At 42.9% G+C, this 144,179-nt stretch overlaps 1 protein-coding gene across 1 annotated transcript; it reads right to left on the reverse strand.

Annotated features, from left to right (window-relative positions):
- Positions 1-54,790: 54,790 nt before the first annotated feature.
- LOC309975941 (AP-2 complex subunit beta-like) lies at positions 54,791-114,602 on the reverse strand. The gene is given in 15 exon segments (XM_082861308.1): positions 54,791-57,311; positions 74,019-74,278; positions 82,066-82,164; positions 83,711-83,876; positions 85,882-85,906; positions 85,909-85,987; positions 93,089-93,184; positions 93,317-93,437; positions 93,955-94,176; positions 96,422-96,612; positions 101,946-102,047; positions 102,051-102,081; positions 105,221-105,326; positions 109,469-109,528; positions 114,574-114,602. Coding segments are annotated over 14 exon segments (1,617 nt in total). The 5' UTR covers positions 109,506-109,528; positions 114,574-114,602; the 3' UTR covers positions 54,791-57,229.
- Positions 114,603-144,179: the final 29,577 nt, after the last annotated feature.

A 144,179-nucleotide genomic window follows, 5' to 3' on the forward strand; every position in this document is an offset into this window, starting at 1 on the left:
ACAGCCTAGTTGGAGAGACATGCCTGGAAACGACTGTCAGTCGGTGTGATAAAGACTGTAATGGAAATTTGTACAAGAGACAGCACTGCCATAAATGAAACCACACAGGGAATAGGTGGTGAAGGGACCTAGGGAGATGCTGACAGAGTAGAGTCACTTGAGCCAGGGTTATGAGGAGGAGGAGCGATTTTCCAGTAGGTGATGGAAGGGTGTCCCAGGCCAAGGGAACAGCAGAAGCAAAGGCACTGAGACATAAGCCATGTTGGGGTAAGTGTAAGAAATGCAGCCTAGAACTAGAGTTTGGGGTGCAAGGGTGTCAAAGGGAAAGGGAAGCTAGAGGGAAAGACAGGGTGAAAACATACCATGAGGTGTCTTTTGATCCAAGCTAAGGACTTCGGACTTGATTCTGAAGGCAACAAGGGGGCATAAAAGGATTCGACTGCTGGCAGCTACGATCCTTTAGTGAAGTTGCTGCTCACAAGTGAACATATGTCTGTGAGTTCTCCCCTTCTCTTCCTTCCTGACACTCACTTACCTTTGATACTCACTCAAGTTTTACTCTAAGCCCTCTGATTTTCCTAATTCAAGCCAAATTGTACAAAGCCAAAATTTGTTGAGAGAGGGATTTTCCTCCAGATAATTGAAAAGTAAACCCATCTTGACAAAATGAAGGTATCCAATCTTCCCAGCCTTTCTCTCCCTCTCTCTCTCTCTCTCTCTCTCTCTCTCTCTCATTTTAGTCTCTTTATTGATTGGATTGGGGAGCTCAGAACAAGGATAGCACAATGTCCCCAGGAAAATGTCTATAAAAATGTAATCAAAATGAAACATTTCCATTAACAAGTGCACATAACCTACTGAGACAACATTAATGCACTTTTAAGACTTTAGGGTGAGGCTTTGGTTCTCTTCCAGGAATGGCTCCAATTACAAAGGCTCCTAATCTTGGAGGGCATGGATGAAGGTAGAGGCAGGAACCAGAAACCACGTAAATGCACAGGACTATGACTTTATATGGGCAGCCCCAACCTTGAAGCAACAGGAGTAAATGAAGCAACCACTAAGTGCAGCTCTAGACCATACTGCTGTCTCTTTCCTGCTCTGGTCAGTTTCCACCTTGGATCTAGGATATCAAATCCTCATGCTATTTCATGCTTCACTGTTTCTTATATAATTGTTGGCTCCATCAGGGCAGGAGCTGTGTTCATCTTACATTCCCAGAGTTCAGCACAGCCTGGCACAGAGCTGGTACCCAATTCAATTTACATGCAAACTGCCTTCTCCCTTTCTCTTCTGGGGCCAGTTTATGACTTTATGATCTCAAAGGAGCACTATCCACAGGCTTGGAGCTCTGGGATGTGGGTCAGTAAAGATCTGGAATGTCAGCTGCACCCCTCCCCTTCTGGCTCTCCATAGCCATTTCTTTAATGGCTCTCATTAGGACTATCCACCAAGTATTTCCATCTCTCTGTCTTCCAGGCACATGGTAGGATTGTATTTCCTGGTCCTCTACTATTGGAAGTATCATGTGACCAGTTCTGGCCAATGGAGTATGAGCAAAAGTAACCATGTGACTAGTTCAGGCCAATGAGGTATGAGTGAAAGTGTCACTTTCAGGCTATTTAATTGCTGGTGTGAGACCTCCACCGTTCTCCTCTTTCTAAGTGACTGGTGATATCCAAGACAGTGGTTGCTCCATCATCCTAGGTGCTTGAGTGACTATAATAAGAAAAGTCTATATGAGAGCTGCCAGTCCATATAGACATGTGATGTGAATAAGAAATAAACCTTTGATTTTCAAGCCACTGAGATCTGGGGCTTGTTTGTGATCATAGCATAACTTAGTCTTATCCTAACTTATCATTTTCCCCTAATTCCTCTCTTTCCTTTCACTTGGCCCAGCAACCCAAGATCTCCTCTTCCCTTGGTTGGCTAACCAACTTTACCTTCTCTTCTTTGTTCAGTTATTCATTTGTTTAGCAAACATTCACCAAGCATCCGCTCTGAGGAGACAGATATGGACGGACAAAGATGAACCAGACATGCCCTCAGGGGCTCACAGTCTGGTTGGCCCTGCCCTGGCCTGGGCAGTCTCTCCACTCCTTAGAAGTTCTGTCTCAGTCACTCCAATGTTCTCACCGGCGCCATCTGGTTTGTCGTTGGAGATGCAGGTCAAGTTCGAGAAGCTGTCTCCTCCTCCCACCATGGCCCCTGTCACCACCAAGGCCTCTGATTACCCCTGAGCCTCCCTTGGAACCTTCCTTCACTGTGTGGTTGGATAGTCTGTGGGGCCTGAGTCCCTGCACGGGAAAACCCCAGAACCCCACTGTCATGCATGATGATAGAGCATGGAGTACCTACGAAGTATTGGATTCTTTTATTGGTAAAGAAACCAAAACTCAGAGAAGAGCAGCTACGTGCCCAGGGTCACACAGCATCATGGTCCCAGGGTCAGCACGAACGTTAAGACCCTGTGCCCTTGAAAGAAATAATTCTTGCCTTGGGCCTCATTTCACACCCCGGCACAATAAGAGAATGGCCGAGGATGCTGGAAAAAGCCCTTTTTATCCTTGGATAAAAGGCCTGAAGATACAAGGGTGGGGGAGAGTGAGTGGGTGGGGGAGAGTTTGAGGAAAGAGGATCCTCTCATTCGAGGGAGGTGATGGACAGCTTTGACATCATTATTGAGAGGCAATGCGAGGAAGATCTTGGCCCACCAAAGCCATTGCCCTGCCTCCAGGCAGGTGAGTCTACGCCTCGCTGGGCCATCACCCTCCACTGCGTGCTGTCTTCTGGAAAAGACCTCACCCCTGATCTGAAACAGCCTTGGCACATTCCCTGCAGGTCTTGGACAAACTGGGAGTCATCTCTTTTCAAGGACCTTCAACCCCTGAGATGAGTCCTCTGTGCATTTATACAGGAAAGGAAGAAGGAAGGGGGCGGTGAGGGCCAGATTTGGGTATTTAACCCTTAATACCTAGAAATGTGGTGGCCACATTCCTGGCCTGGGGCCCCCGCAGCCTCTGCTCCCTGCTCCTGGCTGCTCCACCCCACTCCCACTGGACAGGGGGAAATTATGTGGCAAGGTGATGCTGTCCCCTGTTCTGAGGTGGATGGGGGGGCTGGAGACTAAGCAATTAACACACAGTCGGGAGTAAGGGTCCTCAGGGAAATTTCCTGCCGAAGCTGAGCCCTGGCAGAAGGGAAGGCTCAGCGGGCACAGGGCAGGGAAGGGGAGAGGGGGGCGGGGCCGGGACAGCTACAGGCAGCCTCATCTGCACATGGATGCTTTTCTGGAAAGATGCCACTAGTGAGGAGTTGCGGAGAGTGGGGCCAGGGAGCAGGAAGTTTCCAGTGCTGGACAGAGAAGGATCACCACGTGGGCACTGGAGTCCAGGCCACCACCCCTCCCCAGGGAAAAGACATTCCCCTCTGTACCCTTTCCTGGGAAGGGGCAGTCACTTGAGTCCCTGAACTTTGCGGGGCGGTAGGTCTCTCGATGGCTGGGGGAGCAGGCTTCGGGGATTTCGAGAGGCCTCTGATGTCACAGCACACATGGTGCAGTGCACACAGCAGACACACAGGGGGCAGGAAGCACACAGCACAGTCACACATATAGTGGCATACAATGGTACACACACGCGCCCAAATTCCACCACTGCTGATGTTTCCCTATGGCCCCTCCCACAAGTCCCCAAGAGGACTGGGGCCCACTTCTCAGGGAGGTCTCCACTTGTCTACCTGCTCCCTCCCACCGACACGACTCACTCCCAGAAGCCAGTGCTGGTGCCTCAGAGCCTCACTCCGAAAACCCTGACCATGCACAAGACCAAGTGTCAGGAGACAGAGGACCATGTCCTGGCTCTGCAGCTGTCTGACTGGGAGACCCTGGGTAAGTCATGCCATCTCTGGGCCACAGTTTCCTCATCTGTCCAATGGAAGCACGAGGAAAAGGAAGAGGAAGAAAGCGCCTATTCATGGGATAAGCAACGAGGTCTAAAGAAAGCACTTTGTGAGTCATAGACCACCCTAAATGTGAGCCCAGACCTGGGTGCAGAGCCACACCCTCAGGCACACACAAGCTTCCAGAGCCCTCGGCTGGGCCCCCTTCAGCCAACCAGGTCTGATCCCGATTAACCTCAGTGCAAGATCCATGTCCACAAAGACCCTCTCATTCCAACTTTGACTTTGCTTCTTACACTCTATCATTCATCCATCCAGCTATGGAATCCTGGATGCAAGGTGCCGTATATGATGTCATGATTCTGCATCCAATGCCAAGCAACTCTCCCACACCAGATGGTGAGGCCTACAGTCCAGCTCACTTCTAACACTATCTACCTGGAGATAGAATCAGATCCCTCAGGTTAAGGGCTCAGTCCTACAAGACCCTCTCCCCACCCCAGCTCCCTGCTAGTTGTCACCTGTGCCTCTGACAGACCAGCTATAGATTAGAGCTTCCAAAGACCCCCCTCCTGGGGTTCGATTAATTTGCTAGAGTGACTCACAGAACTCAGAGAAACATTTTACTTACTAGATTACTGGTTTATTACAAATGGATATATAACTCAGGAATAGCCAGATGGAAGAGATGCATAGGGCAGGGTATGGGGAAAGGGCGAAGAGTTTCCATGCTCCCTGATCAAGCCATTCTTCATGAATATCCAAGTTCTCACAACCCAGAAGCTCTCTGAACCCCATCCTTTTCAGCTGAAGCTTCACTACATAAACACGATTGATTAAATCATCGACCACTGGCGACTGAACTCAATCTCCAGCCCCTTTTCCCTCCCCAGAGGTCTGGGATGGGACTGAAAGTTACAACCCTCTAATCAAGTGATTGCCTCCTCCAGTGACCAGTTCCCATCCTCAGGTGACCTAGGAGCTTTCCAAAAGTCACCTCACTAGCATAACAAAAGACGACTTTGTGCCCTCAATACCTAGGAAATTCCAAGGGTTTTAGGAGCTCTGTGCCAGAAACGGGACAAACACCAAATATACATTGATATATTTCTTATTATAAATCACAATATCACAGATAAAAAAAGTGGGCAGTACCCGGTCTTTGCTCTCAGGCAGCTCATGGCCAACTCAGTATTCTCAACACTGGTTACCTGATAGAATCCATGGCCTGGGAGCCTTTTAAAACACTGCCTTCTGGGCCTCATCCCTAAAGATTCATAATCAATTGATCTGAAATGGGGCCCAGGCAACCGTGTTTATTTTTTTTTTTCCAGGCACATGGGCCTCTCACTGTTGTGGCCTCTCCCATTGTGGAGCACAGGCTCCGGATACGCAGGCTCAGCGGCCATGGCTCACAGGCCCAGCCGCTCCGCGGCACGCGGGATCCTCCCGGACCGGGGCACAAACCCGTGTCCCCTGCATCGGCAGGTGGACTCCCAACCACTGTGCCACCAGGGAAGCCTGGCAACCCTCTTTTTAAAAAGTCCCCCAGCTGATTCTAATGTGCCTTCGGAGCAGAGACCCACCCATCTAGTGGAGAAATTAGACATATGTCAAAAGACAGAATGGGACATTTTCACAACAGATGCACACACAATAATTGCTAACATTTACTGAGCCACATCTTTTGTGTGAGGCCAGCATTATGCCAAGTCTCATGTCGGCATATTTAATCTTCCCCAAAACCCAGGAAGGCAGGCTTCATGCCACCCATTCTACAGCTAAGTAAATGAAGCTCAAGAGATGAAGTAAGTTACTCAAAGCAAGACTTCTCTGAAAAGGTGGCATTTGTGCCAAACCTTGAAAGAAAATAGAATTTTGCCGTGGAGAGATGGAAATGGAAGGCTGCCAGTGTTCTCCATCATGGCTGGTTGTTAGAATTCCTGACCTGAGCGGCTTGTTAAAATGTAGGGGGGTGCAGGTTAGGGGAGCAGAGCCTCTGTTGACTGGGACAGGGGCTTCTGAAAAGGAGGAGTGGGAATGCAGATCACAGAGGCTGGTGGGGGCCAAATTATGGGAAGAGGATATTTTAGGACACATCCAAGGTAGAGCTACTTTACCCCGCATGTAGAAATTATGTGCCCCTTGTCATTATCCCCAGAGGTGGCAGGGATGAAAATAGAATGTCAAGACAGAGTCAGAGAAGCTAGACCCAGAAGAGTCTGGGTGGAGGAAGTTGAGAATTTATCCTTAACTTTTTAAAAAGAGTGACATGGGACTTCCCTGGTGGAGCAGTGGTTAAGAATCCGCCTGCAAATGCAGGGGACACAGGTTCGAGCCCTGGTTCAGGAAGATCCCACATGCAGCGGAGCAACTAAGCCCGTGCACCACAACTACTGAGCCTGCTCTCTAGAGCCCACAACTACTGGAGCCCGTGCACCTGGAGCCCATGCTCTGCAACAAAAGAAGCCACCACAATGAGAAGCCTTGCACCGCAACGAAGAGTAGCCCCGGCTCACCGCAACTAGAGAAAGCCCACGCGCACAGCAATGAAGACCCAACGCAGCCAATAAATAAATTTTTTTATTTAAAAAAAGAGTGAAATGGATGTCAACAACTATGCCTTCTATTCAGAAGCAAGAAAGTGTGGAAGGGAGAGGGTTGAACCGGGGATCAGAGGCCAAGTTCCAGACACTTTCCCTCTTAGCCTGGGCTTGGTCATCTGTGAAATGATGGTGGGGTGGTTGCATCTCAAGGTTCTCAAACTGAGTGCTGGAGAGCCAGCACCTCAGAGGGAAGCTGGTGTGGGAAGTAGGGGACTCTAGGCTCCACCCCACTCCAACCAGGGCAGTTCTGCTTTCCTCTGCTTTACACATTGGCTGCCATGGAAAGTTTCATTTGAATGAGAGATTTTATAGCTCAAGCAACTTGCGGGTGAAGCTTTGACTACTAGTGAAAGATGGCATTATCACCTTTCTCTCCTAGAACCCCTTAACATGATAGCAACCCACAAGGAGCTCAGGCACCAGCCACATGGAGGTGAGTGATGTCTGGGCTGGGCTTCCACTCAGGGAGGAAGTGGAAGTCTAAACAGAAATCACTGGGAGCCCCAGGCTCCTTGCCCCACAAAGTCATAAAACTCCTCCCTGCCACCTTTATTGGGGAAAAAATGTGCAGAGTAGGGAAAAAAAATACAGCCTACAATGCCAGTATGCTCTCCAACTGTACGATCAGACTCTCCACTCCCCACTCTATGATGAAGTCCACAGTCCACAAGCTTCCTCACTAAACACAAAGCTTTTACTCAGCTCTTCTGTGCCACAAATTTAGTTGAGAAGAGATGTCAATGTGAGAAACTGATAACTAAGACTTCACACCTGTGCTAGGGATGCTGATGACTTTTTTAGAACTCCCAGCAATTCTATGTGGTAGGTAACTAGCTCTGTTCCCATTTTACAGAGAACAATTCTAAAGAAGAAAGCCCAAGTGCAGTCATCTGATTAGTAAATCATAGAACTGAGCTGTAGCCCTAGGCAGTCTGCCTCCAAGTCTACACCCAGACCCATGCTATGTGCTAGATCACCAAGATGGCGGAGACCAAGCACAGCAAAGGTGGATGGACAACCCTGGGGGAAAAGAACTAACGTAAAGAATTTTTTTAAAAACCTTACAGAAAAACTCTAATAAATATTCTAATAGAGATAGAAAATATATCGCATTCATAAAGTAGGAACTGGATATTATGAAAAGAAACAATTAGAGAACAAGAAAGAGATCTAGAAAATTTTAAATGTGAAAGAAAATCCACAACACATATTGTAAAACAGCGTTAACAAAACCTTCTAAGATATAGACTGATATAGCAAATGTGGAAAAATAAGAAAAAAAAAACATTTAAAGTAGATTGCATTGGTTGCCCTAATTCTTTACCCATTTCAATATCAAACCTTCTGCCATGTGATTTTGCACCTCTCCCCCTAAAGAGGTCTCTTGAGTTTGGGTTCTGCCATGTGTTTGCTTTGGGCCCCTGGATGTTAGTTGGGAGAATGTGACCAAAGGCTTAAAACCTCTTATGTGATTGGGCTCTTGCTTCTCTGCCATCTGCATGAGACGAACACACTTGTGCTAGCCCACTGATCCCACAATGAGGGTGAGAGTTATCTGGAGCCAAGCTAAACTCCTCCACCCAATCCTGTCCCAGATCAACCATCCCTTAGCCTACTCCCAGCTCTATGGGTAAGTCCAGTCAACATAAGCCACTCCACCTAGTTCAGCCTAAATCAGTGACTCTCAGGTACAGATCCATGAGAATAATTATGTTTTAAGGCACCAAGGTTTGGTTTGTTACATAGCATTATTGTAGCCATGGTCGATGCAAGTATCAACCCAGTAGCTGGTACCCAATTAAAAGAGAAAATAGATGGAAGAGAATTATCAAAGCAATAGTCCATGTAAATTTCCCAGCACTAAAAGACATGAACCTCCAGATCAAAGGGGCTACCAAGTGCCCAGAACAATAGATAGATTCACTGCCAAGATATATTATTGTAAATTTTCAGAACACGTGAAGGGATAAACCTAAAAGCTTCCAGCAAGAAAAAACTGGTTTCCTACAAAGGAACAGGAATAAGGATGGCTATAAGACTTCTCAGGAGCAGCACTGGATACCAGGTAACTAGTGAAGCAGTGCCTTTTACATTCCCGGGAGAAATTGTTTTCAAAATAGAATTCTATCCCTGGATATCCAATTAAGATATAAGCTGGGACTATACATTTTTTTATGTGTAAGGATTCAGGAAATGCACTTCAAATTCCCTTTTACTTAGTAAGCTATCAGAGGATATGCTCCAGCAAAAGCAGGAAGTAAACCAAGAAAATAGAATCTAGGAAATAGGAGTTTCAACACAGGAGACTGGTTTATTCCCAGAATAAATCTTTGCACCAGCCCTAGAGAGTAAGAATCCAGGGAAACACGAGGGATTACTAGATGAGCTGATGTAAGATAACACTTGTGAACAAAATACTAATAATAATGTTACAGTAGATGTGACACACCATTTGGAAAAGTTTAAGAAAACGATGCAATTCCCCAGTGTTCATAGCAGCACTAGTTACAATAGCCAAGACATGGAAACCACACAAGTGCTCATAAACAGATGAATGGATAAAGAAGATGTGGTATATATATATAATATATATACACAATGGAATATTACTCAGCCATAAAAAAGAATGAAATAATGCGATTTGTAGCAACATGGATGGACCTAGAGATTATCAAACTAAGTGAAGTAATTCACAAAGAGAAAAACAAATGTCATATGATATCACTTACATGTGGAATCTAAAAAATGATACAAATGAATGTATTTACAAAACAGAAACAGGCACACAGACATAGAAAATGAACTTATGGTTACCAAAGGGGAAAAGGGGGTGGGAGGGATAAATTAGGAGTTTGGGATTAGCAGGTACAAACTACTGTATATAAAATAGATAAGCAACAAGATCCTACTGTATAGGACAGGGAACTATATTCAATATCTTGTAATAAACTATTAATATAATGGAAAAGAATCTGGGGTATTCCCTGGCAGTCCAGTGGTTAGGACTCGGAGCTTTCACTGCTGTGGGCCCGGTTTCAATCCCTGGTTGAGGAACTAAGATCCTGCAACTAAGACTCATGTGGCACAGCCGAAGAAAAAAAGGGGGGGAGAGAGAGAGAGAATCACTTTGCTGTACACCAGAAACTAATACAACATTGTAAATCAACTATACTTCAATTTTAAAAAAAGAACAGAAAATGATGCAATTTAAAATGTTACGTGATTTTTATTACCTCTGAGTATATTTTTCCATATAGATGGCATGATAGACAATAAGAGTTTATTTCTCAGTCACATCATATTCCCTCACTGGCCAGGCAGTCCTTCCCTTTGTATTTGCGGACATGGAACACATGACCTGCAGTTTCCTCGCTAGGGAAGAGAGAGATGGAAGAGACACACAAGCTCTTATCTGCCTTAGCCCAAAGGGATAACACCAGTCACATGACTCCTCCCTAACTGGAAGGGACATTGAGAAATACAGAGGAACAGATGGGTAGCTGAAGAGCACTGTCTTGACCACACCAGAAAAAAAAAAATGTATGAGAAAGAAAATAAAATCATTATCCATATCTTGACTCTGAAATAAGCCACATTTCTATCACCATAATAATGTTCTAGATTTGACTAAAAAGTACAATATAACTATATAAGGTGGAGGGCACAGAACTAAGGTAAATAGCAGAGCAAAACCCTTGTCTATCATAATAGGAAGTCAATAGACGATGTCTAAAACTGGACATAAAGCAAGAAATGGCATCATACACATATTATTTAGAAATACGAAGCCAAACAGCAAACACAGCAGCTGAAAGAGTTAAAAATGTGCTGTCCCCAAATCTTAGAAAGGTATAACCTTCCAAGACTGAGCCAGGAAGAAATAGAAAATATGAACAGACCAATCACAAGTAATGAAATTGAAACTGTGATTAAAAATCTTCCAACAAACACAAGTCCAGGACCAGATGGCTTCACAGGCAAATTCTATCAAACATTTAGAGAAGAGCTAACACCCATCCTTCTCAAACTCTTCCAAAAAATTGCAGAGGAAGGAACACTCCCAAACTCATTCTATGAGGCCACCGTCACCCTGATACCAAAACCAGACAAAGATACTACAAAAAAAGAAAATTACAGACCAATATCACTGATGAATATAGATGCAAAAATCCTCAACAAAATACTAGCAAACAGAATCCAACAACACATTAAAAGGATCATACACCATGATCAAGTGGGATTTATCCCAGGGATGCAAGGATTCTTCAATATATGCAAATCAATCAATGTGATACACTATATTAACAAATTGAAGAATAAAAACCACATGATCATCTCAATAGATGCAGAAAAAGCTTTTGACAAAATTCAACACCCATTTATGATAAACTCGCCAGAAAGTGGGCATAGAGGGAACCTACCTCAACATAATAAAGGCCATATACGACAAACCCACAGCAAACATCATTCTCAATGGTGAAAAACTGAAAGCATTTCCTCTAAGATCAGGAAGAAGACAAGGATGTCCACTCTCACCACTATTACTCAACATAGTTTTGGAAGTTCTAGCCACAACAATCAGAGAAGAAAAAGAAATAAAAGGAATCCAAATTGGAAAAGAAGAAGTAAAACTGTCACTGTTTGCAGGTGACATGATACTATACATAGAGAATCCTAAATATGCCGCCAGAAAACTACTAGAGCTAATCAATGAATTTGGTAAAGTTGCAGGATACAAAATTAATGCACAGAAATCTCTTGTATTCCTATACACTAGTGATGAAATATCTGAAAGAGAAATTAAGGAAACACTCCCATTTCCCATTGCAACAAAAAGAATAAAATAAATAAATAAAATAAATAGGCAGGAATAAACCTACCTAGGGAAACAAAAGACCTGTATGCAGAAAACTATAAGACGCTGATGAAAGAAATTAAAGATGATACCAACAGGTGGAGAGATATACCATGTTCTTGGATTGGAAGAATCAATATTGTGAAAATGACTATACTACCCAAAGCAGTCTACAGATTCAATGCAATCCTTATCAAATTACCAATGGCATTTTTTTTACATCTTTATTGGAGTATAATTGCTTTACAATGGTGTGTTAGTTTCTGCTTTACAACAAAATGAATCAGTTATATATATACATATGTTCCCATATCTCTTCCTTCTTGCATCTCCCTCCCTCCCACCCTCCCTATCCCACCCCTCCAGGCGGTCACAAAGCACCGAGCTGATCTCCCTGTGCTATGCGGCTGCTTCCCACTAGCTATCTACCTTACGTTTGGTAGTGTATATATGTCCATACCTCTCTCTCGCTTTGTCACAGCTTACCCTTCCCCCTACCCATATCCTCAAGTCCATTCTCTAGTAGGTCTGTGACCACTGGCATTTTTTACAGAAGTAGAACAAAAAATCTTAAAATTTGTATGGAGACACAAAAGACCCCGAATAGCCAAAGCAGTCTTGAGCGAAAAAAAAAAACGGATCTGGAGGAATCAGGCTCCCTGACTTCAGACTATACTACAAAGCTACAGTAATCAAGACAATATGGTACTGGCACAAAAACAGAAACATAGATCAATGGAACAAGATAGAAAGCCCAGAAGTAAACCCACGCACCTATGGTCAACTAATCTATGACAAAGGAAGCAAGGATATACAATGGAGAAAAGACAGCCTCTTCAATAAGCGGTGCTGGGAAAACTGGACAGCTACATGTAAAAGAATGAAATTAGAACACTCCCTAACACCATACACAAAAATAAACTCAAAATGGATTAGAAACCTAAATGTAAGATTGGACACTATAAAAGTCTTAAAGGAAAACATAGGCAGAACACTCTATGACATAAATCACAGCAAGATCTTTTTTGATCCACCTCCTAGAGTAGTGGAAATAAAAACAAAAATAAACAAATGGGACCTAATGAAACCTAAAAGCTTTTGCACAGCAAAGGAAACCATAAACAAGACGAAAAGTCAACCCTCAGAATGGGAGAAAATATTTGCCAACGAATCAACCGACAAAAGATTAATCTCCAAAATATATAAACAGCTCATGCAGCTCAATATTAAAAAAACAAACAACCCAATCCAAAAATAGGCAGAAGACCTAAATAGACATTTCTCCAAAGAAGACATACAGATGGCCAAGAAGCACATGAAAAGCTGCTCAACATCACTAGTTATTAGAGAAATGCAAATCAAAACTACAATGAGGTATCACCTCACACCAGTTAGAATGGGCTTCATCAGAAAATCTACAAACAACAAATGCTGGAGAGGGTGTGGAGAAAAGGGAACCCTCTTGCACTGTTGGTGGGAATGTAAACTGATACAGCCACTATGGAGAACAGTATGGAGGTCCCTTAGAAAACTAAAAATAGAATTACCATATGATCTAGCAATCCCACTACTGGGCGTATACCCAGAGAAAACCACAATTGAAAAAGACACATGCACCCCAATGTCCATTGCAGCACTATTTACAATAGCCAGGTCATGGAAGCAATCTAAATGCCCATCAACAGATGAATGGATAAAGAAGAAGTGGTACATGTATACAATGGAATATTACTCAGCCATAAAAAGGAACGAAATTGGGTCATTTGTTGAGACGTGGATGGATATAGAGACTGTCATACAGAGCAAAGTAAGTCAGAAAGAGAAAAATAAATATCGTATATTAACACATATATGTGGAACCTAGAAAAATGGTACAGATGAACCGGTTTGTAGGGCAGAAATTGAGACACAGGTGTAGAGAACAAATGTATGGACACCAAGGGGGGAAAACGGGTGGGGTGGGGGGAGTGGGATGAACTGGGAGATTGGGATTGACATGTATACTCTGATGGGTATAAAATGGATGACTAATAAGAACCTGCTGTGTAAAAAAATAAATTAAATAAAATTTAAAAATTAAAAAAAAAAAAGTGTTGTCCCCAAAGAGCAAGAGTGGAGGTAGGAACGGTGGGGAAAGAGTGTGCTTCTGTATCATAAGCCTTTTGGTATTTTTATTTTTTTCAATTTGCATATATCTTATTTGGACAATTTTTAAGGCAAATCAAAAACTAACGTTAAAAAAGATAAAGAAACCCTGCATTTGCTGTTCAGTTCTGACCTTCTAAGTTTCTTAAATTCTAAGCATCCAAGGGAGAGAGTTTATGTCACAGTTGAGATTTTTCTGAACACAAACTGTTGGAGGCCCTGGACGGGGAAGTCAAAACAAAGAAAGGTCACCACATCATTCTCAGTGTGAGGAGTCCTTATGAGATCTTCCACTCCAGCTGTAGCCATGGGGATCCGGAATGGACAGGACCTGATCCTGGCACCACCAAAGCCTCCGGAGTCCCCAGGGACCCCTTCAGACCCGGCAGCAGCCTCCCCGGGGGCTCGGGGAGGGAACATGGCCAGTTATGCCACACGGCACCCTGGCAGGTACAATGGGCATCAGCTGTAATGAGAAGTGACAGGTACAATTGCTGGGAGAACATCCTGGCTTAGAGCTCGAGCTGCCCAGAGTGACTGGGGGGGCTTCTCGAGCTGTCAGGAGGATCCCTAAACACTTTGATGCCGCAGCCAAGCTGGTCTTCAGTATTAACATCTCATCAGCATGGGCTGAGACCAACCTGGGGCCTGGCCACCAGCCCAGCTTTGGGTGGAGACCCACCTGAGAACCCTGATGGACAGAGAGGGGAGGCCAGCAACCCCACCCTGACCCATAGCCTTGTCTCACAGTCAGAGGAGACCCAGTGGAGCCCCATCTCAGCTGGACACAGACACACAGATGATGCCTCTAAGATCCTCCCTGAGTGCTTTTCCTAGTATGGCAGGAAAATTAGCTGAAGCCCCAGAGGCAAAAGGTCTCACCTAAGCAGTTAAATCACTCCTGGCTTCGACTGAAGATGTCAGTAGTGGTCTTCCAGAGCCTGGCCCCTGCCTCTTGCCCCAGCCTCATGGCTCCCTCTCCAGTGTCCCAGAGTTTTAAGTCCAGAATATTCCTAGCCCACTGTCCTAGCTCTGCTCTCTCTTCCAGGTCAGTTGAATCTAAGTCACAACCACTTCTGGACAACAGGATGCCAGTATCACCTGCCAGACATGGAGGACATGACACCAAGAGAGGGTTTTGCATTCATTCAGGAGGGATTCCCAGCCACACCTGCCAATCCCCTTTCTTTTTTAGCTTTTTCCCAACTCTCCCCCACCAGCAGGAAATGCGGTTAGGGTGCTCTGGTCCCCAACCCTCATGGGAATAGGGGGCCTGAGTGTTCATCCTTCATCTCCATTTAAAATGCACCTGGACCACTCCCCACCAAGTGCCAGGGGATGGGGCATGACAGCTGGGTCAGCTGGTCCAGAGGACGGATATATCAGAGGGCTTAGCCAGGGACGGGAAGACCCAAGGTTCTAGAATGAACTGTGGCTGATACATAATATGAAGCTAGTCCCTCCCTGTCTCTAGCCTCAGTTTCCCTGAGGGGGAAGTTCTGATATTTTCTCAGGACCCTTCCTGGCGTGACAGGCTGAGGCTGGGCCTCCTCTGATACCCATTTCCACGGAAACCAAAATGAAGGTCCACGGGCTCTATCCTCTATTCCAAGGCAAAACACTCCTTGAGAGATTCCAGAAAGCCACACTGCACCCCACAGACTACAGTGTCTTAGCCCCGGAAACGGGTTTGGGAGACCTTCCACTTAAGTGCCTCTCCCGGGCCCCTCTCTCCTTGGGGAAATTCTCCCAGCAGCACATTCCCATAGACAGCAGGAGAGATGCTCTGTGCTGAGCACCAGACACTGGATGGATGAGATAATCATAAATCCACAAACTGCAACAAGATAAAATTATCATTATATGAAGTTAAATTATTAATTAGCACTTCCAAAAAAAGACCAGCACCACCTGGCCTTGAATCTTGGAAGCTGTCTTTCTGAAAACAACAAAAATATCAAAATAGTTTATTAGTGCTTCACGGTGTGCATGTGGTCCCTCCTTCATGTCTGTGGTTGCCAGAACCCTGACGGCAGGAGTCCAGCCTGGCAGGTCTAGTGCAGCCAGGACTAGCCGGTTTGGATGAGGTTACCAGGAGGAAGGGAAGTGAGTCACGTGACCCATTTTTATGGCTGGGGAAACTGAGGCAAGGGCCAAGGTAGAAGGGCCACAGAAGCTGGATCAGGGCAGATTGAGGAGTTGGTACCCTGGATTGAGAAGGGGTGATTCCTGAGTCCGCCTGATTGATTGTCTATGAACTAAGGACGCTCATTCATTCAGTGAACTTCTATTGTATGCTTACTGAATGGCAGGTACCAGGAATACAGAGAAGTCATAATTCCTTGCCTATTTGGAGCACATAGGGTGATAGGCTAGACCAGTGGATCTGCTGTTTCTTCTGTCTACCTCACCTCACCTCCCATCAGAGGATTTATCCCCTTCATCACCATCATAATCATCATCATCCACTACCACCACCAAATCCTACAGCCCATATGTATTCATTGAATCCTGGAAACACAGACACTTAATGAGAGGGGAGGAACTTTAAAGAGCATCTTTCTAGCCAGAGCATCAATCCTCGCCATGGAATGCCTGGTGAATTGTGATCCAGTGAGACACTCCCAGCAATAAGGAGCTTACTCACTGCTTCATAAATCAGCCCATTGCATCTCTGGAGAGCAATTTCTCACTCATTCATTTATTCATTCATTCAACAAGCATTTACCACACATCTACAAGGAGCCACCTCAGGACTAGTTCTTGGAGAAAAGGACTATTTTCTCTTGCTGAGAAAAACACAACCCAGTACCTTCTTACAAAAGGCTCTCAGGATGATAGGCAAACAAATAACCAAGCAGTGACAATACAGACTGGTGTGTAGGTAGAACACAGAATACATTCCGGTGTGTTAGGGGTATGACCTCTTTCACTCTGCACAGCAATCCTGTGAGGTTGGAACCATTGATATCCCCATTTTACAAATAAAAGAAACTGAGCTCAGAGAGATTGAAGTAACTTGCCCAAGGTTACTCAGCTGCAAAGAAGGACTGGGATTTATACCCAGGCCTGTCTGATTCCCAAGCCACATTCTTGGCCCCTCTCATAGGATGTGTCATCCCCTTGCTGATGCCCGTAGCCTGGTGATCAACCTGCAGCCCGAAGCACTGATGGTGAGCTGGGTACGGGTCTCTGAGCTTCAAGCTTGGGGAGCTCTCACTGTGACCCCCGGGAACCACAACTGGCAGATGACTCTGGATCCAACAGGATTTGGGTTTCTGCTCAAATGGAGGTAGGGATGGAGACACCTCGGTCCCCTCCATTCTCCATCCATGTGCCCCTAAATGGGACAGAACCTCATGGCCCAGAGTCTCCTCCAGCCCCAATATCCGCCCTGGCTCCAGTCAAACGAGGCCTGAATAATTCATGGTCAATGCACACAGCCCTGCCCTGGCCAAGGCAGCTGGACCTGGGAGCGGGCTGTGGTGAGGGTTTTGAGAGCCACTAACAGCCAGGAAGAGTAAACAGGTTCTGCTGAATTATTCAGCCAGGCAGCTGCTGATACAGCCTTGGGGGTGGCGATAGCATGACAGTGGACTCGATCTGACGTCAGCACTCACCAGGGGCAGCCTGAGTGTGGCCAGACCTGGCCAGAGCCATGAGGTCAAGGGGCACCTGGGATGGGGCACAGCACAGCCTCCACCCAGGAGAGTGCAGGGGCCAGAGCGAGCCAGAACCCGCATTCTGGGCCGGCCTGAACTTGCATATGGAAAGTAACAAGGTCCATGGAGAAGGGTGTGGATTCTGAAGGCCGGGAGCACTGGGCCCAAAGCAGAATCAAAGCAGTGCGGCCAGGGAAAACCATTTAACAGCACCAAGCCTCAGCTTTTTCATCCAGAAAGTGGAAACCATGCCCCACAATCTGAATACCACCCCCCGCGTCATGGCCTGGCCCTGAGCCCAATCCTGGGCACATGATCAAATGGCAGGGCCTCTTCCGTCCCTGGGGGCAGCAAGGCCAGCTCTCTGGGCCTGCAGAAGCCTCTTCCACCCCTCCCTGTCTTCCCACACCATTTCACGGGGTATCCTGGGAGAGGAAACTCTGCCTGTGACCCCTGATGCAAGTGTTCGCTCAGGGAGAAGTTGAGGTGTCTGCAGGTCCCCCACTGAGCCAGGCCCCACACCCCAATTGCCAGCAGCACGGGGCCAGGGGCATGGAACTGGACAGCAGAGACCACACTCCTCCACTGACTGCTGTGTGACCGTGGGCCAGCGCCTTTCCTTCTCTGAACCTCAGGGGCTAGACAAGAAGGTCCCTCCAGCTCCTCTGGCTCTGACCTCAATGATAATGAGACAGAGTGGAAGAGAGGGGCTGGCTGGCTGTCCTCTCTGGCTGGGCTTCCTGGGGATGGAGGTGTTAGGGGCTGAGGTTTTCTAGAATCTGTAAAGTGGGAGGCAGATCTTCCTTCAGAAAGTTCCAGCTCTCGAGTTTCTCTCTTCCCCAGAGAGTTCCATGCTCTAACTAACCATCAGGGTAAAACAGTAGCCACTGGCTAAAGGGCTCCCCAGACCCACGCCAGCATGACACAAGGCTCACAGCCTTGCAAGGCAGGATGGCCCCCTGTGTGAGGATTCTCAGTTACGATTCCCAGTGTGAGGATGGGGCAGCTCCGAGAAGTGGGTGCTTGGTCCGAGGCCATAGAGCCATCATCTGCATCTGGAATCCCAGAGCGGCCTTGCATCCTCCATCATCCATGAGCGAGGGTGGCTTCTAAAGCCTGCTTAGTCACTGACCTTGGCCGAACCAGATTCCTCCCGCTCGCTCCCAGGGCAGCTCCAAGCCGGCTGGGAGGCTGCATAAGAACTCAGCAGGTCATCCGATGAACTTGACTGGGGTCCAGTCCTGGCTTTGCCACTTACCAACTGTCTGCCGTTAAGTGAGTCTCTTACACTCTCTAAGAGGCCGTTTCCTTACCTGGGATGTTGGGGTAATAATGGCAATCCCAGCCCCACGTGGCGCTCTGTGGCTGCGATGGACCCGCCTTCTGTGTTTGACCCCCAGGCAGCCTGGGCCGTTCAGGACAGAACAGAAGCAGAGAGGAGGTGGCCTGGGTACGGAGACAGGACTGGTAGACGGGAAGAGGGAGGAGGGTGCTCTGGGCAGAAACCCAGAATAGCTGCCTAAGTGCTCAGTAATAAATAAGTGATATTGGCCACCACCTAATGTTTCCATGGTGCTGGCCAGCCAGGGCAGGAGGGAACCTTTATTGCAGACCCAGCCGCCTCTTGGTCTCACTCAGAGATTAAACATCATGCATCCTCAATGAGCTAAGGGCACAGGGCTTCCCCAGAGCTGGCGGGTGAAGCCTGTTGGGGTGGCTGTTCCCTTTGGTCCCCAGCAATGTTGACTCTGGGGGAGGCTGCTGGAAGCAAATAGCACAGGATCAGCAGGGGTTGGGCCCCCTATCCCTTTGCAGTCATGGTGAGGAAGGAGCCTGGATGCCTAGGTTCTCATCCACCCTCCCTGCAGTGCGCCTGTTCCTAAGGGCCCTCCTTTCCCACCTTTAAAACAAAGAGAATCATGGCACTTGGGGAGCCATAGTACAAACGAAGGAATGCTGGTTGTCTGCACCAGGGAGCACTTGTCAGCATGCCGCAGAGCCAGGCTTCCTTGGATGGGGGAGAGCAAAGCTGCCAGGGCCCAGAAAACCATCTATCTGCCCCCTTCCCAACTGTACAGGAGGGTAAACTGAGGCCCTCAAGGAGAGAATGACTAGTGGGCCCACACAGCTAGGTCTGGGGTCTCCGTGTTGCGCTCTTTCCTCAGCATCCAACAGCATCCTTGTCAGGCTGCGTGGGCTCTGGAGACCAAAAGGGGAGGCTCTGCCTTCTGAACTAAAGCTCAGAATGGGAAGAGCCCCCAGAGCCCTGTAGAGTGGAAGGCACTCGGTAGGGAGGCTGTCTGCCCGTCTGCCCAGCCGGCTGTGTGACTGCAGGGGCCCCTGCCTCTCTGGGCTCTGGTGTCCCCACCTACAGATCGGCATGCCTCAGCAGGGTGTTCCCACAGCCATCTTTAAAGGTACAAGAAGCACACACTGAGAACCCCGAACCCCGGGTTCTAGTCTTGACTGGGTCACCAACTCACGAGATGCAGAAGGAAGGGTCCATGGCTGGGCCCCCATTTCCCCTGTCCATAAGCAGGTCTGTGTGGTTTCTGAAGTTCCTCCCATGACCAGAAATAGTATGGAAGTTCCTTAAAAACTTAAATATGGAATTACCATCTGATCCAGACACTTCCAAGTATATATCTGAAAGACTGGCAAAGCAGAAACTCAAACAGGTATTTGTACACCCATGTTCGTAGCAGCATTATTCACAAGAGTCAAGAGAGAAGGAATCCAAGTATCCATCGATGGATGAATGGACAAACAAAATGTGGTATAATCACATAATTCTGACAAATGCTACAACATGTACAAACCTTGAAAACGTTTTGCTAAGTGAAATAAGCCAGTCACAAAAAGACAAACATTGCATAATTCCACTTATGTGAGGACCCGGAGGAGTCAAACTCATGGAGACAGAAAGTCGCATGCTGGCTGCCAGGGGCTGGGAGGAGGAGGGAATGGAGAGTTATTTTTTAATGGATGCAGAGTTTCAGTTTTACAAGATGAAAAAGTCCTGGCGATTAATTGCACAACAATGTGAATGTACTTAACACTAAATATACACTTAAAAATGGCAAAGACAGTAAATTTTATGTTATGTGTATTTGACCACAATTTTTAAAAAGTATTTTTTAAAGAAAGAAGGAAACTATGGCCGTAGCTCAATGCAGAGGTCTGCCACATCTCACATACCAAGGATATTTCCTTTACAAGAAGAAAGAAAGATGAAAGAATGAAAGGAAGAAAGAAAGAAAGAAGGAAGGAAGGGATAAAAGAAAGGAAGGAAGGAAGGTAGAAAGAAAGAAGAAAGAAAGAAAGAAAGAAAGAAAGAAAGAAAGAAAGAAAGAAGAAAGAAGAAAGGAAATAAACAAAGAAACAAAGAAAGAAACAAAGAAGAGAAAAAGACACCAAGGAGACTTGTTATTTAAAGGAAATTGTAGCACAACCTTTTGTGGCAGGGAGAATCCTGTCTGAGTAAGAGAAAGCCACCTCTTCCATCAGGTCTGTGTCAGCTCTAGGCTATCAAGTTTTGCAAAACCAGGCACATTTTCTCCTCCTAATGCACTAGGCATTGAGCCAGCATCTAACTACCATGAGGCTGGTGCATCAGATGCCCTTTACCTGCTGCCGGGGGAATAACAGCCTGGGTCCTAGGTTCGGCAGTCAAGGCCCTCCATGATCTGGTACCAGGAAACTGCAGACTTCACGCCCTCTAAACTCCAGTATCACTCCCCACCGGCTTTGGGTGTCTCCTCACCCCATCCCGTGACTGCACATCACCCCTCAGAAACTGCCCTGGGCCATCGGAGCCAGACTCTTCCCTTTGCCCGTCCACGCCCCACTCCCTTGGCTTCTTGGTTAATCCTCATGGTTCCACACCGCCCACCAACCGGACGTGGTGGATGAGCTCCTTGAGGGAGGGGCTGTGTGCTGTTCACGTTGTCTCAACCCGGTTACAGCACCACAGTAGGTGCTCAAAAACATTTATGAAAACAAAGTGAGAATAATCCTGTATTGCATCTCTGTATTATCCACCCAGATGGAAAAATTAAGTCCCACAGAATCCGAAACACCCAAGCTGGACAACTTTGGGCAGGGGAAATCTCATCTATGAAAAAATTAAAACTAAATAAACTCTTAATCATAATTATAAGCATGGGGAGTACTCTCTGTGACCCTCACACTTTCCAGGCTGATCTTTTAAAATCCTTCCAAGAGCCTTGTAAAGCAGGCACTCTTACTGTGCCTGTGATACTGACAAAGAAGTTGAGGCTCAGAGAGGTTAAGGAACTTGCCCAGGGTCTCCCAGCTAGCAAATGGCAGCTGGGATTTGAAGCCAGGTGAGCCAGTGTCCCCAGCAGCACCAGATGCTGTGTGAGCAAGATGGCCTTCTGCACTGATCCCTGTAGTGCCCGATAGGCTGGGCCACAGCCGCTTACCACCCCCGGGAGCTGGCGGCTGAGCCAGGCACAGGGCGAGGGCAGTGGTGGCAGCTTCACTCAGCGGTGCCACCCTCTGCTTTGCCTGGCGATGAGTGGATGGCGCTGCCAGTCCTGGTTAGCGCCCTCATGGCTGACTGATCGGCTGTGCCCAGGGCACAGCTGCTGCTGCCACCTCGGCGATTCTCTGAATTAACTCCGCAGCTCACTGACCTGTTGGAAAGGTAAATTCAAACTGCAGAAGAGGGGAAAACCCTCTGTCCCTCACCTGCCACTCCTCCCACTACTTCAGCAAAGGGCCTGTGCCCCACCCCCAGGTGTCCCCAGCAGAGCCCCCAGGCTGAACGGGGAGGGACACAGGGTATCTCTGGGAACCCCAAGGGCTGGATTCCTGGAAAGTCAGAGCAGCAAGGGTCTTGGGAGGCCTTCCTCCTGCCTCCCTCCAGGCAGGCATCCCCCCTGCTGTGGACCCTGGGTGAGGATGGCGCACTGCGGGCATCCCCAGAGATGCTGACTGGGCCTTTGTGGGAAGTGCTGACCAGGAGCCCTGAGCAGCAGGCTGGGGCCAGACCAAGAGGCCAGCTGATCGCCTCAGCTCCCAGTGTGGCCGCAGTTGGGGTCCTTGGGGAAGCTGAGGCAGGGCTGCCTGCCCAAGCAGGTCACCTGAATCTTGTGTATGGAGCTCAGGGCTTAAGGCAGAGCCTCTGGAGGGACTTGATCCCTCCCCTAGAGGGGGATGAGGCCAGGCACAAATGGCCCAGGTCCAAGGCAGAAGGAGAACAATCAATACCTCGTGTTGATCCAGAACTTGGAAATTTACTAAAATACTTGCACAGTCTCCATTAATCCCCAAGCAATCCTCAGATATTGTAGCAACCAATGCTTACTGTGCTCTTACTAAGTGCCAGGCACTAAGTGTCCCCTGTGTATTATCTCATTTAATCCTCACAACAGCACTGTGGGGTTGGTATCATTACAGCCTCTCCATGTCACAGATGGAAAAACTGAGGCACCGAAAAGTTAACTAACTTTGCCAAATTCACATGGATACTGAGTGGCTGAGCTGGGATTTGAGCCCAAGCACTTTGGCTCCGGAATCCGGGTGCTGTTTGTCATGGTGCTGAGCACGTGGTATTTCCACTCATAATAACAGAGAGAAACAGAGACTCACTTAAACCACCCAAGGCCACACAGCCAAGTCAAAGGTGAGGGCAGGATTTGGACCAGGTGACTTACCTATGGTCACTCCCTGCAGTTAAGTAGCAGAACTAGGATTTGAGTCCAAATCCTTGCATTTAAAACCAAGAAAGTCACAAGTTCAGAGCAGGGAGAGAAATTCCGTTCTGTTAGCAAATCAGGAAAGGCTTTCTGAAGGGAGCAGCAGTAGAAACAGACCTGAAAGTGTGGAGCCAGGAGCAGGGGACCGCATGAGCAAAGGCAGGGCTGCTGGGAAATGGCAGCAGCAAACAATGTCATTTGGATGAAGGACAGGTTATGCATGGAAGGATGGCCCAGGTAGAAGGAGAGACTGGTGCATGTGAAGCCTTGGCCGCTTGACCTTTGCTACCTGTCCTTAGACAAGTAACTTCACCACTCCATGCCTCAGGTTCCTCTTCTGGAAAATGGGAATAATAATAGTACACACCTCACAGGGGCTTGGGGAGGATGATATAAAACACGGAGAAAGTACTTAAGCACCTACTGTGTGCCACCCCCAGGTTAGAGGCTTAGGGAATATTATTTATATCACATTAATTCTCAAAGGCGGGTATCATTAACCACATTTTACAGATGAGGAAACTGAGGCTCTATAAAGTTAAGCGTCTTAGCCAAGGTCTCAGAACTACTAAATAGTGGAGGTGGCCGAAATCAAGGAGAGGTTTGATTGACACATTGGGGAATGTGGACCTTCTTGGCTGGTGCAGGTAGGTAGTGGGGCGTCCTTGAAGGTTTCAGGGCTGTGGGGTGTACCTGTCAGTAGTCAAGGCTCTCCCTGGCTCAAACAGCAAGACTTTGCAAGCACGGGCCCCACCTCTTCACCTGCCACTCCTCATTTTGCACTGGAGATACTTCGTGCACTGGTGCTAAGTAAACAAAAACAACGATGCGACTTAATTAAGACCGTGGAAAGCAGGTGCTATTTCCTGCCAGCAGGGAGAAGATGGGAGTTATCAGATAAAAACGGAGGCAGATGTTCAGAACTGAGCACAGATGCTCCCCGAACCCAGGCTCCTGGCTGCCATCCCTCACCTATCTGCGTGAGAGGGTAGGTGAGGGGTGATGGGTGGTCCAGCCAGGGAGGAGGCCCAGCCTTGTGAGGAAAACCTCGGGCCCGGGGCAGCCAGCACCGTTTGGGGGCTGTATTTCACGCCCCCTTGGTGCCTCGGAGGACAGGCTGTGAAGCTCAACTAACTGGATTTGAATCCTTGTCACTTTCGGCTGTGGAACCTCAGGCAAGTAACTTCCCCTTGCCTCAGTTTTCTCATCTGGAAAATGGGGATGCTGATAGTATATATGTCATAGGGATTGAGGGAGGATAAAACAGAACAAGTACTGAATGCTTAGAACAGCCTCTGAGTTAGAATGAATGCTGTGTGTTAGCTATTATTATCATCTTTTTTAATAGATAGATCGTTTATAAAAAATGGATACAGTCCAAAGTCCTCCCTAATCTGGCCCAGATCCTTCTTTCTGGCTCATTGATTGCTCAGCTTTCCATGCTCCCCCCTGCTGGACACAACCTACCCTCCCACCACCTAGAACCCCTTTCTCTAAACATGCCTCCCATCCTTAAGCCTCCCTGCTTTGCTGATGCTAATCATCGTGCCCAGGAGGCCCTTATGCTCTCCTGTCAGTAGGGAGTTTTCTTGTGCAATCCTTCAAGATCCAGTTATGTTGCCCCTTCCGTGAAGATTCCCAGTGGCCTCCCCAGGCCTCCCTCAATACCTCTCACTTTCTCCGTGGCCTCCCATCTGCAGTTTACCTCCCACCTCCCACGTATGCTGTGTCTGCGTGCACACAAAGCCTTTTCCAGAATAAGTGCCTCTGCAGAGAGAACTGTGTCCATCTCCATACACAACCCACACTCCCAGGGCCTAACTCAGTGCATTCCACAGCAGGTGCTCACAGACACCAGAGGATGGGAAGGGAGGAAGCAGGGAGGGAGGGCAAAGGGTAAAGCTTCAACTCTGCAGAGAAGGGTCTTGGGGTCCAGGAGGAGGAAGGGGTCCGCGGGCAGTGGGGAACCCGGGCATCCCTACCATGGACATAGCCTGAGGCCCCTGAGGAGCTCAGAGGCAGATGAATAGAGCTGAGAGTCCATCGGGAGTCATCAAGCCCTACTCACCCATTTCTTAGATGAGGAAACTGAGGCCCAGAGAGTGACTCCTCCTGAATCATCCAGGTAATTCATGTCAGAGCTGGGACCAGAACCTAGTCTCTGTTGGGAGCTTTTTCCACCATGCAGTATGGCTACTCGTGATCTCCAGGCCCTGTGCCCTACTGTCCCCACCCAAACATTTGACCACTTTTTTGGGCTATGCTTGATGAATGTCAGTCAGTAACAGAGTTTGCAGGAAATATTGAATTAGAAGGCTTGGGGACTTTGGGGGTGGTAAGACCTGGGGTGAAATAGGAAGAAATGACATTGAAGGAGTCAGGCCACAGGTCATCAGGCTGTAGGACCCAAGAGTGCTACTGCTGGGACCTTAGAGGTCTTCCGGTCCTGCCTGTCCATCTCTCAGAACAGGGAAGCAGAGGCAATCCTCCCAGCCGCCCAGGTCCCGGGCCTCAGAGGTGCAGCAAGGCGGGCCAGCCCTGCCCACTGCCTCTTCTCCTTTACCAACCCCTGCCCCAGGACCTTTTCCCAGTCTGGACTTGACTGGTATTCTAGGCTCATCTATACTGGTTTCTCCTTGGCCATCCTCCTTCCTCTTCCTAGGGACTCAGAGACAGACAGTCCTTCTGCCCCTGCCCCAGGAGATGGGGTTGGCAGAGATCAAACCAAATGACGGTGGAATTTAAAGTGGTTGAAATACACTGATGGTTGGAAAGACAGTGAGACAGAGCAGAACCAGAGTCCTGACTGTTTCTTCCAGGAGAACAGAACAGGGACTGGTGACTGATGCTTCCACCCTCTGCCAGGGCTGGCTCCATCCTGCTCCCCCATGAAGATGAGGGTGAGAAGGAAGGAGAGGAAGAGGGAAGGAGGATGAAGAAACACCAGCTGAGCCCCAGGCCCTGGATCGGGCACTTTCCGTGATTATATGCATTTAATCCTCGCGACAACCCATAAGGAGGGTATTATTCTACGGATGAGGAAATTGAGGCTTACAGAGGTTAGTAACTTGCCTGACGTCAAAGAGCCAGAAAGTGGTGGAGCCAGGACTCACAAATCCCACGTGATTAACTATGCCTGGCAGTGAGGAGAGGGAAAAAAACACAGAACAGGACCAAGATGCAAGGAAAGACCTAAGAAGGCACTGAGTCCTTCCCCGAATCCCCATCACATTCCAGAATCTGAAACCAGCTGGGGGGTGGGGGGGTGGGGAGTGGGGTGTGGCTTGCCTAAGTTCACACAGCAAGTCAGCAGGACAAGACAGCAGCCAGGACTTGAGGTGGGTGGACCCAGAGCCCTGGAATCCTCACCACGCTGCGTCTCCAAGGTCCCCTCCTGCTTCTCAATGCCAGTCACTCTAACCCCTCAGGGGATGGATGTGACGTCAAAAGCAACACCGCAGCACAAGCACAGAAGTGGAAGATTGGAACGAGGGGTGCTAAAGATGGAGATAGAGAATGGACCCCAGAGGGCTCCCCCGCAGAACTGGGAAAATGATGGGACTCGTGCTTCTGCAGGCAGAGGGGGCTTTTCTGGGGGCATCGTGTGTTGTTTCCCCCATGTGGAGGCTTAAATGTCCTGCTTTGACAAAAGCCCAGACTACCTGAGATAACATACGTGAGAATGGCTAGCAGTGTGCCTGACATATAGTAGATGGTCAATAAACGTTCATTTGTTTCCTTTTATGCAAGGGGAATGATAAATCCTCTGGATGGAGCCCATTTATTCTTGATCCAAGTATTTATTGAGCACCTATTATATGCAAAGAGCTTTCAAGCAGCCCCTCTGGCCCATGCCAAGCGCCCAGCTGCACTGAGCTGGTCTCCAGCTTCCCACAGGACTGCACTGCCCCATTCCTCTCAAGAGCTCCAGCTGGCTTCAGAACTTCCATTGGCCGCCTCCAAGGCCATGTCCAGCCTCATCTCACCTCACCTATTCAACAAAGGGCTTATCACTTGGTCTTCCCAGAGTTGGATTTCTTGAGCCCAACACAGGTGGTCAACCCATCCAAGGTTAGATACAGTCACACAGTTTGTATAGTGTGACCATAGGAAAAGGAAAAAGTGACTTTGAAAGTTCGAAAGGTATGACACACACTCCTGATTTCCTGGGTATGGCTCAGGTAGCCCCTCAACCTGGATTCCAATGGTCTCTCAGGCTCTGTAGTTTCAGGCTCCCTTGGGAAACCCCTCTCTAGGTGAGAAGGCTTCCTGCCTGTTTGCCTTACCCATCCAAGGTGGAATCAGGTATGCGGCACCATGCTACAGGGGTTACAGCACATTGCTACCCTCTGGGAACCCTCCCACAGCACCAGGAAAGAACTTCAGAGTCAGACAGTCCTCGTTCAGATCCCAGCTCTGCCACTCTCTAGCTGTGTGACTATAAGCAAGTTACTTCACCTCTCTGAGCCTCAGTCGCTGCTGCAGAAGAAGAGCATAACAATCCCTACCCTATCTCCTGAGGTCGAGGATTAAATGAGACAATGCAACTAGAACAACTTGCATTTTGCCTGACTTACAGGAGGCGCTCAGTAAATGGAAGCTGTGATTATTATGCTCAAGTCTCCGCCTCCAAATCAATTGCTCTGTTTCTCTGCTCTGCCTGCATGATGTCAGCTCTGTGCTCCGTGGGAAACATAACCGAGCAAAAAGTCCTTTCCCCTGGCTGGTCTCCACCCTCAGTCTCAGAGAGTCAGGACAGCCACACATGGCTGGGGACAACTGCCAGTTCCATTAGCAGCCAGGGAAAGGAACAGAGACACACACTCCCCTAAGAGCCGGGTTATTTTCCACTTCACCCACCAGCAGAGTGAGCAAGGGGCAGATGGGGAGGGAGGCAGGGAAGAGGTGATGCTAATAGGACCAGGAATGCTGGCTACCCTCCCCCGCCAAACACCTTTGCCCGTGGCCCCAAAACAAGCAGCTCAGAGACTCTAGCCCGACTCCAGACCCTGAGACACTCTGCCAGTTTCCCCCTCCCGCTCCCAGGGAGGGATCAAGCTATCAGCCAGCATGTGACCACTCACCAGGGTGAACATCCACTCGGCGTCAGCACATAGGAAGGAAAGGATTTCTTGAGCTCCTAAGCATCAGTCCACTTCTTGCTGCTGGTTCACCCTGGGACTTGGAAGTGCAGACGTGCATGAAGAGTCCTGGGGATTTGGCTTTGCCCCCCTGGCTCTGGGTCAGAGACTTGCTGGCCAGCCCATAGACGGCTGCAATCAGAAAGCAAGCAGCATCACAGCCTCAATGGGAGGAGGCCCAAGCAGACCAGCGGGCGCAGGCCAGACGAGGAGTTCTGCGCCGGTGAGAACAGGGCAATATGGCGTCAAGAAGTAGGGAGACAGCTATGGGAACAGGACTCCCTTCCTAGAAGAACCTTTATCCCAGAGGAAGTGGCTTCTCAAATGAAGATACCAGGCAGGCCCTTGATCACAAAGTCGGCAAGAACCAGGGTCAAAGTTCAAAGCCTGACCAGCAGCTCAGCTGAGTTCCCTCCCATTCCCTCCTCCCTGGGGACACGGTTCATCCTGCTTTGGATATGGCTGAGGCCACAGAAAGTATAGCAACTCCAGACAATCGGGGGACAGCCAGGCCACCCAGCCAGGGGCACACTCCTGGCAGCACTGGGTGGTGAGGATGGGTCGTGCACACACTTTCTTTGCAGCTGGGGAAAGGGCCTGGGCTCTGTCTATGAGTCAGGGACAGGACAGAGAATAAGTACTGCCCACAGGGCTCAGGAGTGGGTCTCCCTGCTGCTGGGAAAGGAAGCAACATTATCCAGAGGGCTAATGGGATCCTCATAGGGCAAGGCAGAGCCAAGGTGGGGAACCAGGAGTGGCCAACCTGGAATAGAGCTAGACTATAAGCTCCTTTCCTCCAAGGACTCAGTCTAGTCAACTTCCTGTGCTCGGCATAGAGAAGGTGCTCATTAAATATTCATCGAATGAATGAATGAACAAAGGAACAAATGAAAGAACAGACAAACCATGAAAGACTGAAGACTACCAATGCTGGGAGTGTGCCTTCTTTATCTGAATCCTTAGAGTACTTCCTGTTGGATTCAAGTACCAGTCTATGCCTGGCCCACCTTTGTCCCACGTGCACTTTTCTTGGGTCCAGGTCTCAACTCTCTGGCAACCTGCTATTCTGGAGAGAGTGCCATGCTGGGAGTCATCCACGCTGAGTTTGCCTCCTAACTCTGTTTCAGATGGATGTGAGGCCCTGGGCAAGTCACCCCTGGGGCCTCGGGGACTTAATTGGTAGACAGTGGAATCAGGCAAGATGATTCTCCAAGGGGCCTTAGAGGGTAAGCATCCTCAGCATCGGGAAGACACAGGGAAGGTGTTGATGCATACAGTAAGGCCCCTGGTACTCGCGCTTGTGATTTCACTTCCTTCGCATGGCAGCCCTGTGAGGTAAGCTCCCGAGACAGCACCGGTGCCTGAGACACACACTGTAGGTACATGGCAGCATTTATCAGACCCATAGACCTTAGGGCTGGAAAGGACCTCAAATGATCTGGTCCAGCCCAGTGCCATCAGTAGATAATTCAGTTCAGAACAACAAACACTTATTAAGTGCTTGCTGTGTGCCAAGCAACATGCCCAGTAGAGTGGGACAAAGACAAATGGGGCACATGAAAGGCTCTGCAGAGAGAGTGCTGGATGCCCTTCTCTCCCCTTCCTCCTGCTGTGCTGAGCTAACCCCCCACCCTAGCGGGCAAGGCCCCCTCAGGCCAGAGAAGAATGCCCAGTAACAGGATGGGTGCTGAGCCCGCCAACGCAGAAGGGAGCTGTGTGTTCTCTCTGCAGGAGGAGGCGGCTGACACCAGCCATGTCGCGCTTCACTGGGCAGACAGGCTCGGAGGGGAAGACAACAGCTTCCTAACAACAAGTATTAGGAGATAAGCTATTAGAGGCGCCCTATTGGGCTCTCTTTCCCTGGGCATCACCAAGGCACCCGCCAGCCATCGGCTTTCCTCCTCATCCAATTATGTGACTTCATACATTCTGTTCCCCCAGCCTGAACTGGCTCGTGACTGCCAGCACCACTGGGGCTCGGGCAGTTACGTGGGGACCCAATGACAACAGAGCAGGGGATGGCAAAAACACCCTTGCAGGGGGAGCAAACGGGCAGGGGAGAGATGTCCCTCTCCCTCCTTCAAGAAAGCACTTTGCCAAATCTTCTCTCAGAATAACAGGGAAAGGGACGATGGACAGGGGAGAGGTGTGAGGGCTTGGAGATGAAATCGGCCTTCGTCTCATCTCCAGACTCCACTAAGCATTCTGGAAGAGATGGGAAGTGATTATGGAGAGAGGGAGCACTTGTGGGAGGGAGAGAGGAAGGGAAAAAGAAAGGAGGAGAGCGGAGTGAGCCCAGGCACACGTGCGCATGTGCACATACACACACACACACACACACACACACACACACACACGTATACAGACGCACTCAAACACATACACAGATCCCCTTATCTGATTAAGGATCCAAGGGAAGTCGAAAAACTTCTGGAAAATTAAAATGACCTGCGGGGTTAACCAGGCAAGATCCGCAGGCAGGTAACGAAAACCAAGTCTCATGGGGATTTCCTTTGCTCTGGGTGAGTTCTCCAGGCTCTGTTCCTTAGGCCAGAAGGACAGCAAGTCAGCCAGAGAGGGGGAGCTTAGGGCAGTATCTGCCTCTACCAGGTCTCCAATTCTTATTCCCCGGTGGGCCCTGTTGCTGGAGGCTGGGACCTAAACCCTTTGCTCTGGAAGGCAGGGTACAAGGAGGAGAATGGGAACAAGGACAGGGCATTTAATTCTGCCCAGAGGCATGAGAGATGGATGCTGTCTCCTCCTTCATTCCCTGATTGCTGCTCTGGCCTCTGCCAAAAAAATGCAATGGTTCTGGAGACAGATGCAGCCTCTTCCCTAAACTCTCACCAGCAAGCAAAATGGCCAGGAATGCTGCTGGTGGCCTGGATCTAGTCCTACTTCTGCTGTCACCTTGCACCAGTGACTTCAGGCAAGGACCTTTCCTATCTGGGCCTCCATTTTCCCTGCTGTAAAATGGGCACTGGGACTCAAAGCTCTAGAAAGGCCCCTTTAGCCCTGGCACTCCAGGGTTTTAGGACAGCCGGAGGGTGGGGCTGCAACCCTCTATAGGAAGCTGAGCTGAGTTGGTAGATCCACTGAACTTTTTCTGTCCCAAAGGGATGGAAAAGATTATGGTGAGGTGAGTTGCTCTGGGGGCCACCAACCCAGGTCTGGGTTAACTGGGGCAGGAGAGAGTTTAAAAGCTACAGATGACATTGGCTTGAAATAAGAGCAGCCTCTCCACCGCGCCTGTGGAGCTGTTTGCCAAGCTCTGTAACATATTTGCAAACATCGCAGAATACACATATTAGGAAGCTAACAAGTTGCCTGGCATTGAAAATATATCATACACAGTCAGATATACTTAATATGCATTTACAACGATCCTTTTTTTCTCCCCCTACTTGCAACAGCATATTTTGCTTCCGTTTTTGAAGAGTTTATTTCCCACGGTGTTACAATCAGCCAGTGGTATTAACTCGGCAACTTGGCCAGGCCTAGAGCAGTGTCGTGCACACCATCAGCACTCAGTGGATGTTTCTGGGGGCAAATTACACCCTCAGCAGGGCTGACCTTGAGCTCTCTGGTCACCAGGAGCCGCTGAGGACTATAGCTGCACTCTTAATTTCTCTCCCTTAGAGAAGGCGGTAAGAACCTTGGCTTTATTAGCTCTGGAAACATTACTTCATCCACTCAGAGAACTTCTTGTTTCTTGGCAAGTCACTCCTGGAACTGTCCTAGCCCAGCCTGAAGCCCTAAGTGTTGGATTTCTCAAATCCAGAGAAACAGGAAAGCTGCAGCTCTGGCTTTTCCCCTTATTAGCTGCAGGACTTTCTTTCATGCTTCTAAGCCTCAGATTCCTGAGCTGTGAAAGGAAGGTGTTAACCATTTTCGGAGTTGCTGTGAGGACTCCATGAGCTTGTAGACAGGGAAGGCATTTGCATTCTCTTATTTAGATGTGCACACATTCCCACAGCACAAACTAAGTGGAAGCCCCTTACATGCCAAGCCCCGTGCTTGAGTGTAGACGGCGGAGACTACAGATAAGGTGGCCGTGGGGATCCACGTAAGTGGCATCAGGGTGGGGGTGGGGGCAGGGTGGTGTGGGAGGAACTAGCCCAGGAGATGATAGGTCTCAGAAAGAGGGGAAGTAGGGCGATGCATAAGATAAAGACCAGGAGTGCAGCATGCATGCCTGGGAACACCCAGGACCACACAGAGCCTGGGAATACAGGGAAAGGAGCAGACTGGGGGTGGAGGAAGAGAGTATTCAGTTAAGGATAAGTTGTGATCAAAAGGGGCTTGAGGTAAGGCGTCCATGTGGAAGAGTCAAGAAGGCAGCTGGATAAATACATCTGCAGCACAAAAGCAGTGCTTGGACTGGGAATAGGGATTCAGGAATCCTGTGAGTTCAGGCAGTTGAGCCAGGGAGTAGATGAGTTCTTTCTGGAGTGGGTGAAGGACATCAGGGCCAAGGACAGAACTGATGGGCTGATCAGCTTCCGCAAGTGAGAAAGAGAGGGGAGGGAATGCTGTCACGTAAGACCAAGAAGACTTTGTCAGGGAGACACACAATTGAGACAGAGAGAGAGAGAGAGAGAGAGAGAGAGAGAGAAATGGAAGAGCTGCTGTACTTTTTAAAATCATCTGTCACCCCAAACCACTGGAATGTAAGCTCCATGATGGCAGGGTTTTATTTTTTTTCTGTTTTGTTCATTGCTTTATCTCCAGTACCTAGAATCATGCCTGACACATAGCATAGTAGGGACTCAACAATATTTATTGAATGAATGAATGAATGAAGCTGAAACTAGATAGTTCCTATTGAAATCGGCAACCAGGAGGTCACTGGTGGTCTTCATTGGACAGGGCTTGATGGGGATGGAAGGCTGGTGGTGGTAGATGAGGAGGTGAAGTAGGGCAAGAAAGAGTGGTGATGGGTAGAGGAAGCCCATGTGCAGCAATGAAGACCCAACACAGCCAAAAATAAAAATAAATAAATTTATAGAAAAAAAAAAGGACGAAGGAGACTTACGCACATTCTTATGTACAGGAGAAGAAGCCAAGGAAGAGAGTAAGGCTGAAGATGCAGGAGCGAGGGCAAGGATAATTGATGGACCAAAGTCCCAGAAGATGCAGGGAGAAATATAAATTGCTGAGCAAATAAAACAGATTATTGTCTCCCTCTGTTGGTCCTCGTATTATAGGAAGAGAGAAGGCTGACAGGCAGACTGATTGGGTTTGAGCTGTCCCTCACCTACCCCACCCCTTACTGGCTGGACGCTGTGTGAGCTGTTTAACCTTTCTATGCCTCAGTTTCCTTACCTGGAATACAGTGATAAGAATTCCCACCTCATACATTTCTGGGAGATTAGATGAAAGACTTCATTTAAGTGCGTGGCACATGGAGATCTCTTGACAAATACCAGCTCCCCTTCCCTTTAGTACTATCTGTCCAGTCAAGAAGGAAATTTGACAGTACTTTTTTTTTATCTCATCAGCCAACACCAGGGTATCCTTTTTATTTTTTTGAATGCTGCTCTTGAATGGAATTGATGGTTTAGCCTCTCTGAGACTTTCCCTGCAGTGGCTGGAAGAAGGATGTTAACTGCTTCCCTTCTGCAGGATCTCAAGCCAGCACCTGAGCAATGAATGCAAGGTACCAATGCCAGACTGGCCAGTAGGGTCCTGTGAGGCTGGAGAGGGGCATCGAGTCCATTAACGTGAGCCTCCATTGTCACTTATCCCAAAATGCTCACAGCCACCACCCTAGGGCCCCAGATCCTAGGAGGTTGGGGTTTGGATTAAATATTTCTGGTTTCACCTCCCACCTCCGCCCCTTAACCAGCTGTGCAAACTTGGGTAAGTCCCTTATCCTCTCTGAGCCTCACAACAACCCTGCAGAGCAGAATTTATACTCTCATTTTACCCAGGGAGGAATTGAGACTCAAAGAGGTAAAGTAACTTACTCAGGATCACACAGTATATTTAGTCCGGGTCTCAGCAGGAACCTGATGGCAAACTGAAACTGAAATAACTTGAGGAAAGTTTAATGAAAGGGTTATTTGAAAAGACATGGGCAGGGCATAGGGAAACCATAAGGGATATAGAAGTACCTTGGGGCAGGTAACTACTAGTGCCTTTACCTGAAAGGGAGATTCCCACAACCCAAGGATGGAAAGGGTTGTGTGGAGAGGGCCACCTAGCAAGACCCATGACCTTTAGTTAAGGGACCACATAGGGAGGAAAATGGAAAGTTAAATACTCCAACCTTGCTCTCCTCCCTCCCTCTCTTCTCCTGCTGGAGCTCTCCATGAGATGAGCACACACAGAAGCCAGGAGGCAAGGGAGCTCCTGAAGCAGTCCATGTAGGTCTATGCAGTGAATCTGGAGGGCAAATGGAAGATATCCAGCACACACAGCTAACTCTGAAATGGCAGAACAAGAATTTGAATCAGGGCTATCAGACCCTTTCCACTACAATGCCATTTCCTGTAGATCCTCAGTAATAAATGGTCATTAAATGATTGAAAAGGGATGAATAGATGGATGAATACATGGATGGATGGATGGATGGATGGATGGATGGATGGATGGATGGATGGATGGATGGATGGACGAACAGACTGATGGGTGGTTGAGTGGGTAGGTGGGTGGGTGGGTGAGTGGATGGATGGATGGATGACTGGATTGGGTGGATGGATGGGTGAACAGATAGATGACTCCTACAGCTTCATTCATATGGCTTTGACTAATCTTGTCATCTGATTAGAAATAAAAGGCTTGCCAGAAGGTTTATTTCTCAGCCATAAATGGGTTCTAAGAACGAAGCCCTCTTACCAGGTTCTAAGTCTCTGTAGGAGTTGCTTGTCTCTCTCTCTTGCCTCTGGCTCATTTTTCCTGCTGCTGCTGCCATTACTGAAGCTGCTGCTCTTGCTGGATCTGCTCCTCTCTCTGAGATCTGAGCCGCGAGTCAGGCCAAGCCGCTGCAAACAAAGTGAAAAGAAGGCAGAGGGCAGAGGGGCTACTGCCCTTGCTCTTCTGGGGCTGGAGCACAAAGCTGAGTGATCCAGCCCCTCTGTTAGTCCAAGGGAGCTGCGGAGATGGAAGAAGGAGGGAAGTGGGAAGGCAGGATGTTTGCTATAATTATTTTCATTGATCTGTCTACTTAGATCCCAAGTGCTGCAAAGCCATTGTGGCATTTAAGAAAAATAATTCAAGGTAAAAACACCTCTTCCTTCCTGGTCCCTCCTCCTTCATCAATACCACCTCAGCTTCCATCTTCCCTTTCACTCAGGCCACTGCCTCCCACCTCTTAGGTGGTCTGGGTCGCCTACAAGAGGCAGGTGAAGGCAGGAACCTACCAATGGCAAAAAGCCTGGGCCCTGGAGTCTGCAGCCCTGGATTTGAGACTCCACTGCTCCCAGCTGGCTGGCTGGTGACCCCAGGCAGGTTGCCATCCCTCTCTGAGTTTTGGTTGCCCTATCTAGAAAATTAGGAGATAAACTGAACATGTAATGTCCTAATTTGGAACAAGTAGTCCAAGACTGGACCCCTTCTGAGGCAAAGGGACATGCCTACCACACCGTTTCCTGAAATTCTGGTTCTTGAGTGAATTTCTGATCTCCAGCGTTTGACCACAGAAGGACCCCCATACAACAATTTCTTGTTGTTTTCCAAGCCATGGTAGGTTCATCCTTCCTCTTCTCTGTCCTTGACTCATTGTGGGGCACCATTCAACCCATTATACAGAGAGGAAAAACTGAGGTGCTAAAGTGGTAATTATTGCTTCCTTGCTTTGCCCACCAACTACCTGCCTGACACTTGAAATCCATAGATTTGTACCCTGACAATGATTCTTCCCTAGAGGATTCTTGAGGAAATTGTAGCTCAGAGAGGTTAAAGCTGCCGCCTAAAGACACACAAGTAGAAAGTGGCAAAGCTGGCTGTTGACTCGGGTCACTCTGACTCTGGAGCCCACGGCTCTCTCCACTGACTCTCCCTGCCTCTCCACACCGTGTCTAAGGCTGAGCCTAAACCCAGGCCTCCTGCCTTCCAGGGAGAAAAGCTCTAAGACACACCCTGACCCAGCAGAGCAAAAGGAGCAGGGAGGGAACTCGGTTGGGAAAACCCCCTCATTCAGGAAGTCTTCTGAGTGCCGCCAAGCCATCCCAGGCCATCAGGGGAAGATGTAATCAGGGTGACCGCACATGTTTCACGGACTCATTAAAGACCATGTTCTGGGGTAAATGATTGCTTTCCCCCAATCCTGCTGAAAAGAAAATCAATCGCCTCTTTGTAGATTTAGGATGGGACAGCTGGCAATTAGAAAACACTTCCCCAGGCAGGCTCTGGGGAAAGGGGTCTCTTTCCATCTCCCATTCATTCTATCAGTGACACCCGGCTGAGCCTCCAGGCTTGCAGGAGGCTGGGGATGTCCTGGGCCGTGTCCAGGGACGTGGCTGAGGTCTCATTGGGTGCCCCGGGCTCTTGGTCCCATCTCAGCTGCTGAGGCTTCATCTGGGGGCCTCCACCCTCTCTCCCCATACCTCCACCCCCCATCCCTACCTCATCAGCTAATGGATTTTTCTCTGTACAGAGAGATTTACTAAACAACGGAACTAGGACGCATTAAGTCTGCGGGTTTGGAGGTTTGTTTTAGAGCAATTCTTGCCCGGAGAACTGGCCGCTGAAATTGAGATGCATTCTTCTCAGAAAATACTGATTTCAACTAGAAGCAAATCCAAGAACTCACTGCTCACTGGATTTAACTGCTGGCAGCTGGAGTTTGGACTGTGGGAGAGGTCACGAGGGGCTCCGCACCTGAGGCCTCGGAGATGAGGGCAATGAAGAATATTCAGTTAAGCAAGACCTGAAAACTCACCCCCAAATATACCAAACAGATGCTCACTTTGAGCTTGACAGTTACTCGTGTATATGACCAAAAGAGGAAAATGGACATCGTCCCGTATATACTGTAAGCACACCCAGTACACACAATCCCACACGAGTCTGAACTCATACACACAGGCACAGTGACAGACACATGGGCTTTATGCTTTCACCCCAAACTGGACCCCAGAGTTTTTTTCCTCCAGGAAGCTTTGCCCAACTACATCTATCTTTCCTCTCCTTTTCCATCAGAATTTTCAGCAACCCAGAAATGCCTGTGCATATATGTCTTCTCTTCTTAGCATTGTTCTGCATTGCTTCTGTTTCTCCCAAAAAGTTCCCAGGGACTGGAACCACATCTATATCTTCAGCATTTCGCACAGCACCTAAGGTCCACAGTGGAAAGAGCTTGGGACATTTAGAAATGAAATTAGTCAAGCTAAGATCTTGATCCAGTTCAGGAACCTTCTAGTTGTGGGGTCTGGGCAAAAGCTTTTCCTCTCTGGGCCTCGGTTTTCTTATTTCTAAAAAGTAGAGAAATAGGATTAGACTAGATAGATTTGGAGAATTTTCTCAGCTACTTAAAATAGAACAGAGCCATTGTGGTTCTTAGTTCTAGAAAATGACCCCCCGCCACCAAGCTTCTCAATACTTGGCAGAGGTTCTTGGATGGAGTAACCTGAAAGCAACCCTCTCCTTTCAGTCCCTGAGACGAGGGAGCAAAGTTCTGGGGATGCATGGCAATTTAATACAAAGAAGAGAGGCAACAATTTTGATAAGAGATTTGAGCTCTTCAGTAAAGAAAATATAGAGATGGCAATGTCCAGGAGGAAAAAAAAATTCCCCTCCACCCTTCTTGGTTCTTCTGGTTGGTCTAAGAATTAAAATGCCATAAGACAGATTAATAGGAGAAAGTCAAATTTAATTATGTACATACAGGGAATCCACACATGAGAGATTCCAAAGACAGTCAGGTCAGATGAGGTATATATGTCACCCTAGACTAAGGAAAAGGGTGTAGGGGTCTGGGACTTCAAAAGGAAGGAAGGCAATTCATAGGAAGATGAAAAAAAGTAAACGTTGGTAAACAAATGTTTGCCGCACTATAGAGACGATGGGACACGGAGAGGACTTTGATCAAACATGCCTTGCTAAGTTTCCCCCAGGCTACCACACCTATAGCTCATATTCTTTGTAGATATCTCTGGCGGTAGCTCACTTCCTAGACCAGGCCATTTACGCAATTAAGGGGGAGGTAAAAGGAAAGACTTCCTGAGTTTTCTGTTTCTTAAAAACAATCAGCCTGAAATAATCCCCATGCCAAAGAGACACATTTGGGTCCTACACCACAATATACCTGCTAGCGTGGCTACACAATCTTTTTAAACTGACAGTATGAAATGCTGGCGAGCATTGGAACTTTCATATACTGCTGATAGGAAAACAAAACGTATAGCCACTGTGGAAAGCAATTCGGCAGTTGCTTATAAAGTTAAACAGGCTTACCACATGACCCGGTAATCCTAGTCCTAGGTATTTACCCAAGAAAAAATGAAAACTTACGTTCACACAAAAACCTGCACTTAATGTTTTAGAGCACCTTTCTTAGTAATTGCCAAAACTGGGAACAATTTGAATATCCTTCAGTGGGTGAATGGATAAACAAAATGTGGTATATCCATATAATGGAACTCAACAATAAAAAAGAATAAACAATTGACACGTGACAATATCATAGATGCACTTGCATTTTGCTAAGTGAAAGAAACCTGACTCAAAAGGCTATATACTGTATGCTTCCATTTATATGACTTTCTAGAAAAGGGAAACTACAAGGATGGATAACACACCAATGATTGCCAAGGGTGGTGGGGAGGAGAGGAAAGCAAACAAGAGAATTTGGGCTGTGACAGAACTATTCTGTGTCAAGATCGTGGTGATGAATACATGACACTCTGAACTTGTCAAAACCCATAGAACTGTATGCTACAAAGAGAAAACTCTTCTGTGTGTAAACTTAAAAATAACTTTTTAAAATGAAAACAAAAAGCTAAAGGAAATTGCTAACATGACCACTTTGACATAGCTCTGTTAAAATGGTGACATCAAATTGGCCCCGTCAGACAGATGAATAGATAAAGATGTGGTACATATATACAATGGAATACTACTCAGCCATAAAAAAGAACAAAATAATGCCCTTTGCAGCAACATGGATGCAACTAGAGGTTATCATAGTAAGTGAAGTAAGCCAGAAAGAGAAAGACAAATACCATATGATATCATTTATATGTGGAATCTAAAATATGACACAAATGAACCTATCTGTGAAACAGAAACAGAATCATGACATAGAGAACAGACTGGTGGTTGCCAAGGGGTAGGGAGGTGGGAGAGGGATGGAGTGGAAGGTGGGGATTAGCAGATGTAAGCTTTTATATATAAAATGGATAAACGACAAGATCCTACTCTAAAGCCCAGAGAACTATATTCAATATCCTTTGATAAACCATAATGGAAAAGAATATTTTTAAAAAAGAATGTGTATTTATGTATGACTGAATCACTTTGCTGTACAGCAGAAATTAACACAATATGGTAAATCAACTATACTTCAATTAAAAAAATTTTTTTTTAATTGGCCCCGTCAAACCATTAAGCTTCAGCCCCCCTCTTCCCTCCATCCCTGTGCATCTGGGATAGAGATGGGAAATTTTTCAGGGGAGCAAAGAAATGATCAAAGTTTCCTACTCTCCCCTTCAACTTCTTTCATGTCCCCTGTAAGCAGTCCTTGGCAGTCAGGCAGAAGCAGGTGCATCTTTGGGGATGGAGAATCCTTCTGTTGTGGCAGCCCAAGCATGCTTGGGGCAGCCACAGAGGCAGCAGAAGTGGAGCTGGCTGAGCAGGCCTGGAGGGCAAGGGGACCTCTGGGTTTCCTTCTACTTTGCCCAGCCTGAAATCCAGGGCAGACAGGCAGACAATGGGCCACGGCAGAAGCCCAGGTGGAAGGAGAGGAAAAAGGAATCCCCTATAAGCTCCTGTGGTGGAGGAGAAAGAGGAAAAGAAAGAGGTGAGGGAGATGCACGGTGTTGGTGTCCATGCACCAACCTGATCAGCCAGTTCCATCTTTCCACTCACTTGTAGGACCTTAAGCAAATAGCTGGTTGCCAGTTAAAGTGGGTTATGTTTTCCCTTAGCTTCTTCATCTGTAAAGATGGAAAAATAATCGTACCTACCCTAGAAGCTTATTGAGACTATTGAGTTAATATTCACTCATTCACTCAACAGATATTTATTCCTCATCTATTATGTACATGTCACTGTCTTATGTGCTTAGGATAGAGATTAAAAATTCTTATTTTCATGGGCTTGGCATTGTAGGGAGCAGAGACAGATAGTCACAAAGGGTGACTATGTAATATGGTATGTGGTGGAAATGCTATGAAGAAAAGAGGCTAGAAATTGACAGGAAGAGCGGTCTCTCCTATGCAGAATGATCAGGGAAGGGAAGACCTTCTGAGGAGGTGGCATTTGAGCAGAGACCTGGAGGAAGTGAGAGAGTGGCATGGGGAGGGGAACATCCCATGCAGAGGGAAGAGCATGGGCAGAGGCTCTGAGGCAGCAGTGTGCTTGTCAAAAGCCAGGGTGGCTAGAGCGAAGGGAAAAGGGTAATGAGATCTGAGAAGCAGTGAGGGACCAGGTGATGAGGGGCTTGATGACCACTGTGCGTGCTTTATCTTTTATTCAGAGTGAGATGAAAAGACATTGACAGCCTTTGAGGAGTGACATGATCTGACTCGTGTTTTAAAAGGATCTCTCTGGACAGCTTGTAAAAAAAATAGACGGTAGAGCAGCAGGCATGAAGGTCAGTTGGGAAGTTATTGAGTAACCTAGAGGAGAGATGATGGTAGTTTGAACAAATAGAAACACATATATGGTACTCGAGCCAAGCCCGGCACAAGGAAAGTGCTCAGTCAGTGTTACCTATAATTATTATTGCTAGTATCATCAAGTTCACCATCACTGTCAAGAGTATAGAGTCAGGGAGACCCCAACACAGCCCTTGTCCCTGGACAGAACGAACACAAGACCCTGCTGGACCCCATGTGGAGCTGTGTGAACCTGCGGGACCCAGAGCCTTCGGGCAAAGGTTCCCCATTGTCCCTGTGTCTCTCTCTCAATCTGTCCCCTGAGAGAAGTGACAGGGCTTTTTGACACTACATTTGTTTGGGGAAAGAACTAAATGGAGAAAGGCTGGAGGCATAGAGCTCTTGAGGATGGGAAAGCAAATGAGAAGAGCTCAGGCCTAGCAGCACAGGTTGGTCCTGTCTCTATCTGATGATCTCATTTCGTCCTCAAAATGTGTCCAGAAGTAGATAGTTTATCTCCAGTCCTCAGATGAGAAAAGCGAGCCCTAGAAAAGCCAATTATCCAGGATTAGTGATAGAAGTGGTGTCTGACGGCAGGGTGGGGTTGTTGGTCTCTCAGACACCCCTGCTCCCCGGGGCGCAGCTCAGCCTCCCCAGGTTGGGTGTGTACATTCTCTGATGTAGGTCCAAAAGCCCCCTTCAGGACTCAAACCGCAGGTCATGCTGAGAGCTTCTCCATCTTTGGATCTCCAATCCATGGAATCAACCAGCTCTGAAATCACTCTTTCTTCTGCTCCATTGTTTACAAAGGTAAGATTTTTTTTCTTTGTCATAGAAAACCGTAGATCACCAAGAAGTTTCATCTGTCTTGACTGTTGCTTTTTGCAAATGTATGACTGACTTGTTCTTACCTGGTAGAATTTTCCAAATGTATCTCAGGGAAAGCCATCTATCTGTGCCAAGCAATTTGACCTCCTAGAACATTGCTGGACTTTCTGTTCTCACCAAAAAAAAAAAAAGAAAGAAAGAAAGAAAAGAAAACTCATCAAAGCCTTGGTCTCTGTGAAACATCATGTATAACTATGTCAAAAGAAATCCAGTATCCTTGGAGGAAAGGCTAATTCTCAGAGCAGGACAGGAAAAAGTACAAGATAAGCCAGACATCTTTATACCAGAAACAAGGAAGCTATCAAAGATTATGGGATTTGTGTCAAAATGACTCAGGAGCCAACTTGAATAGGCTCCCACTGGTCAAAGCTAGTGTAATTTAAGCATCAATAAGGACAGTTCACTATATTAAAACACATAAAAATGTTTAAATTCGTGAGTTTATAATGATACTCAAGAAATAAAATAAACTGTCAGCTCCGGAGGATGCTAAGGAACAAACTCATTCTTTTGAAAACTGGCAAATAAAGGGAAAGAAGCAAACATTTATCCTGCCTTTTCTATACAAATGGTGCCACTTGTAACAAAATACTTAATGAGGAGAAATGTATCTTAATAGAATTGTTGTGGCTGGCAAATGAAGAGTGAATAACTGCAGTATCATTTTGTAAAAACTGATGGATTAGTCGATGTAGGCAAGGGTCATGGGAAGCCACGTGACCAAAAGGCAACTAGATATTGACACCTCTTGTTAGAAGAACATAAAGACCAAAATAAATCAAGCCTTAACCTGATCAAGCCTCCAGACCTACCTAACTGCCAGTTGACAGGTAATTTAAGGACAGAGGAACACACCAAATGGCACCATAGTATTCAGCAAAATCAGATTGTGGAAAAATCTACAGGACAAAGGACACAGTTTCTTTGAAACATAAATTTCAGGAGGGGGGAAAAAAAGATTGGATGCAGAAACTATAGATTAAAGGATACTTAAGAGACTTATCCATTGACCAAAATACACAGACTTTACTGGAACCTGACAAAAATAAGCAAAGTGCAAAAAAAAAAAAGTTTATGAGAAATCAAGGAAATTTCAATACTGATTAGGTTTTTAATGAAATTAAGGAATTAACATTTGCTTTGGGGGTATGCACCAATTAGCTATTGCTGAGTAACAAACCACCCCGAAATTTAGTGGCTTAAGTCAACAACTGTTTTGTGTGTTCATGATTTTGTGAGTCACCAGTTTGGGCAGGTATCAGCTGGGACGGCTCAGATCTGTCCCACCCAATGTGGTCGGATCACTCCTATGTATGGACTCAACGGAACCAGCTCTGCCTCTCCCTTTCTCTCACTCCAGGTGGCCTCTCATTTTCAGGGGGCTGGGCTGTGGGCCTTTTCATATGGTGGCAGAAGCATTGGCAGCAACAGCAAGAAAGGGAAGGCCCCCATGAGCAAGTGCTTTCTGGGCTTCTGCCTTGCACCATGTTTGTCATTGTCCCATTGGCCAAAGAAAGTCCCATTGTCAAGCCCAGAGTCAGTGTAGGGGGAGAATTCACAAAGGCATAAACACTGAGAGCTGTGGTTCATTGGCGCTCATGCTGTAACCAGTGTGAGAGTGGTCATATAGGTATGGTTTTAAAAGAGCATTTATCATCTAGAAATAAATATTAAATATATTTATATGTGTATAAATATATCTTTAATATGGCATATTACAATATCTCCATATAAAATGATATGCTTCAGGACTTCCCTGGTGGCAAAGTGGTTAAGAATCCGCCTGCCATTGCAGGGGACACGGGTTCGAGCCCTGGTCCGGGAAGATCCCACATGCCGCGGAGCAACTAAGCCCATGCGCCACAACTACTGAACCTGTGCTGGAGCCTGTGAGCCACAACTACTGAGCCCACGCACCACAACTACTGAAGCCTGCATGCCTAGAGCCCATGCTCCGCAGCAAGAGAAGCCACCACAACGAGAAGCCCACACACTGCAACAAAGAGTAGCCCCCACTCACCGCAACTAGAGAAAGCCCGCACACAGCAATGAAGACCCAACGCAGGCAAAAATAAAATATAAATAAATAAATAAATTTATTAAGCAAATGATACACTTCAAAGTAATCGGGGATGGGGCAGAGGGAGTGGGTCGGTGTAGAGATGAAATAAGCTTGGCCATGAGTTTATTGGTTTATTGAAGCTGATTGATGAGTATATGATGGGCTATTGTATTATTATTGTCTCTTGTATATGGCTGAAATTTTTAATGATATCAAATTCTCTTTTAAATGACTGTTTAACTTCCAATGCTAGGAGGACCCAAGGGAGACAAAGGCACTCTCATTTTTGTAGCTTCTTCCAAATATCGTGTCTTGCTTCCCAAGGTAATGAGGAGTGAGGCAGCACCAGGGGAGCTTTTCTACACCCTCTGCTTCCTTCCCCTCTCTGGAGAGTCACGTGAGACTGCACACCTTGCAAAAGCAACATGGTGAGTGAACAACTCGGTCAGCCCAGGCGTACACTATACCTATGATTTTAGTTATTAGCATTCACTTTTTTTCCCAGGTTATTTTGGTACTTAGGACATGGACCTATTGTGGATGACAAATTGCAAACCACTGCAATTATTAACCAAAAGAAGAATGAGAGAATGAGGACTCAGGAGCCATAAGGAGAGTGGGGGTTAGAGGCAGGGGTCTCTACTAACAGGAAGTTAATAGGGGAGGGGAAGAGGAAAGGAGATGAGCCCCATCCAACTGGGATCAACCAACATTCACCACATACGTAATGGATACTCAACATTTGTCTAGATGGAAAAAGGAAAAAATGTTCAATTGGATGCTATTCATCCCCTTAAAGTGTTCACCATCATTTATTCACTCCAAACACTTATTGAGTGCCTACTGCATGCCAGCCTCTATTTGATGCTAGATGAGAATAAAAAGATGATTTAAGATACTTTTCCAATCGGTATTAATGAGGACAATTCCAGTTGTAATAATACTTTACAATTCAAGTCAGCTTCAGCAGAAAAGAGAACTTATTGGGTCATGTAACTAGAAAGTCTAGGGGTGGCTTCAGGCACATCCAAGTGCTCCAACGATGTTGCCAGGAACCTGTCTCTCTCCATCTCTTGGATCCGCTTCCTTCTGCGTGGACATCATTTCCAGACAAACTTTCCCACCAGCAGCAACAAGTTTACATCCTACCATGTTGGCAGCAAAAGTCCCGGGATTGGGTCTCCCTGGAACAGATTGGCCCAGCGCCCATTCCTGGTCAGGGAGAAGGAATGTTCAGATGGGCCAGGCCTAGACTGTGGGTCTCGCTCTGTGACTGGGGAAGAGGCCGGACCTACTTAGCAACACAGCCAGAGAGAGGAGAAAGTTCCCCAAAGGATATTCACAGTGTGGCCAACTGGAGGAAGAAGAGAGGGTGGAGGTTGGCCTAGCAAAGCAATCAATATTCTCCAGGGCCTTAGAGTCATTCATCCACTCACTCCTTCACTCGATAAATCTTCACTGAGTGCATGTTGTGTTCCAGACTCTATTCTAGGTGCTGGAGATACAACTTTGACCAAGACAAAGTCACTGCGATTGTGTTCTAGAAGTGAAGACAGAAAACAAAGATGTCAACAATACATTTTTATTTCAATTCAGATCCTGATTTCCCACGAAGCAAATAACAATGGAGACGCTTCATGAGGGACCAGCGGGGAAGGCTCACTGTGAAGGTTTGTTAAAGCTGAGGCGTGGAGGCTGAAAGGAGCCTTGAGCATCCCATGTGCATATCGGGCGAGTAGACAGACTCCCTACCCTGCAGTACAGCAAATGCTCTGTAAAATACAGACATAATCCCTCCCTTGGGACATCAGGAAGGAAGCAACTAAGTCCTCTGGAGGGGCTTGGGGGAGGGCAAGCACAGGGAGGGGTTAGAACGCTTTGCACAGACATTTAAACCAAGTCTTGTATGAGTAGATACAAGGTAGGACACGAAAGAGAGAAAGAGAATTAGAGGCAAGGGGATCAGGGACGTTTGAGGAAGAGTGAAGCTCCGTCTAGTGGACACCCTGGAGTGACAAGAGGAGAGAGGCTGGGCTCACCTGTTGCGATGGTTAACAAGGCCTTGATTGCCCCCATCCACAGGTAATGAGTCTGAGGGATACAGAGGTCAGATCCAAGCTTGAGTTCCTTGTGTAGCCAGACAAGACTCTGCACCTTGAGAGAAATCTGAAGGGCTTCACGGAGGAGGGGACTTTTCAGCTGTGTTATGAATGAATGAATCTCCCTCCTCTTTATCCCCCAACAACTACCACATCTTTATGAAGCAAGATAGAGGGCGAGCGGAAGCACCAAGCAGAATAAGGCATGACCTCTGACCTCAGCTTGCTGGCTGTGGAGTTGGCCAACAGACCACGGGTGAGACTCACCTTGACTCTGCACTGGAAGGAGGCTTGAATATGATCTAGCGCACCCCATAATTTTCTAACTGGGGCACTGAGGTTCTGAGACAACAGGTGCCTTGAACAAGGTCACACAGAACTGAGACCAGACTCACAGCCGCTCCCCCTGCTTCTGCGCAAATGAGGGTTTTACTCCTGGGACCCTCCACCTTGAGGTCCTGTTTCTACCCCCAGGACCCCCTTTGCAAGTCCAGGTTGTTTCTAACATGTGAAGAAGGTGTGGAAACTCCCCAGCCTTTCCTTCCCCAAGTCCAGTTCCTCCAACTTGACCCTGATGTCTCAGGGTCAGACTCTTCCCTTCCACCTCCAGTGTGTCAGTCAGCCTCACAGTGCGGTGCCATGGTCGGGACTCCAGTTGCCCACAGAGAGGACAGGATCATCACCGCCTTTACCCTGAGCAGTCCAGCATCTCAACCGAGGGCCCCGTTCGGAGAAGCAGCAGCTGACCACAGCTCTCCCAGAGTCATTTGTGGCAGCCAGAGATTCCTCCAGGAAGCCCTCTAGGGAGGCTACTGGTGGACTGCATGGGGCTGGCAGTGGGCAAGGGACTTAGGAGTGGGCTGGGGGAGGGAAGCTGCGATGGCCAGAGACGTGAACCTGGGCCCTTCCCTCCCTCAGCCCTGGCCACCGTGCCCACCTCTGCCCTTTCTCAAGTGGTTGCTTCGAGAAATGCATGGAATCAGCGGAGCACTCTGCAAGGAGCCAGGAGGCCGCAACCCAGGCTGCTCTGATGCAGCTCACCACAGAACTTGGGCCACTTGGTCTGCTTCTCTGGGCCTCCCTTCCCTCATCTTGAAACGGGATGCCTACATGTTTACACATGTGCATTTCTCTTAGGCAGTGCTGACAACGATGCTGGTTGCTGAAGGCCACCCCGAAACTTCCCAAAGGCCGTCAGTTATCATGATGAAAATCGCATGTTTACAATATTTGAAGACTTTTAAAAATCATTACCAAATTCCTTATCAGTAATGTGTTAAGGGCAAGGACCATGTCTTATGTATAGTTTTAACTCTCGTTATAGTCTCTGGGAAATAGTAAGTATTCAGATGTCATTTAAGTAATCTGAATGCCTATTTTCTCTATATAATTCATTCGTGACCCACCTCTGGCCCCAGAATCTGTGATACTCCTGGAGTGTACCAGTTTACACACACACACACACACACACACACACACACACACACACACACACACACACACACATATATATAAAACCAACAGGAATTCATGAACTGTCCTGACTAAAGACAGAGTACCCATTAGTCAGTCGGTGGCTAGTAAACATGAGAATATACTCAACCACATTACAGGAAAAAAGCAAAAAAGAAAAGAAGAAAATGACACTATTTAATAGTACAAGATACTATTTTTCATCTATCAGAGGGTCAAAAATTCAAAAAGTCAGTAATACTCAGTGAAGGAGAATATAAGGAATCTGGCACTATTACATTCTGCTTTGGAGAACATAATTTGATGTCGCCTTTTTGGAGGGTAAGTTGGTAATGTCTTTTTTTTTTTTTTTTTAAACATCTTTATTGAGGTATAATTGCTTTACAATGGTGTGTTAGTTTCTGCTTTATAACAAAGTGAATCAGTCATACATAAACATATGTTCCCATATGTCTTCCCTCTTGCGTCTCCCTCCCTCCCACCCTCCCTATCCCACCCCTCCAGGCTGTCACAAAGCACCAAGCCAATATCCCTGTGCCATGAGGCTGCTTCCCGATAGCTATCTACCTTACTACGTTTGTTAGTGTGTATATGTCCATGACTCTCTCTCGCCCTGTCACAGCTCACCCTTCCCCCTCCCCATAACCTCAAGTCCGTTCTCTAGGAGGTCTGCGTCTTTATTCCTGCCTTACCCCTAGGTTCTTCATGACATTTTTTTTTCTTAAATTCCATATATATGTGTTAGCATACGGTATTTGTCTTTTTCTTTCTGACTTACTTCACTCTGTATGACAGACTCTAGGTCTATCCACCTCATTACAAATAGCTCAATTTCGTTTCTTTTTATGGCTGAGTAATATTCCATTCTATATATGTGCCACATCTTCTTTATCCATTCATCCGATCATGGGCACTTAGGTTGTTTCCATCTCTGGGCTATTGTAAATAGAGCTGCAATGAACATTTTGGTACATGACTCTTTTTGAATTATGGTTTTCTCAGGGTATATGCCCAGTAGTGGGATTGCTGGGTCATATGGTAGTTCTATTTGTAGTTTTTTAAGGAACCTTCATACTGTTCTCCACAGTGGCTGTATCAATTCACATTCCCACCAGCAGTGCAAGAGTGTTCCCTTTTCTCCACACCCTCTCCAGCATTTATTGTTTCTAGATTTTTTGATGATGGCCATTCTGACTGGTGTGAGATGATATCTCATTGTAGTTTTGATTTGCATTTCTCTAACGATTAATGATGTTGGGCATTCTTTCATGTGTTTGTTGGCAATCTGTGTATCTTCTTGGAGAAATGTCTATTTAGGCCTTCTGCCCATTTTTGGATTGGGTTGTTTGTTTTATTGATATTGAGAGGCATGAGCTACTTGTATATTTTGGAGATTAATCGTTTGTCAGTTGCTTCATTTGCAAATATTTTCTCCCATTCTGAGGGTTGTCTTTTGGTCTTGTTTAGGGTTTCCTTTGCTGTGCAAAAGCTTTGAAGTTTCATTAGGTCCCATTTGTTTATTTTTGTTTTTATTTCCATTACTCTAGGAGGTGGGTCAGAAAGGATCTTGCTGTGATTTATGTCATAGAGTGTTCTGCCTATGTTTTCCTCTAAGAGTTTGATAGTTTCTGGCCTTACATTTAGGTCTTTAATCCATTTTGAGCTTATTTTTGTGTGTGGTGTTAGGGAGTGATCTAATCTCATACTTTTACATGTACCTGTCCAGTTTTCCCAGCACCACTTATTGAAGAGGCTGTCCTTTCTCCACTGTACATTCCTGCCACCTTTATCAAAGATAAGGTGTCCATATGTGCATGGGTTTATCTCTGGGCTTTCTATCCTGTTCCATTGATCTATCTTTTTGTTTTTGTGCCAGTACCATACCATCTTGATAAATGTAGCTTTGTAGTAGAGTCTGAAGTCAGGGAGCCTGATTCCTCCAGTTCCTTTTTTCGTTCTCAAGATTGCTTTGGCTATTCGGGGTCTTTTGTGTTTCCATACAAATTGCAAAAATTTTTGTTCTAGTTCTGTGAAAAATGCCAGTGGTAGTTTGATAGGGATTGCATTGAATCTATAGATTGCTTTGGGTAGTAGAGTCATTTTCACAATGTTGATTCTTCCAATCCAAGAACATGGTATATCTCTCCATTTATTTGTATCATCTTTAATTTCTTTCATCAGTGTCTTATAATTTTCTGCATACAGGTCTTTTGTCTCCTTAGGTAGGTTTATTCCTAGATATTTTATTCTTTTTGTTGCAATGGTAAATGGGAGTGTTTTCTTGATTTCACTTTCAGATTTTTCATCATTAGTATATAGGAATGCCAGAGATTTCTGTGCATTAATTTTGTATCCTGCAACTTTACCAAATTCATTGATTAGCTCTAGTAGTTTTCTGGTAGCATCTTTAGGATTCTCTATGTATAGGATCATGTCATCTGCAAACAGTGACAGCTTTACTTCTTCTTTTCCGATTTGGATTTCTTTTATTTCCTTTTCTTCTCTGATTGCTGTGGCTAAAACTTCCAAAACTATGTTGAATAAGAGTGGTGAGAGTGGGCAACCTTGTCTTGTTCCTGATCTTAGTGGAAATGCTTTCAGTTTTTCACCATTAAGGATGATGTTTGCTGTGGGCTTGTCATATATGGCCTTTATTATGTTGAGGAAAGTTCCCTCTATGCCTACTTTCTGCAGGGTTTTTATCATAAATGGGTGTTGAATTTTGTCAAAAGCTTTCTCTGCATCTATTGAGATGATCATATGGTTTTTCTCCTTCAATTTGTTAATATGGTTTATCACATTGATAGATTTGCGTATATTGAAGAATCCTTGCATTCCTGGAATAAACCCCACTTGATCATGGTGTATGATCCTTTTAATGTGCTGTTGGATTCTGTTTGCTAGTATTTTGTTGAGGATTTTTGCATCTATGTTCATCAGTGATATTGGCCTGTAGTTTTCTTTCTTTGTGACATCCTTGTCTGGTTTTGGTATCAAGGTGATGGTGGCCTCGTAGAAGGAGTTTGGGAGTGTTCCTCCCTCTGCTATATTTTGGAAGAGTTTGAGAAGGATAGGTGTTAGCTCTTCTCTAAATGTTTGATAGAATTTGCCTGTGAACCCATCTGGTCCTGGGCTTTTCTTTGTTGGAAGATTTTTAATCACAGTTTCAATTTCAGTGCTTGTGATTGGTCTGTTCATATTTTCTATTTCTTCCTGATTCAGTCTTGGCAGGTTGTGCATTTCCAAGAATTTGTCCATTTCTTGCAGATTGTCCATTTTATTGGCATAGAGTTGCTTGTAGTAATCTCTCATGATCTCTTTTATTTCTGCAGTGTCAGTTGTTACTTCTCCTTTTTCATTTCTAATTCTATTGCTTTGAGTCTTCTCCCTTTTTTTCTTGATGAGTCTGGCTAGTGGTTTATCTATTTTGTTTATCTTCTCAAAGAACCAGCTTTTAGTTTATTGATCTTTGCTATTGTTTCCTTCATTTCTTTTTCATTTATTTCTGATCTGATTTTTATGATTTCTTTCCTTCTGCTAGCTTTGGGGGTTTTTTGTTCTTCTTTCTCTAATTGCTTGAGGTGCAAGGTTAGGTTGTTTATTCGAGATGTTTCCTGCTTCTTAAGGTGGGCTTGTATTGCTATAAACTTCCCCCTTAGAACTGCTTTTGCTGCATCCCACAAGTTTTGGGTCGTTGTGTCTCCATTGTCATTTGTTTCTAGGTATTTTTTGATTTCCTCTTTGATTTCTTCAGTGATCACTTCATTATTAAGTAGTGTATTGTTTAGCCTCCATGTGTTTGTATTTTTTACAGATCTTTTCCTGTAATTGATATCTAGTCTCATGGCGTTGTGGTCAGAAAAGATACTTGATACAATTTCAATTTTCTTAAATTTACCAAGGCTTGATTTGTGACCCAAGATATGATCTGTCCTGGAGAATGTTCCATGAGTACTTGAGAAAAATGTGTATTCTGTTGTTTTTGGATGGAGTGTCCTATAAATATCAATTAAGTCCATCTTGTTTAACGTATCATTTAAAGCTTGTGTTTCCTTATTTATTTTCATTTTGGATGATCTGTCCATGGGTGAAAGTGGAGTGTTTAAGTCCCCTACTATGAATGTGTTACTGTCGATTTCCCCTTTTATGGCTGTTAGTATTTGCCTTATGTATTGAGGTGCTCCTATGTTGGGTGCATAAATATTTACAATTGTTATATCTTCTTCTTGGATCGATCCCTTGATCATTATGTAGTGTCCTTCTTTGTCTCTTTTAATAGTCCTTATTTTAAAGTCTATTTTGTCTGATATGAGAATTGCTACTCCAGCTTTCTTTTGGTTTCCATTTGCATGGAATATCTTTTTCCATCCCCTTACTTTCAGTCTGTATGTGTCTCTAGGTCTGAAGTGGGTCTCTTGTAGACAGCATATATAAGGGTCTTGTTTTTGTATCCATTCAGCTAATCTGTGTCTTTTGGTGGGAACATTTAGTCCATTTACATTTAAGGTAATTATCGATATGTATGTTCCTATTCCCATTTTCTAAATTGTTTTGGGTTCGTTATTATAGGTCTTTTCCTTCTCTTGTGTTTCTTGCCTAGAGAAGGTCCTTTAGCATTTGTTGTAAAGCTGGTTTGGTGGTGCTGAAATCTCTCAGCTTTTGCTTGTCTGTAAAGGTTTTAATTTCTCCATCAAATCTGAATGAGATCCTTGCTGGGTAGAGTAGTCTTGGCTGCAGGTTTTTCTCCTTCATCACTTTCAGTATGTCCTGCCACTGCCTTCTGGCTTGTAGGGTTTCTGCTGAGAGATCAGCTGTTAACCTTATGGGGATTCCCTTATGTGTTATTTGTTGTTTTTCCCTTGCTGCTTTTAATATGCTTTCTTTGTATTTAATTTTTGACAGTTTGATTAATATGTGTCTTGGCGTATTTCTCCTTGTATTTATCCTGTATGGGACTCTCTGTGCTTCCTGGACTTGACTAACTATTTCCTTTCCCATATTAGGGAAGTTTTCAACTATAATCTCTTCAAATATTTTCTCAGTTCCTTTCTTTTTCTCTTCTTCTTCTGGAACCCCTATAATTCGAATGTTGGTGTGTTTAATGTTGTCCCAGAGGTCTCTGAGACTGTCCTCAGTTCTTTTCATTCTTTTTTCTTTATTCTGCTCTGCAGTAGTTATTTCCACTATTTTATCTTCCAGGTCACTTATCCGTTCTTCTGCCTCAGTTATTCTGCTATTGATCCCATCTAGAGTACTTTTAATTTCATTTATTGTGTTGTTCATCGTTGCTTGTTTCCTCTTTAGTTCTTCTAGGTCCTTGTTAACTGATTCTTGCATTTTGTCCATTCTATCTCCAAGATTTCGGATCATCCTTACTATCATTATTCTGAATTCTTTTTCAGGTAGACTGCCTATTTCCTCTTCATTTGTTAGGTCTGGTGCGTTTTTATCTTGCTCCTTTATCTGCTGTGTGTTTTTCTGTCTTCTCATTTTGCTTATCTTACTGTGTTTGGGGTCTCCTTTTTGCAGGCTGCAGGTTCGTAGTTCTTGCTGTTTTTGATGTCTGTCTCCAGTGGCTAAGGTTGGTTCAGTGGGTTGTGTAGGCTTCCTGGTGGAGGGGACTAGTGCCTGTGTTCTGGTGGATGAGGCTGGATCTTGTCTCTCTAGTGGGCAGGTTCACGTCTGGTGGTGTGTTTTGGGGTGTCTGTGGCCTTATTATGATTTTAGGCAGCCTCTCTGCTAATGGGTGGGGTTGTGTTCCTGTTTTGCTAGTTGTTTGGCATAGGTTGTCTAGCACTGTGGCTTGCTGGTCATTGAGTGAAGCTGGGTGCTGGTGTTAAGATGGAGGTCTCTGGGAGATTTTCACCGTTTGATATTATGTGGAGCTGGGAGGTCTCTTGTTGATCAGTGTCCTGAAGTTGGCTCTCCTATCTCAGAGGCAGAGCCCTGACTCCTGGCTGGAGCACCAAGAGCTTTTCATCCACACGGCTCAGAATAAAAGGGAGAAAAAGTAGAGGGAATTAGTAGAAGTATGAGGAAAGAAAGAAGGAAAGGAGGGAAGGAAGGAAGGAAGAAAGAAAGAAAGAAGCAAAGAAGGAAAGAAGGCAAGAAGGAAAGAAAGGAGGGAGGGAGGGAGGGAGGAAGGAAGGAAGGAGGGAAAGAAGGAAAAAAGACAGAAAGAAAGAAGATACAGTAAAAATAAAGTAAAGTATAATAAAGTTATTGAATTAAAAAATTCTTATTTAGAAAAAAAAAGGGACAGATAGCACCTTAGGACAAATGTTGGAAGCAAAGCTATACAGACAAAATCTTACACAGAGGCATACACATACACCCTCACTAAAAGAGGTAAATGGGGAAAAATCATAAATCTTGCTGTCAGAGACCACCTCCTAAATTTGGGATGATTCGTTGTTTAAAGGAGGGAAGGAAGGAAGGAAAGAACGAAGGTAAAGTATAATAACGTTATTAAAATTAAAATTGATTATTAAGAAATAAATTTTAAAAAAAACCATGGACGAATAGAACCCTAAGACAAATGGTGGAAGCAAGACTATACAGACAAGATCTCACACAGAAGCATACACATACACATTCACAAAAAGAGGAAAAGGGAAAAAAAATCATAGATCTTGCTCCTAAAGTCCACTTCCTTAATTTGGGATGATTGGTTGTCTATTCAGGTATTCCACAGATGCAGGGTACATCAAGTTGATTGTGGAGCTTTAATCCGCTGCTTCTGAGGCTGCTGGGAGAGATTTCTCTTTCTCTTCTTTGTTCTCACAGCTCCCAGGGGCTCAGCTTTGGATTTGGCCCTGCCACTGCGTGTAGGTTGCTGGAGGGCGTCTGTTTTTTGCTCAGACAGGACAGGGTTAAAAGAACCGCTGATTCGGGGGCTCTGGCGCACTCAGGCCGGCGGGGAGGGAGGGGCACGAAGTGCGGGGCGGGCCTGCAGCGGCAAAGGCCCACGTGACTTTGCACCAGCCTGAGGCGCACGCTGTGCGTTCTCCCGGGGAAGTTGTCCATGGATCGCGGGAACCTGGCAGTGGCGGGCTGCACAGGCTCCGCGGAAGAAGGGTGTGGAGAGTGACCTGTGCTCGCACACAGGCCCCTCGGTGGCGGCAGCAGCAGCCTTAGCGTCTCCCGCCCGTCTCTGGGGTCCGCGCTTTTAGCCGCGGCTCGTGCCCGTCTCCGGAGTTCCCTCAAGCAGCGTTCTTAAATCCCTCTCCTCACGCACCAGGAAACAAAGAGGGAAGAAAAAGTCTCTTGCCTCTTCGGCAGGTGCAGACTTTGCCCCGGACTCCCTCCCGGCTAGCCGTGTTGCACTAACCCCTTCAGGCTATGTTCAAGCCGCCAACCCCAGTCCTCTCCCTGCGCTCTGTCGGAAACCGAAACCCGAGCCTCAGAGTCTCAGCTCGCAGCCCCGCCCGCCCGGCGGGTGAGCAGACAAGCTTCTCGGGCTGGTGAGTGCCGGTCGGCACCGATCCTCTGTGCGGGAATCTCCCCGCTTTTCCCTCCGCACCCGTTGCTGTGCACTCCTCCGCAGCTCCGAAGCTCCCCCCTCCGCCCCCCGCAGTCTCCGCCCGCGAAGGGGCTTCCTAGTGTGTGGAAACTTTTCCTCCTTCACAGCTCCCTCCCACTGGTGCAGGTGCCGTCCCTATTCTTTTGTCTCTGTTTTTTCTTTTTTTTCTTTTGCACTACCCAGGTACGTGGGGAGTTTCTTGCCTTTTGGGAGGTCTGAGGTCTTCTGCCAGCGTTCAGTAGGTGTTCTGTAGGAGTTGTTCCACGTGTAGATGTATTTCTGGTGTATCTGTGGGGAGGAAGGTGATCTCCGCGTCTTACTCTTCCGCCATCTTCAAGGTCCCCCGGTAATGTCTTTTTTTAAAAAAATAATTTATTGTTTTATTTTTGTCTGCGTTGGGTCTTAGTTGCAGCACACAGGATCTTTGTTGCGGCAAGCAGGATCTTTTTGTTGCTGCGCGGGCTCTTCGCTGTGGCACGTGGGCTTCTGTCTAGTTGTGGTGTGTTGATCTCTCTCTCGTTGTGGACCACAGGCTCCAGAGCGCATGGGCCCTGTAGTTTGTGGCACATGGGCTCTCTAGTTGAGATGCGCGGGCTCAGTAGTTGTTGCATGCAGGCTCAGTAGCTGTGGTGCGTGGGATTAGTTGCCCGGTGGCATATGGGATCTTAGTTCCCCAACCAAGGATCGAACCTACAACCCCTGCATTGGAAGGTGAATTCTTTACCACTGGACCACCGGGGAAGTCCCTATAATGTCTTTTTTTTTTTTTTTTTTTTTTTTTTGCAGTATGTGGGCCTCTCACTGCTGTGGCCTCTCCCGCTGCAGAGCACAGGCTCCGGACGCGCAGGCTCAGACACCATGGCTTACGGGCCTAGCGGCTCCACGGCATGTGGCATCCCCCCGGACTGGGGCACGAACCCGTGTCCCCTGCATCGGCAGGCGGACTCTCAACCACTGCTCCACCAGGGAAGCCCCTGTAATGTCTATTTTTAAATGCTTAAATGATCAAGCACATTCCAAGTTTATCCTATAGATATGCTTACAAAAATATACCATGATACACGTAAACAAGAATGTTCATTGTAACATCATAATGACAAAAAAGGGGGCGGGGATAGGACTAGATGAATAACCTAAATGTCCATCCCAAGAGAAAGATTAAATACGTTGTGGCACACATCAATAAAGTGGATACAGCCATTCAAAAGACTGTGGTAGAGAAAAAACAAGGTGCAAAACAGTATATCCCACTGACAGTATTTAAAGGATACAAACATACAGGTATATGCATGATCTTTTTTTCTTCTGAGAGGACACAGAAAAAGTTAATAGTGGCTACTTATGGGGAAGTGGGGACAGAGGGAAACTTAATTTTCCACCTGATCTTTCTACATTATTTAAATTTGTCATTTCTAGGTATTACTGTAATGTTAGTAAACAAGTACGTTACATAATCTCTTAATCAATTAAAAGTCTGTGGGGATAATATCCAATGCAGTAACCTTACAACAAAGCTACTAAGTTGTGCCAAAACACTATAGCTCAGTTTTGAATCATATTTCTGGTTAGTCTATGTAATGGGTGTGTACACAAAGACAGGACTCCTGTGAAGGACAACTGGTTTACTATCTGCAGCAGGGATCCCCCACACTGAGCTGGTTGAGCAGGCAGAGAATTCAGAAAGCAACCAGGCGTGCTGCCCCTCAGAAAGGCAAAATTAAAAGAAACCTAGCTTAGCCTGGAAGGCACTATTCCCAAGGGCCGAAATATGCTTCATTTACAGGGAGTTTCCCCTTCCCCTTTTGAATTTCAGTCTGAGCATGACATCAAGTGAGGCTGAGACTAGAGGGACACCAATGACACTAACCTAAATCAAAACTCTAAAAAGGTGTAGTAAAATGCATGAAAACCAAATCTGAGCAATGGCACTCTAGAATCCATATGCAGTACCAATGGAAAAAGGAGAGTGGAAAGAATGCAAAGTAAAATGTTACTTCTCTATTACATCTCTTTCCTCCTGCTGTTGCTCTGTATATCACATCTACACTAGACTGACTTCAGTGTTGACAAGCTAGGCAATATTTCTAAACTAGAGAACAAATACTAAATGCTTAGTATTTCCAATTTTAAGTCTAATTATACAAATGGTTAATAAGGATGCTATGGTGCTTCTTATTGCTAGGTTTAAGGCCGCCTTTCATCCTCCTCGTAAATTCTCTAGAAAAAGAGCCCCAACCTTGGATTTATTATCAGTGAGAGTAACACAAATGTCAGATGCTAAATAATTCAGGTCCTGTCCACTAAGAAAGTGTTGTTTTACTTACAGCCTTAGGAGCCACATATCCACCAGGTGCCATGCCTATCCCCGTGGAGAGTTCAAATAGGTCATTCAGACCACTGCTGACCACAGCAGGAGTAGATGAAGGAGCAAAGGTTGCAGGCACTGATGATGGGATGAAGGACTGTCCCACCTGCAGGGAATAAAAGGGAAGGGGAGCAGGGAGATCAGGAAGAACTCATTAATAGTCCTTAAAATGTTGCTATATATTTTAATAGTATTGATAAATCAATAAGAACACAACATAATTACAATATTCTTAGGCGTTTAATTCGTATATTCTTTGTCCTTCAAATCATCATGGTTATTTTTTCATCATTGAAAAGATACACACACTCTTTAGAAGTTCTATCAAGAGAGTCATCAGTAGGATCAGGAACACAGTGATCCAAAGTTTTTTCTGTTTGTTTCCAATTTTAGCTTCCATGATTCTGTGCAAGAGGCCTATAGGTACCCTAATGAAGGGGGAATCTGTTTCTATAGAAAGAAGGAAAAGCATCCAACTTAGACAGCAGTTCCATTTCCGCTTGGGCCCAGGCAAGTCTTATTTCCCCATTTAGGCATAAATATCTAGGAGGAAACTCTCCTGGGGGAGATGGATACTCACACCCCCCTAACTCACGTACGAGGAGAGTCTCACTCTGAGTCCAGCTGACGCTCAAGCTCTTTCTAGACGACAGAAAAGAGTATTCTCTCGTGAAGATGGGAGGTTCCATTTCCTTTAGCCCTTTAATGTCAGGAAGACAAAGAACTCTGTAGACACCAGAGCGCCAATCCCTAAAGAGACCCCTACACCACATGTGGTGTATGGTCCCAAAGAATCCAAGTAACCCTACGCTACTTTCTACTCTTCATACACTGCTACAGAGGTTCTGGTGTACAGGGCTAGATAGCAGCAGTGGCTGGTCTGAGAACGTGTGCATAGGAAAGGCATCAAACAGGGGGCAGTGCATCCCATGGTGAAAAAAACCGATGGCACTGACTGCCAGACTTCCTCCAATGCCCCCACCAAGGTCACTGCCAAGCTGAAAGAGAGAAAGGAGAGAGAGGAGAGAAAGGTAGAGTTCATTTAGCTAAGTACTAGATGCCCATACAGAATCTGTAAATTGCTCTACCAAGTTGCGGGGAATACATGCTATTCAACTTGACTCCCAAAGCCTAAAGAAATTCTAGATTGCAAAGAAATATAACCTAGGGGAACTGAGTAGGGGAAGTGATGGTGTGTGGGAGTTTTGAGAAAACGTGGAAAAAAGATGGAGATGGGACATCTCAGGGATGTTTCAGATCCAGTCTTTCTACTGGGGTACATAGGCACAAACCCAAACAGGATTTAAAGAGTTTACATATTCCAAGAAGCTATATCTCTAAGTCGTAATGTTCTGAATATGTTTTATTTTTTCTTTAAAAGGAAATTTAAGGGGGGGGGGAGAAAAAGAAAAACTAAAATATGTTTTCAACTACAAAACTTGCCGCCACACTGAGAAAGTGGGAACCAAACCAGTAATGAGCTGCAATTTCAAGCTTCAAAAATTATAGCTTGAACAAGAGCGATTTTTAGAGTTTAGAACTCTCCTAAGAAAGCAAACGGCTGGGTTAGGAAGATAGCCTATCTGGGCAGGAAATGTGAAGGCATGCAATTCTTCAAATCTCTCCCACAGTCGATACAGCTACGGAAAAATGCTGTGATTTATCTGGAGTAGATCATTTAAAAGGATGCTAACTATTGGAGAATTAGACTAATGCAATTAGCTAGGCGACAGGAAAATAATTCCACATGGTCTTACTTCTGCCTCTTTTTCCCGTCAGGGCTCTGATATAATTCACCCTGAATTCCAGGACAAAAGCATTAAAGAAGAACTGAAGCTGAAAATAGCTAGCATGAAAAAACATAAAACACACATACCCACAACTAATGGTGCTGTTCAGAAAGCAAACAATACGTTTTTGTGCTACGATTCTGTACTGCTACTTCCCTAGTTCTCACTGTGCATCTAATATTCCCCTCTGAATCACCAAATGCCTTGTCTGCTTTACAAAACACTGTTTCCTTTATTGTCTGTCATTTAGTGGTAGAAACTTGGAGAGCTCTAGGCTGTGGTTGTGTTAAAAAAAAAAAAAAAACAACTGTATTTGTCTTCAGGATTTGAGAGAGGGGATTTATTACCTTCTCAATGGAAAGATATATAAAACTGGGTTGCCAAAATCTCAAAAATAATATATATACTGAAAAATAATGGGGTTTATTTCCACCACGACAGAACAAAACCTCCAGGCGTTTCATAACTGGCATGAATAAGCATGTTCTGCACTAAGCTACAGAACACTCCAAACCTCAAAGAACCAACATTTGCAAAGTCTGGGTCCTGAAGACTATTTACTGGTTGGATGGGGTGAGAAATCACAGGCATACAGATAAAAAGGTCATCACAACCAAGAATTCGAGTAACTGGAAAAGAATGACAGCAAATAGAAAAGATATTACACACCTACCTTCTCCCTGTTTCCAAAATAACACACATCCATAGCATGACATCTGAAAAGCATGAGATTCCTTTTATTCAAACACACACTCACATTTGCTGGACATAAGGTACTATGGGGACTATAAAGATGCTAGGCAATGAGGGGAAAACAATAGATGAACAAGATCCAGGCTTTGCAAACTGGCAAAAAAACAAAACACGAATGCAAAAACCATACAGAATATACTAAAGCAAAAAAAGAAAGTTCTGAATAGAAGAGCCTCCTTTAGGCTGAAGGATAATGAAAAGAAGCTTCAAAGACATGGTAGTGTGAAATTATAGAATGCAAAAATGGGGGAGGTTATTTCTCAAATAGCCTGAACAAAGGTTAAGAAGTAGGAATAAAAGCATGATCAAGAAGGATGAGTAGGGACTTCCCTGGTGGTCCAGTGGCTAAGACTCCATGCTGCCAATGCAGGGGATCCAGGTTTGATCCCTGGTCAGGGACTAGATCCCGCATGCCGCAACTAAGAGTTTGCATGCCGCAACTAAAGATCTCGCACACCACAACTAAAAGCTTCCCTCATGCCGCAACGAAGATCCCACATGCCACAATGAAGATCCCGCATGCGGCAATGAAGATCCTGTGTAGCCAAATAAATAAATAAATAAATACTTTTTAAAAAAAAAATAAAAGGAAGAAGAAGGAGTAGTCTAATTAGACTGGAGCACAGGGTAGATATGTGTTTAAAAAAAAGTCAAAGAAAATAAGTTTGCAAAGGCAAACTGATTATGGTTAAGTCTTTAGTTTTCAATTCCTCCATCACAAAAAGCTGGAGGTTTCTTAGAGTAAGATTCAGTCTTTCTAAGATTACTAATAACTACTTCAATTGTGTTCTATTAACTATGGTTTTCAACCTTAGATACACAATGGAATAAACCACCTGCGTGTGTATAACTGTGGGGAGGAGGGGGATTTTTAGAAGTACTGATGCCTGAGTCTCAATCCCAGCCATAGTGATTTAATTGTTCTGAGTTGTAGCCTGGACATCAGAATTTTAAAAAGCTGCCCTAGTGATTCTAATGTACAGACAAGGTTGAAAACCATTGCCTTAGAGAATTAACTATGATCTGGAATCAGACAAGAATATATGTTCAGGAATTACTTTGACACTAACTCCTGAACTGAAAAGGAAGCTAGAACTTAAGAAGAAAGAAAACCCCATTTATTTATTTTTTATACATTAATTAATTAATTAATTTTTGGCTGCGTTGGGTCTTCGTTGTGGTGCGCGGGCTTCTCATTGTGGTGGCTTCTCTTGTTGTGGAGCACGGGCTCTAGGCACACGGGCTTCAGTAGTTGTGGCTCACTGGCTCTAGAGCACAGGCTCAGTAGTTGTGGCGCACGGGTTTAGTTGCTCTGCTGTATGTGGGATCTTCCCAGGCCAGGACTTGAACCTGTGTCCCCTGCATTGGCAGGAGGATTCTTAACCACTGTGCCACCAGGGAAGTCCAAGAAAAACTCTTTCTAAGGAAGGGAATGATGCAGAATGTCTCACTTGTCCTGATGCTGATTTTGATTTAGTTTTATGACTTTCTGATGGGCTTACACATCCTCTCCCCAGCAACTCTCCTCCCTTCTGGCCTATCTCACAACTGAAGCTTGAAAGAGATGGAATTCTTTATGGACCTTGTTGGCACTCGATGGCAAGAAAGAAAAAACACACTGGAAGAGAAATGGCAGTATTATCAAATATGCTACATTAAATAAAAGGCATTGAGAAAAGGTACTCACTAGTGGTGTTATTTCCAAAGGAAATAAAGTCCATTTGTAGCCCTTATTTTCTTAGATTTCATTCTTATTATACTTGAGTATTATATGAATATTATCTTAGCTGGACAGGATCTAAATGTACTCCCCCCCTCCTCCCCACCATGCTGCTTGTCAATTTTACTCAAAAACATGTAAGAGAAACTGAAAAGTAATTCTGATACTCCTTTATTTACATTCAGCTTATCAAATACAACTCAGCTGCAACCCACAATCAAGAACTCTTGATCTTACAGAGACAGAATCCAAAGGGTGTTAGAGACATGTAGCCAGAAATATAAAGGTTCACATAACTGTGCTATGTCCAGAGAGCAAAAGGAAAGGACAATTTCAATATGTTTTCTAACTAGCAAAACTATAGCTTACTCAGACTTTATTCAGCATCTTTCCTTTTGACTGAAAAGTTTCTAAGGGAGGTTATCATCTTCCTGTCTGAAAATATGACACAGGTGACAGCACAGTGTTGGGCAAGAGTAACTAACAGGGAGATGTCAGCAAGGATGGGAGCCAATTCCCCAGTGAGGGCCTCTCCTATCTACAGCAACAAGCAGGGTGATGCAGATATTAATCGAGGGTGGGGGAGGAAAGAAAGCTGAACAAAGCACAGCAATGTCGTTGTCATGTTGGCCTGAACTAGCCACTAACCATTTCAGTTCAGTTGCTGATATCATCTGGAGTCAGACAAGATTCATCTGTTTGGTAATACTTACTAATCAGGTAGGATACAAAATCAGTCAAACTGGACTTGTAAAATTTCAGTGATATCTATTATCCAGTAAGCTGGGAGAGGTGAGTGAAAAGTGCCAGAGGCATAAGGCATGGCTTTAATCTCAATCTTAGGTGTCAAAATACTGTGTACGTTTTAAGTGTCTTTTGGAGCTGTCCATTTCCCGTTAATCCCAGGACTGCCTTAATGAGGCCGCTATTTTCTCCATGAAGGAAATAATGTCAACTATAGACCAACTAAATCAGGATATAGGAAGATGAAGGAGAGGTGCCAATTTCAGGAAAAGAACACTTCAAATGCTGAAAACTGAGCAGAATTTTCCTACAGGTCCATAGCTGATACCCAAGTCTAAAATTTCTGCTAGTGGTAAAGCTTCCCCAGCCCCCAATCTAAATCACATTAAATGGCACTAAGAATAACATTAACATTTCGCTACTGCCACAGAGTAGGTGCTTTATCATGCCTGAAGTAGTGCTGAAATAGGTTCAGTTCATGTTGAACCAGGGAGATGTGTCGCTGCACTGTTCATTCAGTAATTGGATGGAAAATAGTAATTTCATGGTGACTTATTTTATGGGCTAAAGGGATTTCAGCACAGTTGCATGAGCTCTGCTGCAGAACAAGGCTGAGTCAAAAGTTTGAGAGCTGAGTCTGCATACCAAAAGGAAATACCTTCATCTAATGGCAACATGCTACAAAAGCAGAAGTACAGGGAAAGAACCCAAGACTGAGGTTCTGTAAGGGACCAAGTCTGCCTGACTCCAAGAAAAGGAAAAGTCTTGACATGGCCACCAAGCAGACCGAAAACAAAACAAGAACAACAACAAAAAAAAAACCCCACATGGGATTTCCCTGGTGGCCCAGTGGTTAAGAATCCGCCTGCCAATGCAGGGGACATGGGTTCAATCCCTGGTCCGGGAAGATCCCACATGCCACGGAGCAACTAAGTGCGTGTGCCACAACTACTGAGCCTGCACTCTACAGCCCGTGAGCTACAACTACTGAGCCCAAGTGCCACAACTACTGAAGCCCGCACGCCTGGAGCCCGTGCTCCACAACAAGAGAAGCCACCGCAGTGAGAAGCCCGTGTAGCACAACGAAGAGTAGCTCCCACTCACCACAACTAGAGAAAGTCCCTGCGCAGCAACAAAGACCCAATGCAGCCAAAAATAAATAAACAAGTAAAAATAAAATTAAATGCAAAACCCCAAACCCCCCACAGATGTTCACAATCACTGCTCTGGGTTAGCCCCTTTGAGGTCCATCTGACCAGTCTAAAATATACCTGTCTGCTTCTGAAACTGGAGCTGAGTATCTGAAGACATTCTCTTAATTAGAGGTGTAGATCTTAAGCTCACACATTTCTTTGCTCCTGTCTAGAATTATCACCTCCTTTATTTGACACTTTCCAGAACTGATTTAATTGAAAGGAGTCTAAGAAATGCTTCAGGTCATATAGCTCTGCTGGTTAGGAGTCAAAACAGAATGATGTAAAAATAGTACACAATGATTCTGATCACAAACAAAACTTATACCAAAATCCTACTGGTGTCAGAAACATCAGTCTGTGTTTTTCCTATTAGCTTTTAGATTTTAGAAGGCACACACTATCTTGTCTTCTAGGTAAAAGTATGGTTTTCCAGCTCTTGGGCTACAAATTTTAATTTAATCTTCAAAAAGCTATTTAGAAAAGCACATAAAATATAACTAATCAAATTGGTGAAAAGAATCTGTAACCATGCAAAAGCTATTAGACAAACTCATGGTGAGAATAGACTTGATGTGGAATAGCATAAATGAGTTGAGATCATACAAAATCATCAGAAGACCCCTTAACTTGAAGGAAAAAACGTCTTACATCAATGGAAAAATAGGGAGATATAATAGATTACTTCCTGAGATGGGACAGGGAATAGAATGTGACAGAAAGTCCTTAGAATGGCCACTGTTGGTCTCTTAGGTCAGATAACTCAATGTTCAATGCAGTAAAAATCCACAGGAGAAGCTCTGCATCCTGTCTCATTTTCCTTTGCAGTAATTACTACCTATGTACTTGTTTGTCATTCGTCTCCCCTCACTAGAATGTATGTTTGTAAGGACTCGCCACAACTATATTCCCAGTACATAGAATAGAGCCTGACAAGGAATAAGCACTCAAATATTTACTGAGTGAATGCACTTCCATATAAGCACCACTATGGCAGTATTATTTCTTGGGGAGACAATTTGGAAATGAATCATTTTATTGGTGAAAATTATCACAAAATGGACAGAAGGCTGACAAAACTGTTTCCCCAACTGACTTAAGAGCACCATATCTGCATCAACACTGCCAACACATATGAATACAACCAATTAGAGGAAAAAGTGACCCCACCCCCTCCGTTCCCACCCCAAGGCCAAAGATCTTTCTAGAAAGGAAATGTATTGTCTGAGTGGTTTTGATTGCCAGTTTTCAGCACAAGAATGCCCTGTGCATCATTTATTTGCCTTGAAAGTACTTGCTTTATATCACAATTCACCACCAAATAGATGGGAACACAGGATTTTGTGGCTCTACCTGAAAGCAATCTTATTCCTTTTGCTGCGAAAGAGATGTATAAACTTATCCAATCCCTCGCCTCATTAATGAATAAACTTCTAAAGTCTTTCTCAAACTTTCAAGTGCCTCCTAATGATAAGCTAGCCCAAACTCACACACAGGGCATCTGGGAGGTATAGCATGGAGAGGCCTAGGGCAAACAAGCCTTGTGTTTTATCTTAAACATTCATGCAATTTTACATTCTAAGCTGTAATACAGTGTGTTTACATTCCTTACCATCAAGTAAGACTGACACTGCAAGATGATGAACCAGGTTTATCCTGCAGCTTCAAATGCACCCTGTACTCTGCTGTGTACTCCAGAGACTGTGTACCCTAGTCTGAGAAGGACCAAAGTTAAGTGAGACTGAATTCTATTCTGGAAAATGACAATAACAAAAAAACTGGAGGAATCACAGGACAGTGGAAAAGTGCATATAAACTTTAAAGTTTTGAAGAAGTCTCGGTTCAAAATCCTGACTCTGAGTCTTACTTGCTATGCAATCTTCAGTTTTTTTGTAAAATGGGACCCAATACCAATTACCTTGCAGACTTATTTTTAGGATTAGGAATTATAAAAGTTCTAGCACAGAGACTGGCACAGAAATAGGCACTCAGTATTTGGTAATTATGCCCAACACTGCCTGAGGCCAGCCTTCACTAAATCTATGCATTGATAAAAAAGACAGTGGTTACAAGAGCCACTGAAGAATTTATCAGGCAAAATTAGGCTACAATTTACAAAACTGTCTTCACAAGACTACCAACTCTAAAACTTAAGCTCTTAAATCACAGCAACTCTTTTCCGGAGGAAGAGATATGAAGATGCAAAACTAGTATGTACAACGGATTTCCCATGGGCTAAAAAAACCCTCAAAATCATTACTACAATAGTTCATGAGCTGAAATATCTGGAAGGTAAAAACCTGTAAGAAACAGGGTAGGAGGTTCTGAAAAACATACACTGGAGTCAGGAAAAGGCAGTTTCTCCTCTCTTCTACTCCATCCTAGCTGGGCACACTGAAGCACATATCTCTGGCAGGAAACCCTTCGTCAGCACACAGAAAGGGCACTCTGGATAATGCTTCCTTTCTATTCTTGATGCACAATAGCACCATTTTTCTAAATAGAATAATGCACAGCACCTTGGATAAACAGAAGGCCGTAATTTAGCCAAGGCCTGACAGTCTGCTGACAGTCTGAAAGTAATGGCAACAAATAACTGAGATTCAATTATTACTCTAGCGATCCTCAGAGATGTCAAACTCATTAGCAGATGCTGTATCTTTATAACATGTATGCAAGATTTACATACTTGGGTGCCGGGTCACCTCTCACACTACACCAAACCAGAAGGATCTGCACCACCGTCAGAAATGTCACACTACCCAAGATGAGGAGTTTCTTAGATTTGGTAGCAGGGGCATAAAAAGACACCTATACTGCTTCTAAAACAAAGAAACAAAAACCCTAATAACGTTTAAATAGTATACTATCTTGCTCTATACACAGATACTATCTTACTCTATACACAGAGTTTCATTACCTGAATGCATTCCACATCAAGGTGACAGTTAAGTTTACACTAACAGAAGGAGGAAACTATCTACATTTAGGCAAAAGAGAATACACTAAAGGGCAAGCAAAAACTAAGGAGGAAAGTGAAGAGTATGTAGGAAATCCATTTTGATTTGAGAGTTGTGATGAAGAAGCATCATTTTTACAAATCTGAAGCTCTGCCTACATCAATGATTTTCAAAGGTACCTGTCTCCAAAAACAAACAAAAAACCAAACAACAACGAAAAACACCATCTAAGAGTCACCTGGGAATGGTGTGCACGTGTGTGTGTGTGTTTTTTACATCATAGCAATATACCTACTTCACTCTTTGGTTTAAGAATCACAGCTGTTATATATGAGTCACGATTATTGATGGAAGAAGGCTGGAGCCTTCAGGTAGCTTGTGACAAATAATAATAATGAATAAATAAATTGATAAGTATTTCCTGAATGACAGTTCTAGAAAAGTCACAACTCACTAAATCTCAAAACTTCACAAGTGCAATGATGAAAGAGGGCAAACAAGATCTAATGGGAGGGTCACCAGGATGTGAAAATGGAAGAGTAATATTATCCTCTAGTGAATATCAAGTTTTAAAACAGAGGAACAGAAAATGGGTAGATAATCCAAAATACAAGACAATTTTCAGTCTCCAATTATGGAACATGAACAAGGGTGAGAAGAACCCTGGGAATGAGCAACTAAATCTAAATCGGTCAAATTCAACCCTTGGCCAATTTCTGGTAGGCTGGATCACCTAACAGCAAATCACAACAGGAAAACGTCCTGGGGTCAGGGGGTGAGGGTGTGGAGGGGTAGGAGGCAGAAGAAAGGTAAAGTCAGAGAGGTCTGTTTTGTAGGAGGTGCCAGAGGCTCACCAAAATATAATTCTTCTGTGGAAATCACTGCCTTGGTTTAAAGATCAATTTTGTAACATCTCTACCTAACTTCATCTGGAGCTTCATTTGGCTCAATATTCTCAGTCTTGCCTGCAAAATTAAAATAACTTCGATTTTTTTAAAAAAATACCAATGTCTAAGGTCCTGTCTCCCAGAAATTCCGTTTAATTGCTCTAGGGTTGGGTCCAAACGCTGACAATATATATTTTTAAATACCAATTATGCAGCTAGAGTGAGAACCACAAAGTTTGAAATAAAATGTTAGTAGCTGCCACGCTTCATTAGCAGCACACCACTGACCTCTATGGGTAAGGTTCTGTTAGAAACCAGTGATAAAAGCAGCAAAAACGCTGCTGAGAGCTGTTCTGAGGTGAATACCCACGTAACCTGAGTGCTGCTTGCCAGACAATCACATAACTCTAATCCAGGCCATATTTTAAATGGGGACCTGGGTCAAATTCTACCACACCCAGCAACATTCTTCTTCCTAGAGAGTGAAAGACAGACCTTTAACAAAATAATTTCAAGAGTTTCTTGCCCTCTCTCAATCTGAGGCAGAGTAGGAGCCCCCTTTCCAGGAGTGTGTTTACTACTGAAGCCAAGAGAACAAGGCATCTGGGTTTACCAACAGCTATTCAAACACTAAAGTGAAGTGGTTCACAGTGACCACAGATACTCTATGTCTTTACTATGCAAAATGTGGTCCAGAGACCTGGGTGTTTGTTAGAAATGCAGACTCCTAGGTCTCACCCCAGAGCAATAAGAATCTGTCTTGTTCAAGATCTCCAGTTGATTTATGTACACATTAGCTTGAGAAGCACTACTGTAAGGCAACAATTCATTCAAGAAACAGCACTATCTGTATAGACTAAGTAAAAACTTTGAGAACGATTTTCCTCTTTAAATTAGATAATTTACGTAAGAACAATAAAAGCATTTTAAAACTGGCATAGACTACTGCTGCCACAGAAACTCGTCTTTCACACAGCCAGATTTAGGCCTCTTCCTTGTGATGTTCTCTTAAAAGGAATCTTGGTTCTTTGAGTGATATATATTTAACTACATACAGATCCAAAGCAAAAAGAAGGGCTTTTACTCCTCATTTTGATTTCTGGGACATATTTATATCACAGAATAAGCTGAAGAAACCTGCATGTAAACACTTTCTGGGGCTATAACACCAATTATACCATTTTAAATCCCAAAGTCAGAATAAGCTAAAATTTAGAGTTACACAGAAACATTACTGGGCCTACCTAGCAAAGGCTGTATAATATTTAGACATCCAATTATAAAAACAATTTATTCTCCACCCCAAAGAGAATATCCTTTGCAAAAAAAGAAAATAAAAAAAGGCCCATGTGTGACTTGGGCTACTACAATCTGAGAAAGTTCTAATTGTTTTTCTATCTGATGTAAACTTGCCAAAATTCTGACACATGACTGGATTAAGCTGTGTAAAATATAAGGAGAAAACTCACTAGTTTTAAGGGCCAGCAAGAGCTGATACAAAGCCAAATGGAAATAACATGTTTCTTTCCCTTCCATGCTAAAGTGGGTTAAGAAACAAGAAGACAGAATCCTGGGCCAGTCAACATCAAAATATAGAGCCTCTTTCTCCCCTCCATCCTTCAAACTTAATTTCTTTGTCTTCTTAGGTTCAGCAAGTCCACTATGTCGTAAACCACTAGGGAAATAAGCAGGGTTGGTAAGGCATAACCGTGGGGAGGATGTAACATTTAACTTGTAGCTCATGTGTCAACAGAATAGGATGAGCTATTTCAGTGTTTATAAGGGATTTCTGAGAGTCTCCATGAATATTTCAATATTCATTTGTCAGTCTCCTGAGTCTATTAAGGAGGTTATATAGCAACGCAGGATATCACACGAGGAAGCTATTCAGTCAACTCTATTCATTAGAGATATGAAAATGAAAAGCAAATGCTTTTATTCCCAAGGAAGACAAAAGCAGTGCTCATTTGTGTCACCATTAGCTAGAGTCCAGAGCTTGCTCAGTGTATAGACTCCGGAAGCAGTGACTTCCATTAGTAAAACGCATCACCCACAAAGATATGACGGTAACCCTATCTCCTTAGGCTCTCTGTCGGCCAAAAGTAAATGTACCTGTACCAGCTGGCATAAATCCCAGACATAATACTGCTTGTAAAGTAGAAGAGAAAATGCCAGTGTATGAAGCAGAAAGTAAGGTCGTTTTGTTTATGTAATCTCTGAGACATATGTATTTTTGTATCTATGGCATTGCCTTCCAATTTCTGATGCTGGGAAATAAATCAGTTTGTTGGGCATATTTATAGTCATCAGGTTGATGAACAACTTATTTTCAAGTGTTCAGCTAAAAAAGCCCCTCTAATTCCACCACAGTTAAGTATCTAATTTGCAGGGAGCCATGTGATGAGACCTGCTATTTTTCTGGCCTTCTATACACAGATGGAAGGTCATCCTTAATATTTCTCATTTATCTTTTACAGCAACAGTAACTAATTGGCTTCCACTGGTGGCACATATTCACAGATACTCTGGACATTGGAGCCTTTTAGTATTAGAATCCTGGAAGCTAATTAAATTGGAAGTATGACAGGGTGGAGTGGGGGGGTGTGGATGGAAAAGGGGAAAAAAGAACCAATCAAGAAGTACTACTCGGGCTTCCCTGGTGGTGCAGTGGTTGAGAGTCCGCCTGCCGATGCAGGGGACACGGGTTCGTGCCCCGGTCCGGGAAGGTCCCACATGCCGCGGAGCGGCTGGGCCCGTGAGCCATGGCCACTGAGCCTGCGCATCCGGAGCCTGTGCTCCGCAACGGGAGAGGCCACAACAGTGAGAGGCCTGCATACTGCAATGAAAAAAAAAAAAAAGAAGTACTTCTCAACTATAAGTAAGATACATTTTTTAAAATAACACAAATGGCTCCAATGAACCTTTTGGAATTAGACAAGGCATAAGCCAACAAAATACAAAAAAGGCAAAAGTTTGAAAGCCTCAAAATAGGATGATCACTATGAGGTCATCTGAATGATGTTCAGGTCAGAAGGGGAATTACAGGGGCTATCCAGAGTTAAGCAGCAGGAGCAACAATAAGCTCTGGAAAGGTGACTAGGTTGGTTAAACATCAAAAGTTCCATTCAGAGGCAGGACAACAAAATAATCATGTACACTTGCAGACATATCCCATACCAATGATGAACAGTATCAATTAAATCTCTAGAAAAAATAATCCTGTCCTTTATCAAAGGACATTGCTCTGCTCATCAAGGAAAGGTCTAGTTCTAAAAAGCGGAATAATTTAAAGTTCTTCAGCATATCAAGAATTAAAAATAACCCCAGAAATTTAAAAGTAAAAAGAATTTAAATAACCAAAAGAAAGAAGAAAGATGCTTACCAGACTATCTAGTCCTCCTCCCAAGAGATCCACTGCTCCCATCTGCATGGAGGATACCTGTGGCACATTGACTGGGACCAAGGTCAAGGTTTAAAAGATCCCCCAGAAGGTCACCTTGAGAGGGGATAACCTGAGGCTGTTCCAGGTTGGTGGCAGTGGTGGTGCCAACAGAGCTGTCACCCGCAACAGTGTTGCAAGTCACACACAGAAAGAGGGGAAAAGAGAAAAGTCAGTTTCACCTGGGACATAGTAACAAGGCAATGGGTGAAGATCAGATATACAAAAACAGGAGGGGGAAAAAACTCTTATACTATATAACTTCATCAGTCAATCAATTTTAATTGAGCACCTACTCTATAAGGGAGCACTGTAATGAGAACTCTGGGGAAATACATCTTTTTTTAAAAAAATAAAAAAGGAAATATATTTCCTGTCCTCAAATAACTTATACTCAAACAAACAAATAAAAAACCAGCATTCACAGAACAAGTGAAAAGCACACTCACTGTGTAAAAGCAGAAATGAGTATTGTGTGTCTGCACACTGACAGGATATAGATGAGAAGCAAAACAGAACCAGGTGGGGCTGATCCCAAAAGATTCTGAGAATGGTTTTATGGCTACATTTTCAAAAACAGCATAGTTATGAGGAACTACCAGGGAGAGACCTTCAGAAAAAGAAAGGATAGCTTGTGCAAAGGCACAGAAATGAACAATTTGACTTGAGGGGTGGTGAAAAAATTATAATGGCAGGAGCAGACACTGTAATTGGTAAGATTTGGGGGAAGTGAAGATGAGGGAAATACAACTCTGAAAAAAGGTCTGGAGAGTTAATTTTTATATGATAGGCAATGCACAATCACTTTTATTTGTTGAACAAAGAACTAAAATGAACATTTAGAGGAACATTACCCAAGCAGCTGTGTGTATAATGGACTGAAGTTGGGAGAATGGACATGAAGATGAGCTAAGAGTGACCTAAACCGTTACTGCCACAACACTGTAAAAATAAAAACGAAGTGGTGAGTTCCAAGAGATGTTAAATGGACTAGGCAGGGGGAAATGATCTTAATAGATGGTGCCGGGTCAACTGAATAGCTGCGTGAGACAAAAATGAGCCTTGACTCCTACACCTCACAACATAAACAAAAATTAGAGATAAATCAGACATAAATGTGAAGGGGAAAACCAAGAGGATTTCTATGATCTTGGACAAGACAAAAGTTTCTACAAAAAGCTTTAACCAGAGCTTCCCTGGTGGTGCAGTGGTTGAGAGTCTGCCTGCCGATGCAGGGGACACAGGTTCGTGTCCCGGTCTGGGAGGATCCCACATGCCACGGAGCTGCTAGGCCCGTGAGCCATGGCCGCTGAGCCTGCGCGTCCGGAGCCTGTGCTCCGCAACGGGAGAGGCCACAGCAGTGAGAGGCCCGCGTAGCGCAAAAAAAACCCCAAAAACCCAAAACAAGCACAAATGGACAAAAAGGTCATCCAAAAAGGAACCACATAAGGAATTGTGACGGTAACAAATTGAAGGCTAGTAATCTGATAAAGACCTTATGTAAGAGACTGTGCTTCTTTTTACATATTGGTTCTCTCTTTGTGTTCTAGGAAGAGTTGTTTTTGTTTGTTGATTTGTTTCACTTTCCCCATCCCATTTGAGGGTCAAAGTTATCAGGAGAAAGGTAATTTAAATGGCAAACAACAGAAAGTCCGTATCTATTTATCAAAACTTGAAGCACAGGCTGGGAGATGTACTTAGAAGTTAAATGGTTATATCTAGCGAATGTTAAATATGCTTGCCTACGAGGTCAAACACCCTGTAACGAGGCCTGATCCTCATGAAACCACAAGTTGCCTTTGGGTGAAAATCACAGCACTGCCCTAAAACCAAAGGTTCAACTCAAGGGCTAATGAAAGATTAATAATCATTTTCTTGGGTACTGCCCTTTTCTTTTTGTTTATCTGTGCCCATAGTCTGTCAAAACAGAGCTACAGTATTGTAAACGTTGACTACACTAATTTGTAAAGCAATAAATCCTATACTCTGGCTATTCATGAACCACTGAAACAGCAATATATATTAGACAATACGAGACACTCAGAAACGGTGCAAGTGCAGATACTCTAACCACTCAGAGATCAAATTCTACTTAGATTTGAGGTTTATTATAATTAATGAAGGGAGATTCTGAAAAGATTCCAAGATACCCATTATAAGAGTTTATTAGAGTACTGCCGCTCCCAAATTAAAGTTTTAAGGTTATCTATAAAGCAAGAGTTCCATGTTACCTGACAGTCTGTTCATAATAGCATTTCCTTACTGATATGGAGCAATTTATTTTGGTAAAAAAAGGTACAGGCAACTGAACAACTATGTCTACACAGAATCTAGGCTGCTCTTATAAAACAATCCTGCAAACATTATTTCACTAACAGCTAGCTTTACAGCATAAGAGAAGCAGTATCTGCTAACTTCATCCATAAGCTTGAACCAAAGTTACAGTAAAGGATAAAAATAGCTAAATGTATACATGGGCGGACCTCATTTTATTGCACTTTGCAGATATTGCAGTCTTTACAAATTCAAAGATTGTGGCAACCCTGAATTGTCAGATGATGATAAGCATTTTTTAGCAATACAGTATTTTTATTTTTATTTATTTATTTATTTTTGCAGTACGCGGGCCTCTCACTGCTGTGGCCTCTCCCATTGCAGAGTACAGGCTCCGGACACGCAGGCTCAGCGGCCATGGCTCACGGGCCTAGCAGCTCCGCGGCATATGGGATCGTCCCAGACCGGGGCACGAACCCGCGTCTCCTGCATTGGCAGGCGGACTCTCAACCACTGCACCACCAGGGAAGCCCCAGCAATACAGTATTTTTAAATTAAGGTATGTAGACTATTTTTTTAGACATAATACTATTGCACATTTAATAGACTACAGTATAGTATAGACATAACTTTTATATGCACTGAAAACACAACAACAAAAAAATTCATGACACTTCATCACAGTGGTCTGGAACTGAAGTGCACTATCTCTGTGGTACACCTGTACAGGCTTTTTACCAAGTTTTCAACTCTGGGAAAATTTCTAGCCTCATCTTTCTGGAAACTTAAGCAAATTTCAAACTTTATCCATTTAGAAAATCTTCACCACAATTTTCTAAAGGCACAACCTTACCTACCCTGAGGTTAGAACACAGAGGGGCCTTTTAACCCATTGTTTGTGTGTGGTCACTAGTATTCAGATGAAGCCTCCAGGGCAGTAGAGTAGGTTTGCCAAATGCATAGCAAATTTTTCTAGGCTATAAAAGCTTGAGGAAGACCAACTTCGTCTAAACAGAGAATCACTTCTCACTCAAACCTAGTTTACCTGCTTACCTCCCATGATGTACTGGCAAGTGTTTGCGATGGATTCCATGACTTCCTTCCACAAAAGCATTGGGCGGCTGATGATACACTGAGGCCAAATAACCAATGTGGCAGATGAGCTCATCCAACAGAGTTGGCTCAATAAGATCTGTCTCCTCAGAGATCAGTGGCTTCTCAGACAAGACTACTTCTTTGGCTGTGACAGGATCAGTTGAGAGAAGGCGCCAATAAATAGAGCCCCGGTCTTGAAGGTCAGGATTATCAGAATCCTAATGAAAAGGCAATGGCAAGAAGGTTTAAATGTAACCTTTCTCCATACAGAAAGCCAAACTGCTGGATTTATTATCAAGGCAATGCTGAAGTGATTTACGCAGAGTTGGCCGTTAAGAAGATATTTAGACTCAATATATTGTTAATAGAGCCATAATTCTGTAATCTCTAATGTTTCCAAGAATTTAAATATAAATTGAAGTAGGTTAGTTCTAAGACTCAAATTCAAAATGAAGTTGGGAAAAGGAAAATAAATTTTAAGCCAGTAAAAATCAACTGCTTACGATGACCTCAGGACATAAAAATAATGTTTTTAACTGCTTTAATATTAGCAGGATTATTCATGAAACACAGCTTACATATATTTCACCCATACCTTCTTTCTTCATTCAAATATTTATTAACTATCTCCTATGGAGACACTGGCTAGGCCCTGGAAATAAAGAGACAACAACACAGTGCCTGACCTCAGTGAGCTCAAAGAATATTAATTATTACAATATAGTATGAGAGGTACTATTACCTAAATAATAAAAAAAACTGTTCAAGAGAGAACATAACTAAGTGCTTCTAAAAGGGGTGACACTTGAATTTAGTGGTCTCTTTTTTTTGTGGCTGTTTAAAAATAATTTTATACATGGTCATGGCTAAGAAAAATTTATTATCAATGACACATCACGATTTAGAAATGTATAATATAAAAATAAGTCTCCCCCTATCATCCAACCCTATCCCACCTTAACTCCCCATCCCCAAAATAGCCATATTAACAGTGCACTATATATCTTACCAGAGAGCTCCCACACATATATATTTATTTTATACAAAACCAGTTTCATAGTATGTATACTGCTTCTCAAGCTGCTTTCCATATTGGCACATACAGCTGTCATTTTCCACTGTATATGCAGCACTGCATCATTATTTACTAGTGTCCTATTGATGAACATTTAGGCTGTTGCCTCTTTCTCCCTCCTTCCTACTATTTATTTTTGCAATCATTATAAAGTTGCAATAAATATCCTGGTATCCACCTCTCAGAATGTCTATATAGTGGCATTCATTTACGCATGAATTGTTTCAGTGGTATCATGTTATTAAAGGCAACAATCAGTCCCATTTCAATTTCTGTATTTAAAACACATACAAAAATATTTTCTTTAAACTAGGCCAGGGTTTTTCCCATGAGTTTCTACATAAGCAGATGAACTGGTTTATAATTTAGCCATTTAAGGCACGTATCATTCAGCTCAACACCAGAAGTGACCCTGATGGTTTTATATACATTTTCTTAATCATGTATTATTTAATTTGCACTCAAAATGGAGTGCTGGTTAAAAACAAAAAAGCATAAAGAACACTGAGATACAAGTTAATACAGTATAAAAAGGGTAAATTTTACCTCAAGGTAATCTTTATCACATACATAGGTTGCATTATTCTAATAGAAATGCACATATATACATGTATTATTCATATCAAAATGTTTGTAGTATTTGAAATGCCAGGGTTAAAAAAAGGAAACAGTGATACTATCCAATTTAAATGAGTTTGTTTTGTTGCTTGTTGGGAGGGGGGCTAATTTGCTCCTGAGGAAGTGTTTATAAATAGCAGCCTGAAACCTCCTCACTTAGATTTTCATTTGGAAACAAAGCGTGACTATTATGAAACATAAACAAGTTGATTTTTTAAAAGAGCAGAATACAACTTTCTCCAAGTATTGCATCAGGAAAGCAATCCCCTGCCCAGCTTTTATTGATATTTAAATTAAAAGTTAAATTTTAATCTGTATATTCAGTCCCCAAAGCATGTCATCTAAAATTTGTAGACTATGCTTTTTATTACACAATGAACACTACACATCACTTAACTGGGAAAACTTAATTTGCCTTTATATAGTAGTAAAGTTGTTAAACATATTAAAATAAACTACATAATACAGCTTAATAATATACTTATCAAAATAATTTTTTTTTTACTTCAAACTATTTCTCTCATATACCTGGTACATATTTAACCAAATGGCCAAAAAAAAAAAACAATTCCTGTGGGGATTCACAAAATATATACTTCTGTGAAAATAGCTTGAGTCCCCCCACAAATTCAAAACACTGCAACAGGACAAACTTCTGGAAACAGAATCACTGGATCAAAGGGTATACATACTGTAAATCTTAACAGAAAAATTTAGTCCTATGAGAAATGAGAAAATGAGTGCATATTTTCCAGGACTAGAAGTGAAGAGTGGGCAAGGATCTCCACTGTCCAAACTCAGTTATCCTGAGGGGTGATCTGTTAGGACTACTATCAGCTGGCCTTCACTGCTTCAATATTTCACATGGAGACCACGATAAATCAGGCCCAGTCAAAGCTAATGACAATAAAATAGAAACTTTTTATGATTTTAAGGTGCCATTATGTGTTTGGTGACTCAGAAAATTTGGTTTCGGATCTACTGTACTGCTAGTCTTATAGGCCCCTGTAGGGATCTCAAGAAAATAGTGTATTTCCCAAAATTTGAGAGCTTCCAAAACAATTCTTACCATGCAAGCTCTGAAACAGTAATTCTTAAACTATAATGTGCATCAACATTTTAACACACCAGGAAAGCCACTGAAAGTGCAGATTCCAGACTTTCTGATTCATTAGGTCAGAAGTGGGGCCCAGGAACTTTTATTTTTAACAAGCAGCACAGGTGATTTTGATGATGATGGTCTCTAGTTCACAGATGGAAAAACTAAGGTGAAGACTTCTTTTCCATGTACTAAAAAAAGTAATTACTAAAGTTTGGACACTTCTATGAGTATTCTTTCCTAATTCCTCTAAAACTATCAAAGCGAAAAGACCTGTTGTCATTTCTTTTTTATTTGTCGTATCTGTTCTCTGCTCCCCTTTTATTCTTTTTTCTTTATTGTTGTTGTTTTTATAAATTTATTTATTTTTTGGTGCATTGAGTCTTCGTTGTTTGGTCTTCACTGCTGTGCGTGGGCTTTCTCTAGTTGCCGCGAGCAGGGGCTACTCTTCGTTGAGGTGCGTGGGCTTCTCATTGTGGTGGCTTCTCCCGTTGCAGAGCTTGGGCTCTAGGCACATGGGCTTCAGTAGTTGTGGCACGTGGGCTCAGTAGTTGTGGCCCGCGGGCTCCATAGCACAGGCTCAGCAGTTGTGGTGCACGGGCTTAGTTGCTCCGCGGCATGTGGGATCCTCCCGGACCAGGGCTCGAACCCATGCGCCCTGCATTGGCAGGCGGACTCTCAACCACTGCACCACCAGGGAAGTCCCATAATATTTCTAATCATACCACTATTTTATTTAAAATTAGAAGCACAAAGATTTCACATATACTTCACTGAATTCTCAGCATAGATAAACAATAGGATTAAGTCTACTATAAAGACAGAACAATAGTATGACAGAGAAATTTGCCCAGTCACGTCCTGAACCAGTGGATGTAGCAGAAACAGAACCCCACCACCCAATTCAAATTAACGTAACTCAGCAGATCATGCTACCCTCAACTTAAAAATTTATGGCTGGTAACATAAATATTAAATTAGGTTCTTATTTCATGAACTTGAGAAAAAAATTCCAGAGGAAAATTCCAGTGGAAAAGACTTATATAAATGTGCTTATTCTATTATGCTAATGCCTCAGATTTCATTAACTGGACAGAAAAGGCAAGTCTAGAGAAACTGTTTATTAATTATTTATAGCCAAATATGAAATAATCATCCACAATAATCTTAAAACCTCTAAATTCACTTATTTATACTGGCTTATGCACAACAATGCTTCAGGCAGGGAAGACAGGAAATGCGTATTCTCAAAAGTCATTCTTAACTTTCAGACTTGAGAAGCAGCATTAACAGAGTAGAAAAGGGCAAAGACTCTGGAGCCAGGCTACTTGGGTTTGAGTCCTAGTTCCACCCCATACTAACTGGGCCGGCCTCTCTATGTCTCAGTTTCCTCACCTATAAAATGGGAAGAGTAACAGTATTAACCCTCACTGAAAGCCTGGCACATAGTAAGCACTATACAGATGACTGTTGTTACTAAGATTCTCTACTAGTCCTTGTACAGAAAATCTAGAATTAGGAACGTCTGATGGTTTATTTATACCCTGCCGTGTTCTAGAAAAGGATTTAGCAAAGCTTATAAAAATACATCTAAGGCTAAAGAACATAAATTAGAAGCAAAGGCAGAAAAATGCAAGCCACGATGACCCACACATTTTCTACGGGAGATCCTTAAATTTGATTCTAAGCTTTCAAACATCTGATATGAAAAACAAGTCTAGTCAGATAAGCCATTCAGAGGGGCAGTTAATTACATACTAATGCATAAGAGAATCCAAAACTGGTTAGGAATTTTTTTATGGGGTTTCATACAGGAAAAAAATATATAATGGAATAAATACTTTGATAACACATCTTAAGAGGATAGTTTCTCATGACAACCCTTACTACAGGATGATGATATTAGTGTAATTCAGTAAAAACTATTCTAATAAGGGTCAAATACAATGCAGTCTAGATCCCCAGCTCTCTACTAATCTGGCTTGATTCAGTGGTAAATTTCAACATCTATAAGAACATAGGGAATCCTCCCTAAACACTTTATCTCAGGCAAATACTGTAATAAGAGTGAGTTTGAACTCTGACAAGAACCTAAAACACAGCTCTCCTATGCTGCCTGTTAAATACAGGTACAGAAGCCTTAAGAGACAATGGAGGTGAAGGCAGGGTTCAGAACTTGTGAATACAATAGAATCGACCAAAGACACTCACTTGATTATGAGGCTAGCCTTATCTATTCAGAAGTGAGTAGACAGGATTTCCCTGGTGGCACAGTGGTTAAGAATCTGCCTGCCAATGCAGGGGACACAGGTTCGAGCCCTGGTCTGGGAAAATCCCACATGCCACGGAGCACAGAGCCCGTGTGCCACAACTACTGAAGCCCATGTGCCACAACTACTGGAGCCTGTGCTCCACAACAAGAGAAGCCACTGCAATGAGAAGCCTGCGCACCACAACGAAGAGTAGCCCCTACTCGCTGCAAGTAGAAAAAGCCTGTGTGCAGCCAAAAGTAAATAAATAATTAAATTTAAAAAGTGAGTAGACAAGGAGCAAAGCCAAAATTCTTTTTAGAAAATTGTTCTAACTCCATCTTAACAGAGATACAAATGGGTAATAAAGGGTCTAGACTAGGAAATCTAGAATGCTCAATATAGATAATATTAAATAACCATTGCCTTGATGGTTATGGAAATTGCCTTGCTTCAGGCAAAAGGAAGTTTTAGAAAAAACACTTCAAAGAGCTCTAACAAATAAATTTTAAAAGATGTAAAATTAATAATAGGAAAGGTATATCTATTTTCCAAGGTGGATGAATGTCAAGTGGCCTCTCAGCAGTTAAGATGATTTTGACTATTCCACACATACATAAACACAGAATCTTCAATTTGGCTGAGGCATGAATCTGTCACACAATGTAAGCCGAGACAGTCTCTTACCTGCCGAGTGATTCTAGGTCACCACCCAGCACTCCCATCTCTACATTTTCTCTTTCCTTATTTTCTACTTCTTGTGGTAAATTTCATGGAGAGCCAGATATTGCTGATGCTTTGAAATGTGGCCATCAGGGGAGAGTTAAAACTTGAAATACTTTAATAAACAGAAATCCCATGGTTCTTGAAGAAAATGAGACTTCTGAGAAAGCTAAGAGACTGTATAAATATGTATTTATCTGTGTTTAGGGAGTTTTCTGAAGTGTTAGTACATAGGCCTTATTAAAGTCAAGTTTACTATATTACCATCTAGAATAAACACAAGACTTCTTTGAATCTGGTTAATTTATACAGAGCTCTTTCTTTCGTACAAAGGAGAGAGGCTCCAGGGCCTGTAGCAAAAGACAGAAATGAACTTCAAGGCCCTAAGATGAAGTCAAATACATGGCTAATTTAATGGCAATCACCCTACAGAGTCTGTAATAAGCACTACATGATTAAGAAGGGGCAATTTCTATTCAAAATGGCCCCCTGTAGATGACCTATTAAACATTAACGTGAAAATTAACGTCTAACCTAAACTACTTTGATTCATAAGATGACCAATTTCTGCTCTTAGTGCCAAGACATGCCTCATCAGTGATGGACAACCTCCCAGTCCACTTTTCATGGACAGATGGTGAGCCATGGCCTGCCCTTGACTCCACATACTCATATGGATGCTTCTTCACACTAACCATAATGGGGTCAAGTGAAGGTTTAGAGACTTGGGGAAATAGCACACTAAAAGGTTCATTCATAATTTGTTGGAGAAATGGAGAAAACTGAGAGGTACAAGGGGTGGAGTGGGACACCTCTATTTTCTGTGAAGTGAATTTTCTGACATCCTTTAACTCAACTACTGTTGGTCAACTGCTCCTTAAAAGATAATCAAGCGATAATTCTCAGTAATGTTTACGTGCATCAGTAATCAGAAACGACAATTATCTTAATTTCTAGTTCAGGTCTTTTTCACATTTGAATTCATTGATTATAAAACATCTGTACTTGAATCAAGTGTCAGAAAGTAGCCTTTGACTCTAGCAGTTTTCTTGGCTGTATTTTTTTCAGAGTTGTATAGCATATTCTATAAACAACGTATTTAATAATGTTGTCTGCTTTATAGTATTCCATTAAGTATTCAAATGCCTTATCTGCCCGTTGAACTTCTTTTCCTTAAAATGGATTCCTGACATTTCTAAAATTAAATACTGTCAGAGGAAAGAAGAACTTTGCATTTATCATGTACCAAATGATGCGCTTTGACCACTTAACAGATGATGTATTGACAACTATTCAAGGTTCACATTTATGGTCTCAGTTTGGAACTGGGTTTCAAGAAGTGTACTAAGTGCACATCCCAACCGTATTAATTAATTTCAGGATTTACCACATTTAGTCCTCCAATTGTGTTCATTATTGATATGAAATAAAGCTCCCCAGAGCAAAAAAAAAAAAAAAAAAAAAGGTAAGCTGACAGCTCAGAACTAGGTTAAAGAACTATAAAAGAGATCAAATGCTGTTAATATACAACTATAAAGAGATGAAAGAGGAAAATGGTAAATTGAATATCTGAATCAGATTCCATGTGTAAACATCATAACTCTTGACAACCTGCTAAAGCCAGCCTGTTCTCAAATTCAATTAAGAACATTACTGGATCATGATGGACTGATCATTATACTAGTTACGTCAGAAAAAGTAATTACTTTGATTTCTGTGTATCCAGCTGGTTGCCACATTCCTGAAATCAGAACCCTCCCTAAAAGGACCAAAAATACTAAATAAATAAGGAAGCAGCATTAGCACTTTAAAATTACTTAAAGAGAAAGGCAACTTATCTAGAAGGTAGAACAGCACACGAGATATTTGTCAAAGCATTTACCATCTCTACAGGGTACTTTCATTTGAAAGCTGAAATTAAGTCCCCCAGAAGGAGATACTGTGAGACTCAATGTCATTTTCACAAAGTCATGTCCTTCATTAACACTAAAGAGTCTAAGTTCAATTTTCATGAATTATCGTTAAAACTGGAGTCAGTCGATTCATTTAGAAGCCATACAACCAGTTCTAATTCAGCAGAATATGTAAAAGAGGCACTGTTTTTATTTTTTTAACAGAATCTAAAGACTGCACTCCTTCCGTTTAAAATCTCTGCAAATGAACCTTCTTGGAAAAAGTTTCACAATTTCCTAGAATTTAAAACAAGACAAATCAACTCCATGCTTTTTTCAGACTTCTTACCTGTGTTGCCAAACTCAAGACCTGCTGTACCAGCTCCTGCGTTTCTGATGGTTTCTTGAGAAACAGCTTCACTATGGCAGTAAGCAGAGTGAGCTGTACCTAAGCAAATGTAATTTAATAGGTAAAGTGAAAGGCATTTGCATTATTCCACACCATGAATTCCAAAGTGATATTTTCCCAAATATGACTTACTATGAGGTCTTTCTGATTTTGATTAAGAAACAAAGGTTAAAACTCAGCCAATATCCACAATAGCAGTCAAATGTTTTCATCAACTGAAAACTCACTAGCCTCCTATCTCCAAATTGCATTTTTTGGCATCAAAAACTGCCGGTATGTTTCTGGCCCAGATAATCACCTGTATTTCTTAAAGTACATGCTAACATACTGATGGCAATAAAACTGGTTCCTGACCAAATCCTTTATTATTTACTTCCACCAAAAGCTACAACTTCCAGGGAATTAGGGAATCATTTATCATACTGAGGCAAGAGCCAAGACAGTAGAATTATGCCAGATCACAACCAATTAAGAGTGGCATGCTAGGGCTTCCCTGGTGGCGCAGTGGTTAAGAATCCGCCTGCCAATGCAGGGGACACGGGTTTGAGCCCTGGTCCAGGAAGATCCCACGTGCCACAGAGCAACTAAGCCCTGCACCACAACAACAGAAGCCTGCGCACCTAGAGTCTGTGCTCCGCAACAAGAGAAGCCACCACAATGAGAAGCCCTCGCACTGCAATGAAGAGTGGCCCCCGCTCGCGGCAACTAGAGAAAGCCTGCGCACAGCAATGGAAGACCCAATGCAGCCAAAAATAAATAAATAAATAAATGAAACAAATCTATTTAAAAAAAAAAGAATAAAATTTTAAAAATAATAATTAAAAAAAAAAAAAGAGTCGCCTGCCAAACCATGAAACTACGACTGGTATATGTTCCTTGTAGGGCCTATTAAAATTACTATGATAGATTACACACATGAACTTCAATTTGCAGTGAGTACAAATGCCGGGGAAAAAGCTTTAATAATTTATCTGCTTCTCTGGGCCTTTGACTCGAAGGTCTCTCAGTTTTGGTAGAAGACAGACAGAAGATGGGAAGGAGTCTAACCATCCACAAAGAATCTTTTCAAACTGCACATGCCAGCCTTCACCCTAGACAGAAACCCCAGCTGCAACTGAGCCACAACCATTACTAACAGCAATGGGTAATCATCTTTAGGTGACAGAAAATTAAAAAGTAATAACTACTGCTCTAAGTCAGTAGTTGTCAAAGTGTGGTTCTGGACCAGCAGCAGCAATAGCATCACCACCCTCAACCTTGTAAGAAATGAACATGCTTAGGCCCATCTCAGACCTACTGACTCAGAAACTCTAGGGGTGGGGCCCAGCAACCTGTCCTTTAACACAGGTTAAACACCAGTGCTTAGGTGCTTCTAGGCTCATTAAAGTTTGAGAACCACTGTCTAAATTAGGCAGGCTTGTTCCAACAGAAGTTAGCACAACTGAAAAAGGTCACCCCTTTTTGGGAGAAAAATGAACATACTATATGTGTATATAAATTCGCACACATGAAACTGCCTAACTTTTACCTTTCCTGAAGTCGTCCCCAAAACATCTAATACATTAAGATATAGATGGGAACTTACCTGGGTGCTTTCATCATGAAAACCTTCCAGGAACCTCTCTAGTAACTCATCTGCATTGTCAATTCTTTCAGCATATTCTCCCACAATCCAAATCATAGCTGCTGGAGCATCTGGCTCATCCAGTGAGTCTAAGTTCTCACACAAAGTGGCAATGATACTTTCATATCTGATATAACAAAATGGACTATGGTTACTGAAGGCAAAACTGAGAAGTGTATTTAACAATGAAGCCTAAAAAGCAAAAAACCATGGACAAGGTACCCTAAACCACCACCAAACTACAAAGACTTTTAGCCAAGAGAATGTACGGGCTTTAAAGCCAGAAAATTATAAATGTCTTCAATTTTCCTTCAATTATGTTTTAATAACTAGACCATAAATCTTTATAAAAGCTTATCAGATATTCTTTTCACAAGGAAAAACTAACCTATGGTTTAAGATAATACCACTACCTTACATTTCTCACAGTCTTTCTCATAACTAGATCAGAGAAATTTCCTATTACTTCATTTTACCTTCATCGTAGAGGAACAGAAATTCCACTTTACTATTAGGAAAATGGAGTCAGACAGTAATAGCATCCAGAAACAGTAATTTTGTCTCTTATCCACCTATCTCTGCTTTCTATAGAGATCTTTATGTTCTTTCCTCCCAAGGCACCCACACTAATGACCTGTTTTTCTAAAGAAATAAGCAATTCAAGTATTTATTTTTACAGGTCTATAGCTCTCATTCTTTACCATGTTAAATCCATCTCCTTGGCTAATGTGTTTTTTTTGGTGGTTTTTTTTTTTGCGGTATGCTGGCCTCTCCCGTTGCGGAGCACAGGTTCCGGATGCGCAGGCTCAGCTGCCATGGCTCACGGGCCCAGCCGCTCCGCGGCATGTGGGATCTTCCCAGACCAGGGCACAAACCCGTGTCCCCTGCAGCGGCAGGCGGACTCTCAACCACTGCCCCACCAGGGAAGCCCGGCTAATGTAGTTTTAAACATCAGAATGAAATTGTATAATAAATGAGATATGGACAACTGAATAATACACTTAATTGCCCTATTTCCACTGATTAAACCAGGTTCTCGATAATGCTTTCTTAAAATTAAACTATCATAATCCCTCAGTAATACAAACCAGAAATGGACACATTTCTTTACCAAGCATATTAAGGTATACACCTCCCCAATTAATCAAGAAGTTTAGAAACCCAACCCTCCTCTTTCCTGGGAGAGTGGTAAAAGTATATGATCCTTTTTCCAAAAATACCATTTCTAGAATTTTTATATATATATATATATATATATATATAAAATGCTTAATAAACCACTACCCTATTAAAATATTTCTTCTAATTCTGAGTCCACCACTAAGCTAACTAACTGTAAGTCACTTCGTTTCACATTATCTTTAACGATAATCAGAAGCCTTAGCACAGTTCATCTCTATGATTATAAGGTAAAATGAGATTTAGGATGCTTATAAGATCTGCTCTTATTTAACTCTTTCAGATTCCTTAATTGTTTGCCTTCAAAAGCAAATCTGAAAAAGTATTTTTGTTTCATAACTAAGAGGCCTCAATGTGAAAATTTTTGTGGAGTGAAAATGTAGATTTTGTATATCTTAATGGAAGCAGCTACAATACTTCAGAAAAGGCCTGAAACTCTGACAGTTCATTGTTGCATGTTCTATAATTTTCTACAAGTACTAGGTAACATACTAAGTGAATAGTGAAGCTGTCACCTCCCTGGCTTTTACAATAAGGTGACCATATAATTTATTATTCAAACTGAGACATTTCTGACAGTGAAAAGGGGCACAATTATTAATTATGCCTGGTAAGAGGCATAAAATGGATTATTCCCAGACAACGTGGAATATATGGGTATCCTTATTTAATAGTAACTTCATCACCAAAGAATCTGGCTAACTTTAATATATGCCAATTGACAATACATATTCAGACAGCACTTCAATTCTTCTAAGAGTGATAAAGCAGAGTGAAAAATCAGATTTTAATCCTTGTGCTAACCAACTTATATATTTCTGATTTTTAATAAAGTATTCAATTATGACCAGTTACTTTACAAAGATTAATTCTTACCTAGCCAACCTCAAAGTGCCTTACTTAAACATTTCCTAAATGATCTGAGGAAGAGGGTCAGAAGTTTCTGGACGTACTTGTTGGGATATTTGCGGAAGATATAACAATCGCCTCTTGGACCACATAATTTACTTTGGTTTGGATGAGATCAAGCAATGTGCTTACACAGCGCTCTGCAGATTGCTGCAAAGAGGAACATAATGAGAAGTCAGATGATCCATCCAATAACTGTAGTGGGATAACTGAGGACATGGAAAGGAGACGTGACCCATGAGCCCCCCCCCCAGCAAACTGGGGGCTGGCGAATAAGCCAGAACTGCAAACAGTCCTGATTGCTTTGAGCCCCCACCCCAGCAAACCGGGGGCCTGCAAAAGAAGCATTGAGCGCTTTGGGCACTGATCCATGAGATGTCCTCAGTATAATCAGAGTGGTGGGAACGCAAGGAAATGTCCTTGTGCTACTTCAGTATAATCAAAATAATGGTGGGAACTTTATGCTGTTCTTGCGCTCAAGGACGAAGCACGGTAGGTTCTCACGAAAGCCAATTATTGCTTGTATAATTAATAAAAACATAGGTTGCTGCTTTGGCACTTCTGAAATGTTAAGAAAACAAGTCTTAAAGTGTAAACCTAGATAATGTTTTAATAAAAGCTACCACAGCAGGGCAGACGGCGCTGTTTTGCCTGAGCGAGCAGCAGCCCTCTACTGCTGTGCTTTGGCACAATTCATCTCGTGTGATGAGCTTACTTTTGGCCCTGTCCTAAGAAACTACAACAATAACACAATCTCAACATAAAAAATATTTTTTTGGAACATTCAGGTGTATCAACTAAACTAGACTAAAAGATGAGGCATTTAATTTGACCACACTATACTAGAGGCTGGGTTATCTGATGGAGATATACAGAAGTTCTAGATATACTCCAAATTTTACTCACTACAAGAAACAGTTCAAGTGAAAAAAATCATCTTGGATAGCCAGGATGACAGAAGTGAGAAGAAAGCATAAGTCAAGGTAGAAGGAAAGAATAAGAATGAAAGAATAAGCCAAGCGAAGAGGTCTTTATCTGCAGTTCATGAATGAGCACAGACAGAAAGCATCTTTAAACCTCTTGAAATGAAACTGCCAAATTTCATTTGTGCACACAAGCATATTTTCCTGGGAGAAGGTTTACAGTTTTCATTATATTTTCAAAGTTATCTGTGACTCAAAAAACTCTTAAGAAAAATTTGCCATCTTCTGGGCTATATAACTGCAAGTCTACGGCCTTAGGTAAACTGCAACTTTCCACAGCCTATGGCTCATCTATAAAATAGAATTTAATCTATTAGTCTTTCATTAATGAAGGGAATATGGAAGAATACAAGTGACAAAACTAATGTATTGAAATAATAAGTCATAGTTTTTAAAAGAAGGGTTCCAGAAGAGAGATCCTAAAAACCAAGGACTGATTTATCATATATTACAATGTATTATGATGGGTCATTCCATTATATGCCTCCTGATAAGATGCAATAGGAAACTCACAGCAGCATCTAAGAGGTATTCTTGCCTAAAACACTGAATATGAATATTACCAAGCCTCTAGATTTAATTTTCTAAAGGGGATGAAGGAATGAGATAAACAACATCACTAAAATACTATCAGCCAAATCTAGACTCTGGAAAATTCTACAAACCTAATGATCTAGTCCTTTCAACAAATGGTACCCAAATAAATAAGTAAAGACTTAAGAGACATATTAACCAAATGCAATGTATAGCTAGCTCTCGTTTAGATTTTGATTTGAACAAGGCAACTCTAAGAAGACATTTAGACACAATTAGGGAAAACTGAACATGGACTAGGTACTTAATGAGATTAAGAGTCACTGTTTGTTGAGTATGGTAAACGATATCATGACAATTTTTTTTAGAGGACCTTATCTATTAGATATACACATTGGACTACTCTAATAAGATCATATCTGAGATCTGCATTAAAATATAACGGTAACCCACTCCCTTGAAGGGGGAGGGAGAGGGAGATCAAATGGGAACAGCAATGTGTTGCTATTTGTTCAAGATGGATGGTGGGTATATGAGAGCTCATTAATCAATTTTACCTTAGTGTATACCTAAAAATTTCTGTAATAAAATCTTTTAAAGGTATTATAATTTAAACCATTCCAAGCAATATAACGAAAACAAAATTGCATCTTGAGGTTATTTATATGAGGTCATATATATGATGATTCTGTTCTCTTTTATTATTGTAGTTTTCCCATTTTTGAATTCTATTTTATTCATTTTCAGCTAGTTATTTCCTGTGCTGTTATTACAACAGCAAAACAGTTGGGAAATTTTAAATATAAAAGTTATGATAAATTATAAAGCATGTAAGGGTTAAATTATCAAATTAGATAGTACAAATAAAGTACTCAGCATAAGGCTTGATAGAAAGCTAACATTTACTGAACCCTTAGTTTCATTATTATAATAAAGATAAACAAAAGGCCATCTCCCATGATGCATCAATATTCAAAAACAATTAAGTCTAGGATAGTAATTTTCAAGCAAATTGTCATCTCACCTATATTGCTTTTGATTAAATTTTAAAAACACCATTAAAGCAGTATGGCAGAGGAACAAAAGTAAATATCCAATCATTGTATATACAAAGTAAGTCCAGAAACATAAAAAGGCATACAGACATATAAAATTTAGTATATGATAAAGGCAACATTTCATAACAGTAAGGAAAGGATGAATTGTTCTGGTGTTTGATCCCCACACTCTTATGTTTAACCAAACCATTGCCATTAAAGTAGAAAATAAAAGTGAATTTTATATAACTTTGAAGTGAAGCACAATTTTCTAGGTGGTCCACTAAAGATATCATTGGGAGAGGGACTTCCCTGGTGGCTCAGTGGTTAAGAATCCGGCTGCCAATGCAGGGGACACGGGTTCGAGCCCTGGTCCAGGAAGATACCACACGCCACAGAGCAACTAAGCCCGTGACCACAACTACTGAGCCTGTGCTCTAGAGCCCGTGAGCCAAAACTACTGAGCCTGCATGCCACAACTACTGAAGCCCGAGCACCTAGAGACTATGCTCTGCAACAAGAGAAGCCACCGCAAGGAGAAGCCCGCGCACCGTGAAAAAGAGTAGCCCCCACGCTCCACAACTAAAGAAAGCCCACACACAGCAACGAAGATCCAATGCAGCCCAAAATAAATAAATAAATTTATTATTTTTTAAAAAAGATACCATTGAGAGAAAATGGATAGAACTCACTACATAAGGAAATGTGAACTCCTATGCATCAAGAAGTCAAATGAAATCAAAAGGAAAATAATTGGGAAAATAACTATTAATGAAATGAAGGGGTATTAAATGAATTAATACCTTTAATTAATTATAAAAAACTTTAAAAAATCAATGTGGAAAAGATAACACATTGAAAAAAAGATACACATGCCATGAAAAAGCAATTCCAAATGGCTAAGCGTAATGAAAAAAATGTCACCTCAACTGGAGATCAAAGATTTAGCTACAAGGATCCTCCTTATAACCATTATTTGGAAAAAGAGCAGAAACAACTTTAAGGTCCATACAGGAAGGCAAAGGCTAAATAATTATGAAGCAATCACACAGTATGTCTACAAACCACTAAAAATGATGTAAAATATTATCAGTAACATGGGAAAATGTCCATGTATAATAAGCAAAAAAAGCAGACTACAAAACATAAGTAAATAGCATTTGTAGAATGATCTCGTTTTTGTAAAAAACACACCTGTTTATGGAGGACTATGTAAACAAAGACTTAAAATCATGTCCACATCATCTCTGGAAGGGTAGAAAAAGCAGAGTGTTCTACTTTTAACTTGTCTATTTTTAATGATTTTATGTAGTAAATACATATGCTTTTTGTTTGCATAAGACATAAGTCAGTACCTTATCTTGAGCTACAAAAATGAGAAATGGTAAACACCAAAGAACAGAAGAGTGGGAAGTGAGGAATACCTTAACTTAGTGACTTAATCTCTCTCAAACAAAACCAAACATATAAATAAATCTCCCAACCAAATCATTTTATTTGTAAGAAAAGGAGGGCAGGGGTTTATTTCCTCCTTAAAGAAACAGGTATACACTGTAATATATACAGCTTTAAATCTGTCAATCATACCTCAATAAAGCTGGAGGTGGGGTGGAGAGTAAAATCTATTAAAAAAAACAACCAAACAAAAAAGAATAGGCAAAAGTTACTGAAAAAACAGTACTATGAAATTGCTTTTTCAGTGTTATTTATTGACTCAATGGCTTATGCTTAATCTTTAACCTAACCAACTTAATATGATAAAATTATACATTTTTTTCACCTCAGGATACTTAAAGCAACAAGGAAACACTTGTACTTACAGTCGTGATAAAAAACAACTCCAACTCTTAACACCCAAATTTTACAATAGGCCCTGTTATCTTAGCTAAGCACTAAACTAAAATTCTTTTTTTCTCATCTGTCATATCTTTGAAACCAACTACACATTAAAAAAGGGTCAGATGCCCTGAGAGAAAAGAAGCAGCTCAGTCTGGAAGCTACAGAGAAAGGCTATTACAATTCCCTCGCTGGTTCCTGCCCTTGTCCCATGGATAGGTTAGTTAAAAACAGGCAATCACTGCCTCTCCTGCCCCAATAACTGTGTCTGGACTAGGCAACTCTTTCCAACTAATAACTTTCATGATTTAACCAGTTCTAAGAAAAGTTCTTAGGCAAATCCAGGTAACTGGAGATAAGAGAACACTATCTAAAAGGCAGGATTCTTGAAGGCTGATCTTAAGCTTCCAAAGGAGGTTCATTCCTCACACACTCATATTCCCACCAGGGCACCCTGAATCAAAGGAAGAAGTGAGAGCCACCAGAAGTTCATCTCTTCCAGAAGATGATGGATAACTTTTCCATTTAGTCACAATAGGTGGTACTAACAGCCGCTAGGAATCTAGATGCTTTGAGAACACTTTCTAGTAATTCCAGGGATAGAAAAATCTCTTTAACTTTGGAATGAGACTCTTTGCAAGAGCACTGTCAGAGAGGTTAGTAAGACAATGACATTCTGGCAGTGAAAAGCACAAAATGACTCTTCTGCTACCAAAATAGCTCTGAAAATTGTCTGCATTAATACCATAAGCAGGTGGCTATTCCACAATGAGAAAAGAAAAAGGTTAAGTAGTGGTGGTAAGTTAAGAAGTGTGGTAGTAAAAAAAAGATGTAACACATCAAGATCCAATAAACAGATTTTCCCATTTCTCAAATGGAGCAACAGAAGTATATATGGAGCAACCGAAGTATGTGAAGCAACTGAGCTGGCAGAACCAGAAGTAGAAACCAGGATTAATTAACTTCTTGCTATAACAACTAGTCTACTAAATGATTTATCAGTGGTAACTATATGAAACAGCATTCAGTAAATAAAAACAAGGAAGGCCAATTAGGAATTTGGCTTTCAGAGACACTTCTCTCACACAGCATCTGTTTCCTTCTGTTCCTGTGAAGCACTGGTCATACTGTACAAATTATTTTAGTAACTATCGTTGTGAAATCATATGGCCCAATCTGACTCAAAGTAGAACTGTAGGGACTTCCCTGGTGGTGCAGTGGTTAAGAATCCGCCTGCCAATGCAGGGGACACGGGTTGGAGCCCTGGTCCATGAAGATCCCACATACGGCGAAGCAAATAAGCCTGTGCACCACAACTACTGAGCCTGTGCTCTAGAGCCCACAAGCCACAACTACTGAGGCCGCTTGTTGCAACTACTGAGGCCCGTGCACCTAGAGCCCGTGCTCTGCCACAAGAGAAGCCACCGAAATGAGAAGCCCCCATGCACCTCAACGAAGAGTAGCCCCCACTCACCGCGACTAGAGAAAGCCCACGTGCAGCAATGAAGACCCAACGCAGCCAATTAATAAATAAATAATTAAATAAAATGTCAAAAGAAAAAAAAGCAGAATTGCATAGTCAAGTAGTAAGAACAAATATGGAGCTCTGAATCCACAATATCGTTGTGCACAGAAGCCACCATTAATTGCAACAAACTTCTGAATGAGGAAAAACAACAGAGGCTTGGTGACTGATGAAGCAGTGCATTGTAAGTTGTAGCCCTTAATACCTACTGGAAGGCTGCAACCAAACTAGGACCAATCTGCCCTCTAAGACCACAGAGAAGCCCTTCAAGAGGACTTCGAAGTAAATATCAACTCCCTGCCCTAAAGCAGAAACCTGCTAGTCAACAGCCCTGCCTATGTGCACAGAAGTCCTGACAACTTTTCTGTCATCTCATTTTTAGTATAAATAGGCAGCAATTTACTGTAAGTATGGTATACACTTCAATTAAAAAGTCATATATAAACATGCAACCATCACCATAAAATACTCCAGATAATTAAATTCAAACTGCAGAAGCAAAACCAAAAACTGTAATTCACATCACAAGAGATTTAAGAAACTATTGCAACCACAAAAAGAGGAATGCTATGAAAAAGTACCCATAACAAGAAACAGCAATGAAGGGAGGCTGTATGGAAAGATGGCTGTGCAGAAGACAAGAAAGCAACCACCCAGACTGGAGTAAGGACTGGAAGGACAGAGGACTGGAAGAGAGAAGGGTCTAGAACAAAAGAAAAGTTTTATTAATTTGATATTATGCTTGAAAAGCTGGAAGAAGATAGGAGTGCAATGAAGGCACAATGAAATTTTAAAAAAAGACAAAGACCATTATAAACTACAGAAAAAACAAAAGCCTTCATAAGAAAGAAAACGCAATCATTTGATTGTGTAGGCTCTACATATTTACAGGCATAATACACACAGCAAGCTTTGCAAGACTCTAGTTGATAGAACAAGAAATAAAGGTATATTATCTCAATTTACAAAGATAATATAGGAACAAAAACCTCATGATATAACTATACAGGGGATCTATACAGAAGGGTAGAAGTAGGAGTGATGAAGTATATGAACCAAGTTGCTTCTCTCATAGCGGAAAGTTAATAGACAATGTCTACAATTGGTAGATCAATAATTAGTAGCATAAGGATATTAGAGATATGGAAGTAATCAAAATAACTAAAACTAGGAACAGAGTTAAACATGATTCCCTCGGGAAAGAGAGGGACCAGGGACAGCTGTTTTTCATTAAAAATTCTTTAATATTTTAACAATGTGCTTTATTATTTTGATAAACTTAAAAATGTAAGGAAAGAGTCCCACAACGTGATCACAACTACCATGGGACACTTGCCTCCACCTTGATGGCACACCGTCCAATGGCCCGCCCAGCTTTGCGCACAAAGTCGACATCCACCTCTATGGCATATTCCTTCAGTTCTGCCAGAACCTGTTAAAAATCCATGAAGTGAACAATCATTAAGGATTCTCCAACAGCAATTTCATGGCCTAGGTTTTTCTGAAGGCCAGATCTTAAGATCTAAGTTATTAGATCTTATCTTGAATCTACTTTAAGTCTGACCTGAGCAACGTTGGCTTGGGATGCCAAACGAATCATGATGTCCAATTTCTCTAGTTTCACATAGATGGGATCATTGTACTTCACAAAGAAAACTTTGATCTCCTGCTTCAAGATTTCAGGCCTGTGGTACACAGAAACACAAGATAAGGAAGGTGAGGCGTATATTGATATATCCTTCTGAGTCTGCATTAATACCTAACCTGTGCTTCTCTGCTCTCCATTCACACACTCCACTCCAGGAGAAAACAACTCACAAACTTCCTCTACACCCCTCTAACCAGATCCATCTGGCAGACTATTTTTATCCTTTTTAAGGAGTAAAGTATATATTGCCAAGAAGAACCACTGGAAGAACAACAACCTGATCTAAATTACCATATTAAGCAGACACTAGCTATCATACAACTAAGAGTTCCTTCAGAAAAGAAACTAAATTGTAGAGCAACACCAGACATTCATTGTAAGAACACTCTAAAATCAACTGTTAGCCTCCTGACCCTGGGCAAGTTGCTCTACCATACAGTATTTTCATTTCCATACATTAAACAGAGTTTTAACACAGTCCTCTTTAATAATGATGTTATTAAGTTTAATTCAAAATTACAAACACTTTAATCACCAATTCATTTTTTCCCAACCTTTTCTGGACGATTAGGTTGATGTTCCTCAGGGCGACATACTGCACCTCTGGCTCCCCAGACAGCAATGTGACAAGTGGAGGGGCCAACTTCTTCAGCAGCATATTGTAGTAGTCAGAGTCCTTGGGTAACAACTCTAGAAATTTCATTAGGACTTTTACTGCTGAAAGCACCACTGCTGAGTTGGCGTGAGATAGCCGAGGAGTTACCCGCTCACAGATACTGAGGACAGAAAATGAAAATTAGTACCTTAAATGACAATTTCTTTGCTGAATCCAATCTATAAGGTAATGTTGTCAGAGGTTCCCATGGCCCAGGTATAAAGAAATTAGAAAATCAGTTAGAAAAGTCAAAACTCCATACATAGGTAAATTTGGGATCCAACACTGTGGACGCCTCAATCCCAGCAAACTACAAACAGAGCAGGGATCTCAGAAGACTTTAGGAAACCAGCAATAAGGGATGTTCAAACTGGAAGGGAACTAGCCAATACCCCAAACACCTGAAGCTCACACCATTTAACTTCCTATTTTATAGTCCACTCTGTCTCCCCATATTATGTAAGGGCTCCCTGCCTCACAGCCCTCTCCTCAGCCTATAAGAAGTCAAATTAAGCATTCTGAGAGTTATTTCATAGTGAGAGATATCAACCAACTGTGGCTGAAGTTTCACTGTAAGATGCAGAATGAGATGGGGTGACAGGGAAAACCACCCAACCTCTTGCATTCAGCATAATAAGGGAATCTCGGGAAGGGTGTTTGTTTGTTTGTTTTTAACAACACAACACCACTGCAATACTCTCTCAACCTCATCTCCTTCTCCTAGTCCCTGCCACCTACACTTAAATGTCTCATAAAATATAGAATATTTAGTTATCCATTGAGGGTTCTTCAGAAATTAACCTAATTTTGATAGCTCTTAGGCAACGTGAGTGGCTAGCTGACTCAGTTAAGGACACAAGGTAAGTAAGCTGTGTATTTCTCCCTTCCTCCTGTATCTACTTGGCTGACTCCCTGACCTCCTTTAGGTGTTTATACAAATGCTACCTTCTCAGGGAGACCTTTCCTGACCACCCAGCATTTGTTAGATCTCCTCCTTACTTTATCTTTCTTGTTAACACTTATCATCATCTGACCTATTATATGCTGTATTACGTATACATATTATATATACTTCTGCCCTATCCCTCAGAATAAGTGTTCCATAAGAGCTATGATTTTTGTCTGTCCACTGCTATATCCTCAGAGCCTAGAACAATGTCTGGCATACAGCATGGGCTCAATAAATATTTGCTGAGTGAATGAGTAAGTGTGAGATGTCAATGACCTAGAGAAAATAAAATTGTATGTAAAGTTCTTTCCAGAAGATATTTGTACTTTCAGTGATGGAAAGAAACTATCAGGGTGAGCTTTGGTTAAATCCAGAGGGAACAATTTCCCAGACAAGTGAAGAGCACTTACATTATAGTAGCTCAAGCTTTAGCCGGGCAAGGAAGGTTCCTATCTACCATAATTAAAAAGAAGAGCCAGGACTTCCCTGGTGGCGCAGTGGTGGAGAGTCCGCCTACCGATGCAGGGGACACGGGTTCGTGCTCCGGTCTGGGAAGATCCCACATGCCGCGGAGCAGCTGGGTCCGTGAGCCATGGCCGCTGAGCCTGCGCGTCCGGAGCCTGTGCTCCGCAACGGGAGAGGCCACAGCGATGAGAGGCCCACGTACCGCAAAAAAAATAATAATAATAATAAATAAAATAAAATAAAATGAAGAGCCAACAATTCTTCAGAATTATTTTGCCTAGTACAGTGCCTATATACACAAAATGCTCAATAAAAACTGATGATACCTCCAATTCTGTAAACTAAAATGTATGTATGTGTATATGAAATTTAGTAGTCAGTATCTGATAGTCAAAGAAAATCTGCAACACTAAAGTGGTAGAGAGCTGAGCAGAACAATCCAGGTGTGCCTTCCAAAATCTTCTCCAAATTCAGACTGATGTGATTCCTATATCTAACGGAAGACATCATACATTTTGCTGGCTCCAACACAGTTTCTCTAGTACTAATTATAGGTATAAGGCAGCTCAATAATTAGTATGAAGCCACTTACTATGCATCTAAAAGAACGAAAATTTTGTTACTACAGTGAGAGACGCTCAAAAAACCTTTGCCAAATGGCTAGGAATTGCTGTATGAGAGATGTGAGACCATGCTGAGGGAGAGTTTTTCAGAGGGTTGTAACTATACTGTTCAAAGAAGAAATGAAAAATACACATCTCCTCTTAGGAAGAGCTATTTTTTGCATGGTTTACTCTACCACCTAAAATGTTCCTAAATACATTGAGAAAATACCACAGGATAGCAATATATATCCCATAAGCCACTGATTTTCTCAACGTAACAGACCCTTATTCTAATACAGACTGAACCGGTCAAGACTCCTAGATACTATCCAGAAAAACAGACTGACCTCTGAGCCTCCCGGTCATCTTTAGGGTTGTAATTAGACAGGCAGTCCAGGATGAAAATCTGGCCCCGCTCGGTACACTCATTCAGGGCTGTCAGTAGCTTATTAATGTTCTGTGGATTCAGATCGAGTAAGTTGCTGTTTGGGTGAGATTCACTGATTTCAGATAATGCTGCTACAGCATTAGCCACCACCTGGGAAAGAAGCAGATATGACCTTGATTTGTCAAGAACAGTACAACTATTTCTCTGGATCACTTCATAGATCTCAACCCATAACTGTTCCTGAACATTTTATGCAGTCAGCTAGAAAGAGATATACTGCTTTCAAAATGTATAAAAAACCACTAATGATGGCATATATAGCTTCCTCATGGTCAGGCAACACAGAATTAAAACAATTCACATATTAGCAGAGAGTTCCTCATGATTTACTATTAAAACAATAATAATTTTAATAGTAGTCAACACTATCAGTAGAATTAAGACACATGAACAGCTGTAAAAGAAGTGAAGGTTATGGACTTCCCTCACAGTCCAGTGGTTAAGACTCGTGCTTCCACTGCAGGGGGGCATGGGTTCGATCCCTGGTTGGAGAACTAAGATCCCACATGCCTCGCAGCCAAAACAAGACAAAAAACACAAAACAGTGAAGTTTAAATATGAAACACCTACATTAGGCAATGGAAAGAAAAATCTAGGCCAAACAATTTTATAGGTGTATGGGCGTGCATGTACTGGGGGGTGGGGAGGTGATACTTCAGGTGTCAATCACACCTTAAGTCTCAGAGTAAGAAAATGTGACCTTGAAACCATAGTTCACTGTAACATGATGTTAGGAAAGCACATAATCTCCATGAAATTCAATTTCCTCATCTGAAAGTGGGATAATTTAATGCACCTCACAGATTAGCTTTAGTTTGAGGATAAAATCAGATGACTTATGTATAAGTGCTTTCTACAAAGCCTTATACAAAGTTAAGGTGGCAATATTACCATAGTTCATCAAGACTAAGTTGCACAGTTTTTCATATTAACATCTCTGAAGTTGGGATATATTTAATAATCAACGGCATGTCAGTTTAATAGGAGGTATTTTTCTTTCTACATAATACAGGAAATAATAATGCATCTTAGAATCAATGAAATATGGTACCTCAAATGTATCCTTAACTCAGGCAGTATGATAAATGAAAAATTGCTACCAAATATAAGAAAGTACACTTGTATCCTGACTTAACAGACCCAGAAATCCATACTAGCTGCAAGAAAAAAAAGTGGACACTTTATCAAAATTACAGATTATGTCTAATTTAACTAAGAAACCTACAACCAATGAATGTTTAAAGTAATTTTAAGATTATAAAAACACCCAAAAATAAACAAAACAGACAAAAAACTATAGCTCTGTACAACTGAATTTAAAAACACATTTTGCAGTGAGGCTCTCAGCTGTTGCTAAATATTAGCACAGTAAGGCCATATATAAATATTCTGTAAGCATAAGTGAGATGCAATAGGTAGCAGCTTCATTAATTATGTATATTGAAAAGATTCTCAAAAATGTCAACTCATTTTTAGTTCTGACTGAAGTCCCTGTTAAAAGCTTGAGAAACTAAGAGTTGTATGATTATCCTTTTGCTAGCAAGAGAAGAAACATAATGGTTACAGTTTAGCTATTGATTTTAATATCCATGTCACTTGGGTACTCTGCAGATTATCCCAGTATATGATTTTACCTAGAAGATAAATTCTAGAGAATATGGTTTTTTAAATCAAATAATACATTGATGACAGTATCCATTAACTAAGATAATGATGCCACAAATGGAATCACCTTCAGTTATAACTTAGTGATCAGGAGAAAAAATTCCAAGATGAAAAAAAATCAAAGGTTCACTTGGTAAGTATGATTATGGATATAATATTTTATTGTTATTAACACAAATCGAGAAGGATTATCTAGTTCACCTATCACATGATAGCATGCATGAGGTTCTTTCCTGACTTAATTTTTGTTTGCCAAGCATGGTCTTTAGTAAAAATTAAAAAGCATGAAAATTGAAACAATAATCTCCATCATCTCAGTGCTTTACATGCAGGGAAAAGGTACTGTGTTTCCCCTGTATAATACACTTAATACACTGGATTACAGGATAAAGGATCAAAATGTCACACTGGAAGAACAAATGCCTGTTTTCCTCTCTTGCTGCCAACACATGCCCAGTCTTTGTTACCAGTTCGTCCAAAACAAATGTCCTGTCGCAACTTACCATTTCTGCCAGTCAAGCTTTTTTAATGTTAAAAAAAACTAAACATGAGGTCTGTTAACAGGAAATGTTGAACAGAATGAACAATTAGAACTCCTCTGCTAACATCACAGGTAACTGGAAATTAAACCACGTATATAATGCAGCTAATGAAGTATATGTTCTGGTGGTAAAACAGGCAATTTTCACTTATTATCACATTAAAACAAGAAAAGAAACAGGGAAAAGTAAATCTAATTAAAAGATCCAGAGAGATCAGATTATATGATTATGTTTAGAAAAGTTTGCATGGGGAAAAAAGATCACTGCCAAATGGTCACTGAGCCAATGACTGACCAGAGGAGATACACCCCCAATAACAAAACTCTACTGCTATTCCTCTAAAATTCCTTCTATTCTACCTTTCCACTTTCATCTCCTAATCTTCACATTCATACTGCTAAGTTTTCAGAAATATACTGAGGTGGGCCAATAAAGAGCTGCTTAGAGTTCTCCTGGTCAGTAAGCCATGCTTCTCTCACTCTAATGGAAATTTAAAATGAGCATCGAATCTCAAGCAGGCAAAGACTGACTTCAAGACAGCAGCTGGGTAGCTGGGGTATACAGGACAACTCACCTGTCTCTGTGTTTCTTTGGAATTTTGTATAGAATGTAGTACATATATTATCTGTTTGTAAAAATAAACTTTAAAAATAATGTATTGAAACATGATTTACTTCCTCTTCCCAGAGAGCCTTCCCCAAACAATAATTCATTATCAAAAGAAAAAATCTGACTCTTGCAGTAACTGCCCTGGTTTACTAGTGCATTAAAACAAAGGTTATGTCTCTTTCTCTTGTACCATCACTTTGAATGTGAACTAAGACTAACATGCGTAACATTTTCCCCCCTAGAAAACTGGCAGTTCTTTTAGGAAACACTGCCATGAAAAGAACAATGGCCTTTTAATTATAATCTCAGAAAAACTGGAGTTCCCAAGAAAGAAAGGGGTTTCTAAAGGAAGTTTTGCTTTAAAAATGGATTTATAAATAGGGTTTAAGTGAGTTTTCTCAGCACATTGGTTGATTTACAAAGAGCTGGCATCTAGGCTACAAAGGAACATATCCCATAGCATCAAAAGAAATTTTTTTTTAATTCATCTTGCCTCCCAATTATGGTAAATTCTGTTCTTTGGAAGACTGCAATGAAACATTCCTCCTCCCCATACCACCCATACCCCCTGTAGACCTAATATAATATGTATACTTAACAGATATTAAACACAAACATATACATACATACAGAAGTATGCGTGCACGTGCATGTGTGTGTGTAAAATCACACTCAATACTAGACAAATTTTTCTCTGCCTTAACTACAGACTTCCCTTCAATTTGACAGTTCATTGTGGACCCTTGGAGTCTGCTGAATTTTTTTTTTAATGTAAGCAATTTGTGTTTTGACTTACTTTATACTATACCTAATAGAATTGGACAAAGAGATAAAAGACAATAATAGCTAAAACTTACTGAACACTTACTATGCCATTTACCTTCCCAGCAACTCTAAGGTAGTTGCTATCAAAATCCACCTATTACAGATAAGGAAATAGGCTTTAAAAATGAATTTATAAATAGGATTAGAGAAATTCAGTGAATTGCTTAGCCAACAAAGCTGGAAAGGAAAAATGCTTGAATACAAACTCAAGACCTGGGGCTTCCCTGGTGGCACAGTGGCTGAGAGTCTGCCTGCCGATGCAGGGGACACAGGTTCATGCCCCGGTCCGGGAAGATCCCACATGCTGTGGAGCGGCTGGGCCCGTGAGCCATGGCCGCTGAGCCTGCACATCCGGAGCCTGTGCTCCACAATGGGAGAGGCCACAGAGATGAGAGGCCCGCGTACTGCAAAAACAACAACAGCAACAACAAAAAATCAGGAATTGGAAAGATATGTCCCACTCCACAAATATTAAGCAGGGAGAAAAGAGGGCTGGATATCTGGGGCCTACAGCCAAGAAAGCAAAGGAGAATCTAGAAGCTGGTTTGTGCCCAACATAAGTTCCTTGCACGAAGCAGCAGAGAGGGCCCTCTGAAATCCTGATTAACATACATTCTCCTTTCTTAGCAAGTGCCTCCAAATACAGTACAAATAGAACACTTACCAAGAAGGAACACCCCTTAAATTGCCCTATATTAAAATTTTTCTTTAAACATTATAAACCTATGCACATGCTAACTTCCAAAAAATGTAAACTAAATTCTTTCCAATGATATCATCCATCTATGAATCACCAGACAGAAAGAATGAAATGTTATAATGATCCTGTACATTGTAGGTAAACACAGAAAAAGAACAAAAATTCCATGAGGAGGAAGAAAGCATGTTTATTTTCCAAAACAATTTAATAGAAGCTAATTTTAGAAATGCTGTCTGATTTTTGCTTTTAATGTAGACTAAATTCCAGGCAGAGGAAAAAGAAGTAAACAAAACAAAATGAAACAAAAACCCTAATAAGAACAACCTTATTACTGTGTTCATCAAATCTAATGATAGGAGAATTCTGACTGGATATCCAATAATATTAAGGACTTTCTTTAATGATCAGCTGATTAAATGAGTTTTTCATTCTTAAGATGTTTGGGATTTGCTTTAAAATCATCCAGTAGGAGAGGAGGTGGGGGTCAGGAAAGCATGTATGGAGAGTTAAATTAAACAAAACTGGCCATAGGTTGGTAACTACTGAAACTACAAGGTAGATATTTAGGAATTTATTATACTATTCCCTCAACCTGAATATGTTTGAAAATTTCCACAATAACAAAAAAGTTAATCAACTACTGTAAGACCTATTCAATAAAACAAAATTAAAAGGCAGCTCCTGTAGTTTCCACTACATCTGAACCATAAGCATAATTTCTACAAAGATAAAATAGGTAAAACCCCAGGTTACTGACACTACAATGATATGCCCAACATTTGTCAGCCTTGGAAGATAAAACAGTGAGGTTTCACCTGGCTTTCTTCTCCCACCTGGCAAGGATGCACCAAGCCCAGCTGACAGAAGGCTCACCATATAGTCTGAACTGGAAGACAAACTCTGGCATACAGAATGCTTAAATCATGAATATTCCTACTCAATGGCCAATACTTCTCTAGAGGCCCTCTTTTGGAACAGAGGTTGCTTATTTGCAATGCAGACACTAACCATATCAAGAGACATTTCTGAAAAGGTTTTCTGAGGTAGAAGAGACTGTTCTTGAGTCCCTGGGAAAAAGTTACCTTCACAAAGCTGTTGACAGCCATGATGGCCATGTCTGGCTGACTCTTGGCATAGTTCATCAAGTAGAGATACACGAGCTTCTTTAGTCCCAGGTTGTCAGTCTACATACACTTCACTACATCTGGAAAGAGAGAGCTGAGAAAAGAGGAAGGGAAAGCGAACAGTGTTGGTGCCAGGCTGTTGGCCAGAACACAAAGAAACAGCCTTAATTTAAAAAGTGATTTGATGTGAGGACAAATGTCCACTAGTGATAATACTTACCACAGAAATGAATTACTAAAGAATTTATAATAATGGTCCCAAGAAGATGTCTAAAAATAGATTTTTAAAAAATATTTTACTATGAAAATTTTCAGATTAGAGACAGCAGTTTAATGAACCCATGTATCCATCACCCAGCTGCAAACAAATATTGATACATACCCGATCTTGTTTCATACACAACCTCAACCCACTCGCCTTCTCCCAGTCCCTACCCCATCTAGTTGCTCTAAACAATTTCTAAACAAATCCTTCACAAACATTTCATATATAATATTTTAGTGTATATCTTTACAAACTTTTTTAAAAAATCACTATGTCACACAAAAAAATTAACCATAATTTTTCATATCAATTATTTGCAGTTCAAAGCACTACAGTTGTTATGCTTTTTAATGCACATATTCTTCCATCCCTGACCAGTGGGAACTTATTTGATTAGTTTCCTTATTAAAACAGTTCTCAGATAATTAGGACCTTTGTTCAAAATTTTAACCATTTTCAGAAAATGAAACAGTTCTAAATGTGTGTGCCATGTACACATTTAGATTCTATTGTATATATACACCCATGAAGGAAGTGACCAGTAACAGGTATTGGGACTCAGACCCTAGGTTAGAATCCTGGCTACATTACCACTAGCTGTATGACTTTCGGATTATTCTTTAGCCTCACCAAGCATACACTGCTTGATCTCTAACATGGAATAACTTCTGATTCAGAATAATCTCTAGTTCAGAAGACATGAGGACTATAAAAAACATTGTAAGTAAAGGCATCTGTCCCTGTGCCTGACACAGAATGCACTTAAATTTAAACTTCCCTTTTCTTAATGACATTAGGAAGGTCATCATCAGCCTTAGGACCTTCTCAGATGTTTGAGTTACTACACCTTACATCCACCACTAGATGCTGCAATTTACTTGGCATTCTTGTACTCATCCATTTCTTATCAGCAGCATTTGACCCAACTAATAAAAGGAAAATCAATGCATTTCATATTAACATAAATATTTTAAAGTAAAAATCTACCTATTTTACTTATTTTTTTTAAATTAAGATGACATTGTTTTAATTTTTGCCAATCTCTTTAATGTCTACTTTAAACAAAAACAGCTGGATTCTCACACATGCTCCTGCATTCAACCTGTTGTAGAATGTTGTTTAGCTGAAGTGTAAGAAGAAAATCCATTTGCATACACGTATATAAATTGGAAAATGGAGGAGTATTTTAATAGCTTTTTCATATAACTGGATATTCTCCTTTGATACATTAAAGCTAGACAAATGGTTGTTTTTCTTTTTAGTCCACAAATGGTAGTTTCTTAAAAGTTAGGTACAATATGGAATCTGAAACCATATCAATAAACTTTCTGTACTTGGTTGCATTAAAATCCATTCATTTATCACTTATTTTGAATGGATATTTTACCCATGCATAATTTTGTGATGTATGCACTGGTCATTTGGAAAATATTGGTTCAATGAGTTATGCAGATCTTCTCTATGGTGGCATATTTCATTATACAGCAGCAAATAATCACAGTCATTAATTTCACCACCAATCTCATCAGAAAAATCTCTAAGTATTGGGAAGCTATCAAGCTCACGATGGGAGATACAAGTTTTCCAACACTCTAATTTTTACTTTAAAGTCGAAATTTATCTACTGTCAAATTTTTTCCCTTGAAGTGACAGGTTCACTTTGTTCATTTTTTATAAAGTGTCTCCCAAATACTGAAGTCTGATTAACTATAGTTCTGTCTGTCAATCTTTCTTTCACAAAGAAATGGTGTTCCCAAGTCAAACAATTGTGCAAGGGCTTTTTTTCAAGTCAACTGTCACACTTTGCTATGCAGTAGAAGTACTTTATGCCTAATTCCTATTTCATCACACAGAATACTAAAAAGACCTGAACTCAAGGTTCAAGGTTTACTGAAATAAATTTTTAGTGCTTCATGCAGGACAGTCCTAAGTGAAACTGCCCTTTTTTCCTGCAAGCACATGATGGTGAAGAATACAATGACTACTTTTACAGTTTGGCACCACTGCCTTAATTCACACTAAGGCACCAGCCATGCAAATGTCAACACAGTGAAAAGGGTAAATAACACCTAAGTATTATTACAAGAATAGCTTTGACTTCATGGATTTCATGGAAAGGATCTCGGGAATCCTCAGGGGCCTGCAGACAATCCTTATTTATTTCCAAATGGCCTTCCTAAATTACAGGAAAAAAGGGAGAAAAAAAAAAGACACTTTGGATTTTGTTACCACTGATTTTCCTCTTGAATTCAGCAATTAAAGGCAGTGTTGTAAAGTTGAGGGCACTGGCTTGAGCCAATTAAAGTACACATGGGCTTCTGTTTCTCAGTATGTTTTTATCATCTTCTAAAACTACCTCAGCAACAGATTTGTAACTGTGCCAGCTCTCAGGAGGTTTTATGCTAGATCTGTATGCAAGTGAAATCAAACTCGTTTCACTCAAAAAAAAAAAAAACTTAATCACAGAGTTAATATAAAAGCAACTACACTTCCTGATGTTTCCAGTGGGACAAACTCATTCTTATACGTTCTGACTGTAATAGCTTTAAATAAAAAGCAGTAGGGCTTCCCTGGTGGCGCAGTGGTTGAGAATCTGCCTGCCAAGGCAGGGGACACGGGTTCGAGCCCTGGTCTGGGAAGATCCCACATGTCGCGGAGCAACTGGGCCCATGCGTCACAACTACTGAGCCTGCGCGTCTGGAGCCCATGCTCCGCAACAAGAGAGGCCGCGATAGTGAGAGGCCCGCACACCACGGTAGGGAGCAAACACGGTGAAGAGTGACCCCCGCTTGCCACAACTAGAGAAAGCCCTCGCACACAAACGAAGACCCAACACAGCCATAAATAAATAAATAAATAAATTTAAATCATGTGGGCTTCTATGAAGACCTTTGCTTAAAAAAAAAAAAGCATTAAAAGCCATAGAGTAAGAGTCTAAAATGAGCAAAGCAGAAGAGATTACCCTTACCTAACATCTTTCCCCACAGTCATAGCAGCAATCACTTTCTTCACAGCCTCCTTCCTCTTTTCTTTCTTTTCATTGTTGAGTTCAGCCTTTAATTCAAAGATTTCTCCTAAAAGACAACAAACGGGTGAGGTCCCAGGATCAGAGAACTAGAGCAGAACACTGTACCATATAGCAAATAACACAACAGCTGACCAGTGGCAGGGCTGCAACTGAAATAGGACTATTTAAAAATTATAGGATAGGTACAGTTCAAATCCCTAGAATATTAACCAACGCATTGATAAGGATGCTATTTTGGGGTTATCGCCAGAGAGGAAGGTGTAAGCCAGATCTCAGGAAGCACAGAAGTGGGAAAAAGGAAAGATATCTCATGATATCTTACTACGATGGGGAGAGAACAGCATCTGAGGGATGATCTCCCATCAGAATTTCAAAGTCCTGGGAAAAAAATAAATGCAGGCAGCAAACAGGTTCACAAATCAATGTTTTCAAACCAGAAGAGACTCCTCATTCACCTACTCTCAACTCCACAAACAACTGAGGCTCAAAGGTCACTAAGTGAGCGAGTGACAGAGCTGGCCTTAGAACTGTTTCTCCCGACTCTCTAATCCAGTGTTTCTCAATGTTGGCTACACACTATTACCCGGGAAGTATCTAGAAATGCCAATGCTCAGGCTCTACTCTGGACCAAATAAATCAGAATGTCAAGGAGTAGAACTCCTACGTTCACATTTTTTAAAGTTTCCTCAAGTGATTCTAATGTATAATCAGGGTTGAGAATCACTGCTCTAATTAGTACTTTAAGATGATAATGGGCTTTAAGGCCCTATCCTGTTCAATCAATCTAAGAACAGAAATAATAATCCTGAAGCTTCAAGAATGGTACAAACCAGAGTCATTTCTAAAGGTATAATCTTAAATGACTGACTGCTCAGGCCCTGCACCGTGAAATGCCAGGACTGTCACCACTATTTTAAGGCCCAGGCTCACCTATCTTCAGAAAGCTGGAGCTGAAATAAGAAAAAAGGTTAACAGCCCTCAACTGGTTTTAAAAGAAAGAAGAAAATATACTATAAGACCACGAAAAATAAGTTGACTATTGTCACTTCAACTTTCAATCCACAGTATTGCCTCATTTTCTTCCACCTTTATGACTGTTCTTGATGTTCATTTTAACCTCGTTCACCAGTATAGAAATAGTGGGGGCATCAAACTAGGTGATCTGCTGAAGCCTCTAAATGGGAAGGATGAACTGGCAAGAAGCATAGAAGTTGAGCACTAAAAAAGCCTGTTACATCAAAATCCATCGCTAACAAAGCAAACAAACTGTTACAAAAATCACCCTTTTATTTGACAGCTGCAAAAATAGCACAGACAGAAAAGCTGGGCCCTTTGAAGAGTCACTCTCCTCTTCTCCAAGTCATCTGCTGCTAAACCCAGCTCTTAGGGTTCCCATCATTTACTTCTGAAAACAGTAAAGGACAAGCAGCACGGTTTCAGAAAATCTGAATTGTGAATAGCAGCAGGAGCTGAAGAATCAAAACAGGATATAACTGAAATTATTCCAATTCCAACAGCATAAATTTAAAGAATATGCACCAGTGGCAGTTCTGGTGGGTGTTACAGGAAGTAAAAGGAACACAGTCTATCCATTTTTTAAAATGTGGTATTTACCCAGCCATGATTCATCTCTAAGTCTCAAACCTTTATATAAATCCCTGAATTAAAAAAAGGTTACCAGGACCCATTATAAGTGAAGGTTTGAAAATTAGGTGAGTTTTTAAATTACATCTTTTTGTGTTATTATAGAAACATCTTGGTCATCAAAGTACACAAAATGTTAACAGAATAAATAAATACATTTCAGAATGATAAGAGAATAAGAAAAAAAGCTGAAAATGAATGACAAAGGGCTAAATGCTTTTGTACGCTATAAGCAGTAAAAACAGCAAGAAGTTGGGTGGAGCCAAGGAGGAGCATGGAGGCAAGGTATCTCATACATACTACAGCTTTATTAAATTCTTATCTTTCCCCCCTCCTTTTCCCCTGAATCAAATCTACCAAGCATTGCTAGCAGCTAGCAACAGTTCTCAATCTCGGCTACACATCAGAAAATTCTGGGGAGCTTTTAAAAAAACCCCACGTCTAGGCCATATCCCACACCAAAGAAATCAGTATATCTGCAGGGATAGGGCTGGACATCAACTATTGTCTTTTACTTCACTGGGCAATTCCAATGTGCAGGCAAGGCTGAAAGCCATGGACTAGTAGCTAATGTAATTAAGCAACTCTCTATGGTGTTTTCTGTATTATAATAGAAGTTTACCCAAACAACAGAAATATGCTTGTGCTTTCTAGAAAATTTTCTGGTGCTCCAGGCCACTATGTGTGCCCTCCCATTTTCTTTTTCTTTTGAAATCATTTTAATCTTAAAGAAAAGTTGCAAAATTCCCCATCTGCTAACATTATGCCACATTTGCTTTATCATACTTTTTATATATTTATACATTTTTTTCTGATTCATTGAATAAGTAAACTGTAGACATCATGTCTCTTTAGCTCTAAATATGTCATTGTATAACTTCTAAGAACAAGGAATTATGTTACATAACTATAATATAATGATGAAAATCAGGAAGTTTAACGGTGATATACTGTCATTATCTAATCTATAAACCTTATTCAAAGATCTTGATAAAGTCTTTTATAGTAATTTTACTCCCATCCTCCTTGGGCCATGATCCAATGCAGGATCATGCATTACATTTACTGTCATGTCTCTTTAGTCTCCTTTAATCTGAAACAGCTGGTCAGCCTTTGTCTTTCATGATAATGACATTTTTAAAAAGTACAGGCCAGTCACTTTATAGAACACCCTCAGCTGTCACGGGTGTTCCCTCATGATTACACTGAGATTATGCCTTTTGACAGCCATAATTCAGAAATGATGGTATGAAATCATCATGTGTGGAAGGATAAGAAAATATCAAATCTCCATGCATTGTTTTGCATAATCATTTTTTGTTAAAAATTTTAAAAATCATATGTATTAATACATGCATGGAAAAGACGGAGGATACATACCGAGTTCCCATCAGGAACAGGAATAGGGAGGGAGGGAACTTTCATTTTTACTTTTTATTGCTGTATTGCTTTAGTAGTACTCCTTGTAATAAAATGTTTATTTCCAAGTAAAAAATAAAAGAATTTGGTGCAACCACTGTGGAAAACAGTATGGAGGTTCCTTAAAAAACTAGAGTTACCATATGATCCAACAAACCCACTCTTAGGTATATATCCAGAGAAAATCCTAATTCAAAAAGATACATGCACCCCAACGTTCACGGCAGCACTATTTACAATAGTCAGGACATGGAAGCAACTTAAGTGTCCATCTACAGATGAATGGATAAAGAAGATATGGTTTATATATATTATGGAGTATTATTCAGCCATAAAAAGAATGAAATACTGCCATTTTCAGGAACATGGATGGACCCAGAGATTACCATACTAAGTAAAGTAAGTCAGACAAAGAAAGACAAATATATGGTATCACTTATATGTGGAATCTAAAAAATGATACAAATGGACTTATTTACAAAACAGACACACTCACAGACACAGAAAATAAACTTATGGTTACCAAACAGGAAGGGAGGAAGGGATAAATCAGGACCTTGGGATTAGCAGATACAAACTAATATATATTAAATAAAAGACAAGGTCCTACTGTATAGCACAGGGAACTATATTCAATATCTTGTAATAACCTATAATGGGAAAGAATCTGAAAAAGAATATATATATGTATACATACACACACACACACACACACACACATACACACATACATATATACATACACACACACAACTGAATCACTTTGCTGTGCACCAGAAACAAATACAACATTGTAAACCAATTACACTCAATTTTTTTAAAAAAGAGAAAATAAATGTGCTTCTTCCTTTTACCCTCCTCAGATCTATCAGTCTTCAATGGATCAATCTTGGATCTCTTCGTTTCACTAAAACCTTCAAGTCAAAATGATGTGCACCACAGCTGTATCTTTAAAAACCCATAATTTAATAATTTACTCAATACACTTTTCTGTAGGATATCCCCAATGAGATGGTCCAAGACATACATGTCTGAAGAGGTCAGGAGCATTCTACTTGGAACAATCTTACACCACAACTTTTGAAGAATCTTCAAAAAAGGCTGTGATCAGGTTCTCATACTTACCTTTTTTATTGGTTGTGAAGTACTTGGAGTCAGTCATGGTTGTGGATCTTTAATGTGCACCTACAGCAAGAGAAGAGAATTCCTTTAACCAAGTTATTTATGTCCAGCAAGGCATTCAACTAATTTTAAGATCATTTATATACAAGAATTTCTGCATTCAGAAAGTATCTTCATCCTTACCACCATCACTGGTGATCCAAAGGGATGCAAGGATAATTAAGAATGTAATCCTTGCCTCAAAAGCTAATTGGAGGGCTTCCCTGGTGGCGCAGTGGTTGAGAGTCCGCCTGCCGATGCAGGAGACGCGGGTTCGTGCCCCGGTCCGGGAGGATCCCGCGTGCCGCGGAGCGGCTGGGCCCGTGAGCCATGGCCGCTGAGCCTGCGCGTCCGGAGCCTGTGCTCCGCGGCGGGAGAGGCCACAGCAGTGAGAGGCCCGCGTACCGCAAAAAAAAAAAAAAAAAAAGCTAATTGGAACAAAATCCAAAGGCCTAATGGAATAGAGTGATAATCTGAACCTATCATAGTTTTATGATTTTATCCACAATTATCTCTTCAGAGTCTCCAAGACCTAAAGCTACATCTTTTTACAAATACATCTTCAGTTAGTCACTCCAATATTTAAAATAAGGAAAAGTTTGTTTCAAAAGATCTCCCCATTACTTCCCATTAAAGCAAATCTGATTTACTTCCCTGCCTCAAGATGGAGTCACTCTAAGACATATATTCTGAAACAGAGTAAAACTGAAAGAGAAAAAAAATTTATCAACCTATTCACCATTACATGCAACTATCAATAAAAGGAATTTCTTTCAGAAAAAAAAGAAAAGCCTAGATTAGTAGGACAATACTCTTTTATAACAAACACCTAGAGAGGCAAACATCTAGAGAGGTGTTACGCATGGATTTTTTTTAAATTATGCTTTTCATATTTCCAACAACCTACAATTCCCCCGAGTATTCCCCAAAATAAAAAATATCAGTTTACAGTTAAAAACAATGCAAAAAACTGAGATATTTGTTCAGTCACACTGAGTACTAAAGAGAATCAGAACTGGTGTTAAAACTTAAAAGAACATGGATCCCAGCTTCAACTTTAACTTTTCTGTTCCAATTTCCAGAATTAATCCAGTTGACATAAGGCTCCATTGGTAAAACGAAAACAGCATGGACTGATCACATTTTTCCCCAAATAATGAGACAATGTTTTCTGATTTGAGAAACCCTAAGATTTTGTCCAATGTACTTGACTTCTTTAAATACATTAAAACTTTCTTTTAATAATATTCCTGCTGCACTCAAAAATGAGTAGCTTCTGGGATTTCCCTGGTGGCACAGTGGTTAAGACTCTGTGCTCCCAAAGCAGGTGGCCCATGTTCGATCCCTGGTCCGGGAACTAGATCCCATATGCGTGCCACAACTAAGAGTTCGCATGACACAACTAAGGAGCCAACGAGCCTCAACTAAGGAGCCTGCCTGCCACAACTAAGACCCGACACAACCAAATAAATAAATTTTTAAAAAAATGATTATCTTATTACTGACCACCATCATTAATAATACTTATCACCAAATTTTGGACAGATGCCCTGGCACCTACTCATTATTTTCTGGTCAAAACAACATGAGTGATAATATATTTGGCAAACTTGAGCAATAATACCTCCACAAACAATGGTAATTATGGATCTGAGAAAAAAGACCTAAGCACTCAACAAATCAATGTAATTAAGGAAAAAAGCCAGAAAATCATAAAATAATGAAAAAAGGTTGCCTCAAATTTGTTCTCTAAAATGTACTACTTGGACTATTTAAGGGAAATTAGACTCATTTGTTATCTTTCCAAGGAGCTACTTAATGTTTATAGTACTGATCCTTATACAATAGTGCTTTTAGGTTGTACAAGAATTTCACTGAATTTACCTTGTTAAAAGAAGTAAGCTAGAACTCACACAAATCATTACAGAATACAGAAATTTCTGATTTGACACTATTTGTTATAACTTAAAGTGAGCCTGTAACAGAGGCTTGTCTTATGTAGTATTTTCATAATGTCTTTTCTAGCTAAAATTCAAAGAATTATAATCTTTTAATCCATTTAATCACTTAATCCATTCACAGTGTAAACTAAATGCGAAGTAGGCAAACTGAAGAAAGGAGTCCTTCACATAAAAGACCTGGAATAGGGACTTCCCTGGTGGTGCAGTGGTTAAGGATCCGCCTGCCAATGCAGGGGATGTGGGTTTGGTCCAGGAAGATTCCACATGTCACGGAGCAATTAAGCCCATGTGCCACAACTACTGAGCCTGTGAGCCACAACTACTGAGCCCACATGCTACAACCACTGAAGTCCACAAGCCTAGAGCCCGTGCTCCGCAACAAGAGAAGCCACTGCAATGAGAAGCTCACACACACCGCAACTAGAGAAAGCCCACACACAACAACGAAGACCCAACACAGCCATAAGTTAATTAATTAATTAATTTTAAAAAGACCTGGAATAAATGTGAAGTTATCATCTAAGAACTTATATATACAAAGAGGAAAACCAGTATACAGAAATGATTACAGTACTAGAGCCTGACAGGAGGGCCATAGCTCAAGGCCATTATGGTCTATCCAGGATGTTGTTACACCACTCTAATCCTTTGGGATCATCAAAAGTTAAAACTTGCTTAACATTTAAAGACAAAAGCTGCTTGGAATTTCTCACTGTTTCTTTGAAAAGGGCCCCCAAATCGTTCTGTTTTCTAAAGCTCTCATACACATTCACATATATTAAATTTTTAACAGAAAATTTCAGCACAATCTGTTAAACATTAAATTAACCTAGTCTTAAATCGTACCTTTATTAGTGACCCACACATTTCATTACTTCCCCTAACAAATTTCATCATCGAGGAATAGATTTCTGTCCTATTACATTGTGAGCACTAAGTTCTTAACTAGAGAATAATGTACCAGCCCACAAAATTTCAGGGAAGAGGAGAGAATCAAGTACATGATCTTAGACCGTAAATTAAGAACCCCTGCTTTTCAAGAGAAAGGAGAAACACACCACTCTCTTATCTTGCACTGTCCTACACAACAGTAATGAAATATCCTTTACACATATTGGCAGAGCAACATTTTATCATGTCAGTTCCTGACTTAAGCCAAAAGAAACTCCCCCAAAATAAAAATAAACTAGCCTAAACAAAAACAAATGAGAAGAGTCGGGCCAAATGCCACCAAACTGCTCACTGTAAAATGGTTAATTTTATGTTATGTGAATTTCACCTCAAAAAATTGCATATATATGCATTTTTTGGCTGCATTGAGTCTTCATTGCTGCACGTGGGCTTTCTCCAGTTGTGGTGAGCGGGGGCTACTCTGCATTGCTGTGCGTGGGCTTCATTAGTTGCAGGATGCAGGCTCAGCAGTTGCAGCACATGGGCCCCAGAGCACATGGGCTTCAACAGCTGCAAAGCATGGGGTCAGCAGTTGTGGCGCACGGGCTTAGTTGCTCCGTGGCATGTGGAATCTTCCCAGACCAGGGATCAAACCCCATGTCCCCTGCATTGGCAGGCAGATTCTTAACCACTGCACCACCACGGAAGTCCCTGTATATATTTTTAAATGAGACACAGTTTTATGGTTTTGTTTTTGTTTTTTTTAATGACACTCTTAATCACACACTAGAGATGAATATGGTCAGATTCTGTAAAACATAGGATGGTGAAAACTGTTTTCTGGGGCTTCCCTGGTGGCGCACTGGTTGAGAGTCTGCCTGCCGATGCAGGGGACACGGGTTCGTGCCCTGGTCCGCAAGGATCCCACATGCCGCGGAGCGGCTGGGCCCGTGAGCCATGGCCGCTGAGCCTGCGCATCCGGAGCCTGCGCATCCGGAGCCTGTGCTCCGCAACGGGAGAGGCCACAACAGTGAGAGGTCCGTGTACCGCAAAACAAAAACAAACAAACAAACAAAACCTGTTGTCTGCTTTAGAAGCCAAAGAAAAAGCAGCCAAGATAGAGTTCAAAGAATAAGTCAAGTATTTGCTGAAGAGCCTCAAAAATCAAGTTCCTTCTGGGAGCTGGGGGGGTATTTATTCCTCAGGAGAGTCCCAGGGTAAAGCCAAGCCATCATGGAGCTGGAATTCACACTACCTTTTTACCAGATCAAACTAGAGAAGTCACCGGCTGTTCTGAGGACCTGAGGTATGACCCCAGGACATTGTTAAAAAATAATAATAATAATGCTGCCACAGTCAAAAGCACAATCACTCTAACTTTCCTAGCCCAGAGTATGATGTCACTGCATTTCAGAAAAGGTCTCCCCAGGGCTTCCCTGGTGGCGCAGTGGTTGAGAGTCCGCCTGCCGATGCAGGGGACCCGGGTTCGTGCCCCGGTCTGGGAAGATCCCACATGCCGCGGAGCGGCTGGGCCCGTGAGCCATGGCTGCTGAGCCTGCGCGTCAGGAGCCTATGCTCCACGACGGGAGAGGCCACACAGTGAGAGGCCCGCGTACCGCAAAAAAACGAAAAGGTCTCCCTGTACAGGATTATACATCTAGATTTAACATAACTTAGTTTCTACTAAATATAGGTTGTAAAAGTCCCTTCTCAACTATTCCTCCCTCCTTCCGGTGCCCGTAAAGAGACTAAGGCCAGAAAAAAATTAACAGGGTCTTAATTTCAAATGGCTCTCTGGGAAATGGCTGCTAAATTACAGTTGATGAGGCCACTAAATCCCCTCTTCGCATAAAGTAGGACTTTACACAGTTGGTGCTAGTAGGGAAAAAGTGAACAGTTGACCAAAATATAAAGCAGAAAGGTCATTTCAAGCAATCTTCCATTACAAGGGTGAGAGGTGCTAATCAGATATTTCAATAATGCAAAGACAATGGCATCCTCAGGTATCATTTATTGCATAAGAAATGACAGCAGACAACTCATTACAACAGACACACCTGCAATTTCCATTTAAAAATGACCACAACATAATTTGTTAATATTATACGGTAAGAAAAAAGCTCAAAAGTTTTACATCCAATTCTTAACTGATATAAACTCTGGAAAACTTACGCCTGGAAGGAGAGAAAAGAAGGAAGAAAGGAAAATGCGTCCTACCTGATTCGTTCCGTGTTCCCCTCCGGCGCGCGCCGTGGTGGGAGGGGCCTGAGGAGGTGGGGCCTGCAGCGGGGCCCGGCGGGGGCGGAGCCGGCGGCCACCGCCGCGGGCGAGTAAAGGAGAAGGCGGAGCGGGAGGCAAAAAGCCTACAGCACCCGGTATTCCCAGGCGGTCTCCCATCCAAGTACTAACCAGGCCCGATCCTGCTTAGCTTCACGAGAATCATACGAGATCGGGCGCGTTCAGGGTGGTATGGCCGTAGACGGGGGCGGGGGCCGCGGGCTGCCTCTTGAGGCCCAGTTTCGCTGGCGCTTGCGCCTTACCGCCAGCCTGGCGGCCCGCCCGCCCCGGCAGGGCCCCCTCGCCCGCCCAGGCAGGGGGAACGGAGGTCTCAGGTATCGGGCGGTGGCGGAGGGGTTGGCGACGTCCCAGCCCAGGGCGGGCGTGACCCAGCAAACCCTTCGGCGCTTGGCGCCCCGCCCCAGATCCCGCACGTCGCTCACGGGGACGTGGCCCCGGAGGCTTCAGGGCCCGGGGCCCGCGGTCCCTTGGGCATCCCGCCTGCCCGCCCACGCGGCGCTAGGCTCAGTGCAGCCGCAGCCCGGCCGGCCCTCCTGCCCGACAGCAGCTGGCCCGAAGCCACTGGGATCCACCATTGAGTCGCCACGGCCCATTAGCGCCAGCTAGGCCACCCTTGCCCCCCCCCGCCACCTGCCGAGCTCAGGACCCCGCCCCTGGTGGCCGGCAGGCCAGGGGAAGCGGCCCCTGCCCTCGATCCCGCTCCCGCCCCCGGCCGCGGCGACACAGTGGAGTGGGGGCTTTTGTGGGAGGTAGCTGTGGAGGGACACACTGGCACACAGGTGGCGGCGCCGGGGCTAGGCGCCAGTGGTGGCGGCCAGGTGCAGGTCGAGGGGCTCACGGGCCTCACGGACAGCAACCGCGCCCACGGTGGAGTCTGGTTCTGGAGGGCTCTGAGCCTCATCCGCTCTCGTGCCTCGGTACTGCTGGCCCGAAGCCTTGCAGCGCAACACCCGAACGGCCCACAGACGGAGCCTCCCCAGCTGTGCTCACAGCGGGCCCAACCGCAGGCCACACCTCTCCACGGGACACTTGAACTACTCCCAGGATCCCCACGAGGTGCGGCACCGGGCGGCCGAATGGGCTGAGATGCTGCCCGTGCAGCGCCCTCTGGCCACCTCTGCCTCCCTCACGGTGCTGGCCGAGGCCTCGTACAAGCGGGCCCTGGCTCCCAGCTCAGCGCTGCTCCTCCACCCCTCCCAGCCCTTGCCTGACCTCCAGGCTACCGAGCGCCCTCCACCCCCGCCCACCTTCATGCCACTCAGCCGGAACCCCGGCGGCAATGCCAAATACCAGGTATATGACAGCCTGGAGCTGAAGCGGCAAGTGCAGGAGAGCCAAGCGCGGGCCAACTCGCTGCTACCTTCCACCTCGGCCTCGAGGCCCTCTCTGCACGTGAGCCAGCCTGGTTAAATGAACTTACCAGCAGCAAATGGGGGCAGGGGGCAGCAGGGCATGGAGAGATTAATAAAGAGCGCCAGAGTCCAGGAAACATTGGTGGTCTGTGGCTTGGAAGCACCACTTCTTCTGCCAGCCTGGGTTCCTGCCCTTGGCTTCCTGCAATAAGAAGCCAGTGTCCCCTTCTTGGCCTGAGGGTCCCCTTGGTTTAGTGGTCACAATCCTGCCAGCAGGCCCCTCCTGGTCCTATACCATGCACTCAGTACATCTGCAGCTGCAGACTCCAAGCCACTGGTCTCTGGGCACCTCCTCTGTGTCTCAGCTCTCCTGTCCCTAAAGAGCCTCATACAAGAAGCTGCTTCCAAACTGGGAGATTCCACATCTGGGCAGGTCCAGCTCCAGGCCCAGTGAAGGGCATGAAGAAGGCTGAGGCTCTGGACTCCAGCCAGGCCTTCCGCAGGACTCTGAGGCCAAGGTCTTCCTAGTCTCAGGAGGGGCCAAGAGATGGAATGTGTCATTTGAACAAGTGAGTCAGCGGGCGGTGAGCGAATGCCTGACTGCACGAGGGTAGGTGTGCCGGCCTCCGGGCCCTGTTTGACTGTCCAGGCTCAGCTTACCTGACCCTGGTTACCAGGGAATGCCACTCTGGGCCCCCCTTTTCTTTCATCCCCCTCCCTCACTGTGACCTCAACACCTGCCCCATTATGACCCAGTCTGGCTCCCAGTTAAAACTGGAGGGCAGGGGGCCCAGGCAGTCCTGGGACCAACGGCCATGGGTGAGCGACACTACTACCGAGCCGAGCCGTTCACTGGCCCCATCCCCAGGAAATGCCAGGAGCAAGGATACTCAATTCTTCTGATCCCGGTCAGCTTCATCTTGCTCAACGTGGGGATCAACGTGGTGACTATGGTCAGGGCAGGATCTGTGCAGCGCGGTTGGGGGAGCCCTGGGGTCTTGAAGGGGCTGAGGTGGGAGGGCTGCTGGGGTGTGACCGGACAAGGGTTGGATTTCAGGGCTCACCCTGCTCCCGGCCTCGCCCCTCCCCTTCTTCCCTCAACTCTGGAGGCATCTGAAGAGATTCTTGCGGGCACTTTTCAATCGTATTTTCCACAAAGGTGAGTGGGCGCCGGCGTGGGTTCAGGGGATGTGGGCCTGTCCCCTTTCTTCTATCCCTGCCTTGATTCTCAGCCCCTCAGGAACCCAGGCCCTGACCCATCTCGCCTTTCCCCACAGACAAGCAAGCCAGCTGTGTAGGCAGCCATCGCATGTGCATGCGCTGCTCCGTGGATCCCAAGAACCTGTGCTCAAGAGTTTCTTCCCGCTTCTGCCATCGCCCAAGCTTCCTGCTCGGGCAGGCAAACCACCTTGACTCCTGCCTGCAGCGGGGCTCGGCGGGGGCGGAGCCGGCGGCCCCCCCGCCGCGGGCGAGTAAAGGAGAAGGCGGGCGGAGCGGGAGGCAAAAAGCCTACAGCACCCGGTATTCCCAGGCGGTCTCCCATCCAAGTACTAACCAGGCCCGACCCTGCTTAGCTTCCGAGATCAGACGAGATCGGGCGCGTTCAGGGTGGTATGGCCGTAGACGGGGGCGGGGTCCGCTGGCTGCCTCTTGAGGCCCAGTTTCGCTGGCACTTGCGCCTTACCACCAGCCCAGTGACCCACCCTCTCCGGCAGGGCAAAAGGGCCCTGATAATACTCGTAACTCAGGCACAGACACTCTACCTAATTAAGGTATTGACATCCTCTTAACTGAGGCACTGACACTGTTCCAAAGCACTCACACTACTCCTAACTCAGGCCATAACACTACTAAGAACTGAGGCACTGACACTGTCCCTAACTAAGGCCCTGACACTACTATTACCTAAGGGAAAGAGACTGTCCCTAACTAAAACCAGGACGCTATTCACAACTCGGGAATGAACACTGTCCCTAATGAACCCCGTGAAACTAATCCTAAACCAGGCACTCACACTCTGCCTAAGACCTTGACAATACTCTTGAGGGACTGACACTGTTCGTAACTAAGACCTTTACACTACTCCTAACTCAGGCCTTAACACTACTCCTAACTCAAGCACTGACACTGTCCCTAACTAAGGCCCTGAGACTACTAACAACTGAGGCACAGACACTGTCCCTAAGACCAGTACGCTACTCACAATTTGGGAAGGACACTGTCCCTAACCAAACCCGTTACACTAATCCTAACACAAGCACTCACACTCTGCCTCACTACGGCCTTGAAAATACTCTTAACTGAGGCACTGACACTGTCAGTGACCCAGACACTATTACAAACTCAGCACTGAGACTGTCCCTAACTAACTCCGTGATACTACTACCAACTCAGGCACGGACACTCTCCTTAACTAAAGCCGTGACACTACACTTAACTCAGGCATTGACACTGTCTATAACTAAGGGCCTGAAACTTCTCGCAACTCTGACATTGACACTGTCCTTAACTAAGGACCTGATATTACTGCAATCTCAGGCATTCACACGCTTCCTAACTAAGGTCTTGACAGTACTTTTAACTCAGGCACTGAGACTGTACTTAAGACCCTCACACTACTCCTAACTCAGGCTATATAACTACTCCTAACCCAGGCACTGAATCTGTCCCTAACTAATGCCCTGACACTAAGGCACAGACACTATCCTTAGCTAAGACCTGGATGCTACTTACAATCTGGGAATGTACACTGTCCCTAACTAAATCCGTGACATTAATACTATCTCAGGCACTCACCCTCTGCCTCACTAAGGCCTTGACAGTACTCTTAACTGAGGCACTGACACTTGTCCCTAAGGCCCTCACACCACACCTAACTCAGGCTATGACAATGTCCTTAAATAAGGTGATGACCCTACTTCTAACTCAAGCCTGAACACTACTCCTAACTCAGGAACTTGTTTCTCCCTAATAAAGGCCCTGATACTAATAACTCAGGCACTGACATTCTACCTAACTGAGGACTTGACATACTTTTAACTGAGGAACTGACACTGTCCCTAATGCCCTCACACTACTCCTCACTCAGGCCATAACACTACTCCTAACTCAGGAAATGACACTTGCCCTAACTAAGGCCCTGACCCTACTACTTAATAAGGCACAGACACTGTCCCTAAGAAAGGCCCTCACACTACTCCTAACTCAGGTTTTAACACTACTCCTAACTCAGGCACTGACACTGTCCCTATTTAAGGCCATGGCACTACTCCAAATTCAGGGACTGACACTATACCTAAATAAGGCCCTGACGCTACTACTAACTCAGGCGGTGACACTACTCCAACTCAGGCCATAATATTATTCCTACCTCAGGTACTGACACTGTCCCTATCTAAGGCCCTTACACTAGTCCCAACTCCAGCCATGACACTACTCCTAACTCAGGCACTGACACTCTCCCTACATAAGACCAGGATGCTACTGCCGACTTGTGAACGGACACTGTAGCTAACTAAAGTCGTGACATTAATCCTAACTCACACACTGACACTCTGCCTAACTAAGGCCCGGACACTATTCCTAACTCAGCAATGATACTGTCCCTATCTAAGTTCGTGATATTTCTACCAAAGAAGGCACTGACACTCACCTTAACTATAGTAGTAGTAGCAGCAGCAGTAGTAGTGGTAGCAGCAGTAGCGGTAATAGCAGTAGTATTTGCCATGCACTGGACTACTAGTAGTAGCATTAGTAGTAGCAGTAAAAGCAAAATCAGTAGTATCAGTAAATTTGCCATGCACTAGGCTATTAGTATTGATAGTAGTAGTAGCAGTAGTAGCAGCAACAGCAGTAGAAGTAGCAGCAGCAATATTTGTACTAGTAGCAGTTGTAGTACCAATAGTAGCAGCAGGAGCAGCAGTAGTAGTAATAGTAGTAGTATTTGCCATACACTGGTCTAGTAGTAGTAGTAGCCGCAGCAGCAGTAGAAGAAGTAGCAGCAGTAGGAGGAGCAGCAGCAGTAGTAGGAGAAGAAGTAGTGGTAATAGTAGTAGTATTTGCCATGCCCTAGGCTAGTAGTAACAGTAGCAGCAAGAGCAGTAGTACTAGTAGATTTGCCAGGCACTGGGCTAGTACAATAGATAGTAGTTGTAGCAGTAGTAGCAGCTTCCGAAATAGTAGTAATAGTTGTAGTGTTTACAATTCACTTGACTACTAGTAGTAGCAGTACTAGCAGCAGCAGGTGTAGTAGTAATAGTAATAAAATTTACCATGCACTGGGCTAGTAGTAGTATTAGTAGTGGTAGCAGAAGCAGTAGTAGCAACAGCAGCAGTAGTAGTAATTGTGGTAGTATTTGCCATGCACTGGACTACTAGTGGTAGCAGTAGTAGCAGCAGCAGCAGCAGTAGTAGTAATAGTAGTAGTATTTGCCATGCACTAGACTACTAGTAGTAGCAGTAGCAGTAGCAGTATTAGCAGCAGCAGCAGCAATGGTAAATGTAGTAGTATTTGCTATGCACAGGACTACTAGTTGTAGTAGTAGAAGTAACAGTAATAGCAGCAGTAGCAGGAGTAGTAGTAATACTAGTAGTATTTGCCATGCACAGGACTCGTAGTATTAATAGTAGCATCAGCATTAGAAGTAGCAGCAGCAGAAGTAGAAGTAGCAGCAGCACTACTAGTAGTAATAGCAGTAGTAGTAGCACTACTAGCAGCAGCAGCAGCAGTAGTAGTAATTGTAGTAATATTTGCCATGCACAGGACTACTAGTTCTAGCAGTAGTAGTAGTAGCAGCAGCAGAAGCAGTAGTAGTAACAGTAGTAGTATTAGTCATGCCCTGGGCTAGAAGTAGTAGTAGTAACAGCAGCAATAGAATTAGCAGCAAAAGCAGTAGTAGTAGCAACAGTATTGGTAATAGTTGTACCAGTTTGCCATGCACTGGGTTAGTAGTTATAGTTGTAGTAGTGGTATCAGCAGCAGTAATAATGGCAGTAGCAGCAGAAGCAGTAGCAGCATTAGTAGTAATAGTAGTACTAATTGCCATGAACTGGACTACAAGAGGTAGCAGTAGTAGAAGCTTCAGCAGCAGGACTTGTTATAGTAGTAGTATTTGACATACACTGGGGTAGTAGTAATACTACTAGCAGCAGTACTAATATTAGCATCAGTAGTAGTAGTAGCAGCAGTACTAGTAAAAGTAGTAGTACTTGCCATGCACTGGGCTAGTAGTAGTTGTAGTAGTAGTGGTAGCAGCAGCAGTAGAAGTGGCAGCAGTGTCAGTAGAAGTAGCAGAAGATTTGACCTGCAGCAGCCCAGTAGTAGCATAAGCATTAGCAGTAATAGGTGTACTATTAGTAGATTTGCCATACACTGGGCTAGTTGTATTGATACTAGTAGTGGCAGTAGTAGCAGCAGCAGCAGTAGTAGTAATAATAGTAATATTTGCCATGCACTGGACTACTAGTTGTAGCAGCAGTAGTAGCAGAAGTAGCAGCAGCAGCAGTAGTGGTAATAGTAGTCGTATTTTCCATACACTGGGATAGTAGTAGTAGTAGTAGCACCAGCAGCAGTAGAAGAAGCAGCAGCAGTAGTAATAACAGCAGTAGTAGTTGTAGAAGCAATATTGGTAATAGTAGTAGTACTTGCCATGCACTAGGCTTGTAGTAGTAGTAGCAGTAGCAGCAAGAGCAGTAGTAGTAGTAGATTTACCAGGCACTGGGCTAGTAGAATTGATAGTAGTAGTAGCAGTAGTAGCAACAGCAGCAGCAGTAGTAGTAATAGTAGTAGAATTTGAAATACACTGGACTACTAGTAGTAGCAGTAGTAGCAGCAGCAGGTGTAGTAGTAATGGTAGTAATATTTGCCATTCGCTGGGCTAGTAGTAGCAGCAGAGGCAGTAGAAGTAGCAACAGCAGCAGTAGTAGTGGCAAAATATTATCCCAGCAGTGGGCCAGTAGTAGTAGTACCAATAGCAGTAATAGCAGTAGTATTAGTAAATTTGTCAAGAAGTGGGCTAGAAGTATTGATTGTAGTACTAGCAGTAGTAGCAGCAGCAGCAGTAGTAGTAATAGAAGTAGTATTTACCATGCACTGGACTACTACTAGTAGAAGTAGTTGTATCAGTAGTAGCAGCAACAGCAGAAGTATTAGTGATAGTAGTAGTATTTTCCATGCACTGGGCTAGTAGTAGTAGTAGTAGTAGCAGCAACAGTAGAAGTAACAACAGCAGCAGTAGTAGTAGCAGTAATAGTGGTAATAGTACTAGTATTTGCCATGCACTGGGCTAGTAGTAGTAGTAGTAGTAGTGGTAGCAGCAGCAGTAGTAGTAGCAGCAGATATGCCCAGCAGTGGGCCAGTAGTAGTAGTAGCAGTAGCAGCAATAGCAGTAGTAGTAGTATATTTCCCATGCACTGGGCTAGTAGTACTGATAGTAGTATTAGCATTAGTAGCAGCAGCATCAGTAGTAGTAATATTAGTATTTGCCATGAACTGGACTACCATTAGTAGCAGTAGTAGTAGCAGTAGTAGCAGCAGCAGCAGCAATAGTAATATTATTTGCCATGCACAGGACTACTACTAGTAGCAATAGTAGTAGCAGTAGTAGCAGCAGCAGCAGTAGTAGTAGTAGAAGAAGTAATGGTAATAGTATTGGCCATGCACTAGGCTAGTAGTAGTTGTAGCAATAGCAGCAAGAGTAGTAGTAATAGTAGATTTGCCAGGAACTGGGTTAGTAGAATTGATAACAGTAAAAGCAGGAGTAGCACCATCCGAAGTAGTATTAATAGTAGTAGTATTGCATTGCACTGGACTACTAGTAGTAGCAGTAGTAGCAGCAGCAGGTGTAGTAGTAATAGTAGTAGTTTTTGCCATACACTGGGCTAGTAGTAGTAGCAGTAGAAGTAGCAGCAGCAGTAGTAATAGTAGCTGCAGTAGTGATAATAGTAGTAGTATTTGCCATGCACTGGGTTAGTAGTAGTATTAGTAGTGGTAGCAGAAGCACCAGAAGTGGCAGCAGAATCAGTAGTAGTAGCAGCAGATTTGCCCTGCAGTGGGCCAGTCGTAGTAGTACCAATAGCAGCAATAGCAGGAGTAGAAGTATATTTGCCATGCAATGGGCTAGTAGTTTTGATAGTAGTAGAAGCAGTAGTAGTAGCAGCAGCAGTAGTAGTAAGTGTGGTAGTGTTTGCCATGCACTGGACTACTAGTAGTAGCAGCAGTAGTAGCAGTAGTAGCAGCAGTAGCAGTAGTAGGAATATTAGTAATATTTGCCATGCACTGGACTGTTAGTTGTAGCAGTAGAAGTAACAATAGTAGCAGCAGCAGCAGCAGTAGTAGTAATAGTAGTAATATTTGCCGTGCACTGGACTACTAGTAGTAGCAGTAGTAGTAGCAGCATTAGCAACATCAGCAGCAGTGGTAATAGTAGTACTATTTGCTATGCACTGGACTACTAGTCGTAGTAGTAGAAGTAACAGTAGTATTAGCAGTAGAAGATGCAGCAGCAGCAGTAGTAGTAGTATTTGCCATGCACAGGACTAGTAGTAGTAGTAGTACTAGCAGCAGCAGTAGAATTAGCAGCAGCAGCAGTAGCAGCAGCTGTAGTACTAGTAGTATCAGTAGTAGTAATGCTAGTTGTATTTGCCATGAACTGTACTACAAGTAGTAGCAGTAGTACCAGCAGCAGCAGTACTACTTACTGTAGTAGTATTTGCCATGCACTGAGCTAGTAGTGGTACAAGTAGCAGCAGTAGTAATAGTAGCAGCATTAGTAGTAGTAGCAGCAGTAGTGGTAATAGTAGTAGTATTTGCATGAAATAAACTTGTAGTAGTAGTAGTAGTGGTAGCAGCAGCAGTAGAATGGCAGCAGCAGCAGTAGTAGTAGCAGCAGATATGTCCTGCAGTGGGCGAGTAGTAGTAGTAGCAGCAGCTGTAGAAGTAGAAGCAGCAGCAGTATTAGTAACAGCAGCAGTAGTAATACTAGTAGTATCTGCCATGCACTGGGTAAGTAGTAGTAGTAGCAGTACAGCAATAGCAATAGTAATAGTAGATTTGCCATGCACTGGGCTAGTTGTATTGATATTAGTAGTAGCAGTAGTAGCAGCATCAGTACTAGTAGTAATAGTATTCATATTTGCATTGCACTGCACTACTATCAGTAGCAGGAGTAGTAGCAATAGTAGCAGAAGCCGCAGCAGTAGTACTAATAGTAGTAGTATGTGCCATGCACTGGACTACTAGTAGTAGCAGTAGTAGTGGTAGCAACAGCAAAAGTAGTGACAGCAGCAACAGAAATAGTAGCAGGAGATTTGCCCCGCAGTTGGTCAGTAGGAATAGCGGTAGCAGAAACAGCAGTAGTAGTAGTAGATTTGCCATGCACTGAGCTAGTAGTATTGATAGTAGTAGTAGCAGAAGTAGAAGCATCAGCAGTTGTAGAAATAATAGTAGTATTTGCCATGAACTGCACTACTAGTAGTAGCAGTAGTAGTAACAGTAGTAGCACCATAAGGTATAGTAGTAATTGTAGTAGTATTTACCAGGCACTGGGCTAGTTGTAGTTGTAGTAGCACCAGCAGCAGTAGAAGTAGCAGCAGCAGCAGTAGTAGTAGCATCAGTAGAGGTAATAGTAGTAGTATTTGCCATGCACTGGGCTAGTAGTTGTAGCAGCAGGATTAGAAGTGGCAGCAGCAGCATTAGTGGTAGCAGAAGATTTTTCCTGCACTGTGTCAGTAGTAGTAGTAAAATTAGAAGCAATAGCAGGAGGAGGAGTAGATTTACCATGCACTGGGTTGGTAGTATTGATACTAGTATTAGCAGCAGCAGCAGTGGTAGTAAGAGTGGAGGTATTTGCCATGCACTGTACTACTAGTAATAGCAAGAGTAGTAGCAGTAGTAGCAGCAGCAGTAGTAATTATAGTAGTATTTGCAATGCACAGGACCACTAGTAGTAGCAGTAGTAGCAGCAGCAGTAGTAGTAATTATAGTACTATTTGCAATGCAGTGGACTACTAGTAGTAGCAGTAGTAGTAGCACTAGTAGCAGCAGCAGCAATGGTAGTAATAGTATTTACCATGCATTGGGCTAGTAGTAGTAGCAGAAGTAGCAAGAGCTGTAGAAGTAGCAGCAGCAGTAGAAGTAGTAGCAGCAGTAGTAGTGATACTAGTAGTATTTGATATACACTGGACTACTAGTAGTAGTACTAGCAATAGTAGCAGCTGGAGCAGTAGTAGTAATAGTAGTAGTATTAGCCAAGCACTGGACTACTTGTATTAGCCAAGCACTAGGTGTAGCATGAGTAGAATTAGTAGTAACAGTACTAGTAGTAGTAGCAGTAGTAGTAGCAACAGCAGTAATAGTAATAGTATTTGCCATGCACTGCACTACTTGTAGTAACAGTAGTAGTAGCAGAAGTAGAAGCAGCAGTAGTAGTAGTAATATTAGTAGCATTTTCCATGCACTGAAATAATAGTAGTAGTAGTAATAGCAGTAGACTTAGCAGAAGCAGTATTGCAGCAGTAGTGTTAAGAGTAGTAGTATTTGCCATTCACTGGGCTAGTGGTAGAAGTTATAGTAGTAGTGATAGCAGCAGCAGTAGAAGTGGCAGCAGCAGCAGTAGGAGGAGGAGGAGGAGCAGTAGCAGCCATAGCAGTAATACTAGTAGATTTGCCATACACAGGGCTAGTAGTATTGATAGTGGTAGTAGCAGTAGTAGCAGCATCAGGTGTGGTAGTAGTATTACTAGTATTTGCAATGCACTGGACTACTATTAGTAGCAGTAGTAGTAGCATTAGTACAAGCAGCAGCAGTAGTAGTAAGAGTAGAAGTATTTGCCATGCACTGGGCGAGTAGTAGTAGTATTAGTAGGAGCAGCCATAGAAGTAGCAGCAGCAGCAGTAGTAATAGTAGTAGTATTTTCCATGCACTGAGCTAGTAGTACTCGTAGTAGTAGTAGTAGTGGTAGCAGCAGCAGTAGAAAAGGCAACAGCAGCAGTAGAAGTAGCAGAAGGTTTGACCTGCAGTGGGCCAGTAGTAGTATTAGCATTAGCAATAATTGGTGTAGTACTAATAGACTTGCCATACACTGTGCTAATATTATTAATACTATTAGTAGCAGTCGTAGCAGCAGCAGCAGTAGTAGTATTTGCCATGCACAGGACTACTAGTCGTAGTTGTAGCAGTAGTAGCAGCAGCAGCAGCAGTAGTAGTAATATAGTAGCATTTGCCATGGACTGCATTAGTAGTAGTAGCAGTAGTAGCAGCAGCAGTAGAAGTAGCAGCAGCAACAGTAGTAGTAGCAGCAGTATTAGTAATAGTAGTAGTATATGCCATGCACTGAGCTAGTAGTAGTCATAGTAGTAGTAGTAGTGGTAGCAGGAGTAGTAAAAGTGGCAGCAGCAGCAGTAGTAGTAGCAGCAGATTTGCCCTGCCATGGGCGAGTAGTAGTAGTAGAAGTAGCAGCCATAACAGAACTAGTAGTAGATTTGCCATGCATAGGGCTATTAGTATTGATAATAGTAGTAGCAGTAGTAGCAGCAGCAGCAGTAGTACTAATATTAGTAGTATTTTCCAGGCACAGGACTACTATTAGTAGCAGTAGTAGTAGGAGTAGTAGCAGCAGCAGCAGCAGTAGTGGTAATACTAGTAGTATCTGCCATGCACTGGGTAAGTAGTAGTAGTAGCAGCAATAGTAATAGTAGATTTGCCATGCACTGGGGTAGTTGTATTGATATTAGTAGTAGCAGTAGTAGCAGCATCAGCAGTAGTAGTAATAGTATTCATATTTGCAATGCACTGCACTACTATCAGTAGCAGGAGTAGTAGCAATAGTAGCAGAAGCCGCAGCAGTAGTACTAATAGTAGTAGTATGTGCCATGCACTGGACTACTAGTAGTAGCAATAGTAGTAGTGGTAGCAACAGAAATAGAAGTTGCAGCAGCAACAGAAGTAGAAGCAGGAGATTTGCCCTACAGTTGGCCAGTAGTAGTAGTAGTAGCGGTAGCAGAAATAGCAGTAGTAATAGTATATTTGCCATGCAGTGAGCTAGCAGTATCGATAGTAGTAGTAGCAGTAGTAGCAGCAGCAGCAGTTGTAGTAATAGTAGTAGTTTTTGCCATGCACTGCACTACTAGTAGTAGCAGTAGTGGATGCAGGAGTAGCAGCAGCCAGTGTAGTAGTAGTATTTATCCGACACTGGGCTAGTAGTAGCTGTTGTAGCACCAGCAGCAGTAGAAGTAACAGCAGCAGCAGTAGTAGTAGCATATAGTAGAGGTAATAGTAGTAGTATTTGCCTGCACTGGGATATTAGTAGTGGTAGCAGCAGGAGTAGAAGTGGCAGCAGCAGCAATAGTAGTAGCAGCATATTTGTCCTGCAGTGGGCCAGTAAGAGTAGTACCAGTAGAAGCAATAAGAGGAGTAGTAGTAGATTTACCATGCACTAGGCTAGTAGTATTGATACCAGTAGCAGCAGCAGCAGCAGTTTTAGTAATAGTTGTTGTATTTGCCATGCATTTTACTACTAGAAGTAGCAGTAGTAGTAGCAGTAGTAGCAGCAGCAGCAGCAGCAGAATTGTGGTTGTATTTCCCATGCACTGTACTACTAGTAGTAGCAGTAGTAGCAGCAGAAGTAATAATTATAGTAGTATTTGCAATGCAATGCACTACTAGTAGTAGCAGTAGTAGTAGCAGTAGTAGTAATTATAGTAGTGTTTGCAACGCACTGGGCTACTAGTAGTAGCAGTAGCAGTAGCACTAGTAGCTGCAGCAGCAGCAGTGGTAGTAATAGTAGTAGTATTTACCAAGCACTGGGCTAGTAGTAGCAGTAGTAATACCAGCAGCAGGAGAAGTAGCAGCCGCAGTAGAAGTAGTAGCAGCAGTAGTAGTGATACTAGTAGTATTTGATATACACTGGACTACTAATAGTAGCAGTAGTAGCAGCAGTAGTAGCAGCAGAAGCAGTAGTATTAATAGTAGTATTATTTGCCATGCACTGACTATTAGTAGTAGTAGCAGCAGCAGTAGATGTAGCAGCAGCAGCAGTAGAAATAGCAGCAACAGTACTAGTAGTAGTAGCATGAGTAGTAGCAGTAGTAGCAGCAGCAGCAGCAGTAGTATTAATAGTATTTGCCATGCACCACAGTACTTGTAGTAGCAGAAGTAGTAGCAGAAGTAACAGCAGCTGTGGTAGTAGTGACAGTACTAGTATTTGACATACACTGAACTAATAGTAGTAGTAGTTGTATCAGCAGCAATAAAAGTAGCATCAGCAGTAGTAGTAGTAGCATCAGTACTGGTGATAGTAGTAGTATTTGCCAAGCACTGGGCTACTAGTAGAACTTGTAGTTGTAGTGGTAGCAGCAGCAGTAGAAGTGGCACCAGCAGCAGTAGTAGTAGCACCAGATTTGCCCTGCAGTGGGCGAGTAGTAGTAGTAACAGTAGCAGCAATAGCAGTATTAGTAGTATATTTGACATGCACTGGGCCAGTAGTATTTATAGTATTAGTAGAAGCAGCAACAGTATTCGTATTAATACTATTTGCCATGCACTGGGCTAGTAGTACTATTCGTAGTAGTGGTAGCAGCAGCAGGAGAAGTGGCAGCAGCGTGAGTAGAAGTAGCAGTAAATTAGCCCTGCAGTGGGCCAGTTGTAGTATTACCATTAGCAGTAATAGATGTAGTACTAGTAGATTTGCCATACACTGTGCTAGTAGTATTGATACTAGCAGTAGCAGTAGTAATAATAGTAGTAATATTTGCCATGCACTGGACTACTATTCATAGCAGTAGTAGTAGCAGTAGCAGCAGCAGCAGTACTAGTAATAGTAGTCATATTTGCAATGCACTGTGCTAGTAGTAGTACTAGTAGCAGCAGAAGCAGTAATTGTAGCAGCAGCAGTAGTAGTAGCAGCATTAGTAGTGGAAGCAGCAGTAGTGGTAATAGCAGTAGTACTTGCCATGCACTGGGCTACTAGTAGTAATAGTAGCAGCAGTAGTAGACGTAGCAGCAGTAGTAGACGTAGCAGCAGTAGTAGTAGTAGCAGCAGTAGTGGTAATAACATTTGTATTTGGCATGCACTGGGCTAGTAGTAGTACTAGTACCAACAGCAGTAGTAGTAGCAGCAATAGTAGTACTAGCAGCAGTAGTAGTAATATTAGTAGTGTTTGCCATGCACTTGGGTAGTAGTAGTACTAGTTGTATTGCTGGCTGCAGCAGTAGAAGTGGCAGAAACATCAGTAGTAGTAGCAGGAGATTTGCCCTGCAATGTGCCAATAGTAGTATAACATTAGCATTAATAGGCATAGTACTATTAGATTTGCAATGCACTTGGTTAGTAGTATTGATACTAGTAGTAGCAGTAGTAGCAGCAGCAGTAGGAGTAATATTAGTAGTATTTGCCATGCATTGGATTACTATTACTAGCAGTAGTAGTAGCAGTAGTAGCCGCAGCAGCAGCAGTACTAGTAATACTAGTAGTATCTGCCATGTACTGGGTTAGTAGTAGTAGTAGCAGTAGCAGCAATAGCAATAGAATTAGTAGATTTGCCATGCACAGTGCTAGTAGTATTGATATTAGTAGTAGTACTAGTAGCAGCATCAGCAGTAGTAGTAATAGTATTAATATTTGCAATACACTGGACTAGTAGTAGTAGCAGTAGTAGTAGTGGTAGCAACAGCAATAGAAGTGGCAGCAGCAACAGAAGTAGTAGCAGAAGATTTGCCCGGCAGTGGGCCAGTAGTAGTAGAGGAAGTAGCAGCAATACCATTAGTAGTAGTATATTTAACATGCACTGGCTAGTAGTATTGATAGTACTATTAGCAGTAGTAGAAGTAACAGCAGTAGAAGTAATATTTGTTGTATTTGCCATGCACTGGACTACTAGTAGTAGCAGTATTAGTAGCAGTAGTAGCAGCAGCTGCAGCACTAGTAGTAATAGTATTTGTCATGCACTGGACTACTAGTAGTAGCAGTAGTAGCAGCAGCAGCAGTAGTAGTAATAGTCATATTATTTGCCTTGCACTGGACTAGTAGTGGTAGTAGTAGTAGCAGCAGCAGGAGAAGTAGCAGCAGTAGCAGTAGTATCAGTAGTTGTAATATTTGCAATTCACTGGACTACAAGTAGTAGCAGTAGTAGTAACAGTAGCAGCAATGGCAGCAATAGTAGTAACAGAAGAAGTATTTGCCATACACTGGAGTACTAGTAGTAGCAGTAGTTGTAGTGATAGTGGCAGCAATAAAAGTGTCAGCAACAGCAGTAGTAGTAACAGTAGTGGTACATGCCATGCGCTACACTACTATCAGTAGCAGTAGTAGCAGCAGCAGCAGTAGTAGTTATAGTAGAAGTATTTGCCATGCACGGAGATAGTAGTAGTAGCAGCAGCAACAGCAGAAGTAGCAGCAGCACTACTAGTTGCTACAGTAGTAATAGCAGCAGCAATGGTGGTAATAGTAGTAGTATTTGCCATTCACTGGGCTACTAGTAGTAGTAGCAGTAGCAGCATTAGCAATAGTAGTACTAGATTTGCCTTGCACTGATCTAGTAGTATTGATATTAGTAGTCGCAGTAGTAGCAGCATCAGCAGTAGTAGTAATAGCAGTAGTATTTTCCACGAAAAGGGCTAGTATGAGTAGTAGTAGCAGCAGCAGCAGTAGAAGTAGCAGGAGCAGTAGTAAAAGCAGCTGTACTAGTAGTAGAAGCAATAGTGGTAATAGTAGTAGTATCGGCCATGCACTGGTCTAGTAGTAGTAGTAGCAGTAGCAGCAATAGAAGTAGTGGTAGTAGATTTGCCATGCACTGGGCTAGTACTATAGATAATAGTAGTAGCAGTACTAGCATGAGTAGTAGTAATAGTAGTACTATTTGCAATGCACTGGACTGCTAGTAGTAGCAGTAGTAGTTGAAGTAGGAGCAGCAGTAGTAGTAGTAGTAGCAGCAGTTGTGGTAATAGTAGTAGTATTTGCCATGCACTGGACTACTAGTAGCAGTAGTAATAGTGGGAGCATCAGGAGTAGAAGTGGCCACAGCAGCAGTAGTAGTAGCACCAGGGTTGCCCTGCAGTGGGACAGTAGTAGTGGTAGCAGTAGCAGCAATAGAAGTACTAGTAGTAGATTTGCCATGCACTGGGGTAGTAGGATTGATAGTACTGGCAGTAGCAGCACTAGTATTTGCCATGCACTGGAATACAATTACTAGCAGAAGTAGTAGAAGTAGTAGCAGCAGCAGCAGCAGTAGTAATAGTAGTAGTATTTGCCATGCACTGGTCTACTAGTAGTATCAGTAGTAGTAGCAGTAATAAAAACAGCAGAGATAGGAGTAGTTATATATATGTAGTATTTTCCATGCACTGGGCTACTAAGAGAACAAGTAGCAGCAGTAGTAGTAGTGGCAGCAGTAGTAGGAGTAGCAGCAGTAGTGTTAATAGTAGTAGTATTTGCCATGCAATGGGCTAGTATTTGTAGTAGTACTAGTGGTCGCAGCAGCAGTAGAAGTGGTAGAAGATTTGCCTGGCAGTGGGCCAGTAGTAGGAGTGGAAGTAGCAGCAATAGCAGTCGTAGTAGTAGATTTGCCATGCAATGGCTAGTAGCATATGTAGTAGAATTAGCAGTAGTAGAATCAGCAGCAGTAGTAGTAATAGTAGTTGTATTTGCAATATAGAGGAGTACTAGTTGTAGCAGTAGTAGCAGCAGCATTAGCAGTAGTAGTAATAGGAGTAGTATTGTCGATGCACTGGTCTAGTAGTTGTAGTAGTAGTAGTGGTAGCAGCAGCAGTAGAAGTGGCAGGAACAGCAGTAGTAGTAGCAGCAGATTTGCCTTTCAGTGGGCCAATAGTAGTAGTAGAAGTAGCAGCAATAGCAGTAGAAGTAGTAAATTAGCCTTTCACTGGGCTAGTAGTATTGATAGTAGTAGTAGAAGTAGTAGCAGAAGCACTAGTAGAAGTAGCAGCAATAGTGGTAATAGAAGTAGTATTTGCCATGCACTGTGCTAGTAGTAATAGTACTGGTAGTAGCAGCAGTAGAAGTGGCCACAGCAGCTGTAGTAGTAGCACCAGATTTGCCCTGTAGTGGGCCAGTAGTAGTAGTAGAAATAGCATCAATAGAAGTACTATAAGTAGATTTGCCATGCACTGGGCTTGTAGTATTTATAATTGTAGCAGCAGCAGCAGTAGTAGTAATAGTAGTAGTATTTGCCATGCACGGGACTACTAGTAGTAGCAGTAGTAGAACAGTAGTAGAAACAGCAGACGTAGGAGTAATTATAGTAGTTGTATATTCCATGCACTGAGCTAGTAATAGTACAAGTAGCAGCAGTAGTAGTATTCGCTACAGTAGTAGGAGTAGCAACAGTAATGGTAATAGTAGTAGTATTTGCCATGCAACGGGCTAGTAGTAGTAGTGGTAACAGCAACAATAGAAGTGGCAGAAGATTACTCTGGCAGTGGGCCAGTAGTAGTAGTGGAAGTAGCAGCAATAGCAGTAGTAGTAGTAGATTGTCCATGCACTAGTCTACTAGTATTGATAGTAGTATTAGCAGTAGTAGAAGCAGCAGCAGTAGTAGTAATAGTATTTGTATTTGCCATGAACTGGACTATGAGTAGAAACAGTAATAGTTGGAGTGGTAGCAGCAGCAACAGTAGTAGTAATAGTATTTTCCATGCCCTGGACTACTTGTAGTATCAGTAGTAGTATCAGAAGTAGCAGCAGCAGCTGTAGTAGTAATAGTAGTAGTATTTGTCATGCACTGGACTACTATTAGTAGCAGTAGTAGTAGCAGTAGTAGAAAGAGCAGACATAGGAGTAGTTATAGTAGTACTATATTCCATGCACTGTGCTAGTAATAGTACAAGTAGCAGCAACAGTAGTAGTAGCAGCAGAAGGAGTAGCAGCAGTAGTGATAACAGAAAGAGTATTTCCCATGCAATGGGCTACTAGTAGTAGTAGTAGTAGAGGTAACAGCCACAGTAGAAGTGGCAGAAGATTTGCCCAGCAGTGGGCCAGTAGTAGTAGTAGTAGCAGTAGCAGCAATAGCAGTAGTAGTAGTAGTAGATTTGCCATGCACTGAACCAGTAGTATTGATAGTATTAGTGGCAGTAGTAGCAGCAGCAGGAGTTGTAATAATAGTAGTAGTATTGCTAAGCACTGCACTATTAGTAGTAGCAGTAGTAGCAGCAGCAGGAGTAGTAGTAATAGTAGAAGTATTTACCAGGCACTGGGCTACTAGTACAAGCAGTAGTAGTATCAGTAGTAGCAGAATCAACAGTAGTAGTAATTGTAGTAGTATTTGCCATGCACTGGGCTGGTTGCTGAAGAAGTAGTAGAGGTAGCAGCAGAAGTTGAACTGGCAGCAGAAGCAGGAGTAGTAGCAGCAGATTTGCCAGGCAGGGGGCCAGTAGTAATAGTAGCAGTAGGAGCAATAGGAGTAGTAGTGGTAGATTTACTATTCATTGGGTTAGTAGTATTGATAGTAGTAGCAGTAGTAGCAGCAGAAGCAGCAGTAGTAATAGTAGTAGTAATTGCCATGCACTTGACTACTAGATTTAGCAGTAGTAGTAGCAGTAGTAGCAACAGCAGCAGCAGTAATAGGAAGAGTTGTAGTATTTGCAATGCACTGTGATAGTAGTAATACTAGTAGCAGCAAGAGCAGCAAAAGTAGTAGCAGCAGTAGTAATAGCAGCAGTAGTAGTGGTAGAAGCAGTAGTGGTAATAACAGTAGTACTTGCCATGCACTGGGCTAGTAGTAGTCCTAATAGCAGCAGTAGTAGTAGTAGCACCAGTAGTAGTAATAGCAGCAGTAGCAGTAGTAGCAGCAGTAGTGATAATAGTAGTAGCACTTGGAATGGACTGGGCTAGTAGTAGTACTAGTAGCAGCAGCAGTATTAGTAGAAGCAGTAGTAGTAATAGCAGCAGTAGTGGTAATATTTGTAGTGTTTGAAATGCACTGGGGTAATAGTAGTAGTAGTTGCATTGGTAGCAGTTGCAGTAGAATTGACAGAAACATCAGTACTAGTAGCAGCAGATTTGCTCTGCAGTATGAAAGTAGTACTATTAGCCTTAGCACTAATAAGATTAGTACTAGTAGATATGCATGCACTGGGTTAGTAGTATTGATACTAGTAGTAGCAGTAGTATCAGCAGCAGCAGTAGTAATATTAGTAATATTTGCCATGCACTGGACTATTATTAGTAGCAGTAGGAGTAGGAGTAGTAGCAGCAGCAGCAGCAGTAGTAATAAGTAGTAGTATCGGCCATGCACTGGGTTAGTAGTAGTAGTAGCAGTAGCAGAAATAGAAATAGTGGTAGTAGATTTGCCATGCACTCAGCTAGTAGTATTGATATTAGTAGTAGCAGTAGGAGCAGCATCAGAAGTAGTAGTAATAATATTAATATTTGCAATGCACTGGACTACTAGTAGTAGCAGCAGTAGTAGAACTAGCAGCAGCAGCAGCAGTAGTAATAACAGTAGTGTTATTTGGCATGCCACGGGCAAGTAGTAGTAGTAATAGTACTAGCAGCAGCAGTAGAATTAGAAGCAGTAGCATTAGTAGTAGCAGCAGTAGTAGTAATAGCAGCAGTAATAGTAGTAGCAGCAGTAGTGGTAATAGTAGTAGTATTTGGCATGGACTGGGCTAGTAGTGGTACTAGTAGCAGCAGCAGTAGTAGTAACAGCATTAGTAGTATTAGCAGCAGTAGTAGTAGTAGCAGATGTACTGGTAATATATGTAGTGTTTGAAATGCACCTGGGTAGTAGTTCTAGTAGTTGTACTGGTAGCAGCAGCAGTAGAATTGGCAGCAACAGTGGTAGTAGTAGCAGCAGATTTGCCCTGCAGTGTGTAAGTAGTAGTATTAGCATTAGCACTAATAGGTGTAGAACTAGTAGATTTTCCATGCACTGGGTTAGAATTATTGATATTAGTAGTAGCAGTAGTAGCAGCAGCAGCAGTAGTACTAATATTAGTTGTATTTTCCATGCACGGGACTACTATTAGTAGCAGTAGTAGCAGCAGCAGCAGAGTAGTGGTAATAGTAGTAGTAGCAGCAGCAGCAGTAGAAGTAGCAGCAGTAGTGGTAATAGAAGTAGTATTTGCCATGCACTGGGCTAGTAGTAATAGTAGTGGTAGTAGCAGCACTAGAAGTGGCCGCAGCAGCAGGAATAGTAGCACCAGATTTTCCCTGCAGTGGGCCAGTAGTAGTAGAAGCAGTAACAGCAATAGAAGTAGTAGTAGCAGATTTGCCATGCACTGTACTACAAGTAGTAGCAGCAGTAGCAGCAGCAGCACTACTAGTTACACTACAAATATTTGCCATGCACTGGGCTAGTAGTGGTACTAGTAGCAGCAGTAGTAGCAGCATTAGTAGAAGTCGCAGCAGTAGTGGTAATAACAGTAGCATTTGCCATGAACTGGGATAGCAGTAGTAGTAGTAGTAGTGGTAGGAGCAGCAGTAGAATAGGCAGCAGCAGTACTAGTGGCAGGTTTGACCTGCAGTGGGCCAGTAATAGTAGTAGCAGTATCAGAATTAGCAGTAATCGTAGAAGATTTTTCCATGCACTGGGCTAGTAGTATTAATACTAGTAGTAGCAGTATTAGCAGGAGCAGCAGTAGTAGTAATAGAAGTAGTATTTGCCATGCACTGGACTACAAGTAGTCACAGTACTTGTAGAATTAGTAGCATCAGCAGCAGTAGTAATAATAGTATAGTATTTGCCATACCCTGGGCTAATAGTAGTAGTAGTAGTACTAGTAGCAGCAGCAGTAGAATTAGCAGTAGCAGTAGTAGCAGCATCAATAGTAATAGTAGTAGTATTTGCCACGAACAGGGCTAGTATGAGTAGTAGTAGCAACAGCAGCCATAGAAGTAGCAGCAGCAGTATTATAAAAGCAGTACTAGTAGTAGCAGCAGTAGTGGTAACACTAGTAGTATCTACCAAGCACTGGGCTAGTAGTAGTAGTAGCAGTAATAGCAGCAGCAGTAGAAGTAACAGCAGCAGTAGTCATAGTAGCAGCAGTTGTGGCAATAGTAGAAGTATTTGCCATGTATTTGTCCACTAGTAGTAGCAGTAGTAATAATGGTAGCAACAACATTAGAGGTGGCCACAGCAGCAGCTGTAGTAGCACCAGATTTGTCCTGCAGTGGGATAGTAGTAGTAGTAGCAGTAGCAGCAATAGAAGTATTAGTAGTAGATTTGCCATGCACTGAGTTGGTAGTATTGATAGTAGAAGCAGTATCAGCCGTAGTAGTAATAGTCGTAGTATTTGCGTTGCACTGGTCTACTACTAGTAGTCGTAATAGTAGCAGTAGTAGAAACAGCAGATGTAGGAGTAGTTATAATAGTAGTATTTTCCATGCACTGAGTTAGTACTAGAACAAGTAACAACACTAATAGTACTAGCAGCAGTAGTAGGAGTAGCAGCAGTAGTGATAATAGTAGTAGTATTTGCCATGAAATGGACTAGTCATTGTAGTAGTAGTATTGTCGCAGCAGCAGTAGAAATGGTAAAAGTTTTGCCTGGCCGTGGGCCAGTAGTAGTAGTAGAATTAGCAGCAATAGCAGTAGTGGTAGTAGATTTGCCATGCACTGGCTAGTAGTATTCATAGTAGTAGAAGCAGCAGCAGTAGTAGTAATAGTAGTAGTATTTGCCATACACTGGACTACTAGTAGTAGCAGTAGTAGTAGTGGTAGCCACAGCAATAGAAGTGGCAGCAGCAACAGAATTGGAAGCAGCAGATTTGCCCTATAATTGGCCAGTAGTAGTAGTAGTAGCAGTAGCTGAAATAGCAGTAGTAGATTTGCCATGCACTGAGCTAGTAGTATTGATAGTAGTAGTAGCAGTTGTAGCAGCAGCTGCAGTAGTAGTAATAGTTGTAGTATTTGCCATGCACTGTAATGCTAGTAGTAGCAGTAGTAGCAGTAGCAGCAGTTGTAGTAGTAATTATAGTAGTATTTGCAATGCACTGGACTACAAGTTTTAGCAATACTAGTAGAAGTAGAAGCAGCAGCAGCAGTAGTAGTAATAGTCATATTATATGCCATGCCCTAGGCTAGTAGTAGTAGTAGTAGCAGCAGCAGCAGTAGAATTAGAAGCAGTAGCAGTAGTAGTAGCAGCAGTATTGGTAATGTCTGTAGTGTTTGAAATGCACTGGGGTAGTAGTAGTATTCGTCGCTGTATTGGTAGCAGCAGCAGTAGAATTGACAGCAACATCAGTAGTAGTATTAGCAGATTTGCCCTGCATTATACAAGTAGTAGTATTACCATTAACACTAATAGGTGTAGTACTAGTAGATATGCCATGCACTGGGTTAGTAGTATTGATACTAGTAGTAGCAGTAGTAGCAGAAGCAGCAGTAGTAGTAGCATTACTACAATGTGCCATGCACTGGACTACTATTACTAGCAGTAGTAGTAGCAGTAGTAGCAGCAGCAGCAGCAGTAGAGGTAATAGTAGTAGTATATGCTATGCATTGGGTTAGTAGTAGTAGTAGCAGTAGCAGCAATAGCAATAGTAGTAGTAGACTTGCTGTGCACTGGGCTAGTAGTACTGATATTAGTAGTAGCAGCATCAGCAGTAGTAGTAATAGTATTAATATTTGCAATGCACTGGACTACTAGTAGTAGTAGTAGCAATAGTAGCAGCAGCAGCAGCAGTAGTGCTAATAGTAGTAGTATTCCATGCACTGGACTACTAGTAGTAGCAGTAGTAGTAGTGGTAGCAACAGCAATAGAAGTGGCAACAGCAACAGAATTAGTAGCAGCAGATTTGCCCTGAAGCTGGCCAGTATTATTAGTAGTAGCAGTAGCAAAATTAGCAGCAGTAGTAGTAGATTTGCCATGCACTGAGCTAGTAGTATTGATAGTAGTAGTAGCAGTAGTAGCAGCATCAGGAGTATTAGTACTATTAGTAGTATTTGCAATGCACTGGACTACTAGTAGTAGCAGTAGTAGTAGCAGTAGTAGCATCAGCAGGAGTAGTAGTAATCGTAGTAGTATTTATCAGGCACTGGGCTAGAAGTACTTTTTTAGCACCAGCATCACTAGAAGTAACAGCAGCTACAGTAGTAGTAGCAGCACTAGAGGTAATAGTAATAGTATTTACAATGCGCTGGGCTAATAGTAGTGGTAGAAGCAGCAGTACAAATGACAAGAGCAGCAGTAATAGTAGCAGCAGATATTTCCTGCAGTGAGCCAGTAGTAGGAGTAGCAGTAGAAGCAATAGGAGTAGTAGTACAGATTTACCTTGCACTGGGCTAGTAGTATTGATACTAGAATTAGCAGTAGTAACAGCAGCAGCAGTAGTAGTAACATTAGTAGTATTTGCCAGGCACTGGACTACTATTTGTAGCAGTAGTAGTAGCATTAGTAACAGCAACAGCAGCAGTAGTGGTAACAAGTAGTAGTATCAGCCATGCACTGGGTTAGTAGTAGTAGCAGCAGTAGCAGCAATAGAAGTAGTAGTAGTAGATTTGCCATGCACTGGGCTAGTAGTATTGATAATACTAGTTGCAGTAGTAGCAGCATCAGCAGTAGTAGTAATATTTGTAATATTTGCAATGCACTGGACTACTAGTAGTAGCAGTAGTAATAGCAGTAACAGCAACAGCAGCAGTAGTAGTAAAGAAGTAGTATTTTCCATACAACAGACTACTAATAGTAGCAGTAGTAGTAGTGGTAGCAGCAGCAATAGAAGTGGTGGCAGCAGCAGTAGTAGCAGCAGGTTGGCCAAACAGTGGGCCAATAGTAGTAGTAGCAGTAGCAGCCATAGCACTAATAGTAGTAGATGTGCCATGCACTGGGCTAGTAGTATGGATACTACTAGTAGCAGTAGTAGTAGCATCAGAGTAGTAGTAGTATTAGCAATGCACTGGACTACTACTAGTAGCAGTATTAGTAGCATTAGTACAAGCAGCAGCAGCAGTAGTAACAGTAGCATTATTTGCCATGCAGTGGGCTAGTAGTAGTAGTAGTAGCAGCAGCAGCAGTAGAAGTAGCAGCAGCAGTAATAGTAGTAGCATCACTAGTAGTAATAGTAGTAGTATTTGCCAAGCATTGAGGGAGTAGTAGTAGTAGTAGTATTACTGGTAGCAGTAGCAGTAGAAGTGGAGCAGCAGCAGTAGTAGTAGCAGCAGATTTGCCCTGCAATGGGCGAGTAGTAGGAGTAGAAGTAGCAGCAATAGCAGTAGTAGTAGTAGATTTGCCATGCACAGGGTTGTTAGTATTGATAGTAGTAGTAGAAGTAGTAGCAGCAGCAGCAGTAGTAGTAATATAGTAGAATTTGCCATGCACTGGATTACTACTAGTAGCAGTTAGCAGCACTAGTAGCAACAGCAGCAGTAGTAGTAATAGTAGTAGTATTCGCCATGAACTGGACTACTAGGAGTAGCAGTAGTAGGAGCAGTTGTAGTTGCAGCAGCAGTAGTGGTAATAGTAGTAATATTTGCCATGGACTGGACTAGTAGTAGTAGTAGTAGAATTAGCAGCAGTGGTAGAAGTAGCAACAGCAGCAGTAGTAGTAGCAGCAGCAATAGTAGTAGTAGTAGCAGTAGTGGAAATAGTAGTAGTATTTGCCATGCACTGTACTACAAGCAGTAGTAGCAGCAGCAGTAGCACTACTAGTTATAGTAGTAGTATTTGCCATGCACTGGGCTAGTAGTGGTATTAGTAGCAGCAGTAGTAGTAGTAGAATCATTAGTAGTAGTAGTAGCAGTAGTGGTAATAATAGTAGTATTTGCCATGAACTGGGCTAGTAGTAGTAGTAGTAGTGGTATCAGCAGCAGGAGAAGTGGGAGCAGCAGCAGTAGTAGTGGCAGAAGATTTGCCCTGCAGTGGGCCAGTAGTAGTATTAGCAGTAGCAGAAATAGAAGTAGGTTTCCATGCACTGGGCTAGTAGTATTGTTAGTAGTAGTTGCAGTAGTAGCAGCAGCAGCAGTAGTAGTAATAGTAGATGTATTTGCAATACACTGGACAACTGATTATAGCAGTAGTAGTAGCAGTAGTAGCAGTAGCAGCAGCAGTAGTAGTAAGAGAAGCAGTATTTGCCATACACTGGGCTCGTAGTAGTAGTAGCAGCAGCAGTAGTAGCAGCAGCAATAGTAGTAGTATCACCAGTAGAGGTAATACTAGTAGTATTTGCCATGCAATGTGCTAGTAGTAGCAGTAGTAGTAATGGTAGCAGCAGTTGTAGAAGTGGCAGCAGCAGCACTTATAGTAGCAGCAGATTTGCCTGGCAGTGGGCAAGTATTAGTAGTAGAAGTATCAGCAATAGCAGTAGTAATAGTAGATTTGCCATGCACAGGGCTAGTAGTATTGATAGTACTAATAGCAGTAGCAGCAGCAGCAGCAATAGTAGTAATAGTAGTAGTATTTGCCATGCACAGGACTACTAGTATTAGTAGTAATAATAGCAGTAGTAGCAGCAGCAGCAGCAGTAGTAGTAGTAGTAGCAGTGGTAGCAGCAGCAGCAATAGTAGTAATAGTAGTAGGATTTGCCATGCACTGTGCTAGTAGTACTAGTAGTAGTAGTAGCAGCAGTAGTGGTAATAGTAGTAGTATTTGCCATGCACTGGACTACTAGTAGTAGTATTAGTAGTAGCTGTAGTAGCAGCAAGAGCAGTAGTAATAACAGTAGTAGTGTTTGCCATGCACTTGGCTAGTACTAGTAGTAGTAGTAGCAGCAGCAGTAGAAGTTGCAGCAGTAGTGGTAATAGTAGTAGTATTTGCCATGCACTGGGCTAGTAGTAGTAGTTGTAGTAGTGGTAGCAGCGACAGTACAAGTGGGAACAGCAGCAGCAGTAGTAGCATCAGTAGTAGTATTTTCCTTTCACTGGGCTACATTTAGTAGCAGTAGTAGTAGCAGTAGTAGCAGTGGCAGCACCAGTACTAGTTATTGTAGTAGTACTTGCCATGCACTGGGCTAGTAGTAGTACTAGTAGTGGCTGTACTATTAGTAGCAGCAGTAGTAGTAGTAGCAGCAGTAGTGGTAATAGTAGTAGTATTTGCCATGCACTGGGCTGGTAGTAGTAGGAGCAGTAGTGTTAATAGTAGTAGTATTTGGGATGCAATGGGCTAGTAGTAGTACTAGTAGCAGCAGTAGTACTAGTAGTAGCAGCAGTAGTAGTAGTAGCAGCAGTAGTGATAACTGTATTAGTATTTGTAATTCACTTGTCTAGTAGTAGTAGTGGTAGTAGTGGTAGCAGCAGCAGTAGAAGTGGTAGCAGCAGCATTAGTAGCAGCAACAGATTTGCCCTGCAGTGTGCCAGTAGTAGTAGTAGCAGTAGCAGCAATAGCATTAGTCGTAGTAGCAATAGTAGTAGTATTTGCCATGCACTGGACTACTAGTAGTAGCAGTAGTAGTAGCAGAAGCAACAGCAGTAATAGTAATAGTAGTAGTATTTGCCATGCACAGGGCTAGTAGTAGCAGTAGTAGAAGTAGAAGCACTAGAAGCAGCAGCAGTAGTAGTGGCAAAAGATTGGCCCTGCAGTGGGCCAGTAATAGTAGTAACATAAGCAGCAATAGCAGTAGTATTAGTAGATTTGCCAAGAAGTGGTCTAGAAGTATTGATTGTAGTAGTAGTAGCAGCAGCAGCAGCAGCAGTAGTAGTAATAGAAGTAATATTTGCCATGCACTGGACTACTAGTAGTAGAAGTAGTTGCATCAGTAGTAGCAGCAACATCAGCAGTAGTAGTAATAGTAGTATTTGCCATGCACTGGGCTAATAGTAGTAGTAGAAGTGGCAGCAGCAGCAGTAGTAGTAGCAGCAGATATGCTCTGCATTGGGCCAGTAGTAGTAGTAGCAGTAGCAGCAATAGCAGTAGTAGTAGTATATTTTCCATGCACTGGGCTAGTAGTATTGATAGTAATAATAGCAGTAGGAGCAGCAGCAGCAGTAGTAGTAATATTAGTATTTGTCATGCACTGGACTACTAGTAGTAGCAGTAGTAGTAACAGTAGTAGCAGCAGCAGCAGCAATAGTACTAATATTATTTGCTATGCACTGGACTACTAGTAGTAGCAATAGTAGTATCAGTAGTAGCAGCAGCAGCAGTAATAGTAATAGTGTAGTATTTGCCATGCAATGGACTAATAATAGTAGTAGTAGTAGCAGCAGTTAAAGTAGCAGCAGCAGTAGTAGTAGTAGCAGCAGTAGTGATAATAGTAGTACTAGTTGAAATGCACTGGGCTAGTAGTAGTAGTAGTAGTTTCAGAAGCAGTAGAAGTGGCAGCAGCAGCAGTAGTACTATCAGCAGAATTGCCCTGCAGTGGCCGTAAGTAGTAGTAGCAGTTGCAGCAAGAGCAGTAGCAGTAGTAGTAATAGTAGAAGTATTTCCCATGCACTGGACTACTAGTAGTAGCAGTAGTATTAGCAGTATTAGCAGCAGCACTAGTAGTAATAGTAGTAGTATTTGCTGTGCACTGGACTGCTAGTAGTAGCAGTAGTAACAGCAGTAGAAGTAGCAGCAGAAGCAGTAGTAGTTATAGCAGCAGTATTTGCCATGCACTGGACTACTAGTTGTAGCATTAGTAGTAGTAGTACAAGCAATAGCAGTAGTATTAGTAAATTTGCCATGCACTGGACTAGTAATATTGATAGCATTAGTAGCAGTAGTAGCAGCAGCAGCAGTAGAAGTAGCAGCAGCAGTAGTCGTAGTAGTAACAGAAGTAGTAGCAGCAGCAGCAGCAGTAGTAGTAATAGTAGTACTATTTGTCATACACTGCACTAATAGTAGTAATAGTAGCAGCAGCAGCAGTAGAAGTAGCAGCAGCAGCAGTAGTAGCAGTAGTAGTGGTACTAACATCAGTAGTAGAGATAGTAGTAGGATTTGCCATGCACTGGGCTAGTAGTACTATTAGTAGTGGTATCAGAAGAAGTAGAAGTGACAGCAGCATCACTAGTAGTAGCAGCAGATTTGCAATACAGTGGGCCAGTCATAGTAGTAGCAATAGCAGCAATATCGGTAAAAGAAGTATATTTGCCATGAACTGGGTTAGTAGATTTGATAGTAGTAGAAGCAGTATAGCAGCAGCAGCAGTAGTAGTAATTGTGGTAGTATTTGCCATGCACTGGACTACTAGTTTTAGCAGTAGAAGTAACATTACTAGGAGGAGCAGCAGTAAGAGTAATAGCAGTAGTATTTGCCGTGCACTGGACTACCATTAGTAGCAGTAGTAGTAGCACTATTAGCAGCAGCAGCAGTAGTAGTAAAAGTAATAGTATTTGGTAAGCACTGGACTACTAGTAGTAGCAGTAGTAGCAGCAGTACCAGTAGCAGGAGCAGCAGTATTAGTAATAGGAGTAGTACTTGCCATGCACTGGACTACTAGTAGTAGCATTAATAGTAGTGGAAGCACCATCAATAGAAGTGGCATCAGCAGCAGTAGTAGTAGCAGCAGATTTGCCCTGCAGTGGGGCAATAGTAGTAGTAGCAGTAGCAGCCATAGCAGCAGTAGTAGTAGATTTGCCATACACAGGGTTAGTAGTATTGATAGTAGAAGTAGCAATAGTAGAAGCATCAGGAGTACAAGTAGAATTAGTAGTATTTGCAATGCACTGGACTACTACTAGTAGCAGTAGTAGTAGAATTAGTACAAGCAGCAGCAGTAATAGTAATAGTAGTAGTATTTGTCATGCACTGGGCTAGTAGTAGTAGTAGTAGTAGCAGCAGCAGCAGTAGAAGTAGCAGCAGCAGCAGTAGTAGTAGCAGCATGCCTCCAAGAGAAAGTTGGCTGGCATTCTTACTGCAATTTAAGTCCTATTCTTCCAGTGGCACTGCAGGCTTTTGAATAGCCACAGGCCCAGAGGAGCAGCTACGGCGTTCCTTGGTTGAAGCACTTCCCCTGATGCAGAACACCCTACTTCGAGAAGTTTATTCATGGAAGGAAACACTGGGTAAACTGTGTCTCTTTTGACTGCATAGAAACCACAGGGATGTGTGTTGCGTGTACCCATGGAAATGGGGGCCTGCTGGAACTACCCTTGCTTCCAGTTTTGAAGGATGCATTCGTACTACCTTGAAGCTAGATGACATTCACATCTGTTGACAGGCTTTTAGCCCCTGTACACATGCTTCTGGGACAAAAATGAATTCCCTCTGGCTAAACTGGGTGCTTGCATGGCCACGGTGGGGCTCAGCCTGCCATGCTCTAAATCTAAAGGGAAATTCTACATGAGAACTTGCCTCCAAGTTAGACC

The sequence above is a fragment of the Leucopleurus acutus genome, assembly GCF_964270905.1.
Source record: "Leucopleurus acutus genome assembly, chromosome: 19".
In the NCBI taxonomy this organism is placed as follows: domain Eukaryota; kingdom Metazoa; phylum Chordata; class Mammalia; order Artiodactyla; family Delphinidae; genus Leucopleurus; species Leucopleurus acutus.